This window comes from Nycticebus coucang, chromosome 9 (assembly GCF_027406575.1).
Source record: "Nycticebus coucang isolate mNycCou1 chromosome 9, mNycCou1.pri, whole genome shotgun sequence".
Classification (NCBI taxonomy): domain Eukaryota; kingdom Metazoa; phylum Chordata; class Mammalia; order Primates; family Lorisidae; genus Nycticebus; species Nycticebus coucang.
Window position 1 is genome coordinate 129,616,352 of NC_069788.1, and position 129,891 is coordinate 129,746,242.

Here is a 129,891-nt window from a genome sequence, read left to right on the forward strand (position 1 = left end):
CACAGCATTCATCAAAATTCCCTCTTCCCATTTTGCACAAAATTTAGCTCAGAACTTGGAAACAAAGTGTTTAAAATGAATGAAACCCAGGTGAACACAGGAACACAGATGAATCTTCCAGAGGCTGGGCCTGTGAGTGAGGAGGCAAGGCAGACCTCTCCTGGATCAGGCTGTTCATCAGCCCACGAATTTTAACCATTTAAATGTAAAATACCAATAATGTTTTTAAAAACGGATTCAAACATAAGCTAAATTATTATGCTACATTATTTCCTCTCTGAACAAAGACACTATCATCCAGCTGGAGACAAGGAGAGAATCACTCCAGAGCTCCTCTCCTAAGATTATCTACCATCTGCTCCTCTCCTAAGTCTCAAGATCTTTCAGTGAGGCTGGGACAGTACTGAAAAATGTGGCTATCACTCAACACCCTTTTGGCCAAGGCAATGGTCCCTCCATTGGGACAGGATCCTTTCATAATTACAGAAAAAATCTGAAGCCATATACTGTCGCCCTGGGTAGAGTGCCGTAACATCACAGCTCACAGCAACCTCCAACTCTTGGGCTTCACCGATTCTCTTGCCTCAGCCTCCTAAGTAGCTGGGACTACAGGCGTCTGCCACAACACCCAGCTATTTTTTGGTTGTAGTTGTCACTGTTGTTTGTCAGGCCCGGGCTGGATTTGAACCCGCCAGCTCTGGTGTATGTGGCTGGCACCTTAGCTGCTTGAGCTACAGGTGCCGAGCCTGAAGCCATATTCTTTAACAGCACCTTAATTTGTGAGTTTGACAAGACACAAACTTACTCTCAGCTAAAGTGTCTGGGAATGCATAATAAGAGAACCCCTTTGGAAGAGAGTTTTGGCAGTTTCTTACAAAAATACCAACTCTGTGGTAAAATCATTTTATCACAAAGACATTTGAACTAGAATGTTTATTGCAGCTCAATTCATAATTGTCAAGTTGTGGAAGCAACTTCAGTGCCCATCAACCCATGAATGGATCAAAAAACTGTGATATATTTATACCATAGAATGTTATTCAGCCATTAAAAAAATGGAGACTTTACATCTTTTACATTTACCTGGATGGAGTTGAAATAGATTCTTCTTAGTAAAGTATCTCAAGAATGGAAAAAATAAATATCCAATATACTCCATACTACCCTGTTTCCCCGAAAATAAGACATCCTCCGAAAATAAGACCTACTTACAGGAAAGATAAGACATCCCCTGAAAATAAGACCTAGCGCATCTTTGGGAGCACACCTTAAAATAAGACGGTGTCTTATTTTCGGGGAAACAGGGTAATATGAAGTCAATATATGAACAATTACATGCTCATAGGAGCAATAAAACACTAATATAATCCAGTTCAGGGGTAAAGGGAAGTGGGAGAGGGGACAGAGAGGACGTTTAGCAAAAGGAGGGAGAGCAGGAGGCGAGATCTCACCTAATGTGTACATTGTGAGGGTGTATAACACGCCCCTGGGTGAGGAGCTCGTCTACAAATGGAAATTAATCCTGGAAGTGAGAACAATGTAACCTAAGAATTGTACCCTCATATTAATTTGAAAAAATAAAAACTCAAAAAAATAAAATAAAATACCCAGACTCCTACCACACGATCTAGCTACTGTACTCCTTGATATTTACCCAAATGAGGTGAAAACTTCTGTCCACACCAAAACCTGCACATGGATGATATCTCAAACTTATTCATAATTGATAAAAATTCGAAGCAATCAAAATGTCTTTCATTAGGTGAGTGAAGAAATAAACAGATCTAGACAGTGGAGTACTATTAATACTAAAATAAGATGGGCTAGCAAGCCATGAAAAATCCCGCATAGGAAACTTAAATGCACATTACAAAGTGACAGAAGCCAACATGCAAGGGCCACATTCTGTGTGATTCCAATAATATGGCACTCTGGAAAGAGCAAAACTATGACACAGTAAAAATATCAGTCATCTTCAGAAATTGGCAGGAGAAAGGGGTGAATAGGCAGAACTTAGAAGATTTTTAGGGAAGAGAAATTATTCTGCATAACATTATAATGGTAGGTACATGTCATGGTACAATTGTTAAAACCCACAGAACATACAAAGCCAAAAGAGAATCCTAGTATAAAGCATGGACGGTGGGAGACTGCTGGAGCTACGCACACTGCCCGGCCTGCCTCCATGCCAGGACCCCACCCAGCCAGAATCGCGAGCCACAAGCCGTGAGCCGAGTGGTGCTCTCCTTGCTGAAGTCACCTGGTGCCAGACACTGCCAGAGTCGTGTGCAGCATCCCCCACCCTGCTGCTGGATCTGTGTGCATCATGCTCCTGGAGCTGCTCCTACAGCCAGAATTCAGTGGCTTTGGCAATGGCAGAGGAGCTGCACAGGGTCACTTCCCACAAAGATACAGTAACAATAGAGTGATCCTGCTGGGGTCTAATCTTGAAGAGACACCTGCCCAACTCTGTGCACTGCCAGAGGAAACCAGAACTCACTCTATAGGGATACTGGTGCTGTAGAGCGGAAGAGGAAAAGGTACAGTGGCTGAGGGAGAAAAGCATTTGCTGTCCTGGTACCACCAAGATTAGACTGAGCCCAAGTGGAACACTCGCCAGTGGCTATTGAACACCCGAGGAAGACAGGCCTCAGCTTCCCCAGCTGGCTGGTAGCAGAGGGCAGTGGCCAGGCTGTGGGGGCATTGACCTTCCTTTGACTCTGACAGGTGCTAAGCCCTGGCACTTCTGCTTATTGGAGGGAGCAGGATTGCAGCCCAGTGGGGTCACCAGTGACTGGGCATGAAAAAGGAGCAAAGTGGAGAAAGAGATTCAGCCCCCTGGTTCAACTATGCTACTAGGTGGGCCTTTCTGACTCCATAGAGCCTCACAGGCCTCAGCTTCCAGAGTAAACCAAATCTGAGCAGCCAGCAGACCTCTGCCGTCTAGCTGCTGGAGACCTTTCAAACTTTCCCACTTGAGAGTTTGTATTGACTGGGTCAATTGGTTTGGAACCCCTAACCTGGGACAATCATCCAAGAACCATCTTGGGTAGTACCCTGGTTGTGTAGTAACAGGAAGGGTTGACTTTCCCCTTCCAGTTGTTGTCCATGGGTGTGTGTGTGTGTGTCTTAATTGCTTGTATTTCTCCACAGCTAAGACTTCACCAGAGTCACTGATCCATGAGGATCAGACAAGAACCAGCTGAATACAAGACAGCCATGTAATCCCACCTCACCAAGCAGGTTTCCTTAGCCTCAGACTGTAATACTGTGCAGGTCCTTTGCAAAGCGGAAGGGGAAAAAGCTGCAGTCATCAGTCCCAGATCCTTATCAAAGGGCTGGTTAACCACAACTCCAGGAAACACCAATCCAATTTCACCTTACCTGACCACTTAGCCTACAGTGAAAAACAAACATGAGGCAGAATCAGCAGAAAAACTCTGGCAACATGAATCATCAGAGTAGATCAACTCCCCCAAGAAACAATAATGCAGACACAGCACAAGATCCCATTCATAAACAAATGGCTGAGATGTCAGAAATTGAGTTCAGAGTTTGGATAGCAAATATGATCAACAGAATGGAGGAAATGATGGAATTAGAATTCAAAGCAGTAATTCAAAAGATGTCTCAAGAATTCAATGATTTTAAAGACAAAATGACCAAAGATTTTGACACATTGAAGCAAGAATTTGCAGCCCTCAAAGATCTAAAAAATGCAGTAGAATCCCTCAGTAACAGAATGGAGCAGGCAGAAGAAAGGATCTCTGACTTTGAAGACAAAGCTTTTGAATGCTTCCAAATGCTCAAAGAGGAAAAAAGTGTAGAGCAAAAATGGATCATTCTTTCAGAGAGCTCTGGGATAATTTGAAGACATCTAATATTTGCCTTATAGGAATACCTGAAAATGATGAGGTTGCTGTAAAGGATACAGATGCTTTGCTTCATGAAATAATTAAAGAGAACTTTCCAGACATGCCAAGAGATTCTGAAATTCAGATAGCAGTTTTAGAACACCTGCATGACTCAACCCAAATAAAAATTCTCATAGACACATTATAATTAACTTCATTAAAGTTAATATGAAGGAGAAAATTCTGCAAGCTGTAAGATGTAAGAAAACCATAACATACAAGGGGAAGAACGTTAGAATGATTGAAGATCTCTCTGCTGAAACCTTTCAAACCAGAAGAGGGTGGTCATCAACCTTTAATCTCCTTAAACAAAACAGCTTTCAACCCAGGATCCTGTATCCAGCTAAACTCAATTTTATGTATGATGGAGAAAATAAATACTTTAATGACATTCACATAACTAAACCAGCTCTTCAGGATATTCTCAGACCTATCCTCCATAATGATCAACATAATCCTCCACCACCAAAGTAAACTCACTCAGAAATGTTTGATCAAATTCCAACTTCCATAGTGGCAAAAGGATTAAAAATGTCCAGTGGGCTTTCGAAAAACTCGATACCCAAAACTCTATCTGGCTTATCATTACTCTCAATTAATGTGAATGGTTTAAATTGTCCTCTAAAGAGACACAGGTTGGTTGACTGGATACAAAAACTCAGACCAGGCATCTGCTGAATTCAAGAATCTCACCTTACCTTAAAAGATAAACATAGACTCAGGGTGAAGGGATGGTCATCTATAATTCAGACAAATGGAAATCAGAAAAAAGAAGGTGTTGCAATTTTATTCTCAGGTACAGTAGGTTTTAAACCAATTAAAGTAAGAAAAGATAATGATGGTCACTTCTTATTTGTTAAGGGCAACACTCAACATGATGAGATTTCAATTATCAACATTTATGCACCCAACCAGAATGCGCCTCAATTTATAAGAGAAACTCTAACTGACATCAGCAACTTGATTTCCCCCAGCACCATAATTGTTGGAGACTTTAACACTCCTCTGGTAGTGTTGGATAGATTACCCTCAAAAAAGAAGCTAAGCAAAGAAATTTTAGAATTAAACATTCAACATTTATATCTAATAGACATATACAGAACATTTCATCCTAATAAAACTGAATACACATTCTTCTCATCAGCCCATGGATCATCCTCCAAAATTGATCACATCTTAGGTCACAAGTCTAACCTTAGCAAATTTAAAACAATAGAAATAATTCCTTGTATTTTCTCGGACCAACACGGAATAAAAGTTGAACTCAGTAACAACAGGAATCTCCATACACATACAAAAACATTGAAACTAAATAACCTCATGTTGAATGATAGCTGGGTCATAGACAAGATTAAGAAGGAAATTACTGAATTTTTGGAACAAAACAATAATGAAGAAATGAACTATCAGAACCTCTGGGATACTGCAAAGGCAGTCCTAAGAGGAAAATTTATAGCATTGCAAGCCTTCCTCAAGAGAACAGAAAGAGAGGAAGTCAGTAACTTAATGGGACATCTCAAGCAATTGGAAAAGGAAGAACTTTCCAACCCTAAACCCAGCAGAAGAAAAGAAATAACTAAAATTAGAGAAGAACTAAATGAAATTGAAAACAAAAGAATCACACAACAGATCAACCAATCAAAGAGTTGTTTTTTTGAAAAGGTCAATAAAATAGATAAACCTTTGGCTGGCCTAACCAGAAGTAGAAGAGTAAAATCTCTAATTTCATCAATCAGAAGTGATAAAGGCCAAATAACAGACTCCTCAGAAATTCAAAAAGTCCTTAATGAATACTGCATAAAACTCTACTCTCAGAAGTATGAAAATATGAAAGAAATAAATCAATACTTGGAAACATGCCACCCTCCCAGACTTAGCCAGAAAGAAGTGGAAATGTTGAACAGGCCTGTAACAAGCTCTGAAATAGCATCAACTGTAAGAAATCTCCCCAAAAAGAAAAGCCCAGGACCAGATGGCTTCACATCAGAATTCTACCAAACCTTTAAAGAGGAACTACCCTATTTCCCTGAAAATAAGACAGTGTCTTATTTTAAGGTATGCTCCCAAAGATGCACTAGGTCTTATTTTCAGGGGACATCTTATCTTTCCTGTAAGTAGGTCTTATTTTCGGAGGATGTCTTATTTTGGGGAAAACAGGATAGTACCTATATTACTTAATCTTTTCTAAAACATAGATAAAGAAGGAATACTTCCCAACTCATTCTACGAAGCAAATATCACCCTGATACCTTTTCCTGATACAGGAAAAGTCCACCCGACAAGAAAGGAAATTATAGACCAATATCTCTCATGAATATTGATGCAAAAATATTCAATAAGATCCTAGCAAACAGAATCCAACAACACATCAAACAAATTATACATTATGACCAGGTGAGTTTCATCCCAGGGTCCCAAGGATGGTTCGATATACATAAATCCATAAATACAATACATCACATAAACAAATTAAAATAGAAAGACCATATAATTCTCTCAATTGATGCAGAAAAAGCTTTTGACAATATCCAGCATCCTTTCTTGATCAGAACGCTTAAGAAAATAGGTATAGAAGGAACATTTCTTAAAATAGGTATAGAAGGAACATTTCTTAAACTGATAGAGGCCATCTACAGTAAACCCACAGTCAATATCATAGTGAATGGAGTAAAATTGAAAATTGAAATAACTTCCACTCAGATCAGGGACCAGGCAAGGATGCCACTGTCTCCACTGCTTTAATGGAAGTCTTAGCCACTGCAATCAGGCAAGAGAAGGCAATTAAGGGGATCCAAATAGGACCAGAGGACATCAAACTGTCACTCTTCGCAGACAATAGGATTATATATCTGGAAAATCCCAGGGAATCAACTACAAAACTCCTAGAAGTGATCAAGGAATATAGTAATGTCTCAGGATACAAAATTAACACTCATAAATCTGTAGCCTTTATATACACCAACAATAGTCAGGAGGAAAAAACAATCAAGGACTCTGTTCCCTTTACAATAGTCCCAAAGAAGATGAAATATCTGGGAGTGTATCTAACTAAGCACGTGAAAGATCTCTATAAAGAGAACTATGAAACTCTGGGAAAAGAAATAGCTGAAGATGTTAACAAATGAAATAATATACCATGCTCATGGCTGGGAAGAATCAACATTGTTAAAATGTCTATACTAACTAAAGCAATCTACAGATTTAATGTCATCCCTGTTAAAGCACCTCTGTCATATTTTAAAGACCTGGAAAAATTAGTACTTCATTTTATATGGAAACAGAAAAAACCTCAAATAGCCAGGACATTACTCAGAAATAAAAACAAATCGGGAGGAATCATGCTTCCAGACTTCAGACTATACTATAAATCGATAGTAATCAAAACAGCATGGTACTGGCACAAAAATAGAGGGGTAGATGTATGGAACAGAATTGAAGACCAAGAGGTGAACCCAGACACTTATCATCATTTGATTTTTGATAAGCCTATCAAAAATATGAATTGGGTGAAAGATTCCTTATTCAATAAATAGTGCTGGATGAATTGGCTGGCAACTTGTAGAAGACTGAAACTGGACCCACACCTTTCTCCTCTAAAAAAATTGACTCTTACTGGTTAAAGGACTTAAACTTAAGACATGAAACTATAAATATTCTTAGAGAGAGTACAGGGGAAACGCTTGAGAAAATTGGCCTGGGAGAATACTTCATGAGGAAGACACTCTGGGCAATTGAAGCAACATCAAAAATACATTACTGGGATCTGATCAAATTAAAAAGCTTCTGCACTGCCAAGAACACACTGAGTAAAGCAAAAAGACAGCCCTCAGAATGAGGGAGGATTTTGCAAATTATACTTCCGAGAAAGGTCTAATAACCAGAATCTACAGAGAACTCAAACTTATTACTAAGAAAAAAACGAGTGATCCCATTTCATTGTGGGCAAGAGACATGAACAGAAGCTTCTCTGAAGAAGACAGGTGCATGGCCTACAGACACATGAAAAAAATGCTCATCATCTTTAATCATCAGAGAAATGCAAACCAAAACTACTCTGAGATACCATCTAACTCCAGTAAGAGTAGCCCACATCACAAAATCCCAAAACAACAGATGTTGGCGTGGATGTGGAGAAAAGGGAACACTTCTGCACTGCTAGTGGGAATGAAAGCTAGTACGTTCCTTTTGGAAGAAAGTTTGGAGAACACTCAGGGATCTAAATATATACCTGCTGTTTGATCCTGCAATTCTCTTCTAGATGTATATCCAAAGGACCAAAAATCATTTGACAATAAAGATATTTGCACCAGATTGTTCATTGCAGCTCAATTCATAATAGCCAAGTCATGGAAGAAGCCCAAGTGCCCATCGACCCATGAATGGATTAATAAATTGTGGTATATGTATACCAAGGAATACTATGCAGCAGTAAGAAAATTGGAGACTTTGGATGGAGCTGGAAAATATTCATCTTAGTAAAGTATCTCAAGAATGGGAAAAAAGTATCCAATGTACTCAGTACTACTGTGAAACCAATTTATAATCACTCACACTTGCATATGAAAAATGAAACACAACTTTAGCCTAGGATGAAGGAGGGAAGGGGAAGGAGAAGGGAGGGGGTGAAAGGGATAGTAGGGGATAGTAGGGGGACCACACCTATGGAGCACATTGCAAGTACAAGTTGGTTCTGTCATGTGTAGAACACAAATGTCCTAATGTTATAATTGGGTAAATGAGGTGAAAGCTATGTTGATTAGTATGATGTAAGCACTCCTATTTGTACAAATAATCAACACATTGAAAATGGCATAAATGTATTTATGATTTATGTACAAAAGATGTAATAAAAAATATTAAAAAGAAAAAATAAAATAAAATAAAATTACTCGTAATGAAACCTAAACTTTGTTAAGGGAGCAGCAGCTGAGGTGTTGTATTTCTTTAGTGTTTCAGAAATCTATTACATTAATCAACAGTAATGAAGTGATTAAAAAGAAATCATATTCAAATGGGAGAAAGAAAACTCTATTGCTCTTTGTTGATTTGGAACCATGTTGTAAATGTTAACAATTTGCTTGCCTCACTCATGTTGATAGGACGACCATCATGACTGTGGTTTGCCATCTCACAGAATCACACAAACTGGGAGAATCCTCATCTCCCTCATCACCTTCCTTCCTTTTTCTTTCAAAAACAATTGCATTGATGAGTGTACACCGAATGCTAGCTACTGCCTTAAGTGCTAGAAATACGACAATGAATAAAACAGACAAAAATTCCTACCCTCACAGACCTCACATTTCAGTGGATAGAGCTTTTATTTCAATGATAAGACAAAAATGATGTTGCGATGTGGGGGGTTTATCAAAATGTCATTACTCATTTATTCATTTATTTATCCATTTTTCAATAAATTAGGAAGTGCAAATTATGTTCAGAAACTAATCTTTTTCAGAAGTCAGTTGCCAATATTTGAAACATTTGCTTTGAACTGATGAAAATAAAGTTTCAAATAAAAAAATTTTTTTCACATATACCCTTGTAAGATGCACCGCAGGTGTGGAATGTAAAGGTCTTAGCAAAATAACTAAGAAAATGCTATGAAAGCTATGTTAACTAGTGTGATGAAAACGTGTCAAACGTTCTATGAACCAAGTGTATGGTGCCCCATGATCTTACTAATGTACACAGCTATGATTTAATAAAAATAAATAAAAAAAATTTTTTTTCATTTTTATAGATTTACCTTAATAGATGCTTTAAAATTTCAAAAATGGGAAAATTCCATTGTAATCCTTGTAAACTTATGATGCAAGGTGCAAAGAAAAGCAGATAGTCTCCCCTGCATGAATTTCCACCTGCCCCAGCAGGTGACCTAGCATTCAGAACCTTGGGTGTACCCCCCAGGACGTTCTGTTTCTCATGTAAACATATACGTATTAGGAGGAACTGTGAACTTTCCATTTTTATAGATTATATAATGATCAAATACCAGCAATCTCCTTAGGGATTTTTCATTGAGTTTATAAAAATTAGGTTGCATTATACACGTTACACTGAAACTTGCCTTTCTGACTTACCAATATCATCAACATTCCTCCAGATAGGTTTAGCAAATTTGACACTTTCTTTTTCATAGCTGTCTGCTACTCCACTGAATTGATGTATTACAATTCTTCAGTCATATCCTTTACTGGTGGGCATTACAACTCTTTTTGTATTAACTGCAAATGGTGCTTTATATCCACATGTGTATTCCTCATCTACTGGGGCTATTATTTCTATGAAATGAATTCCCAAGAGCAAAATTGATGAACTAAGATCACGTCCATTTGAAATTTTAATACATATTGCCAGATAACACTTCAAAAATATTGACTTAACTTGCAGGTGTTGTAATAGCTCAGGAAAGAAGCCCTTTCCTGGCATCTCACCAGCCCTAGAGATCATTATTCTTTTTCCATGAATCTGGTGAGTAATAAACAGTTGCTTATTATTGATTTAATTTTTATTTTTCTAATCACTAATTAAGTTTAGCATCTTTTAATATATTTTGGTCAGCCATTTAGATTTTCTGTTCTATAAATTGCCTATAATTTTCTTTGTTTGTTTTTCTTTTTTCTTTTTGGTCCTCAGGCACAAAGAATTGGATTACTCCTTGGGCTATGAGTCACTTGCACAATGTTCATGGCATGGCAGACTTTTATTATTTAGTCATACATCCCATAACAATATTTCAATCAGCAATGGGGCACATGTTTGACAGAAGTTCTGTAAGTTTGTAACATTGTGAATTTGACTGTACCTCTTCTATGTTTAGATACACAAATACTTAACACTATTTTTTTTTTTTTTTTTTGTAGAGACAGAGTTTCACTTTATCGCCCTCGGTAGAGTGCTGTGGCGTCACACAGCTCACAGCAACCTCCAACTCCTGGACCTAGGCGATTCTCCTGCCACAGCCTCCCGAGTAGCTGGGACTACAGGCACCCGCCACAACACCCGGCTTTTTTTTTTTGTTGCAGTTTGGCCAGGGCCGGGTTTGAACCAGCCACCCTCGGTATATGGGGCCGGCACCCTGCTTACTGAGCCACAGGGGCCGCCCCAAATCATTTACAGTACTCAGTACAGTAACGGGCTTTACGGGTTTGTAGCCTATGTGTGTATTAGACTATACCATCTGAGTGTGTGTAAATATACACTGTGATATGCCCACAGAAGCAAAATCACTTAACAACACAGTCCTCAGAGTGTATCTCTGTCATTAAATGATACATGACTGTGTTTATTCCTATGTACTTGATATTCCTTGATGCTGTTTCAAATTTTGTGGGCTTCTACATTACATTTTCTACTTACTTGCAGCTGGTATATAAACCTAAAACTGACTGCTGTAAGTTGTTCCTATTATAAGTCATTGTGCTAAATTGTCCTGTTATTTGTGAATTCTGTAGTTTACTATAGAAATTAATAAATTATCTGTAAAATATTGATAGTCTAATTTTCCCCAATTCTTTTTTTTAACGTCTTTAAAAATGTGTTTATTTTTTTTAAATCAGTTGTATACTAAAGTGTTCCATAGCTTTTAATTCTCAAGACAAATACCCAACCCTCCACCCACAGCCCACCCTGCTTCAATGGTATTTTTGGCAACCCACCCATTTTCCCCTTACAGGAAGTTAATGGCTCAGCATAGACCCTCCTACAGAATTTATCATCACTAACAGATTGTTTAGAATAGAGATCTAGGGAAGCTAACAAGCAAGGTTCCCTATAATGGCAGTAGACTTCCAGCAGACACCACAAGAAAGCACCATCAATTGCTGAAAACTAAAAAATAGATATAATTTTCAGCAATATTTCATTTTCTATTGGAAAAGTCTTTAAATTACATTAAATAAGTCTCTTTTTCCCCTCCAATGAAATAGTCTACCTTTTATTATGATATCTATAAAAAGTGGGTGACAGCAAGCAGACAGATAACAGCACAGTGCAATGATTTCTATCCACTCACCCTTAAAACCAAACTACACAAACTGTGCCACACGTAATTATATATAGCAGCGTGGTGGTTGAAATAACTAAACAAAAGGTGACACACTCATAACTTACGGTTAGGTGATAATCCCAGTTTTATGAGTATAGATCAGTCCAATAAAGCAGTAACAGAACAGACAGAATAAGGGAGCTGCTAACACTTCCCAGCTCCTATGCCAGAAGATTTTGCTCTGCATTGCAAACAAGGCATATAGATCATGTGATATAATAGATAGACAATGAAGAAAAGTCCCTGTTGGGAATAAGGCTGTTTATCCAGTAAAGACTTCAAATTGCCTTCTTCCCAGTGATATGATAGCAACTTGTTGACGGCAAGCATTTATTTTTAAATGGTACTAAAAGAATGGAAATGCAATTTTTTAAATCAATGGTTTGTACCTGCAATTGAAATTCCTTGAACTAGAAAAAGTTATTAATACGACATCATTTTGTAAAAGACCAAGAAATAAAGTTAATTGTAAACAGATTGCATCCATCTTGACATTTAAACATTGTTTCCATTTATGTACAAGAAAGTGTATCTGGCTCCAGCTCTTTCCTTCCCCAATCTATCTTAAATCTCTAAAACAACAACAAAAATTCTTAATTTTCTATTTTGTTACATAGGATTGTGAAAACCTTATCATACTCTTACTGCAGAGCTTTAAAAACTCAAATCAAAAATACTAGAGAAGAGTGCTTGGAAAACCCTTGAAGAAATCGATCTGGGTGAGTATTTTATGAGGAGGACCCCCCCGGGCAATTGAAGCAGCTTCAAAAATACACTACTGGGACTTGATCAAACTAAAAAGCTTCTGCACAGCCAAGAACACAGTAAGTAAAGCAAGCAAACAGCCCTCAGAATGGGAGAAGATATTTGCAGGTTATGTCTCCAACAAAGGTTTAATAACCAGAATCCACAGAGAACTCAAATGCACTAGCAAGAAAAGAACAAGGGATCCCATTGCAGGCTGGGCAAGGGATTTGAAGAGAAACTTCTCTGAAGAAGACAGGCGCGTGGCCTTCAGACATACGAAAAAATGCTCATCATCTTTAATCATCAGAGAAATGCAAATCAAAACTACTTTGAGATATCATATAACTCCAGTAAGACTAGCCTATATCACAAAATCCCAAGACCAGAGATGTTGGCACGGATGTGGAGAAAAGGGAACACTTTTGCACTGCTGGTGGGAATGCAAATTAATACATTCCTTTTGGAAAGAGATTTGGAGAACACTGATCTGCCATTCAATCCTGTAATTCCTCTACTGGGCATATACCCAAGACCAAAAATCACACCATAACAAAGATATTTGTACCAGAATGTTTATTGCAGCCCTATTCATAATTGCTAAGTCGTGGAAAAAGCCCAAGTGCCTATCGATCCATGAATGGATTAATAAATTGCGGTATATGTACACAATGGAATATTATGCAGCCTTAAAGAAAGATGGAGACTTTACCTCTTTCATGTTTACATGGATGGAGCTGGAACATACTCTTCTTAGTAAAGTATCTCAAGAATGGAAGAAAAAGTACCCAATGTACTCAGCCCTACTATGAAACTAATTTAGGGCTTTAACCAGTTACAACCTAAGAATAGGGGTAAGGGGGAAAGGGAAAGGAGGGAGGAGGGTAGATGAAGGGGGATTGGTGGGATTACACCAGCAGTGCATCTTACAAGGGTATATGTGAAACTTGGTAAATGTGGAATATAAGTGTCTTGGCACAGTAACTGAGAGGATGCCAGGAAGGCTATGTTAACCAGTGTGATGAAAGTGTGTCAAACGGTCTGTGAAGCTAGTGTATGATGCCCCATGATCATATCAATGTACACAGCTATTATTTAATGAAAATAAATAAATAAATAAATAATAAAAACTCAAATCAGGCATACACTTATAGCCAAGAACTGCTTTTTACATTTGAACTTATTAAATGGCCTGAACGGCAACACAGTAAGCTGCATACTATAGTCCATAAATCATCAAAATCCATTTCAACTGCCAATTCTTTCTTATAGATACCTAAAATAATTATTTTGTATAGTTTTAAATGCCACCAACAATCACAAATGTGAAATACTTCCAAAGAGGAAAAAAAATCATTCTTTTCATTTAATAGATTACTCTCCTCAAAAGTAAAATACTCAGACTTCAAACATTTATATATCTTTGAACATGATATATATATTTAAGAAACCATAGTCACAATTCTAAACGTTTTGGGGATCCAACTCAGAGCATCTAAATTAGTACCAAGTTCCTTAAATATTTATATACGACTGTATACTTTTTTGGATCACTAATTGCTATTCATTTGCTCATTCATTCAGTAATCTGTACAGAAATACTATATAGCTAATTATTTCTTCTTTTAAAAGTTAGGCACATACTTAGAAAATAGGCCTGATTATAATAAAATGGGATTTCACTATATTTTTTCAAACATAACTTTTGAGGCTTTAAAAACTGACAAACCCTGAAATATTGAGAACTACAAAAATAATCTCCACCAGGGCACTTTTTCCCTTAGGAAAAAGGACTTTACAAAAAAAAGTCCAGGATCAGATGGCTTCACATCTGAATTCTATCAAACCTTTCAAGAGGAACTAGTACCTATATTATACAGCATTTTCCGAGGCATAGAAAAAGAAAGAATACTTCCCAACACATTCTATGAAGCAAATATCACCCTGATCCTCAAACCAGGAAAGGATCCAACAAAGAAAGAAAATTATAGACCAATATCATTAATGAATATCTGTGCAAAAATATTCAATAAGATCTTAGCAAACACAATTCAACAGCACATGAAAAAAATTATACACCATGATCAAGTTGATTTTATTCCAGGGTTTCAGGGTTGGTTCAACATACACAAATCTATAAATATCGTCACATCAATAAAATAAAAAACAAAGACCATATGATTCTCTCAATTGATGCAGAAAAAGCCTTTGATAATATCCAGCATCCTTTCATGATCAGAATTCTTAAGAAAATAGGCATAGAAGGAACATCTTTGCTGATGATATGATCCTATACCTGGAAAATCCCAGGGACTCTTAGAAGCAATCAAGGAATACAACAGCGGCTCAGGATACAAAATCAATACTTAAAATCAGTAGCTTTTATATACGCCAACAATAGTCAAGCTGAAAAAACAATCAAGGACTCTATTCCTTTTCCAATAATGCCAAAGAAGATGAAATATCTGGGAATTTACCTAACAAAGGACGTGAAAGATCTCTATAAAGAGAACTATGAAACTCTGAGAAAAGAAATAGTTGAAGATGTTAACAAATTGAAAAACATACCATGCTCATGGATGGGAAGAATCAACTAGGCAAGGATGCCCACTGTGCCCACAGCTATTCAGCATAGTAATGGAAGTCTTAGCCATCATAATCAGGCAAGAGAAGATCAAGGATATCCACACAGGGTCAGAGGAGATCAATCTCTCACTCTTTGCAGATGATATGATCCTATACTTGGAAAATCCCAGGGACTAACCTACAAAACTCTTAGAAGCAATCAAGGAATACAGCAGTGAAAGATCAAATACAAAATCAATACTTACAAATCAGTAGCTTTTATGTATGCCAACAATAGTAAAGATGAAAATATAGTCAAGGACTCTATTCCTTTTATAGTAGTGCCAAAGATGATGAAATATCTGGGAATTTACCTACCAAAGGACATGAAAGATCTCTATAAATAGAACTATGAAACTCTGAAAAAAAGAAATAGCTGAAGATGTTAACAAATGGAAAAACATACCATGCTCATGGATGGGAAGAATCAACATTGTTAAAATGTCCCTGCTACCCAAAGCAATCTATAGATTTAATGCAATCCCTATTAAAGCACCATTGTTATACTTTAAAGAACTTGGAGAAATAGGACTTCATTTTATATGGAATCAGAAAAAAAACATGAATAGCAAATACATTACTCAGAAATAAGAACAAATCAGGAGGTATCACATTACCAGACTTCAGGCTATACTATAAATCTATAGTGATCAAAACAGCGTGGTACTGGCACAAAAACAGAGCGGTAGATTATGGAACAGAATAGAGAACCAAGAGGTGAACCCAGCTACTTATCATCATTTGATCTTTGACAAGCCTATCAAAAATATTCAGTGGGGGAAAGACTCCTTATTTAACAAATGGTGCTGGGTGAACTGGCTAGCGAGCTATAGAAGACTGAAACTGGACCCCCACTTTTCACCATTAACAAAAATTGATTCTCACTGGATAAAAGATTCAAACTTAAGACATGAAACTATAAAAAATACTAGAAGTGAATGCAGGGAAAACACTTGAAGAAATTGGCCTGGGAGAATATTTTATGAGGAGGACCCCCCCACCCCAGGCAATTAAAGCAACATCAAAAATCCATTACTGGGATCTGATCAAACTAAAAAGCTTTTGCACAGCCAAGAGCACAGTATGTAAAGCAAACAGACAACCTTCAGAATGGGAGAAGATTTTTGCAGGTTATGCTTCTGACAAAGGTCTGATAACTAGAATCTACAGATAACTCAAACTAATCAATAAGAAAAGAATAAATAACCCCATTTCTATGTGGGTAAGAGACTTGAACAGAAACTTCTTTGATGAAGACAGGCACATGGCCTACAAACACACGAAAAAATGCTCATCATCCTAAATCATCAGAGAAATGCAAATCTAAACCACTTTGAGATATCATCTAACTCCAGTAAGATTAGCCCACATCACAAAATCCCCAAACTACAGATGTTGGCATGGAAGCGGAGAGAAGGGAATGGCTTCTACATTGCTGGTGGGAATGCAAGCTAATACGACCTTTCTGGAGAACACTCAAAGAACTAAAAGTACACCTACCATTCGATCCTGCAATTCCTTAATTGCACTAAATTATTTTACACTAAAGACATTTGTACCAGAATGTTTATGGCAGCCCAATTCATAATAGCCAAGATATGGAAACAGCACAAGTGCCCATCGACCCATGAATGGATTAACAAATTATGGTATATGTACACAATCTAATTCATACCAATATTAAAAAATAGGAAGATGAGAAAGCTTTTTCTTACAGTGGAAGGTTAACCAATTAGTGGAGAAAGAATAATAGAATTAGAAAATATTTATCAATTACACAGGAAAAAAGAAAAAAAGTAATGTAGCAGACACAACCTTAATCAAATGATTAGAGTGAACATCACTAGTAGTGAGAAAAACAGCGCTTAATAGAAGTAGTAGGAAGAGCACACGCTAATTCTGTGGTGCTCCTGCCAGAAACACATGACCTGAATGTAATCATGAGACATCAGCCATTACAAAGTGAGAGAAAGTCAACCTAGAATTCTATACCCTGTGAAATTCTACTTCAAAAGTGAAAGAAAGACTTTCTTCAACAACAATTGAGAGAATTTGTTACCAGTAGACCTGCTTTGCAAGAAATGTTAAAAATGTTAACTGCTAAGTTACTTTTTTTCTTTTTGCCCATGTAATCGATAAATACTTTGTAAGAAGAAATCCTTATTATTATTTTTTTTTTTTGTAGAGACAGAGTCTCACTTTACTGCCCTCGGTAGAGTGCCGTGGCGTCACACGGCTCACAGCAACCTCCAGATCTTGGGCTTATGTGAGTCTCTTGCCTCAGCCTCCCGAGCAGCTGGGACTATAGGCGCCCGCCACAACGCCCGGCTATTTTTTTGTTGTTGTTGCAGTTTGGCCGGGGCCGGGTTTGAACCCACCACCCTCGGCATATGGGGCCGGTGCCCTACTCACTGAGCCACAGGCGCCGCCCCAAGAAATCCTTATTTTGTTATTTTTCTGTTCCTCATCAAACTTCTTCAGAGAGAGGGAAAATGATACAGGCCAGAAATTCAGATCTACATAAAAAAACTGAAGAGCATCAGAGAATGAATACATAAAGGTAAAAGAAAAGCTTTTATTTTTCTAATTCTTAATTGATCTAATGAGTAACAGATTGTCCCAAATAATAATAGCAACACTGTATTTGATTACATATAACTTATTTATTGTATATTAACATATGTAGGTGCATATATGTACTTAGGCTAATGTATAGCTGAGATGTATAGATGAAATGAATGACAGCATTGATACAAGTGATAGGAGGGATGAATTAGGAATATTTTACTATTATAAGGTACTCTAACTATCATAAGGTATTTTACTACTATAAGGTACTGTTATAAGTTACTGCCCATGAAGTATTAGAATGGCATTTGAAGCTAGGCTTGCCTTCATTGTAAGTATATATCGTCAGCTATAGGGCAAGCATTGAAAAATGTACAAAAAAAAAAAAAAAAAAACAGTTGAAAGGGACAATGATCTTGGAAGTAAACAGGTCATAAGAAACAAATTTCAGAAAAAAGTCAAAAAATTTTAACTATAATTGATATGCTAAGAAAGGAGAGAAAACGGAATCATAGAATGCTCAGTTAAAATCACAAAAATGATAAAAAATATGGAAGACAAATAGGAATAAAGAGCAAGGGCAATCAAAAGAAAACGGTAATATGATAGATTTAATTAAACTATATCAATAATCACCTTAAAGTCATCAATGTAAATACATCAATTGAAGGACAGAGATTGTCAGAGGGGATCAATAAACAAGATCCAACTATATATTGTCTACAAGAAATGCTCTTTAAAGATAAAGACACAGATTAAAAGTAAAAGGATGGTAGAGGTATACTATGTTAATTCTAATCAAAAGGAAGTGACAGAAGCTATATTAATTTCAGACAGAGCAAACTTCAGAGCAAGGAAAGGCATCAGGGATTAAGAGGGGGTTACATAATGCTAAAAGGGTCAATACTGAAGGAAACAACAATCTTTAACATGTATGTACCTAATAACTAAGCATCAAAATACATAAGGCAAAAATTGATAAAATAGCAAGGTGAAATGGATAAATCCACTATTACAGCTGGATATACTTCAATACTCTTCTGTCAGAAGTAGAGAGATCTTGCAGGAAATTTGTGAAGACATAGTTGAACTTGACATTACCACCAATCACCTGGATATAATGAATATCTATAGATTACTTTATCCAATTGCATCAGATTACGCATTCTTTTCAAGCTCACTTGGAACATTAACCAAGACAGATCACATTCTGGGCCATAATATATTACTTAACAAATTTAAAACAATAGAAATCATACAATCTCTACTCTCAGATCACAATGGAATTGAACTAGAAATCAAGAATAGAAAAATAGCTGGAAAACTCCCAAATACTTGGAGATTAAAGAACATAATTCCAAATCACTCATGAGTCAAATAGAAAATCTCAAGGGAAGTTTAAAAATACTTTGAACTGAATGAAAATGAAAATATTAGAAAAGAAGAAAGACCAAAATCAATCATCCAAGCTTTCACTGCATGAAACTAGAAGAAGAAAATCACATTAAATAAGCAGAAGAAAAGAAATAATAAAAAATATAGAGGAAAAAATCGAGGGAATTAAAAATAAAATCAATAAAACCAAAAGATGGATCTTTGAAAAGATCAATAAAATTGATAATCCATTAGCCAGACTAAGAACAAAAGAGAGAAGATACAAAGTGCTAGGATCAGAAATAAAAGATGGGCCATCACTACAGATTCCATAGATGTAAAAGAGTAATAAAGGGATATTATTAGCAGCTCTATGCCTACACATTTGATAATGTAAATGAAACCAACCAATTCCTTGGAAGACACAAGCTGAATAGGCCTCTAACTCTTATGGAAATTTAATCAATAATTAGAAACTTTTCAAAACAGAAAACACTAGGCTCCCTAATGAATTCCAAACCTTTAAGGAAAAAATTATACCAATTCTCTACAGTCTTTTCAGAAGATAGAAGTGGAAGGACTCCTTCCTAACTTATTCAATGAGACCAGCATGACTCTAGTATCAAGATTAGACAAAGATATCATAAGAAAGCTACAGACCAATATCTATCATACATATAAATGCAACAAATTCTTGAAAAAATATTAGCAAATTGAATCCAATAATGTATAAAAAGAATTATACACCATGACCAAGTAGAATTTATCCCACTGTATGTATATGCCACACTTGGTTTATCCATTCATTTGTTAATAGACATTCAGGTTGTTTTCAGCTTTTGGTACATAATGCTGCTATGGAGATTGGTGTACAAATATTTGTGTGACAGAGATAAATACCGTATGCTTTCATTCATATGTGGGAGCTAAAAAGCATTACGTTCATAGAAGTAGAGTAGAATTATGTTACTAGAGGCTGGGAAGGGCAAGAGGGAAGAAAGGATAGAGAGAGGTTGGTTAACAGACACAAAATCACTGCTAGATAGAAGGAATATGTTCTAATGTTCTGTAGCATGATAGGGTGAATATAGTCAACAATAATTTATTGTATATGTTCAAAAAGTTAAAGAGAGAAGTTTGAATGTTCCCAACACAAAGAAAGCATAAGTGTTTGAGGTGATTTACTATTCTGATTACCTTGATTTAATCATATGTATATTGTACCCAGATTTAATAGATTACACTTATCAAAATATTATTCTTTGCCCCATAAATATATTAAATGATTACCTGTCAAGTTAAATAAATGGAAAATATTTGTGTACGTTCCTGCTTTCAATTCTTTGGGGTATATACCCGGGAGTGAAATTACTAGATCATATGGTATTCTATGCTTAACTTTTTGTGGAATTACTACATTATTTTTCACAATGGCTGCACCATTTTCCATCCCCATTAGCAACACACAAATTTTTAATGTCCCTATAAACTCAATAATACTTTTTATATTCTGGATTTTTATTATAAGCATGCTAATGGGTATATGATGGTATCTCATTGTAGTTTTGGTTGGCATTTTCCTAATGATTAGTCATGTTTAGCAACCTTCTCATGTGCTTGTTTGCTAGCTGTGTATCTTCTCTGGAGAAGCATCTATCTATTCAAGTCCTTGGCCTGTGTTTTAATTGCATTGTTTGGTTTTTCATTGTAGGAGTTGTAGGAGTTCTTTATGTATTTTGAACATTTTTTGTTTCAAAATATTAAGCGGCACCAACGTTAAGCATAGAATACCATATGATCTAGTAATTTCACTCCCGGGTATATACCCCAAGAGATTGCTTTTGTAATGCTTCAGGAGTCTACAGGAGTGCCCATCACCCAAACAGGGTTCAGTGTACCCATTAGGTATGTTTTTACTCCTTTCTCATCTCCTTTCCCAGCTCAATTTCTGCTGAGTTTTACTTCCCTTTGTGTACGTGTGTGCTCATCAGTTAGTGGTGTTTTGTTTTTCCATTCTAGAGATACTTCCCTTAGGACAGGGGTCTCCAATCCCATCCAAATTGCTGCAAAAGGCATGGATTCACCCTTTTGATGGCTGAGTAGTACTCAGCTGCTTCTACTCTGCAGTCTTCCTTGCTTCCAGTAGTGGGAATTGTATTGGGAACCCCAGTTAATCTCTGGGTGCTTGTCAGAATTGTTCATGCCTCATATGATTAAGTCAGTAGATGCTATAATAAGATACGCAGTGTTCTCCCTGTCGGTGGTCATGACCACAGGAAGAGGCAACAGCAGAGACGTTCTTTTGTGCCTGCAATAGGCTCAGAGTCTAGGCCCTCAAGAGAAGCACTTGAGGCCCCAAGCAGCGAGAGAGGGATTGTAGCTCCTGAGGACTGCTTGTTCTCCACTCCAACAGAGGTGAGTGCAGGGGTGAGGGTGGACAGGGTTAGACTGGGTGAGCCTGAAAGACTCTGCGAAGTCTCCACAAGGCTCAAAGGTCATTTCCCAGGCCACTGGGGAAAGTCATTTCAAGTGGCCTCAACAATCTGGAGAGTCTGCTTCTGAGGAAATGGCTGTCTCTATAATGGCTCTCTTACCACCTGGCTATCAGGAGCGAGCCTCCCCCTTCTCATTCTAACCCTGCCCCAAGAGTCTCCCTCTAGCGCAGTGTTTTTAAACCATTTTTGTCTCAGGGCACACTTGAACCTATAGTTAAATTTCCACAGCACACTTAAATGATATTGATCAAAAAAAAAAAAAGTAAGAAAAAGAATATACTTCCTGTGCTTTGAAATTCTTTTGAAAATAATTTAATTAGTGATTTTTAATCATTAATCTTTAAGATGCTCTTACAGCACACCAGTGAGACACCAGTTGAAAATCGCTGCTCTGGTGTCTGGTTGCAAACAGGTGTCCCAACACACTGCACTCGAGCAGCAAGGGCGCCTCCGGTTGACAGCTTCCTCGCAGAAACTCGCCCTTGTCCTCTTTGCTGGTCAGGCACTAAGAGGGCCTGATGAGTCTACCCGTCCACCTCTGGAGATTGTTTATTCATGTCCAAGGCCTACTGTCATACAGAAGTTGGGGAACTGGACACTCCAGGAGCGAACTTCTATTTTCAAGAGAAGTTCAAAGCACAGTAAGTATGACGCCGGTCCAGAGCCCCGTGTCTGAAGTGCCCTTGGTAATGCACCTAGTGTAGTGCTGACTGACTGTGAGTTTAGTCTGATGTAAAAATGCTTTGAAGATACAACCACTTTAAGATAAGGGGATATTGTGTAACTTTGTAACATACGAAGGGGAATCTGTTTAATGTATACTATGATGACTAATGACATTGCCGATGTTTACTAACAAAGGCAGGGCACAGACACTCTTTGAGGGATATCCTCACTCTTCTCCATAACTGCTGGCTTTGCTGTAAACAAAAGCAAAACTGTTGATCTCTCCCTCCATTGATTGGCTTGAGTGACAGGCAGACAGATGCCGTGTTCCAGTAACAGTCCCAACAGCATGGGTTTCCTTTGGAGGATGGATGCTCGACTAGTTCATCGCAGCTCAGGCCCACACTGTACTCTCCCATCAGTTCTGCCTACACGGGTTCCCTTGCCTGCAAAGTTCAGCTCTCCCTAGCAACCTGCTCAATCCTGGGGGTACAGGATCTAGGCTGTGTGTCTGACCTGCTGGCATGCATCTCTGGGGGTGCCAACAGGCCCGGAGCTCCCAGACCAAGTCTTCTGGGTCCACTGCAGGTCCTTAAGGAGAAAGGTGTGCATAAGACCTCACGCTGGAGGAAGCACCCGCACAGAGGATGTGGCCGCTCTGACGGTCTTGGCTCAATCTCTCCTCCCAGCTGCAGTGGGCAGGGGAGGGAAAGAGTCTGAATGGAAGACAGCCAGGACTCCAGCCTCTCTGATCCCTATCCCTGGAAGGAAGCCTGCATGGCATGTTCAAGCTCTGGATTCACTCAAGTTCTCCACACAACTCAGTGGCTGCAACAGAGCCTGGGCTCATGAGGGTAGAAAAGCTTCTTAGCAACTCAGTAGCCCACTGACTATTGAAGGTGTGTGAAAAGGAGAAAAGGAACCTCCATCTCCTCCTTCACTGGGCTCCAAGCCTCTCTGTGTGTGATCCTTGCCGATATCTTATTTTCTTTTTCCTATTCCCATCTGCTTCATACTTTTCCTCCATGATGTCCCCAGCAGGCTCTGGCACTTCTTCATCTGAATTACACCTGAGCTGTGCCCATTCCCTGGACTCCTTTGTCTGAAACCCTTCTCTCCAGGACAGTCTGGCAAGTGATATCTCTAGTCAGCCATCTTGCTTCCCTTGTTATACTTTGCATATTAATCTATTATCAGATATATGATTTGCGAATATTTTCTCCCATTTGTGGGTTGCCCTTGCACTCTCCTGATGGCCTACCATTTTTTAGTTCCCCTTTTCTTCACTTCAGCATTTACTTGTTCGCTGCAATCCTTTGTCTGTTTTACAGAAATTTGACAAAGCTGATTCTGAGAGTATTTACTTGATTTTTTGACGTGTCTGTGGAGAAACACTCCCTTGGAGAAACCCACTCCACCATTTGTGCTGACACCACTCCATCTGCCTTTCTCTGTAAATGAAGTCTTATTGGTGCCCATCTATGCCCATGCACTGATATGCTGTCTATGGCTGCTGCGGTGAACATCTTCTGACATGATCCCCGTCTCCCAGTATTCACAGCTTTCTGCAATCTTCCTTTTTGAATATGGGCTAAATCTAGTAACTTGCTTCTAGCAAATATAATGAAGCAAAAGGGATAGGATGTCAGGTCACTTCTGTGATTTGGTTAGGAAAGACTGTGACTCCCTCTTGCTCTTCTTCTCTCCCTACGGCCTTCTCGGTTTGCATGTTTTAATAAGCAAGCTGCCACGTGTGGAAGGACCTCATGGCAAGGACCTGAAAGTGGCTTCTGCCAACAGCTAGCAAGAAATTGAGGCCCTCAGTCAAACAACCTTTGAGAGCTTAATTCAACCACCAGCTGCCTGGAACTTGGAAACAGATCCTTTCCCAGATGAGCCTTCAGATGAGACCACGTCAATACTTTATTACAGCCTTGTGAGAGACCATGAAGCAGAGGGTCCTGCTAAGCCATACCAGGATTCTTAACCCCCAGAAACTGTAAGGTAATAGACGTGTGTTGTTTTAAGCCACTAGATTCTAGAACAAATTGTTATCCAGGAATGGACAACTAGTACAGCTGTTTTTGCACTATAACATTAGAGGTAATTATTGTGATAGAGACCAGATGACTCGCAAAGTATAGAGGCAGTCCCTGAGTTACAAACAGCCAACTGGTGTAGATCTTGCACTTATAGAAGGAGGCTATTACAGCTAGCAGGTAAATGTACTTGTTCCAACTGACACACACATTCAACTTAAGAACAAATCTACAGAACCTATCTTGTTTATAACCCAGGGACTTCCTGTAATATATTCCAACTTACATACAAATTGAACCTAAGAACAAACCTATCCTATTCGTAACCCAGGGACTGGCTCTTTCCAGAAAAAGTTCATTGTGAGAATGGAAGCAAGGGGGCTGGCAGGTACAGCTTTCTGTGACCCAGTAAGAAAGGAAGAACCAACCACATGAGCACTAGTAGCTACTTGAGCTGCATGAGCACAAGATAGTAAATATTATCTCTATCAAATGTCTACCTTGAACTCAAACCACTTCTTTCTTGGTATAACCTCAGGACTTCTTAAAAGAATTAAAGTTGAAAACCCAGGAGGGTCAGTGACAGGTGTGTTACCCATACCATTCACACACGGTCCCCGTTTATTTCCCAGAAATTCCTGTAAGGGCTTTGGAACAAGACTACCACAGTGATTCTGATGATTAGTGAGGGTTAGGAACTACCACTTTAAAGTTCCCTAGGAAATCTATCTTATAGAATTAATTTATTTAACATAGAATTTAACATTATTCTTGCATAGAATAAATACTTCTTAACATTATTTACTTACTTAACATTATTCTTGCATAGAATAAATACTTCTTAAAACAAAAGGGAAAGCTAGCCTTTATCTGGACCAAATGTGTTATTGTCTAGATGAGAAAAATGAGGCTCAGAGAACCTAAAAGGCTATCTAAAGGCCACAAAGCCCAGGGGACAGAAGAAACATAAAAGCAGAGTCCTCAATTCCCAGTCTAGGCTTTTAAAAACAAATTATTATTTAATTTAGTTTATGGGAAAATTATCATGAAATTTGATTCAATTAAATGTGAATTAATATGGTTTCACTGAAGTAAGAATCATCCAATTTGCATATTTGTTGAATAATTTACATCAAAGAAAAGTCTTTCACTACTAAATTTGCAGGTTCTCCTGGAGGTATCCAAGAATAAGTCAGCACTGCCCTCTACTGGGTGATTTGTGTTTATTGTTCAATAGCTATGTCAAAAGTGACTTAAATAGAATTTATATATATATTTTTAATTTTGATGAAAGATACATGAAAACCAGGGCATCCAAGCTCATGTCTATTAATCTATTCAGACAAAACTTTCCTCCTCCTCCAAAAGAAGACTTGATTTTCTAGGTTTGAAACTATATACATTTAAAAAATGAATTCTGATGTGTTGACAAAGAAGAGAAAGAGAGAGACAGAAAGAGATGAAGACGAAGAAAAGAGAGAGAGATTGAAAGACAGTCGATCCTCATCAGAGTATTTGGGTTGTTTTTCTACTTTGGCAGCCTCAAAAATAAACTCAAGTAAATACTTTCTTTGTGACATTACCAGCTGCTGTTCTTATAATGTGTAAGCTTGGGATCACAGGATATATTCTTTATCTTCCTGAGACAAAATTTAAGCTGCGAGCTTGGTTGATTACAATAATGGGTACTCCCACGAATGGATTAATAAATTGTGGTATATGTACACCATGGAATATTATACAGCCTTAAAGAAAAATGGAGACTTTACCTCTTTCATGTTTACATGGATGGAGCTGGAACATATTCTTCTTAGTAAAGTATCTCAAGAATGGAAGAAAAAGTATCCAATGTACTCAGCCCTACTATGAAACTAATCTATGGCTTTCACATGAAAGCTATAACCCAGTTATAACCTAAGAATAGGAGGAAAAGGGAAAGGGAGGGGAGGGACGGGGGAGGATGGGTAGAGGGAGGGTTATTGGTGGGATTACACCTGGGGTGCATCTTACAAGGGTGTATGTGAAACTTAGTAAATGTAGAATGTAAATGTCTTAATACAATAACTAAGAAAATGCCAGGAAGGCTATGTTAACCAGTGTGATGAAAACGTGTCAAACGGTCTATAAAAGCAGTGTATGGTGCCCCATGATCGCATTAATGTACACAGCTATGATTTAATAAAAAATAAATAAAAAAGAACAATGGTGGGTCCTCCTGCTGTGAAAATGGTGTGTTTCCTTCTGAAAGCAGGTTAAATTGTGGCTGGTTGGGAGTCAGCCAGCAAACTGTTGTGCTGGACATAGCATTAAAACTGACTGAATTAGGGTTAACATGATGACTTGCAAGAAAAAATAAACAATAATGAAAAGATACTACCAAGTAGCAGTACCTAGAAAAAGAAAAAAAAAAAAAAAGAACACCTTAATATAAATTAAATTATGTGCCATTGATGACTGTGACAGGGCCACCTTGCTGCAGTTCTAATCAGATGAAGGCAAGCACAGAGTGGCCCAACCCAGACACTTCAGCCCCGACTGCTATCATCTCACCCAGAGGCGCCTTAGATCCTGGCCAGGCATGACTTCAAATTCCAACTCTGCCATTAGTGGCCTTGAGAAAAGCCTCGCACTGCTCAATTGGTAAACTGCAGGTAGTTTGGGGGAAAATTATGAAAGCAAAGTATGTAAATCACCTAACAATATCTGCCATGTATTAGGTTCACGGTACTAATTTTTTATTCTCTTTTCCCCTTCCCTTCAAACTCTTACATTTGGCCACCATTTCCAAGCAACATGTCCCAAACTCCCTTCCTCTACAGCAGGCATCCTCAAACTTTTTAAACAGGGGGCCAATTCACTGTCCCTCAGACCGTTGAAGGGCTTAAAATAAAAAATAAAAATAAAAAATAAATAAAAATAAAAAAAAAACTATGAACAAATTCCTATGCACACGGCACATATCTTATTTTGAAGTAAAAAACAAAACAGGAACAAACACAATCACACTGCTTCATGTGGCCCGCGGGCCGCAGTTTGAGAACCCCTGCTCTACAGCCTCTCTCCTCATACTACCACCATTATTCACTTAGTGGTCCAAGCCACACACCTGAGCATCAGCCTAGCTTCCGTTCTGCTGCTCTCCTCCACACAAGCTTTCAAAGCTCTTACTGTGTCTTCAGTACTTAGTTCAGGTGCCACCTCTCCTGGGAACAGTCTAGATTTCTCTGCCACTCTCAGTGAGTTAAGTTCGGCTCCTATGTCCCCAAAGCTCCATCCACACACAGTCTGAGAGAGCTAACCACACCAGGCTGGGACTGGGACTTCTGTGTCCCACTGGGCTGTGAGCACTTACAGAGCAGAGAACTTTATCTTAGTCAAGGCTTTATCCTCAAGTTCTACCCTTAAACCTGTCACAGGAAGATGCAAAAAAATATTTTTAGAATAAATGAATCAATGAACACATGGAGAGTTGAATGTGTGTTAGAGTTTCTGAAATGCTCGTCTCACTCCTTCACTCTGTGAATTCTGACCTGATTGAGTGTAGAGTCAGGAGTCAGATGGAGAGTGCCACAAGTCCTCCAGCCAGGAGGGGAGACACTTCCTATCCCTTCCCCCACGGTTACGTTTCTAGATCCCACGAGTCAGGCAAGATCTGCTGAGCAGCCACCTTCTCACTGGGGAAACAGCTACCTGCCTCATACCTACGGCACAGGGCAGACACAGGCTGCCTCTGGAGGCCTGTCCTTGGGTCTTGACTCAGGAGGCTTTACCCCACAGAACCAGGGGCCAGGGACATGCATGCTCTCGCAGCAGGGCAGTTTGAAGATGAGAATGCACATGTCAGTGCCGTGCCTTCCCTCTGCTCCGTACACATGGTGCCAGTTGACAAGCAGGTGGAGACTGAAATCCAGCCCGCATTCTACTAGCCCAGCTCAGTCACCAGTCTGTCTCTTTTGCATAAAGGTAATCCGTCTGCTCCTCATGCTGTGTTGTCAGAGGGCTGTGTCCACCTAGAGGGAGACCTCTTATCTAGTTTGGACAAAATCATGAGGCTGCACTGAATATGCTTTCCCCAGACCTTACCAATCAGATGAGTCTTTCTTGCTCCTGTGGAGAGGAATATAACAGATGGAAGAAAGGCCAGACATCCATTCCCAATACTTCCAAAAGAATAGGCCAGGTGTGGTGGCTCACGGCTGTAGTCCTAGCACTCTGGGAGACCAAGGCGGGTAGATTGAGCTCACAAGTTCGAGACCAGTTTGAGCAAGAGTGAGCCCCCATCTCTACTAAAAATATAAAAACTGAGGCAAGGGCGGCGCCTGTGGCTCAAGGAGTAGAGCACCGGTCCCATATGCTGGAGGTGGCAGGTTCAAACCTAGCCCCAGCCAAAAACCAAAAAAAAAAAAGAAACCCAACCTTGGCTGGGTGCCTGTGGCTCAAGCAGCTAAGGCGTCAGCCACATACACCTGAGCTGGTGGGTTCAAATCCAGTCCAGGCCTGCCAAACAATGACGGCTGCAACCAAGAAATAGCTGGGCCTTGAGGCAGGCGCCTGTAGTCCCAGCTACTTGGAAGGCAGAGGCAGGAGACTCGCTTGAGCCCAGGAGTTGGAGGTTGCTGTGAGCTGTGATGCAACAGCACTCTACCCGGGGCGACAGCTTGAGGCTCTGTCTCAAAAAAAAACAAAAAACTGAGGCAAAAGGATTGCTTGCACCCAAGAGTTTGAGGTTGCCATAAGCTATGACACTACAGCATTCTACCCAGGATGACAAGGTAAGACTCTATCTCACAAAAAAAAAAGTGGAAGTTTCGTTTTTTTGAACTTTGAGAGAAAGGGAAGAGTTGTCCCTAAGAAAGATAGGCAGGGAGAAGATAATTAGAGTTAATCAAACATGTCCCGCATGACAGACATTGGTGCATGTGATTTGAATAAACCATTTCATATTATTCAAACAAGATGTTAGGATGGGTATCTTCAGATAAATACACTGAGGATTGGGTTAGGGAAGACCACACAGCCGAAGGTGGTGAGGCTTGAATTCCAAGTCCATCACCTTACTCCACCCTAGGGCACTCAGTGCTCTCCCGTCAAAGGGTCCTGGTAGCAGTGACTTACTCTGTAGGATTCTCAAGAGCTGACGAGCAGGAAGCTGAAGGATGCAGACACAGCTATTACCCCAAGGATCTGCACTGAAAACCCCCTGCAAGGCAGCACTAAGTTTCCAAACAGGTATGTTCCAAAGGTTCATCTGAAGACTAGAGCCCAGCAAATATTTTTTCTAAGGTTTATAAATGAAGATTAGGCTCATAGGCTAGCTAACAAAATTGTTTTTAGTGTGTAGAGGGCACTTACGGGCAAGTAACATAAAATGAAAGGTGTATGTAAAAAATCTACAAGTAAGGTTCTGAAAGTCTCTATTGCAGGGTTTCTCAATCTGAGTACTATTAACATTTTAGGCCAGAAAATTCTCTGTTGTAAAGGGTTGTATTATAGCAGCATCCCTGGACTCAGTCCACCCCATGTCAGTAATAACATCCTACCACCACCCGTTGTGATAACCAAAAATGTCTCCAGACATTACCAAATGTCCCGTGGGGAACGAAAATCCCTCTTCCACTGAGACTTAGTAGAACAATAGCCTCTGAAGGATGGCTTGAACCATTTAAGTCTTCTGCAACTCTCAAAGGCTTAGATCCCAAGTTCTGTGAGTAAACTCTCTAATATGCAAAGACACATGACACTTTCAAAAGTAAAACACAAGTTTGAAGTGTTGTAACATCCTTAAAGATTTCATGCCTAAAGATCCAGATAGTTTAATACCTAGAAAGATTTAATACTTTTTCTTATATTGATATAATAAAGGGTTGGAAATTGCTTTTCAATCTCAAATAAAATATACTGATCCCCAGATGGTCTAAAGATATTTTAGGTAAATTATGATACTCTTGTTTTCAGGTGGTGGTTTGGTATCAACAATGAGCCTGTTAGTATAGAGTATAAATGTCTAATAACACATTAACTAAGTAAACGAGATGAGGTATATAGTAACCAGTGTGATGTAAGCGTTCCTAATTCTATATGAAATCAGCACATTGTACCCCATAAATGCATTAATGTATACATGATCTATGTGTTTACAATTTAATAAAAAATAAAAAAATAAAACAATGAGCCTTTTCTTTAGCCATAAACAGAAAACTGTGGGTGAGGACATAATGAAGTAATTGTATAGTTGGAAATGATGAATAACTTACATCCCTTATAGAGAAAGCATTGTGCTACCTTCACAACACAGGCCAAGAAAATGCTCATGATCTAAGCTGCACAGAAGGGTTTCAGATTCCCCAAGATACTTTGACTCCCCTGCTTTATTCTCCCATCCCACTGTTCTCTCTCTTTTCTTTAAATTTTTTTTATTAATTTTTAAATTAAATCATAAACACATAGATCATGTGTACTGTTCTCTCTTTTTGAACGACCAAAAAGTGAAGTTTTCTTCTTGGGACATCAAGCTAATGCCCAAATGCGCCTCGAGAAAGTTCGACCTCTCTTTTCTTTGAAAATTAAAATTCTTATCTGATTAATATTAAAATCTGTATTCAAAGATGAATGCAGAGGTAGTGAGTGGATGTAGCTCTCTAAATGTTACACAGAGCAGACGAAGGAAAAGAATTCAGGACTCTGCGTCTGAGTCCTCCACAGACATTATTATAAATTCTCCAACTGAAAGACAAATTCCAGGATCTAGCTATTACTTCTCATCCACATTCCTAAAAAGAATTGGAAACATACAGACTGTATGTAATCAGAGTGGCATGTGAGAGCTGGGATTCTGGAGCCTGACCACCTAGATGCAGAATCCCAGCTCTGCCACTTACTAGCTGGTGGCCTTGGGACTCCCCCCACCCCAGCCTCTGTGTGCTTATTACCTCATCTAGACAGTGGAGATGATAAAAGTGCTCACGTCTATGTGGTTTTGAGGAATAAATGAGCTACTCTTTGGAAAGTGCTTAGACTAGTATGTAACACACAATGAGTACTTAAGAAGTATTTGCTGGGCGGCGCCTGTGGCTCAGTGAGTGGGGCGCCAGCCCCATATGCCGAGGATGGCGGGTTCAAACTCAGCCCCGGCCAAACTGCAACAAAAAAATAGCCGGGCGTTGTAGCGGGCGCCTGTAGTCCCAGCTGCTCGGGAGGCTGAGGCAAGAGAATCGCGTAAGCCCAAGAGTTAAGAGGTTGCTGTGAGCCATGTGACGCGACGGCACTCTACCCGAGGGCGGTACAGTGAGACTCTGTCTCTACAAAAAAAAAAAAAAAGAAGAAGTATTTGCTAAACAAAAATTATAAAATAAATAGAGTCACACAAGGCGTTTGTCCCATGGTTACAATCATGCAATGCCCTCGGGGAAAAATTAGAAAACAGGTGTTCTGGGGCAGCGCCTGTGGCTCAGTGCGTTGGGTGGCAGCCCCATATACCAAGGGTGGCGGGTCCAAACCCGGCCCCAGCCAAACTGCAACAAAAAAATAGTCAGGCATTGTGGCGGGTGCCTGTGGTCCCAGCTACTCAGGAGGCTGAGGCAAGAGAATTGCCTAAGCCCAAGAGCTGGAGGTTGCTGTGAGCTGTGACACCATGGCACTCTACCCAGGGCAATAAAGTGAGATTCTGTCTCAAAAAAAAAAAGAAAAAGAAAAGAAAAGAAAACAGGTGTTTTGTCTTTGCTGCCCTCACTTCCCTCCTCCAGTCCCTTCTTCCTTTTCCTGTGTCCATTTTGAGTCCTCTTTCCAAGTTCCCACCAGGGTGTTGGCAGATACCAGCCGGTGATGCTTGAGGTGCCAGTCAAAGCCTCTTTCTCAGAGGAGCCTTTAAATCTGCCTCAGAGACTTCAAAAGGCTGAAAAGTCACCAGAGCCCAAAGAAATGAATCTGTAAGCCTGCCACGTCATTGAAGAGCTGTATTTTCAGCAGGGAGGGACCCACACCTGGTCTGTATACTCCTGAAGGGTGGGGCTGGGGAAAAACAGTAATGTGAATTCATACCTTTGAGTTTAAAAATTAAGTTTAAAAAATAAGCAGCCTCGAATTCCTGTATTCTAGCATATGGCAATTGTGGCACTGTGTTGAAATGAGTCATTATAAGCCCAAGTTAGAAGCAGACATAATTTCCAGATGTCAAAACAATATTTTTCACCAAACAGAAGAGCAAGCAAAATGGAGTGGGGTTTTAAACACTACTTATTTTACTAGTTTACTCACTTCTGATTTTCCTAAGATTATCCTCTTGTAAACTGTGGCCTAAATGCATTTAAATTGCCTTGGAATATCCCAAACAATCCTTACAACCATGGACACAGAACCAAGGATATACAAGATGACTCCTCTGGGGTGCTAATTGGTGCTATAGAAACTTTTGATTGATTGGTCTCTCCTCTGTCACCCCTTCTCTGAAAAGTAATTGTGTTGGGAGAATTTATTTTGATTATCCACAAGAGCACATAATTCACCCACAAGTGGAAAATGCCATCCATTCATCAAAGTCCTTCCAGAGACAGGGGCAGCATTAGCAAAGACAAATCCATATGTCCTGGGAAATACACGCAGACTGCTCCAGGATTTAGGCATTTGCCCAAACATCTATGAGCTGACCTGCACGTTTTTTAATTTTATTAGTGCAGGAGAAAGGATTATGGCCTGATGCCCCTAAGAATGCTGCCTAATGCCTTGGCTCTTGAAAATGTCAGTGGACAGTTGTACAATTCTGTGCAAAGGATACATGAAATAGTAACAGGAAGGGACCGAAATTGAGAAATACCCAATTCCTGACTTTGTTTTTAAAGTTTTTATAACCTTAATAAAATCACTTAATTGGCTTTTCTTTTCCCATGTATAAAGTGGCCATTTATAGAGTGGAAAAATAGAGCTGGAGTTCAGTTAGAGGACAATATTTGTAAACTAATGAATCATTTGGATGAAAGATTAGACATAAAGAACAAATATTACTTTGCTTGCCTGTGTCATCAATCCACACTGAAGATGAGAGGAAAAGTTTCAAGGTCAAGTCTGTTTTTCTTGTTTAAAAAAATATCACCTGAGACATGAGCTCATGTCTATCTTAGCCACTTAAAGGCATGATGGTCTTATGCTTACTACAATAGCTAGAGTCATGAAATGTGCACAGGCACAAAACACATATTTGTAATTTTTGAATTCAGGTTTTTTTCTCTTTTTGGAGTCCTATGGGCACATTTATGTCAATGCGAGGGAACAGATACAGCTGCTTCTTAGAATAAATGTTACAGCATGAGGAGCAGCAAGGGGCAGAGTTGGACAAGCTGAGCACACCTGACCTTCACTCTGCACAGAATGATTGTGGCATTTAGATGGAGTTGAAAGAGTGAATCTTTGACAATCAAGGTTCATCTCCATAGTACAGAAACGTTCCTGTACACCCATAGGCAATGTATTAATAAATATGTTCACAGATCTTTGTAAAAGAAAAATTTTCAAGGAAGATAAAATGATAGTTTGTGCAAGTGAATATAAAATTAGTATATAAAAATTTTGAAGAATAATTTCATTAGTAATCAGAATATTGAAAAAAAACTATTTTGCAACTAACTACCAGAAACAATTTCATTATTAAATGTTGGCAGATTTATGGAAGGTGGGATAGATATATATCATGTCTGTGGCTGACAGCATCTTTGGAACAACCTTCAGATAATTCGAGGAGTTTCCAAATTATGAGGCCTGTCTCATTGGGAAAAGATACAGAACTCAGGGCAGCGCCTGTGGCTCAGTCGGTAAGGTGCCGGCCCCATATACCAAGGGTGGCGGGTTCAAACCCGGCCCCGGCCAAACTGCAACCAAAAAATAGCCGGGCGTGTGGCAGGCGCCTGTAGTCCCAGCTACTTGGGAGGCTGAGGCGAGAGAATCGCTTAAGCCCAGGAGTTGGAGGTTGCTGTGAGCTGTGTGAGGCCACAGCACTCTACTGGGGGCCATAAAGTGAGACTCTGTCTCTACAAAAAAAAAAAAGATACAGAACTCATTTCCCAGCGTCTGTTGCACAGGGATGCAGACCTGTAACCCAGGCTCCCTGGTCAAATGTGGCCAGCTGAGACTTTGATATAGAAGAGGGGGAAAGGGGAGGAGACAAGATGGCTGACTGAAGCCAGTTTTCCACAGAGGCTCCTGTTCAGAAGGAGAGTTAAAGGACAAAAATTCAGCAAGTAACCTGGTGGATTTGAGCTGCACTAAGAGAGAAGGTTGTAGAACGTATGTCAACCCCGCTGAGGCGAGCTGCGACCACAAGGATACAAACGAAAGGTACAAAATCCATCACTAAGCGGACAGGAGTCCCCTCCCCCATAAGAACGGCTCAGAGTGCCCCACAAACAACCGGTCAGAGTTCAAAGGTCCTCCCACTACACTCCATGGGAGAGACCCTCTAAAAACTGGACCTACCTCCCCTACTGGGGTGCCATGGCGTCCTCCTGCCAGGCATAAAACTGTATAAACTGTATATGGTCTCTACCTGGAATTCTGAGCTCCCAGCACTCTCCTTCGCTCACTCTGGGGTCTGGAGGCCAGTCCCGGTCAGTCGGTGGAGAGGGGACTGCACCAGAGTGGCAGTTCCCTGAGGCACAGTGGGACAGCCGTCTTTTGGTGATAATACAGCCAGGCATAAAACTGTGTAAAGCTGTGTGTGTTCTCTGCCCACAACCCCAGGCTTCCACTGCTCCCCACGCTCCCCTCTGCTCTTGCTCCAAGGTCTGGAGGCCTGTCCCCCAGGGGTCCAGACTCTTGGGCAATTGCTCGAGGAGTGTAGACAGTGCTGGGCTGCAGCCTGTCGGTGCAGACTCTGGGGTACGGAGCGGAGAGAGGATGATTGGCCGGAGGGGAGCTACACCAGAGCAACGGTTGCCTGAGCCATAAGACAGCAGCACTCTTTTGCTAGCAATATGGCTCACTACAGAATATTCTGAAGCCACACCCCCTGTCTCCCTGGGCAACCAGAGACTGAGTTTGCCTGAGGCAACATAAACTTGCAAACCAGGGAAACTCCCAGGGTGGGGCTGACCCAGAGGTCCGCTTTACTAAACCTAAGACGCACCTGGCCCTCAGGGGATCGTCAGCCTATAGACAATACAAGAGCAAAGACAAGCTGATTTGCAACTCAATTTCAGCTTCTCTTCTGCAGGGGAAACGCAGAGTTGTTCTGTTCTGTTCTGTCAGTAACATTAATCAGGGGTGAGACTGGACCTGAGTGAAAATCCCTCAACCTTCATCTAGCACCTGAGGTTGTCAGGCCTCACCTCCTCCTGCTGGAGAGAGGCAGAGCACAGCGGCCTGGCAGACTTCCTTGTGATTCAGGCAGGTACAAACTCCTGGAGTACCGATTCACTACAGGCAACTGGGTCAGCCAACTGCAGGGCTATCAGTGACTGGGTGTGAAGTGGTACAAGGTGGGGAAGGAGGCAGCAACCTTCCCAGACTGATTTATAGGCTGGGTGGCTTCTCCTGACTCCACGCAGCACTGGAGCAAGCCACACCAGAGTAGTCACCAGACCCCTGTGATCCAGTTCCCAGAGACCTCTTAAACTCTCTCACTCAAGACAGGTGCAGACTGAGACAATTGATTGGGACATTTTTGAACTGAACCAATCACCTGAGGACAAATCAGGTGGTGCCCTAGGTGCACGGTGGTAGGAAGGTTTGATTTTTCTTTTCCAACTGTTTGCCGGTGGGGGGGCGGGGTGACTTAATTGCTGATATTTCTCCACAGCTGAGACTTCAATCCAAAGTATCTGTTTCACTAGGGTGGAACAGAAACCAGCTGAAAACAAGGCAGAACCATTTAGCCCCACCACACCAGACAGGGCCCCAGTTTCTCAGGCCACAACACTGTACGGGCCCTCGACAAAGCCCCAGGGGAAAAAATCAGAGGGTTATGGGGCGGAATCAGCGGAAAAACTCTGGTAACATGAATAACCAGAATAGATCAACCCCCCCAAGGAAAGATATGGCAGATGCAATTGAAGATCCCATTCATAAACAACTGGCTGAGATGTCAGAAATCGAATTCAGAATTTGGATTGCAGACAAGATTAACAAAGTGGAATTAGGAATTTGAGGAGAAATTCAAAAGCTGTCTCAAGAATTTAACGAATTTAAAGACAAAACCACCAACGACTTAGACACACTGAAGCAAGAATTTGCAGCCCTCAAAAATATGAAAAATACAGTAGAATCCCTCAGTAACAGAATGGAGCAAGCAGAAGAAAGGATTTCTGACATCGAAGATAAAGCCTTTGAACGCTCCCAAACTCTCAAAGAGGAAGAGAAATAGAGAGCAAAAACGGATCACTCACTCAGAGAGCTCTGGGATAATTCGAAGAAGGCGAATATCTGAATCATAGGAGTTCCAGAAACAGATGAAGTGGCCTCGCTGGGCACAGAGGCCCTTCTGCATGAAATTATGAAAGAAAATTTTCCAGACATGGCTAGAGATTCTGAAATTCAGATAGCGGACAATTTCAGAACCCCAGCACGACTCAATCCCAATAAGACATCCCCAAGGCATATCATAATTAACTTCACTAAAGTTAATATGAAGGAGAAAATCCTCAAAGCTGCCAGGAGAAAGAAAACCATTACCTTCAAAGGCAAGAATATTAGAATGACTGCAGATCTCTCTGCTGAAACTTTTCAAGCCAGAAGAGGGTGGTCACCGACTTTTAATCTCCTAAAGCAAAATAACTTTCAACCCTGGATCTTGTATCCAGCTAAACTGAGTTTCATTTATGATGGAGAAATAAAATACTTTAATGACATTCATATGTTGAAGAAATTTGCCATAACCAAGGTCACTTCATATTTGTTAAGGGGAATACTCACTATGATGAGATCTCAATTATTAATATCTATGCACCCAACCAGAATGCACCTCAATTTATAAGAGAAATTCGAACAGACATGAGCAACTTGATTTCCTCCAGCTCCATAATCGTCGGAGATTTCAACACTCCTTTGGCAGTGTTGGATCCATCCTCCAACAAGAAGCTGAGCAAAGAAATCTTAGATTTAAACCCAACCATCCAACATTTGGATTTAGCAGACATCTACAGAACATTTCATCCCAACAAAACTGAATACACATACTTCTGTTTTGTGTATGGAGTAAGCCCGTGGAACTTACTCCAAAATCGATCACATCTTAGGTCACAAGTCTAACCTCAGTAAATTTAAAGGAATAGAAATTATTCCATGCATCTTCTTGGACCACCATGGAATAAAACTTCAGCTGAGTAACAACAGGAATCTGCATACTCCTACAAAAACATGGAAGTTAAATAACCTTATGCTGAATGATAGCTGGGTCAGAGATGAGATTAAGAAAGAAATCGTCAATTTTTTGGAACAAAACAACAATGAAGACACGAACTGTCAGAACCTCTGGGACACCGCAAAGGCTGTTCTAAGAGGGAAATTTATAGCACTGCAAGCCTTCCTCAAGACAACAGAAAGAGAGGAAGTTAACAACTTAATGGGACATCTCAAGCAACTGGAAAAGGAAGAATATTCCAACCCCAAACCCAGTAGAAGAAAAGAAATAACCAAAATTAGAGCAGAATTAAATGAAATTGAAAACAAAAGAATAATAAAACAGATCAATAAATCAAAAAGCTGTTTTTTTGAAAAGGTCAATAAAATAGATAAACCTTTGGCTAACCTAATCAGGAAAAAAAGAGTAAAATCTCTAATCTCATCAATCAGAAACAACAAAGACAAAATAACAACAGACTCCTCAGAAATCCAAAAAATCCTTAATGAATATTACAAGAAACTTTATTCTCAGAAATATGAAAATCTGAAGGAAATTGACCAATACTTGGAAGCACGTCACCTTCCAAGACTTAGCCAGAATCAAGTGGAAATCTTGAACAGGCCCATATCAAGTTCAGAAATAGCATCAACCATACAAAACCTCCCTAAAAAGAAAAGCCCGGGACCAGATGGTTTCATGTCTGAATTCTACCAAACTTTTAAAGAGGAATTAGTACCTATATTACTTAACCTGTTCCAAAAGGTAGAAAAAGAAGGAAGACTACCCAACACGTTCTATGAAGCAAACATCACCCTGATCCCCAAACCAGGGAAAGACCCAACAACAAAAGAAAATTATAGACCGATATCACTAATGAATATAGATGCAAAAATATTCAACAAGATCCTAACAAACAGAATCCAGCAACACATCAAACAAATTAGACATCATGACCAAGTGGTTTTATCCCAGGATCTCAAGGCTGGTTCAATATACGTAAATCTATAAATGTAATCTAGCACATAAACAAATTAAAAAACAAAGACCATATGATTCTCTCAATCGATGCAGAAAAAGCTTTTGATAATATCCAGCATCCCTTCATGATCAGAACACTTAAGAAAATCGGTATAGAAGGGACATTTCTTAAACTGATAGAGGCCATCTACAGCAAACCCACAGCGAATATCATATTGAATGCAGTTAAATTGGAATCATTTCCACTCAGATCAGGAACCAGACAAGGCTGCTCATTGTCTTCATTGCTTTTTAACATTGTAATGGAAGTTTTAGCCACTGCAATTAGGGAAGAAAAGGCGATCAAGGGTATCCATATAGGGTCAGAAGAGATCAAACTTTCACTCTTCACGGATGATATGATACTATATCTGGAAAACACTAGGGACTCTACTACAAAACTCTTAGAAGTGATCAAGGAATACAGCAGCATCTCAGGTTACAAAATCAACATTCATAAATCGGTAGCCTTTATATATACCAACAACTGTCAAGTTGAAAAAACAGTTAAGGACTCTATCCCATTCACAGTAGTGCCAAAGAAGATGAAATATTTGGGAATTTATCTAACAAAGGATGTGAAAGATCCCTATAAAGAAAACTATGAAACTCTAAGAAAAGAAATAGATGAAAATATTAACAAATGGAAAAACATACCATGCTCATGGCTGAGAAGAATCAACATAGTTAAAATGTCTATACTACCCAAAGCAATATATAATTTCGATGCAATCCCTATTAAAGCTCCACTGTCATACTTTAAAGATCTTGAAAAAACAATTATTCGTTTTATATGGAATCAGAAAAAACCTCGAATAGCCAAGACATTACTCAGAAATAAAAACAAAGCAGGAGGAATTACGCTACCAGACCTCAGACTATACTACAAATCAATAGTGATCAAGACAGCATGGTATTGGCACAAAAACAGAGAGGTAGATGTCTGGAATAGAATAGAGAATCAAGAGATGAATCCAGCTACTTACCGTTATTTAATCTTTGACAAGCCAATTAAAAACATTCAGTGGGGAAAAGATTCCCTATTTAACAAATGGTGCTGGGTGAACTGGCTGGCAACCTGTAAAAGACTGAAAGTGGACCCACACCTTTCACCATTAACTTAGATAGACTCTCACTGGATCAAAGATTTAAACTTAAGACATGAAACTGTAAAAATACTAGAGGAGAGTGCAGGGAAAACCCTTGAAGAAATCGGGATGTGCGAGTATTTTATGAGGAGGACCCCCCAGGCAATTGAAGCAGCTTCAAAAATACACTACTGGGACTTGATCAAACTAAAAAGCTTCTGCACAGCCAAGAACACAGTAAGTAAAGCAAGCAAACAGCCCTCCGAATGGGAGAAGATATTTGCAGGTTATGTCTCTGACAAAGGTTTAATAACCAGAATCCACAGAGAACTCAAACGTATTAGCAAGAATAGAACAAGGGATCCTATCACAGGCTGGGCAAGGGATTTGAAGAGAAACTTCTCTGAAGACAGGCGTGCGGCCTTCAGACATATGAAAAAATGCTCATCATCTTTAATCTTCAGAGAAATGCAAATCAAAACTACTTTCAGATACCATCTAACTCCAGTGAGACTAGCCTATATCACAAAATCCCAAGACCAGAGATGTTGGCGCGGATGTGCAGAAAAGGGAACACTTTTGCTCTGCTGGTGGGAATGCAAATTAATACATTCCTTTTGGAAGATGTTTGGAGAACACTTAGAGATCAAAAAATAGATCTGCCATTCAATCCTGTAATTCCTGTACTGGGCATATATCCAGAAGACCAAAAATCACGTCATAACAAAGATATTTGTACCAGAATGTTTATTGCAGCCCAATTCATAATTGCTACGTCATGGAAGAAGCCCAGGTGCCCATCGATCCACGAATGGATTAATAAATTGTGGTATATGTACACCATGGAATATTATGCAGCCTTAAAGAAAGATGGAGACTTTACCTCTTTCATGTTTACATGGATGGAGCTGGAACATATTCTTCTTAGTAAAGTATCTCAAGAATGGAAGAGAAAGTACCCAATGTACTCAGCCCTACTATGAGACTAATTTAGGGTTTTCACATGAAAGCTATAACCCAGTTACAACCTAAGAATAGGGGGAAGGGGGAAAGGGAGGGGAGGGAGGGGGGAGGTGGGTAGAGGGAAGGGGATTGGTGGGATTACACCAGCAGTGCATCTTACAAGGGTATATGTGAAACTTGGTAAATGGTCTGTGAAGCTAGTGAATGATGCCCCATGATCATATCAATGTACACAGCTTTGATTTAATTAAAAAAAAAAGAAGAGGGGGAAGGAGGATGCAAACAATGCCCAGAATTTATATTGTGATGGAAATGACAGCAGAGTATCCATCTTTGAGGACAACAGAATTTCTGGTGCCAGCCAGTGCCATACTTAGCAGATGCTCTGTGGTGGTGCCCCCGAGGGCAACATCGTCCTCTCCAAAGCAGTCCCACGGTGTGGTGTGGGCATCCTTCATGGCTCTATAGCCTTCCCAGACTGATTCTCTGGACCTCTGGAAGGAGCAATAAAGTCCTTACTTTTCAACTAAGTACACTGATGATACACTATGTTCATTTGTACATCTTTGGTGCAAATATCAATTGGAACACCACTTTTGTTCTTTTTTTATTATTATTGTTGTTGGGGATTCATTGAGGGTACACAGAACCAGGTTACACTGATTGCTTTTGTTAGATAAGGACCCTCTTATAATTGTGTTCTTCCTCCAAAAGGTGTACCACACCCCTTGTCCCCCCACCCCTTCTCTCCTTCCCTTTCTCTGCTCTCCCCATACCCCACCCCCGACCATGTACTAGGACCTTAATTGTCCTCATATCAGAATTGAGTGCATAGGATTCTTGTTTCTCCATTCTTGTGATGCTTTACTAAGAATAATGTGTTCCACATCCATCTAGGTTAATACAAAGAATGTAGTCTCCATCTATTTTAGAGGCTGAATACCCTGTTTCCCCCAAAATAAGACATCCTCCAAAAATAAGACCTACTTACAGGAAAGATAAGACATCCCCTGAAAATAAGACCTAGCACATCTTTGGGAGCACACCTTAAAATAAGACACTGTCTTATTTTCGGGAAAACAGGGTAGTATTCCGTGGTACCACAGCTTGTTAATCCATTTCTGGGTTGGTGGGCATTTAGGCTGTTTCCACATTTTAGCAATTATAAATTGAGCTGCAATGAACAGTTTAGAGCAAGTGTCCCTGTGGTAAAAGGATTTTTTTTTCCTTCTGGTTAGATGCTGAGTAATGGGATTGCAGGATCAAATGGGAGGTCTAGCTTGAGTTCTTTGAGGGTTCTCCATACTTCCTTCCAAAAAGGTTGTATTAGTTTGCAGTCCCACCAGCAATGTAAAAGTGTTCCCTTCTCTCCACATCCACTCCAGCATCTGCAGTTTTGAGATTTTGTGATGTGGGCCATTCTCACTGGAGTTAGATGGTATCTCAGGGTGGTTCTCATTTGCATTTCTCTAATAATTAGGGACAATGAGCATTTTTTTCATGTTTGTTGGCCATTCGTCTGTCTTCTTTAGAGAAGGTTCTGTTCATGTCTCTTGCTCATTAATATATGGGATTGTTGGCTTTTTTCATGTGGATTAATTTGAGTTCTCTATAGATCCTAGTTATCAAGCTTTTGTCTGATTCAAAATATGCAAATATCCTTTCCCAATGTGTAGATTGTCTGTTTGCTTTGGTTGTTGTCTCCTTAGTTGTGCAGAAGCTTTTCAGTTTAATTAAGTCCCATTTGTATATTTTTGTGTTGCAGTTGCCACAGAAATCTTCCTCATAAAGTCCTTCCCTGGGCTAATAGTTTCCAGTGTTTTTCCTATTCTTTCTTTGAGGATTTTAATTGTTTCATGCCTTAGATTAAAAGGTCTTTTATCCATCTTGAATCAATTTTTGTGAGAAGAGAAAGGTACGGGTCCAGTTTTAGTCTTTTACATGCGGATATCCAGTTCTCCCAGCACCATTTATTGAATAGGGATTCTTTCCCCCAAGGTATGTTCCTGTTTGGTTTATCAAAGATTGGGTTGCTGTAAGATGTTGTTTTTGACTCCTCATTTTCTATTCAGTTCCAAATGTCTATGTCTCTATTTTTGTGCCAACACTTGCTGTTTTGATCGCTATGGCCTTGTAGTATAGCCTAAAGTCTAGTAGGCTGATGCCCTTGGCTTGGTTTTTATTACTAAAAATTGCCTTGGCTATATGGAGTTTTTTCCAGTTCAATACAAAATGAAGAATTATTTTTTCCAAGTCTTGAAAATATGATGTTGGTATTTTTTAAAAAAATTTTTACACAAATTTTCCAGGGAAGTTTAATAAAAAAATAGAGCATCTCTCAATTTCCCTAAGGTAAATAAAATTATAATTAAAGCCTGAAAACAAGATCATGTTTTCTTATTGGCAATTTTTATTTACATTATAATTATTTACATATTATATTCTTCCATTTATATGAAATGTTCCAGAATCGCTTCTCAGCCTTTTGGCTAAGATCAAGTGAAATGTTCCAGGAAAGGTGAATTTAAGGAGACAAAAAGTAAATTGGTGGTTGCCAGGGACTGGAGGGTATAAATGGGGATTAATTGTAAATAAATATGATCTTGTTGGGAGAGTGAAAATGTTCTAAAATTGATTTAATGTGATGGTTGCACTACTCAGTAAAGTTACTAAAAATCATTGATTTGTATTCTTGAATAGGAGAATTTTATAGTACATAAAATATACCTCAATAAAGTTGTTTTTCAAATTTAAGGTCATATTTTTTTCTTTTTTTTCCCCAAAGTCTCAAAAAATAAACTAATATTTATAAATAAAAATAGAAGATAATTTCAAAAAACAGATCTTGCCAAATCTTACAGACCATAGAAAAATAAGAAATACTTCAAATTCATTCTACTTCATCTGGATAAACCTGATATTAAAGTTGGAAAAAATATATTATTATAAAGGGAAATTACAAATGTATTTCACTTATAAATGAGGATGCAATATCCTAAACAACATATTAACAAGTTGAATTAAAAATTATTGTTCAAATAATGTACTTTGGTCAAAAATAAATCCAACTTATGGGAGAATCAGTCACTATTTTCTTTTCTTTTTATTATTTTTTCCTTTCCCCACCCCCTCCCTCCTTCTCTTTCTGTCTACTCTCTCCTTCCCTAACCCCCACCATGTCATTAATTCTCAATAATTGTCCCCATATCAAAGTTGAATACATAGGATTCATGCTTCTTTATTCCTATGATGCTTCACTAAAAATAATGTGTTCTTCCTCCACAGGTTAATACAAATGCTGCAAAATCTCCATTTTTTTTAAATGGGTGAAAGTAGTCCATGGTGTACATATACCACAGCTTGCCAATCCTTTCCTGGGTTGAGGGGCATTTAGGCTATGTCCACATTTTAGCGATTATAAATTGAGCTGCGATAAACAGTCTAGTACAAGTGTCTCTATAATAGAAGGGTTTTTTTCCTTCTGGATAGATGCCCAGTAATGGGATTGCAGGATCAAATCAGATGTCTAGCTTGAGTGCTTTGAGGTTTCTCCATACTTCCTTCCAAAAAGGTTGTATTAGTTTGCAGTCCCACCAGCAGTGTAAAAGTGTTCCTTTCTCTCCACATCTGTACCAGCATCTGCAGTTTTGAGATTTTGTGATATGGGCCATTCTCACTGGGGTTAGATGATATCTCAGGGTGGTTTTAATTTGCATTTCTCTAATAATTAGGAATGATGAGTATTTTTTCATATGTTTGCTAGCTATTTATCTGCCTTCTTTAGAGAAGATTCTGTTCATCTCTCTTCCCCATTGATATATGGAATTGTTGGCTTGTTTCTGTGGATTAATTTAAGTTCTCTATAGATCCTAGTTATTAAGCTTCTGTCTGATTCAAAATATGCAAATATCCTTTCCCATTGTGTAGGTTGTCTATTTGCTTTGGTTGTTGTCTCCTTAGCTGTACAGAAGCTTTTCAGTTTAATTAAATCTCATTTGTTTATTTTTGTTATTGTTGCAATTGCCATGGCAGTCTTCTTCATAAAGTCTTTCCTCAGGCTGATATCTTCCAGTATTTTTCCTATGCTTTCTTTGAGGATTTTTCTCATTTCATGCCCTAAATTTAAGTCCTTTACCTATCTTGAATCGATTTTTGTGAGTGAAGAAAGGTGCAGGTCCAGTTTTAGTCTTTTACTTGAGGATATCCAGTTCTCCCAGCACCATTTATTGAATAGGGAGTCTTTCCCCCAGTGTACGTTCTTGTTTGGTTTATCGAATATTAGTTGGCTGTAAGTTGTTGCTTTCATTTCCTGGTTTTCTATTCAATTCCAAATGTCTATGTCTCTATTTTTGTGCCAACACCATGCTGTCTTGACTGCTATGGCTTTGTAGTACAGCCTAAAGTCTGGTATGCTGATGCCCCTGGCTCTGTTTTTATTACTAAGAACTGCCTTAGCTATATGGGTTTTTTTCTGGTTCCATACAAAATGTAGAATCATTTTTTCCAAGTCTTGAAAATAGGATGTTGGTATTTTAATAGGGATGACATTGAATAGGCATATTGCTCTGGGAAGTATAGACATTTTAACAATGTCGATTCTTCCCAGCCACGAGCATGGTATGTTCTTCCATTTGTTAATATCCTCTGCTATTTCCTTTCTTAGGGTTGCATCATTTTCTTTATAGAGGTCCTTTACCACTTTTGTTAGGTATATTCCCAAGTATTTCATTTTCTTTGGGGCTATGGTGAAGGAGTTGTGTCCTTAATTAGCCTCTCATCTTGACTGTTATGGAGTCTTACTTGTGGAGGCCACTGACTTGTGGACATTGATTTTATATCCTGAGACATTACTGTATTTTTTGATTTTATATCCTGAGACATTACTGTATTTTTTGATGACTTCCAGGTGCCTTGTGGTTGACTTTTTGGGGTTCTCCAGGTATAAGATCATATCGTCAGCAAAGGAGAGTTTGACCTCCTCTGCTCCCATTTGAATGCCCTTTATTTTCTTGTCTTGCCTGATAATATTAGCTAGAACTTCCAGCACTACGTTGAATAGTAATGGCAACAGAGGACAACCTTGTCTGGTTCCAGTTCTAAGTGGAAAATCTTTCAGTTTAACTCCATTCAGTAAAATACTAGCTATGGCTTTGTCATAGATAGCTTCAATCAGTTTAAGAAAGGTGACACCTATGCCTAAACTCTTCAGTGTTCTAATTAGAAAAGGATGCTGGATTTTATCAAATGCTTTTTCTGCATCTATTGAGAGGATCATATGGGCTTTGTTTTTGCTTCTTTTGATATGGTGAATAACGTTTATGGATTTACATATATCAAACCAGCCTTACATCCCTGGGATTAAACCTACTTGATCACGATGTATGACTTTTTTGATGATAAACTGCAATCTATTCACTAGGATTTTGTTGAGAATTTTTGTATCTATATTCATTAGTGAAATTGCTCTGAAGTTCTCCTTTTTAGCTGGGCCTTTTCCTGGTTTTGGTATCAGGGTGATGTTTGCTTTGTAGAACGTGGTGGGGAAGATTCTTTCCTCCTCAATTTTTTGGAATAATTTCTGCAGTACAGGAATAAGCTCTTCCTTGAAGGTTTGATAGAATTCTGGTATGAAGTCATCTGGAGCAGGGCATTTTTTTGTTGGGAGATTTTTATTGTTTCTTTGATCTCAGTGCTTGAAATTGCTCTGTTCAGGACCTTTGCTTCTTCCTGGCTAATTCTAGGGAGAGGGTGTGATTCCAAATATTGATCCATTTCCTTCACATTGTCAAATTTCTGGGCATAGAGTTTCTGGTAATATTCAGAGATAATCTCCTGTATCTCTGTGGCATCAGTTGTTATTTCTCCTTTATCATTTCTTATTGAGGTTACTAGAGATTTTACTTTTTTATTTCTCGTTAGTCTGGCCAAAAGTTTATCTATTTTATTTATTTTTTCTAAAAACCAACTCCTTGTTTCATTAATTTTCTGAATGATTGTTTTGTTTTCAATGTCATTGATCTCTGATTTAATTTTGGATATTTTTTTTCTTCTACTGGGTTTAGGCTTAGATTGTTCTTCTTTTTCCAATTCTATAAGATGACTTGTGAGTTTGTTGATGTGCTCTCTTTCTGTTTTTTGTATGTAGGCTTCTAAAGTGATAAATTTTCCTCTCAGGACTGCATTTGCTGTATCCCACAGGTTTTGTTAGCTTGTGTCTTTATTGTTGTTATACTTAAGGAAGTTAATGATTTCCTCTTTTATTTCTTCCTGCACCCAACTGCATTCAGCATAAGGTTGTTTAATTTCCATGCCTTTGTGTGAGGTTGAATGTTTTTGTTGGAGTTGAGTTCCACTTTTAGTGCCTTGTGGTCTGAGAAGATGCAGGGTAAAATTTCAATTGTTTTGTCTGTTGAGGTTTGTTTTGTGTCCTAGGATATGATCAATTTTGGAGAATGTTCCATGGGATGATGAGAAGAATATATATTCTTTATCTTTGGGATGAAGTGTTCTATATACATCTAGAAAGCTCAGTTGTTCTAGGGTCTCATTTAAATCTCTTATATCTTTGTTTAATTTCTGTTTAGAGGATCTGTCCTGCTCTGAGAGAGGGGTATTAAAGTCCCCTGTTATCATGATGTTATAGGATACCATATTGCTCAGACTAAGTAAGTCCTGTTTCAAGAATCTGGGAGCATTTAAATTGGGTGCACAAATATTCAGAATTGAAATGTCTTCTTGTTGTATTTTTCCATCGTCTTTTTTGACTTTAGTTGCTTTAAATCCACATGTATCGGGAAAATAACATTAGAAGTCCTCTTTTCTTCTGAATTGTTTGCCTGAAAAATTGACTTCTGAGTTTTAATTTGTCTTGTGATGTGAGGTGTGTTTCCTGCAAATAGATGGCTTGTCTTTTTTAACCCAATCAGCCAATTATGCCCCTTAGTGGGGAATTCAAGACATTAACATTTATTGAGATAATTGATAGGTGTAGTAGCATTCTATTCATCTTATTTTGTGTAAGTCCATTGCTTAGTTTTGTCTTTTGCATCATTGTGGAAGCTAGGTTCTGTCCTTTAATTTCTGGGTGTTTGCTTTGTTGAAGGTCCATTGTGATGATCAGTGTGTAGAACAGGTTAAAGTATTTCCTGTAGAGCTCATCTTGTTGTGGCAAATTTCCTCAATGTTTGCATATCAGTAAAAGATTTTATTTCTCCATCAAATTTAAAGCTTAGCTTAGCAGAATATAGAATTGTGGGTTGGAAATTGTTCTGTTTAAGTAGATTAAAGGTAGATGACCATTGTCTTCCAGCTTAAAAAGTTTCATTAGAGAAGTTCGCAGTCACCCTGATGGATTTGCCCTGATAGATCAGTTGGCACTTACTCCTGGCAGCTTGCAAAATCTTTTCTTTTGTCTTGACTTTAGATGGGTTCATCACAATGTGTCCTAGAGAAGCTCTATTTGAGTTGAGGCAACCAGGGAACTGATATCTCTCTGAAAGGAGTGTGTCAGAATCTTTGGTTATATTTGGGAAATTTTCACTTATAATATTCTCTAGAACGGCTTCCATTCCTCTGGGGCACTCTTCTTACCCTTCTGGGATACTTATAACTTGTATGTTTGAATGCTTATGAAGTCCCATAATTCTGTCAGTGAACATTCTGCATTCTCTCTCTTCTTTTCTGCCTCTTTAACTATCTGAGTTATCTCAAGAGTTTATCCTCTACCTCTGAGATTCTTTCTTTTGCATGATTTAATCTGTTGTTGATACTTTCTATTGCATCTTTAAGTTCCCTGACTGCTTCAGTTCCTTCAGCTCTGCTATAAACTTTCTATATTCTTCATATTGCTCATCTCTTACTTGATTCTGTTTTTGGATTTCCTTTTGGTTATTTTCTACCTTCTCAGCAATTTATTTCATTGTTTTTGGTTGTTTTCCATTTTCTCAGCAATTTCCTTTGTTGTTTTTGATTGTTTTCCACTTTCTCAGCAATTTCCTTCATTGTTTTCATCATCTGTATTTTAAATCCCCCTTCTGTCATTTCTACCATTTCTTTATAGGTGAAATCCTCCGCAGTAGCTACCTCAAAGCCCCTTGAAGGGGTTGCTCTGGACTGGTATTTCATGTTGCCAGGATTTTTCTGCTGATTCTTCTTCATGAGTGTTTTCTTGTATCTGTTTCCTTGCCCTAATTTTCCTTTCACTTCCTCTTACTCTTTAAGTTACTGTGCCTCTGGCCTAAAGTTTTAGTGAGTCCTTTAGGTATAGGACCAGAAGGATGAGAAGATTGAAGAGCAAGAAGGGGAAAAAGGATTCAAAAAATAAAGAAAAAAGAGAAAGAAGAGGGGGTGGGTAAAAGGAAATATTGACAAAAAGAAGAGAGGCACTGAAAGAAGGACACAGGAGTAATATAAGTGTATAGTAGGGTACTTTGACCTAACCTTAAGAAACCCCCAGCCTCTGGGGGTGCTGGGTTGGGTGGTTCCCTTGAGGTCAGGCACTCTTTGCCAGCCTGATCAGACTTAGTATCCCACCTCCAGCAAGTGTAGAGAAAAGACAAAAATACTATAAATCAAACTAAAACAAATAAAAACTCTTATGTGATAAAATTGGGGGGGACAAATAATAGGGGCAGAAACACTAGCAAAAATGAAGTTCTAATTGTTAAAGAAGGCGAAAATGGAAGATTGTATTTCAACTAGAATAGTGAAGAAAAGAGAGAAAAAAGGAAAAAAGAAAAATGTGGAGGAAAAATGTTGAAATTAAGAAAACAACAACAACAAAACAAACAAACAAAAAAAACCAATAAATAAAAAACCCCCAAAACCAAAAAAACAAAACAGTATATATATCTTGCTGAATATTGTCCCGGCAAAAGTGATCTTACGAGGCATGAGATGTTAATTACAATGTTAATACAGCTGTACGAGATGGAGACTGGAGGTCTCTGCTGATTTCTCACACCCTGCAGGCTTGAGAGCCCAAATGTCTCCTGAGCCCGCTTAAAAGACACTCCAAACTGTGATCATTGGCTAAGCAGAAGCTCTCGGAGGAAAGCACTTATTGCTGGGATCTCTTCTCATGTGGCTGCCCACTTTTCCAGTGTGCCAAAATCGGTCTCACTCTATGCCCCTGACGGCCAAGGCTGTAATCTGCCAAACACTTAGATCTCCGCTCTTCCCCGGCATCTCAGTCCCCACTTTTGAGAAGCTCAGTTACTAGATTACTTGCCCAATGTCTCCTGGTTGATCCCCATGCTACAACCCACAGGGGCAGCTCCCCAACAGTGGCTGTGCAGGCAGCCCACAGCTGAGCAATGTTAGCTCCTTTCCACCTCAGCGGCTCAGTTTGGGGCCCCAGACAATGCTGAATGTCATCCACACACCCACCCAAGATCTCCCAAGGCAGTTCAATCCAGTGCCCAAGTCCAAGTAAGGCTTTTCCTGTCTGCAGTCTCACTGTTGCTATGGTTACAGCAGTGGGCAGCCTCAGACTGAACAAATGCACCTAGCACTTGCCAGTTCTCCACCGCTTTTGTCCTCCTCATGGGGTCCATAAGTCTCTCACTGACTCCCTGTGTCACCAAAGGGAAGTTTCTGAGTATATCCCACCAGCCAGAGATGCCTGGAGTCTTTTCCCCCCAATATCACTGCGCCTGGTTGCACAGAAACTGTTATTTTGCCATCATGTTTCTCTGGAACTCTGATGATGTTGGTATTTTAATAGAGATAGCATTGCATTTGTATATTGCTTTGGGAAGTATAGACATTTTCACAATGTTAGTTCTTCCCAGCCATGAGCATAGTATGTTCTTCCATTTGTTAATATCTTCTGCTATTTCTTTTCTTAAGGGTTCATAGTTTTCTTTATAAAGGTCCTTCACCTCTTTTGAGAGGTGTATTCCCAGATATTTCATTTTCTTTGGAGCTACTGGAGAAGGGTGTTGTGTCCTTGATTTCCTTCTCATCTTGGCTGTTATTGGCATATACAAAGGCTACTGATTTGTGGACATTGATTTTATATCCTGAGATGTTACTGTATTTTTTGATCATTTCTAGGAGTCTGATGGTTGAGTCTTTGGGGTTCTCTAAGTATAAGACCATATCATTTGCAAAGAGGGAGAGTTTAACTTCCTTTACCCCCATTTGGATGCCCTTTATTGCCTTCTCTTGCCTGATTGTATTGGCTAGAACTTCCAGCACTATGTTGAATAGTAGTGGCAATAAAGAACAACCTTGTCTGGTTCCAGTTCTAAGTGGAAAAGCTTTCAGTTTTACTCCATTCAGTATAATATTACCTGTGAGTTTGAGTTTGTCATAGATGGCTTTGATCAGTTTAAGGAATGTGCTGCCAATGCCTATATTCTTCAGCATTCTAATTAGGAAAGGATGTTGAATTTTATTGAATGCTTTTTCTGCATCTATTGAGAAGATCATCCAGTCTTTCTTTTTGCTCCTATTGATATGGTGTATTATGTTTATGGATTTACATATGTTAAACCAGCCTTGCATCCCTGAGATGAAACCTACTTGATCATGATGTATGACTTTTTCAATGATAAGCTGTAATCTATTCACTAGGATTTTATGGAGAATTTTTGCATCTATATTCATTAGTGAAATTGGTCAGTAGTTCTCCTTTGTAGTTGGGTCTTTTTCTGGTTTTTGTATCGGGGTGATGTTTGCTTCATAGAATGTGTTGGGGAAGATTCTTTCCTCCTCAATTTTTGGGAATAATTTCTGCAGTATGGGTATAAGCTCTTCTTTGAAGGTTTGATAGAATTCTGGTTTGAAGCCATTTGGACCAGGGCATTTTTTGTTGGGAGATTTGTTATTGTTTCTTTCATCTTCTCAGGGCTTTAAATTGGTCTGTTCAGAAGGTGTATTTCATCTTGATTAAGTCTAGGGAGGGGGTGTGTTTCCAAGTACATTGTCAAATTTCTGGGCATAGAGTTTCTTGTAGTATTCAAAGATAATCTCTTGTTATTTCTCCTTTACCATTCCTGATTGAGGTTACTAGTCTGGCCAAGGGTTTATCTATTTTATTTACTTTTTTTAAAAAAAAAACTGTTTGTTTTGTTAATTTTTTGAATGTTTTTTGTTTGTTTGTTTTCAATTTCATTAATCTCTGATTTAATTTTAGCTATTTCTTTTCTTCTTCTTGGTTTAGGGTTAGATTATTCTTTTTCCAATTCCATAAGGTGGTTCGTGAGTGTGCTGATGTGTTCACTTTCTGTTTTTGAAGGTAGGCATCTAGTGCAGTAAATTTTCCTCTCAGGACTGCTTTTGCTGTATCCAGAGCTTTGGTAACTTGTGTCTTCATTGTTGCTGTATTTGAGGAAATTAACAAGTTCCTCTTTAATCTCTTCCTGAACCCAACTATCATTCAGCATAAGGTTTTTTAGTTTCCAAGACTTAGTGTGGGGATGAAGAATTTTGTCTGAGTTGAGCTTCACCATTATGGCCTTGTGTTCTGAGAAGAGACATGATATACTTTATATTCCTTTAATTTTGCTAAGGTTTGATTTGTATACTAGGATGTGATCCATTTTGGAGTATGTGTCATGAGGTAATGAGAAAAAAGTATTCTTTCACTTTAGGATGGTGTGTTCTGTATATGTCTATTAATCCCATTTGATCTAGGGTCACATTTAAGTCCTTTGTATCCTTGTTTAGTTTCAGTTTAGAAGATCTACCCAGTTCTTTCAGAGGGGTTTTGAAGTGTCTGACCATTAAGGTGTTATGGGATATCAAATTGCTCAGACCCCTCAAGGTCTGTTTCATAAATCTGGGAGCATTTAATTTAGGTGTGTGAATGTATAGTATTGAGATGTCTTCTTGTTGTACAGTTCCTTTGACCAGTATGAAATGTCCATCTTTGTCTTTCTTAACTAAAGTTGCTTTGAATCTGCTTATATTTGAGAATAAGATTGCAACCCCTCCTTTCTTCTGATTTCCATTGGCTTGGTACACTGTTTTCCATCCCTTAACCCTGAATCTTGATTTGTCCTTCAGGGCTAGGTGTATCTCCTGAGACAGCATATGGATGGCTTGTGTTTTTTCATCCTGTCAGCCAGCCTGTCATTCTTCAGTGGGGAGTTCAATCCATTGACATTTACTGAAAGTATCAATGGTTGTGGTAGAATTCTATTCATCTTACGTGAGATAGTTTGTTGTGTAGTTTAATCCTTTGTGCCATTGTCAAAACTAAATTCTGGCCTTTAGCTTCTAGATGTTTACTTTGGTGGTGGTCCATTATGGTGTTCAGTATTGAGAATAGATCTAAGTATTTCCTATAGAGTTGGTCTTGTTGTGATGAATTTCCTCAGTGCTTGTATGTCTGCAAACAATTTGATTTCTCCATCAATTTTGAAACTAAATTTGGCAGGACACAGGATTCTAGGCTGAAAATCATTTTGTTTAAGAATGTTGAAGATGGATGGCCATGCTCTCCTGGCTTGGAAGGTTTCAGTTGAAAAGTCCGCTGTCAACCTAATGGTTCTCCCCTTGTAGGTCAATTGGTGCTTATTCCTAGCTGCTTGCAGAATTTTCTCCTTCATCTTAACTTTGAACAGATTCATTACAGTGTGTCCTGGAGCAGTTCTGTTAGAGTTGAGATGACCTAGGGTTTGATATCCATCTGAAAGGACTGGGTCAGGATCTTTAGTAAAATTTTGAAAGTTTTCATTTATGATAGTCTCCAGTAGGGCTTCCATATCTTTGGAACAATCTTCTTCCCCCTCAGGGATTCCTATTATCTGTATGTTTGAATGCTTCATGGCATCTCATAGTTCTCTAAGTGCCTTCTCTGCTTTCTCTCTCTTCTTTTCTGACGCTGTTACTACCTGTGTTAACTGAAAGACTTTATCCTCTGATGTTCTTTCTTCTCCATAGTCTAATCTATGTTTGATACTTTACATTGTTTCTTTACATTCTGCTTCTTTACATTCCCTTATTGTCTCCTTGATTTATTTAAGCTCATCCATATCCTTTCTATATTCTACATATCTCTCATCTGAATTTTGGTATTGTCTTTCCATTTTCTCTCCCAATCCCTGTATTGACTTAATCATCCATATTTTAAATCCCTTTCTGTCAAATCTATTAATTCCTTTATAGAAGGAGTCTTCTTTAAAAACTGTCTCATGATCCCTTGGAGGAGTTGCTCTAATTAGGTTATTCATGGTGCCAAAATGTTTCTTTTTGTTCCTCTTCATGTGTACTATCTTCTTCTTCACTTCCTTGTGCACTTTTTTCCTTCCCACTTCCTCCTTTGCTTCAAGTTACCTTGTCTCAAAGTTTAGGTAAGGAAGAGACCTGTTGGTATGGTGTCAGAAGGCAGAGAGGGGAAACAGCAAGCAAAGAGGAAAGAAGAAGAAGAAGAAGAAGAAGAAGAAGAAGAAGAAGAAGAAGAAGAAGAAGAAGAAGAAGAAGAAGAAGAAGAAGAAGAAGAAGAAGAAGAAGAAGAAGAAGAAGAAGAAGAAGAAGAAGAAGAAGAAGAAGAAGAAGAAGAAGAAGAAGAAGAAGAAGAAGAAGAAGAAGAAGAAGAAGAAGAAGAAGAAAAAGAAGAAGAAAAGAAAGAAGAAGAAGAAGAAGAAGAAGAAGAAGAAGAAAAGAAAGAAGAAGAAAGAGGATGATGATGATGAGGAGGAGATAAAAATAAAAGGGAGGGGAAGAGTAGGAGAAAAGCAAAAGAAAGAAAAAGAAGAGAAAGAAAGGCAAAGAGAAACTAATAGATGAAAATTGAAGAACAGGTGAGATGGAGGACAGGAAGGGAGGATGAGAGTGATAGAAGAGCTGTTGTTGTTCAGCATGGTGCTAAGGCCATGCCTATAGATGAAGGGTTGTGAGGAGCTGAGCTGAGTGGGTTCCTCAAAATTAGGCTCTCCTTACTTGTCTGTCCATAGCCAGACTCTTCCTCTGACAAAAAACAGGAAAAGGAAAAAAAGAGCAAACACAAAAACCAAGAAGGAAAAATTGAATAAGGAAGAAAAAAGAAAAGAAGAAGAAAAATAGGAAAGTTCTTCGGTGTGATCTTCCTACTACTTTCTTCCTGGGGCCAAGAGTAGAAAGTTCTCCTGGCCTCTTTGAGCCAGGCTACTGCTGCAGTCAACCTGCCAAACCACACCTGCCTTCAGAAAAGAAAGAGTGGAAAGAGAAAGAAAAGAAAAAAAGAATACACACACACACACACACACACATATGCATAGATAAAGGAAAATTAAATGTACCATTGAATCAAATTGAGGTGAGGGAGGGAAGAGGGATAAAGAAAGAAAGAAGAAAGGCAGCAAACCAAGACAAAGAGAAAGAAAAAACAAGAATGGGGTTGGGGGATAGCTTAGCTGATGCCAAAGCACTTTATGTGGGAGAGATTAAATGAGTAGAAGTGTCTCTATCAACTGAGAGAATGCAGAGGAGTGTACTAGGATGAGAGAATAATGCAAGCTAAAATTCTGCAGCCAATAATAATAATAATAATAATAAAATACAGAAGTCCTTGCTCTTGTTGAATATAAAAATAGAAGATGGGGAAGATCCAACCACACAATTTAGCAAAAAGCAAAGCACATTGAAACAAGATAAAAGAAAAGGAGGAAAAAAAAAAAACCCACCAAGATAGTCTGATGTAAGCAATTTCAGCAACCAATTGAGGAAGGAAAGAAGAGAGAGAAAAATAATAATAATAATATAAGCTAAATTAAAAAGAAGAGAAAATAAAAGCAACAACAATCAAAAAAATGTATATGCACATATATATGGCGTAGGGATTCGGTTTTTGTAGAAATATATTCATGCCGCAATATACTTCCTGAACACCAGGTGGCACTGTGAATTTTGGGGACAAACAATACAGCTGTTAACTTCTCTCTGGTTCCCAGGCTCAGAGCAGTTTGCCAATTTATTTGTTCCCGGTGGTCATCTGTTCACCTCAGCACTCAGCCCCCGCAGTTCTGGGATTTCACGGTTCTCAACAATTCTCAGAGACAGTTCTCACCAATACCCCTGTGACAATTCCTGTGGAGAGTGGGGTCCCCGGGCTTGTCCCCAGTGAAGGACTGTTCCCCGCAGGTGGAACTCAGACCCCCGCCCCCTGGGCCCCCAGCAAGAGGCCGCATACACAGGGTTGTAGTGCTGTTCTCCACACTGGCCTGTCCCTGATCAGGAACCCTTCCCCCCACCAACCTCCGCCAATGTTTCACCTACTGCCAAACCGCAGTAGGGCCACTCCAGCCAGCACCCCAAACTGGCCCCCAAATTCCTCTTGGGAGTGCCCACTTCTTCAATCTTTTCAGAGTCCCTGAGGTTGATATAAGTAAAGGTCTGTTTTCTGCAGCCGCCCAGCAAGATGTCTGTTTGTACAAGCTACTGATGCCCTGTCCCCCTATGGTTTCCTCTTGTCCAGGAACTTTTCCCTATGGATGCTTCACCAGTTGCCAACTGCGGTAGAGCTGCTCTGGCCAGCTCTCCAATTTGTCCACCAAATTCTGCTTGGGAGAGCACCACCTAGCCTCTCCCAAGAACCACAAACCGTGAGAAGTTTCTTCTGGCCTGGGCATGCTCACAGAAACTTGCCCGAGTGTGTTAGTTCTCCACTGCTCCAACCAAATCCACCTGTCCACCTGCACTTTGCACCCTCTGAGCCACCGCTGTATGTTAATATTCCACACCGGGACTGATCCAGCCCTCTCCCTCTGCCCTTTTGCTCTAGGAAGGCTCAGCTAAATGCCCTTCCCATCCACCATCATGCCTTGCCTTCAAGCACCACTTCTATAAAGTGCTTTAGTATGGTATATGAAGTTCCACAAAAAATTTCATCTTTGGCTCATTAAACCTTCTTATAAAAATGTATGCTAAGGAAATAGAACAAAGGAAGGAGAATGAGGGCGGTGCCTGTGGCTCAGTGAGCAGGGCGCCGGCCCCATATGCCAAGGGTGGCGGGTTCAAACCCAGCCCTGGCCAAACTGCAACAAAAAAATAGCCGGGCGTTGTGGCGGGCACCTGTAGTCCCAGCTATTCGGGAGGCTGAGGCAGGAGAATCGCCTAAGCCCAGGAGTTGGAGGTTGCTGTGAGCTGTGTGATTCCATGGCACTCTACCGAGGGCAATAAAGTGAAACTCTGTCTCTATAAAAAAAAAACAAAGAAAAGAAAAAAAAAAACAAAGGAAGGAGAATGGCAATGTGAGTGGACACGAATTAAAATTTCCAAGCATTAGAAACAAGCTGAAGACTTGGCAACAAAGGAGCAGCTAAGTCAGTGATGGCACAGCCTCGGTAGTCAGCAGGATCCCGGAATTTCTGTACAGTAGGAGTCTACCATACATTCTTTACAGGAAGGATGCCAAAGGCCTTAAAGCTGAATTTTGATAGAGTGAATGCTTGTTTTTGAAACTTAGACTGAATATTTATTTGCGGTTTCTTATGAGGAATGGGATCGGGGGGGAGGGTTGATCCAACAACCCCTCTATTGGCAAACTGTTATGCAGTGAATAGAATAATTATTAGTAAGTTTACATAGCAATATAGGGAATGTAGCAACATCTTATCTAGGGAATAGAACAAAACACAAAATTATATCCATGCTGTGATTAATACAGTTATGTAAAAATTTAAATAGTCAATATGCCCCAGGTCTGTGAGGAAGCAGAAAACAGTATAACTTGTTTAGTAGCAGATTGTCATAACTATTTTGTTCTTAATGTTCTGCAAAGGTTGTTAAAGTGATGAATATGTTTTGCAAAATTGTCTTAAGTGTTCAGAATTATATCTTGTCTTTAGCTGTTGTCTCAGTAATGTTATGGTGATATGGCCATCTGCTCAGCAAGGACTCCTTTGATACCTATTGTCTTTTGGCAGAGTTAGACTCTATCTGGGCCCAAGGTAACTTGGCTAATTTGGATGGTCATAGATCCACAGGAAAAAGGAAAAAGAAATCACTACAAAAAGTCACCTGGCACATAGGCTTCCTACCAGAGCTGTAAATATACACCTGCTTACATGACGCACAGGGACTACTGGGTGGAGAAGTAAAGTGACAACTCCCTTTGCCATTCTCTGATATAGCTGGAGCTGTCCATACCCTATGACCCAGAAATTCCACTCCTACGTATTTACCCTTGAGAAACTATTGGTACATATGCAACAGTAAATACACATAAGAATGCTATACTAGCCCTATGTCTTTTTCTTTTTCTTTCTTTCTTTTTTTTGCAGTTTTTGGCCAGGGCTGGGTTTGAACCTGCCACCTCCGGCATATGGGGCCAGTGCTCTACTCCTTTGAGCCACAGGTGCCACCCACCCTATTTCTTTTTTAAAAAATTTTTTTAAATTTCAGAATATTATGGGGGTATAAGTGTTTTGGTTATATGAATTGAATTGATTTTTTTACAGTGTGAGTCAAACTTATAAGTGTACCCATCACCCAGCTTGTGGGTATTATACCCGTTAGGTGTGAATTTACCCATTGTCTCCCTCCATACTTGCTTGGATTCTGCTGAGTTTTGCTTCCTTGTGTGCCCATGAGTGCTGGACAAGTGGTTCCAGTTTAGAAGTGGGTACATGGGTATTTGTTTTTCCATTCTTGTGATACTTCTCTTAGAAGAATTGTCTCCAGTTCCATCCAAGTTGTTACAAAAAGTATTATACAGTCACTATGTTTTTATGAGTGAGTAGTACTCCATGGTGTACATATACAACATTTTATTAATTTACTCATGTATTGATGGGCACTTGGGTTGATTCCACCTCTTTGCAATCGTGAATTGTGCTGCAATAAACTTTTGAGTGCAAGTGTCTTTTTTATAAAATGACTTTTTTTTCCTTTTGGTAAATCCCCAATGATGGGATTCCTGGATCAAATAGTATGTCTACTTTATCTCCTTGAAGTATCTCCAGACTACTGTCCAAAGAAAGTGTACTAGTTTGCAGTCCTACCAGCAGTGTGTACAAGTGTTTCTTCCTCTCCGTATCCATGCCAGCATCTGTTGTTTTAGAACTTTTTGATAAACTTGCACTATTTCTATTCACCAAAAATGGACAACTTAAACATTCATTAACAGAAGGATAGATTTTTTAAATGGGTTAATGTATGACATACTTCTGCAAGTTCATGCAACATGAATATATGTATAAACTACATTTAGACTCAGCAGAATGGATGAAGCTCATAAACTTGATGATGGAGGAAAGCAGCAAGATCCATGGTAGGGTTCCATTCACAAAAAAGCTTAAAAACAGGCAAAGCAACACCATGATATTTAAGGATGTGCACAAAGTTGGTAAGACTTTAAGTAAAGTAAGAACATGATTATTACAATGTTAAGATACGTCTGAGGAAAGAAGTGGAGAGTGAGCTGTCATTGAAAAGGTGGGCCCCAGAGATTCTGCCTGGCCATGCTCTTTCTTGGTTAGAGGGTACTTTTGCCAAGGTTTATTATTTTGTGACAGTGAGACATTTGTATTTTATGCTATTATAAAAATATAGTTTATATTTTTAAAAACAAAAGAGGGGATACTCTAACAAAAAAGTCTGTGTGTCAGGGGTGAGGCAATGGAGAAACCCGTTTGTAGAAACAGAAACTGTCAGGCCATTGAAGTAGGAATTGAAGAAGTTGGTTAAGGCATTGATTAATGACATAGAGCCACCTCAGGGGGTTGGTTATCAATGAGGAGCATGGTTCGGAAGCACTACTTAATGAACACGTGTGATCTTTTGAATTCCTTGGTGGGAGGTCTAGACCCCCAGGGACTGTGTCTTTGAAGGACTCTGGGAGAGCAGGAATAAGAACTCTCTGGAGGTCCCCAAGGCTGCTGCATGGGGAGAAGCAGTCTTTTCTTGGTCATGTCTGTAACTTATCTTGCTCCTACTTCTTCATCTTCACCCTATACTGACTGAGGAACTCAAGAGAGAGACACAGACCTGCCAATAGAGAGGCGAAACTTGCAGTCTCTGGATCCAAATTAGGGTTGTCTGTCCATCATCATCATTAAATCACAGACACCAGTCAAATTACTTCTTGGCCAATCCCTATAGGCTCAGTGGCTCATGACAGGGCTCTGAAATGAAGGCAAAAAGCATTTAAGGTACTATTAACCTGAAGGCAGGACTCTCACAATTTTAAATGGAACCCAGAATACCAGAATAATGGAGAGAGTACTTGCTATATTGTACTGTGGCCAGTGAGGCTACCTGACTCTCTCTCCTGTTTATAAACTTCTGGCCAGGAAAACATTAAGTGAAACCTGATTGAGCCCTCCTCAAACTGATTTGGAAAAGAAAATAACTAGACATTGTTCAGATGACTGCTTGACATGTACAATTTGCCCCATGGTAAGCCATTCTACTTACCAAGAACCAAAACATTGTATTGATTATCTGTGTAGTTGAAATCTATCATTAAAAGGTCAAGACCTGAGGCAGAGCAAGATGTCAGTCTAGAGACATCTCCTTTGTAGCCACTCGTGGTGAGATCAGGGATCAAAGGACTCCAGCCTCCTCTGGTTGGTGTGCCCTGCCCAGACGCATTGCTTCAGGGGAGCAGGGACATAGTGGGAGACTTGGAAGCCAATGGAGAGGTCAGGAGAAGAGGAGAACTGACACTAAAGGTGAGTGCTTGCATGCTGGCAGAGACCAGTGGGTTTTTCAGGAGGTTTCAGAAAGAGAAGGCCAGTCTGGCAGGTGTTTTTTGAACCTGTGTCCTTGCAGGAGCTACCTTCGGAGAGCTTGGGTGAGCAAATGATCTTAAGCAGCACCCAGTGGCTGGGATTGAGCCACCAGGGAGAATGGAGCTCTCATGGTTCAGCTGCTGGCAGGGTGCTGCCATTGTGGAAGAGCCTCCTGGGAGGAACAGCCTGCAGGATCCTAGTGCCAGGCTGGCCCTAACATGCCTGCTGAGCTAGGCAGCTACCTTTGGGGAGATTCGAGTGAAATCCACTTTTCTGGGAAAGCCACTTTGTGGCCAAGGGGCACTAACTGGAAAGGTCAACATGTGTCTCTTAATCAGGCCGACTAGAGCTTTAGGATCCCAACCCTGTGGGGATTGAGGGCAAATAAATCAGGAAGATAGGACCACATTTCCTCAGCAAGTACATAGTGGCTTCTATCCCCTATCTTTTACAGCCGTATCAGCACCATGATTAGCATATCTCCTAACCTCATAACATCATCTGTTGTCCAGCCAATATATTGCAATACATATATATGTGTGTGTATTTTACCTTTTTTTTTTATCAAATTTTCCCTAGATTTTGTTTATTTGTTTGTTTTCGTATTTTTAATTTTTCATAGTTTCTTTCTGTAATAGTAATGGCTTCATTTTTGCTATACTTTTTCTGCTCCTTTTAGTCTTTTTTCCAATTTTATTCCTTAGGGTTTTTTTGTCCTGTTTGTTTTATTTTGTTGTATTTTTATTTTCCAATTTTTACTTTCTTTAGTAAGGGTTCCATTTTTGCTATGGTTTTTCTACCCTTTTTATTCCTTCTTTCCTTTTCACTTCTCTCCTTCTCTCTCTCTTTTTGTAAATATTTTTCTACTGTCCTTTACGTCTTTTGCATATAAATTTCTCAAATAACAACTAAAGTATATCCCCCTTTTTTTTACATCTTACATAATTTTAGTTTCAATTTTATTTATATACTTCTATTATTCCTATTTTTGATGATATGTTTTATTCTTTGTCAATCTGTATTCCATTTATGGGACAGAGCCTCACTCTGAGGCCAGCATTAGCCTGGCTAAAGGAGACCTTGATCCCTGGTCTAGGTTGTCCTTCTAGCTTTGGCCTTCAGAAGGATGTTATTGGTATGTCCCAACTGCAACGTACTGCTGTTTATTTATTTTTTCTCTGTTTGGTGGTGGTGTGGTGTTGTTTTTGTTCAGGAAGGTAAGTAGCTCCTTAGCTCAAGGGACCCACCCAGCCAAGCCCCCCAGAGTGTGGTAATTGTGGGTCTGGGTCAAAGCACCCTGATAAACACTACTATTACTCCTGTCTTTCTCTTTCTGTTCCTCTTCTCTTCTTTTTGTCAACTTTTACTTTTATCCCACTTTTTCCTCTTTATTTTCTCCCTTGTCACTCTTCACTCTTCCCTTCCTTTGGCCTTGTACCAAAAAGACACTTTAACACCTAAGAACAGACACAAGGTAATTTCAAGAGAAGGAGGAAATGAAAGGAAAAAGTAGGGGAAGGAAACCGACAAGAAGAAAACACTCATAAGGAAAAACCAACAGAAAAATCCTGGCAACTTGAAAAACTGGACCTGAGCAAGCCCCTCAAAGGACCATGAGGTAGCTACTGCAGGGGATTACACCTATAAGGAAATGATGGAAATGACAGAAAGGGAATTTAAAATGTAGATGGTAAAAACAATGAAAAAAGTTACTATGAAAGTGGAAAATGACTAAAATAAAATCCAAAAACAGAATCAAATAAGGGATGAAAAAATATGAAAAATATAGAATGGATATAGTGGAGCTTCAGGAATTGAAGAAGTCAATCAAAACTTAAAGATGCAGTAGAAAGTATAAATAACAGACTAGACCATGGAGAAGAAAGGATCTCAGATCTAAAAGATAAAGCTCTTGAGCTAACACAGCTAGTTAAAGAGGTGGAAAAGAAGAGAAGGAAAGCAAAACATTTGCTCAGAGAATTATGACCTTTCACAAAGGGTTTGGACATTTGAATTATAGATATTCCTGAAGGGGAAGAAGATTGTCCCAAAAGAATGGAAGCCTTACTGGAGGATATCATAGATGAAAATTTCCCAAGTATCACCAAAGGTTCTGACATACTCCTGTCAGAGGGATATCAAATCCCTGGGCATCTCAAGTCAAACAGAATCTCTCCAAGACACATTGTTATAAACCTGTCCAAAGTCAAGATGAAAGAGAAAATCTTACAAGCAGCCAGGAGTAAGTGCAAATTGACCTACAGGGGCAAATCCATCAGGGTGACAGCAGACTTCTCAGATAAAATTTTTCAAGGCAAAAGAGAATGGTTATCTACCTTTAAGCTTCTTAAACAGAACAATTTTCAGCTCAGAATTCTATATCCTAATAAGCTAAGCTTTAAAATTGATGGAAAATCAAATCTTTTATTGCTATGCAAACATTGAGGAAGTTTGCCACAACAAAACTAGTTCTACAGGAAATGCTTAGACCTGTTTTCCACACCGACCACCACAATGGACCAGCAGCAAAATAAACACCCAAAAACTAAAGGAAAAAAACCAATGAAGGATAAAACTAAGCAATGGACATTCACAAAATAAGATGGATAGAACTCTACCATATTTATCAATTCTCTCAATAAATGTAAATGAATTGAATTTCCCACTGATGAGGCACAAGTTGACTGCTTGGATTAAAAACATAAACCATCTTTATGCTGCCTCAAGGAAACACACCTAGCCTTGAAGGACAAAACAAGATTTAGGGTGAAGTGTTGGAAAACAATATTTTAGGCAAATGGAATCAGAAGAAAGGAGGAGGTCACAATCTTATTTTCAGATATAAGTGGATTTAAAGCACCTAAAATCTAGAAAGACAAATATGGTCACGTCATACTCATCAAGGGAACAATAGAACAAGAGGGCATTTCAATTCTAAATATGTATACACCCAACTTAAATGCTTCCAGATTTATGAAACAGATTTTAATTAGTCCAAGCAATATGATATCCTATAACACCATATAACACCCTAAAAGCTGGGGACCTTAATACCCCTCTTGCACAGCTGAAAACATCTTCTAAACAGAAACTAAACAAAGATACAAGGGAGTTAAAGTCAACCCTAGGACAATTGTGCTTAATAGACATATACAGTACAAACCATCCCAAAGCTAAGGAATATGCATTCTTCTAGTCAGCCCATGTAACATTCTTCAAAATAGATCATATACTAAGACACAGATTGAACCTCAATAAAATTAAAATAATTGAAATTACACCTTGTATCTTTTCAGATCAGAAGGCAATAAAGGTGGGACTCAACTCCAACAGAAACATTCATGCCACACAAAGGCATGGAAACTAAACAACTTGATGCTAAATGACAGTTCACAAGGAAGAGATAAAGGAGGAAATCATTAACTTCCTTGAACATAACAACAATGAAGACACAAGCCACCAAAACCTGTGGGATACTGCAAAGTAGTTCTAAGAGGGAAATTTATCACATCAGATGCCTATATCAAAAAACAAAAAGAGAGTACATCAATGACCTAATGAATCATCTTTAAGAAATGTAAGGGGAAATCCTTTTATCATAAGGACACTTGTACTAGACTGTTTATTGCAGCTCAATTTACAATCGCCAAAATGTGGAAACAGCCTAAATGTCCACCAACCCAGGAATGGATTAACAAGCTGTGGTATATGTATACCATGGAATACTATTCAGCCATTAAAAAAATGGAGACTTTACATCTTTCGTATTAACCTGGATGGACGTGGAAGACATTATTCTTAGTAAAGCATCACAAAAATGGAGAAGCATGAATCCTATGTACTCAATCTTGATATGAGGACAATTAATGACAATTAAGGTTATGGGGGGGGAAGCAGAAAGAGGGATGGAGGGAGGAGGGTGGGGCCTTAGTGTGTGTCACACTTTATGGGGGCAAGACATGATTGCAAGAGGGACTTTACCTAACAATTGCAATCAGTGTAACTGGCTTATTGTACCCTCAATGAATCCCCAACAATAAAAAAAAAAAAAAAAGAAATGTAAGGGGAAGGGCAATCCAATCCTAAACCTAGCAGAAGAAAAGAAATCAAAATTAAATCAGAAATAAATGAAATTGAAAACAGTAGACTCATTCAGAAAATTAATGAAATGAAAATTTCGTTCTTTAAAAAGATAAAGAAAATTGATAAACCATTAGCCAGATTAAGTAGAAACAGAAGAGAAAAATCTTTAATAACCTCAATAAGAAACAAAAAGGGGGAAATAACAACTGATAACAGAGATACAAGAGATTATTTCTGACTACTACAAAAAGCTCTAGCCCAAAAATTTGATTATAAGGAGGAAATGGACCAACACCTGGAATCCCACCATCTCCCTAGACTTAAAATGAGAAAGAAATAGATCTCCTTTACAGACCAATATCAAGCACTGAGGTTGAAGAAACAACGAACAAGCGTCCAATAAAACAAAAGGCCTGGACCAGATGGCTTCACACCAGAATTCTATCAAACCTTCAAAGATGAGCTTGTACCTATTCTGCAGAACCTATTTCAAAACACTGAGAAGGAAGGAACCTTCCCCAACACATTCTATGAAGCAAACATCACCCTGATTCTAAAACCAGGAAAGGACTCACCTAAAAAGGAGAAGTAAAGACAAATTTCACTAATGAATATCAATGCAAAAATACTCAATAAAATCTTGGCTAATAGATTGCAGCTACACATTAAAAAAATTATACATCATGATCAAATAGGTTTCATCCCAGGGATATAAGACTGGTTTAACCTAAATTAATTCATCACATCAATAGAAGCAAAAACCAAGACCAGATGATCCTCTCAATAGATGCAGAAAAGCATTTGGTAAAATTCAGTATCCATTTCTAACAGTACACTTAAGAAAATAGGCATAGGTGGCACATTTCTTGAGCTGATTGAAGCCATCTATGACAAATCCACAGCTAAAATCATACTGAATGGAGTAAAACTGAAGACTTTTCCACCTAGAACTTGAAACAGATAAGGATGTCCTCTGTCACCACTACTATTCATCATAGTTCTGGAAGTTCTAGCTAGTGCAAGCAGGCAAGAGAAAGATATAAAGGCATCCAAATGTGGGCAGAGGAGGTCAAATTCTCACTCTTTACTGATGATGTGATCTTATACTTAGAAAACCCCAGAGACTCAACCACAAAACTCCTGAAAGTGACCAAGAAATGTAATATCTCAGGGTATAAAATCAATATCCACAATTCAGTAACCTTTGGATATGCCAATAACAGTCAAGATGAGAATCAAATCAAAGACACAATTCCCTTCACAGAAGCTTCAAAGAAAATGAAATACCTAGGAATATACCTAACAAAAACAGTGAAGGACCTCTACAAATAGAATTATGAAACCCCAAGAAAATAAATAGCAGAAGACATTAACAAATGGAAGAACATAACATGTTCTTGTCTGGAAAGAATCAACATTGTTAAAATGTCTACTCTACCAAAGCAATTTAGAGACTCAATGCAATAACCATTAAAATATCAAAATCATAGTTTGCAGAACTAGAAATTTTACTTCATTTTGTATGGAATCAGAAAAACTCCATATAATCAAGGCTATTCTTAGTAATAAAAACAAAACTGGAGGCATCACTCTACCAGACTTCAGGTTACACTATAAGACCAAAGTAATCAAAATAGCATGATATTGGCACAAAATTAGAGACACAGACATATGGAACAGAATAGGGAAGCAAGAAATGAAACCAGTCTCTAATTGCCATGTGATCTTTGATAAACCAAACTAAAGCATACAGTAAGGAAAAGAATTCACCATTCAACAAATAGTGCTGGGAGAACTGGATAACCACAAGTAAAAGACTGAAACTCAACCCATACCTTTCTCCACATACAAAAATTGACTCAAGATGGATAAAAGATTTAAATCTAAGACACGAAACAATAAAAATGAAGAGTGGGGAAAACTTTTGATGATGTCAGACTGGGGGAAGATTTTATAATGGAACTTCAGTGACAATCACAACACCAAAAAGTGAATAATTGGGACTTAAGCTGAGAAGCCTTTGCACCACTAAGGACACAAGAATTAAAGCAAAAAGACAGCCTTCAGAATGGGAAAAGATATTTGCATGGTATGAAATACACAAAGGGTTGATAACTAAAATCTATAGAGAACTCAAGTTAATCTACAAAAATGAGCAAACAATCTGATCTACCATTGGGCAAGAGACATGAACAGAACCTTCTCTGAGGAAGACAGATGAATGGTTAACATTTGAAAAATGCTCATTGTCCCTGATTATTAGAGAAATGCAAATCAAAATCACCCTGAGATATCACCTAACCCCAGTGAGAATAGCCCACACAACAAAGTCTCAAAACTTTAGATACTGGTGTGGATGTAGAAAGAAGGGAATACTTTTACCGTGTTGATGGAACTGCAAACTAATACTGCCTATATGGAAAGAAGTATGGATAATCCTCAAACAACTCAAATTAGACCACCTATTTGATCCTGCAACCCCATCACTAGGCATCTATCTACCCAGAAGGAAAAAAAAAAAAAAAGCTCATTATATCATGAGGAAATTTGCACTAGATTATTTATCACAGCTCAATTTACAATCACCAAAATGTGGAAACAACCTAAATGCCCACCAACCCAGGAACAGATTAATAAATTGTGGTATATGTATATCACTGAATACCATTCAGCCATTAAAAAAGATGAAGACTACATCTTTCAACTTAACCTGGATGGAGTTGAAATACATTCCTCTTAGTAAAGTATCACTTTAGTAGTGATTCAGTAGTACTGTATTGAGTACTAATATGAAGCCAGTATACAATCTAATACACACTCATAAAAGACAAAAACTCAAATCAATTCAAGGAAGGGGGAGGGGGAATAAGTAAGAGGGACAGGAGATGAGGGAGGGGCATGGGTGTGCTTCCACTTAATGAGTACAATACTGGGTTATGTGGCACACCTGTTGGGAGTGGACATAATTATAAGAGGGACTCTACCTAATAAATGCAAATATTGTAGCCTATTTCTTTGTACCCTCAAATTAAAAAAAAAAAGATATATAAAAAAAGAAAGCTCAAGACCTGAGGATTCTTTGCTGCCTTACATTCTGTGCTGTGTTCCTGACATATTATTGAACTGGAAACTTGGAGAAGAGATTACTTGGTGCTGGATTATTTTACAGCTATGTAGGGGTGGAGGTGAACTTACAGATCCTTGTCTGGGAGAGATGCAAATAATTCTTGTGGGGTGGAACAGATAAACTTTAAGATCATGGTGATGGCCTTGTTGGACTTCAATCAGTTTTGTATGTAAACTCAGCAATCTCATATTAGCACTGTCAAAAATACTTTCTCAAATGCTCTTTGGACATCTATAGGCTAAAAAATCAAAATTAAATAACTTTTCCTTTATGAAAGAACATCTAAAGAATGCGAAAAAGATAAACAGACAAACTATAGACTGGGAAAAGATATTTGCAAACCACATATCCAACACATAAAAACCCAAAACTTCATACCAAAAAAAAAAAAAATGAACAACTGAATTAGAAGATGGTTCAAAGCCATGAACAAACATTTCACTGAAAATGGCAGAAACCAAATCACTCGTATATTGTTTGTGAGAATGTTAAAATGGTATAGCCACCCTGGAGAGTATACTCTGGAAATCAGTTTATGTATACTCCGGAAATCAGTTTCATAGTTTCTTTTAAATCTAAACATTCAAGTATCATGTGAGTCAGGAACTGCACTCTTGGGCATTTATGTCAGGGAAATGAACCCATGTCCACACCAAGGCCACGGGCAGATGTTCACAGTGGCTTTATTCATAATAGCTCAAACTGGAACCAATCCAGAGCCCCTTCAATGGGTGAATGGTTAAATACACTGTGACATATCCATGCCATGGAAATGGCATTAGTTAACAAATTTAAATATTTATTTAACACATTTAACACAAAGTTTCTGAAATGGGGAACAGATTAGGGGGTTCCAGAGTTAGGAACATCAGTGAGAAGGTGCTACAAGAGGGAGGCAGGTGAGGCTATAAAGGCAACAGGAGGGATCATTCTCATGGGAAAGGGACTACTCATGACTGCCAAGAACCTACAGCCACAATGAAAATGTTTGGAAGTAAAGGCACACACACACGCACAAATGAGTACAAGTAAAACTGGGGAAATCCAAATAAATTCTACAGATTGTATCAATGTCAATATCCTGGTTGTGATATCATACTATACTTTTGCAAGATAGAACCATTAAGGGAAACTTGGTAATGGGTACATGGCTCTTTCTATTATTTCTTATGAGTGCATGTAAATATATAAGTATCTCAATTAAAATTGCAATTAAAATAATAACACATGTTCCTGGTAAGATTGTGTTAAAAAGAAAAATTAAGAGGAAAATTAAAATATTCCTCAATTTCATGGAGAATTCTCAAAGAACTAAAAGTTGACCCTCCATTGGATCCTGCAATTCCATTAGTAGGTATCTACCCAGAAGAACAAAAATCATTTTACAACAAAGACATTTGCAACAGAAGGTTTATTGCAGCTCAATTCATAATTGCCAAGTTGTGGAAACAGCCCAAATGCCCATTATTAACCCATGAATGAGTTAACAAATTGTGCTATATGTATGCAGTGGAATACTATTCAGTCATAAAAAAATATGGAGACTTTACATCTTTTATGTTTACTTGGATGGAGCTGGAACATATTCATCTTAATAAAGGATTTCAAGAATGGAAAAAAATGTATCTAATGTACTTGATGCTATTATGAAACCAATATATAAACACACTCTCATATAAATGATAAAACACAAATGTAGTCCAAAAGAGGGGGGAAGGAAAAGAAAAGGGGACGGAAAAAGGAAAGGTGATTGGTGGAAGGAGGGAGGGCATTTGGTGGGATCACACCTAATGTGCACAGTGCAAAGGTATATTTCAAAAACCTAAGAAATAAATTTAAAATGTCTTACCATAAAAAATGACTGAGCGAGGTGATGGTTATATTAATCAGTTTGATTTAAACATTCCACATTGTATATAAAATCATCATACACCTCATAAGTGTATACAGTTATGATTTAATTAAAAATCAAATTTTAAAAATTCCTCAATTTCATCACTTAGAAATAAGCAACTGCTAAAACTTTGAAGTATATTCTTTCAGCCTTTTAAGAATTTATATTTTAAAATTATGATACTTTATAAGCTACTTTTTTTTATAAGCTACTTTTTTAACTTAATCTGATCTACCATATCATTAGTCCCCTAAAACATTATTTTTAATGAGTGTGTATTATTCTTTTATATAGAAAAATGAGTGTATTTACCTAGTACCCTGTTTTGTACTATTTCTTCTTGTTATGAGAAATATTTAGTTCATATTTTTATAGATAAGCTCTTTTGCTCACATTCCTGAATATTTCCTTCAGACAAGTTGTAAGAAATGGAATTACTGTTGAAAGGGTATAGGCATGTTTACAAGTTTTTTTTTTTAATTAACTCATTGCTGTGTACATTAATGTGATCATGGGGCACCTTACACCGGATTTATATACCATTTGACATATTTTCATCACATTGGTTAACATAGCCTTCCTGGCATTTTCTTAGTTATTGTGTTAAGACATTTATTCTACATTTATTAAGTTTCACATGTACCCTTGTAAGATGCACCATAGGTATAATCCCACCAATTAACCTCCCTCTGCCCATAAGCCTCCCCACCCTCTCCTGCTTCTCCCCCTTCCCCATATTCTTAGGTTATAACTGGGTTATAGCTTTTATATGAAAGCCATAAATTAGTTTCATAGTAGGGCTGAGTACATTGGGTACTTTCTCTTCCATTCTTCGGATACTTTACTAAGAAGAATATGTTCCAGCTCCATCCATTTAAACATGAAAGAGGTAAAGTCTCCATCTTTCTTTAAGGCTGCATAATATTCCATGGTGTACCTATACTACAATTTATTAATCCATTCGTGGATCAGTGGGCACTTGGGCTTTTTCCAAGACTTAGCAATTATGAATTGGGCTGCAATAAACATTCTGGTACAAATATCTTTGTTATAAAGTGATTTTTGATCTTCTGGGTATATACCTAGTAGAGGAATTATAGGATTGAATGGCAGGTCTATTTTTTGATCTCTAAGTGTTCTCCAAACATCTTTCCAAAAGGAATGTATTAATTTGCATTCCTACCAGCAGTGTACAAGTGTTCCCTTTTCTCCACATCCACGCCAACTTCTCTGGTCTTGGGATTTTGTGATATGGGCTAATCTTACTGGAGTTAGATGATATCTCAAAGTAGTTCTGATTTGCATTTCTCTGATGATTAAAGATGATGAGCATTTTTTCATATGTCTGTAGGCCATGTGCCTGTCTTCTTCAGAGAAGTTTCTTTCAAGACCCTTGCCCAGCCTGCGATGGGATCACTTGTTCTTTTCTTGCTTATACGTTTGAGTTCTCTGTAGATTCTGGTTATTAAACCTTTGTCGGAGACATAACCTGCAAGTATCTTCTCCCATTCTGAGGGCTGTTTGCTTGCTTTACTTACTGTGTTCTTGGCTGTGCAGAAGCTTTTTAGTTTGATCAGGTCCCAGTAGTGTATTTTTTGAAGTTGCTTCAATTGCCTGGGGGGTCCTCCTCATAAAATATTTGCCCAGACTGATTTCTTCAAGGGTTTTCCCTGCACTCGCTTTTAGTATTTTTATAGTTTCATGTCTTAAGTTTAAATCTTTAATCCAGTGAGAGTCTATCTGAGTTAATGGTGAAAGGTGTGGGTCCAGTTTCAGTCTTCTACAGGTTGCCAGCCAGTTCACCCAGCACCATTTGTTAAAAAGGGAATCTTTTCCCCACTGAATGTTTTTAATTGGCTTGTCCAAGATCAAGTAACGGTAAGTAGCTGGGTTAATCTCTTGGTTCTCTATTCTGTTCCATATATCTACCTCTCTGTTTTTGTGCCAGGACCATGCTGTTTTGATCACTATTGATTTATAGTATAGTCTGAGTTCTGGTAGCATAATTCCTCCTGCTTTGTTTTTATTTCTGAGTAATGTCTTGGCTATTCGAGGTTTTTTCTGATTCCATATAAAATGAAGTATTATTTTTTCAAGATCTTTAAAGTATGACAATGGAGCTTTAATAGGGATTGCATTAAAATTGTGTATTGCTTTGGGTAATATGGACATTTTAACAATGTTCATTCTTCCCAGCCATGAGCATGATATATTTTTCCATTTGTTAACATCTTCAGCTATTTCTATTCTAAGAGTTTCATAGTTCTCTTTATAGAGATCTTTCACGTCCTGTGTTAGATAAACTCCCAAATATTTCATCTTCTTTGGCACTACTGTGAATGGAATAGAGTCCTTAACTGTTTTTTCAGCTTGACTATTATTGGTTTATATAAAGGCTACCAATTTATGAATGTTGATTTTCTAACCTGAGGTGCTGTTGTATTCCTTTATCACTTCTAAAAGTTTTGTAGTAGAGTCCTGGTGTTTTCCAGATATACAATCAATCATCTGCAAAGAGCGAAAGTTTGATCTCTTCTGACCCTAAATGGATACACTTGACCACCTTTTCTTCACTAATTGCGATGTCTAAAACTTCCATCACAATGTTAAAGAGCAGTGGAGACAATGGGCAACCTTGCCTAGTTCCTGATCTAAGCAGAAATGATTTCAATTTAACTCCATTCGATATGATATTGGCTGTGGGTTTGCTGTAGATAGCCTCTATCAGTTTAAGAAATGTCCCTTCTATACCAATTTTCTTAAGTGTTCTGATCATGAATGGATGCTGGATATTATCAAAAGCTTTTTCTGCATCAACTGAGAGAATCATATGGTCTTTGTTTTTTAATTTGTTTATGTGCTGAATTATATTTATAGATTTACGTATATTGAACCAGCCTTGAGACCCTGTGATAAAACCGACTTGGTCATGATGTATAATTTGTTTGATGTGTTGCTGGATTCTGTTTGTTAGGGTCATGTTGAATATTTTTGTATCTATATTCATTAGTGATATTGGTCTATAATTTTCTTTTCTTGTTGGGTCTTTTTCTGGTTTGGGGATCAGGGCAATATTTGCTTCATAGAATGTGTTGGGTAGTATTCCTTCTTTTTCTATACTTTAGAACAGGTTGAGTAATACAGGTACTAGTTCCTCTTTAAAGGTTTGGTAGAATTCTGACGTGAAGTCATCTTGTCTCGGGCTTTTTTATTTAGGGAGATTTTGAATGGTTGATGCTATTTCAGAACTTGATATGGGCCTGTTCAACATTTCCACTTGATTCTGGCTAAGTCTTGGAAGGTGACGTGCTTCCAGGTATTGGTCAATTTCCTTCAGATTTTCATATTTCTGAGAATAAAGTTTCTTGTAATATTCATTAAGGATTTTTTTTAATTTCTGAGGAGTCTGTTGTTATTTCGTCCTTGTCATTTCTGATTGATGAAATTAGACATTTTACTCTTTTTTTCCTGGTTAGGTTAGCCAAAGTTTTGTCTATTGTATTGACCTTTTCAAGAAACCAACTTTTTGATTTATTGATCTGTTGTATAATTCTTTTGTTTTCAATTTCATTTAATTCTGCTCTAGTTTTGGTTATTTCTTTTCTTCTACTGGGTTTGGGGTGGAAATGTTCTTCCTTTTCCAGGTGCTTGAGATGTCCCATTAAGTTGTTAACTACCTCACTTTCCGTTCTCTTGAGGAAGGCTTGTGTTGCTATAAATTTCCCTCTTAGGAGTGCCTTTGCCGTATCCCAGAGGTTCTGATAATTCGTGTCTTCATTGTCGTTTTGTTCCAAAAATTTGGCAATTTCCTTCTTAATCTTATCTCTGACCCAGCTATCATTCATCATAAGGTTATTTAATTTCCATGTTTTTGTATGAGAATGCAGATTCCTGTTGTTACTGAGTTCGACCTTTATTCCATGCTGTTCCAAGAAGATGCAAGGAATAATTTCTGTTCCTTTAAATTTACTGAGGTTAGACTTATGACCTAAGATGTGATCGATTATGGAGTATATTCCATGGGATGATGACAAGTATGTGTATTCAGTTTTGTTGGGATGAAATGTTCTGTAGATGTCTGTTAAGTCCAAATGTTGGATGGTTCGGTTTAAATCTAAAATTTCCTTGCTTAGCTTCTTGGAGGATCTATCCAACACTGTCAAAGTAGTGTTAAAATCTCTGACTATTATGGAGCTGGAGGAAATCAAGTTGCTCATGTCTGTTAGAGTTTCTCTTATAAATTGAGGCACATTCTGGTTGGGTGCATAAATATTAATAATTGAAATCTCATCATATTGAGTATTACCCTTAACAAATATGAAGTGACCATTCTTATTCTTCCTTACTTTTGTTGGTTTAAAGCCTATTGTATCTGCAAATAGAATTACAACACCTGCTTTTTTCTGATTTCCATTTGCCTGAAATATGGAACACCATCCTTCACCCTGAGTCTATATTTATCTTTTAAGGTAAGATGAGATTCTTGTATGCATCAAATATCTGGCCTGAGTTTTTGTATCCAGTTAGCCAACCTGTGCCTCTTTAGAGAACAGTTTAAGCCATTCACATTAATGGAGGATATTGATAAGTCTGGTAAAATTTTGGGTATCGAGTTTTTCAAAAGTCCAGTGGACATTTTTAATCCTTTTGCCACTGTAGAAGTTGGAGTTTAATCAAAAGTTTCTGACAGAGTTTACTTTTGTGGTGGAGGATTGTGCTGGTCATTATGGAGGATAGGTCTAAGAATATCCTGAAGAGGTGGTTTGGTTATGGCAAATTTCTTCAACATGTGAATGTCATTAAAGTATTTAATTTCTCCATCATAAATCAAACTCAGTTTAGCTGGATACAGGATCCGGGGTTCAAAGTTATTTTGTTTTAGGAGATTAAAAGTTGATGACCACCCTCTTCTGGCTTGAAAGATTTCAGCAGAGAGATCTGCAGTCATTCTAATATTCTTCCTTTTGTAGGTTATGGTTTTCTTACGTCTGGCTGCTTTCAGAATTTTCTCCTTCCTATTAACTTTAGTGAAGTTAATTATGATGTGCCTGGGGGATTTCTTATTCGTACTGAGTCATGCTGTGGTTCTGAAACTGTCTGCTACCTGAATTTCAGAATCTCTTGTCATGTCTGGAAAATTCCCTTTCATAATTTCATGGAGACGAGCGTCTGTGCCTTGTGAAGCCACTTCAACTCTTACAGGGATTCCAATGAGGCAGATATTAGCCTTCTTCGAATTGTCCCAGACTTCTCTGAGAGAATGATCCGTTTTTCCTCTCCATTTCTCTTCCTCTTTGAGAGGTTGGGAGTGTTCAAAAGCTTTGTCTTCAATGTCAGAAATCCTTTCTTCTGCTTGCTCCACTCTGTTACTGAGGGATTCTACTGTATTTTTCAGATCTTTGAGGGCTGAAAGTTCTTGCTTCAATATGTCAGAATCTTTGGTGGTTTTGTCTTTAAATTTGTTGAATTGTTGAGACAACTTTTGAATTGCTTCTCGAATTTCTAATTCCAACTTTTGAATTGCTCCTCGAATTTCTAATTCCAAGTTCTCCTCCAGTCTATTAATCTTGTTTGCACACCAAATTCTGAATTTGATTTCTGACATCTAGGCCATCTGTTTATGAATGGGATCTTCAGTTACATCTGCCATATCTTTCCTTGGGGGGCGGGTGTCTACTCCGGTTATTCATGTTACCAGAGTTTTTCCACTGATTCTGAGCCATGATTATTTTACACTATTTGACTAAATGAGTGGATAAAGAAAAGTTGGGTTCAGGGCTCTAGGAGTAGTGATTAACCAGCCCTTTGCCCAAAAGCTGGGACTGGTGTCTGTTTTTTTTCCCCTGGAGCTTTGCTGAGGACTGTACAGTGCTATGGCCTGAGAAACTGGGGTCCTGCTTGATGTGGTGGGGCTAAGTGGCTCTGTCTTATTTTCAGCTGGTCTCTGTCTGACCCTAGTGAAACAGTTACTCTGGGTTGAAGTCTCAGCTGTAGAGAAATACCAGCAATTAAGTCACCCCACCCTCCACAGGAAATAATTGGAAAAGGAAAATCAAACCTTCCTACAACCACACACCCAGGGCACCACTTGGATAGTCCTCGGGTGATTGGCTCAGTTCAAAAGGTCCAGATCAATTGTCTCGGTCAGCACCTGTCTCAGGTGGGAGAGTTTAAAAAGGTCTCTGGCAACTAGATAGCAGGGGTCTGCTGATAACTCAAGTATGATTTGCTCCATTGCTCCATGAGGTCAGGAGGACCCACCCAGCAAATAGATTTGTTTGGGAAGGTTGATGCCTCCTTCCCCACCTTACACCTCTGTCATACCCAGTCACTGATAACCCTGCAGGGCTGTGTCCCATTTGGCTCCAATGAGCAGATACTCTAGGGGTTTGCACCTACCTGAATCACAAGGAAATCTATGTCTCCTTAGGCAGGCTGCTGCTCTCTGCCACTATCCCACAGGGGGAGGTGAGGCCTGACAAGCTTGGGCACTTGATGGAGGCTGGGCTGTTCACTCAGTTCCAGCCCCACCCCTGATTGATGTTACTGACAGAACAGAACAACTTTGCAGAATTTGTTTCTGTCCTGGCTAAATTCCCTGGCAGAAGAAAAGCTGTTTTCAGTTCACAGAACCTGTGCCTCAGGCCCTGTCTTTGCTGATGCAGGTTTGTATTCGCAGCATGGTTAGCTGTCAGTTCTAGCCTCCTGCCCTCCTTTGTCTAGGCTGATGATCCCCTGAGGGCCGGGTGCATCTTAGGCTCAGTAAAGCAGTCCTCTGGGTCAGCCCTGCCCTGGGAATCAGCCAGCACTGTGTGTGAGTTTTCTAGTCCCTGCTCCACCCAGGCCAGTACCACCTCAGGCAAACCCTTTACTCACAGGGCCGGCATTTCCATCCCAGATCTGTTCCCCGGTGGTTGCCACCTGAGTAGATGCCTGGCCTCCTCTGGTTGCCCAGAGAGACAGGGGGTGTGACTCCGGAATATCCAGGGGTGAACCCTGTTGTTGCCAAAAACAGTTGCTGCTTTGCTCCTCGGGGCACCACCACTCTAGTGTGGTTCTCTCTCAGCCAACTGTCCTCTCCTCACTCCCATGCCACAGAATCAGCACAGGCTAGCAGCAGTCCATGCCCTGTACACACCTCTTGAGAAAACACCCAAGAATCTGGATTCCTGGGGGACAGGCCTCCAGACCTCAGAGTGAGAGTGGAGGGGAGTGCTGGGAGCTCAGAATTGCAGGTAGAGAATATATACAATTTTACACAGTTTTATGCCTGGCAGGAGAGCACTATGGCACCCTAGTAGGGGAAGTAGGTCCAGTTTTTAGAGGATCTCTCCCTTAGGATGTAATTGGAGGACTTTTGAACTCTGCTCATTTGTTTATGGGGTACTCTGAGCTGTTCTAATGGGGGAGGGGACTCCTGTCTGCTTGGTGATGGATTTTGTACCTTTTGTTTGTATCCTTAGGTTCGCAGTTCGCCTCAGCAGGGTTGATGTGCATTCTTCAACCTTCTCCCATGGTGTAGCTCTAATCTGCCAGGTTACTTGCTAAATTTTTGTCCTTTAATGCTCCTTCTTGGATGGAAGCCTCTGTGGAAAGCTGGCTTCAGTCAGCCATCTTCCCAGAGTCCCTGATTACGAGTTTTGATGCAGCACTAAAATGCTCCAAAAAAGTTTTTTAAAACATGCTCCTATTAACAATAATAACTCACAAATACCAAAGATTATATAACACTTACAAAACTTTCAAATTTGAAATATAGGATCTCATTTGAAAACTATATTCCTGAGTAACTGGGACTACAAGTGCCCACCACAGCACCCAGATATGTTTTTGTGGCAGTTTGGCTGTGGCCAGGGTTTAAACCCACCACCCTCAGTATATGGGGCCAGAACCCTACTCACTGAGACACAGATGCCTCCTGAAAACTATATTCCTTTAACTATTAATTCATCTGAAATTTTTTGATGTGTTTTTGACCATTAAATTTCTTGTGGGAACTGAGCTTCCGTGTTCTTTATCCAATTTCTGTTTCAGGGGCCACCCTATTTTTTTTTTTTACTGATTCATAAATGAACTTTATAAATTAAGGCTCTTGACCACGTGGGCAACCTTTCCCCCAGTTCTTTATTTTAAATGTTTTAATGTACAGAAGTTTCATGTTTTTATATATTGAAGTCTATTAAGCTATTTATAGCTTCTTTAATTTCAAGGTTAAATCTTTAATTTCTCTGATGGCTGGTTAATACTTTACTACCTGGATTTATTTTTCATCATTTCATATTTTCATTTTTTTAACCTTTAACCTTTCTCTACCTATAATTTACTTTGGTCTTAATTATAAACACAGATCTGATAACTTTTCTAAATGATCACCATTTGTCTCATGGCTATTTGGGGAGCAGCTCAACTTTTTTTCTCAAATTTTAAATGTCAATCTTGTTGGATACTGAATTCATGTGTCTTTGGGGGCTGCTTTTAGGCATTTTTGTTCCATTGCTGTTTACTTTTGTTTTATTGATTACCCTGTTTAATGGTGTCATACCTGTAATGCCTAGAAATGCAACCCTGTATCTTATCATTCTTCTTGTACATTTTCCTAACTATTCTCACAGATATATTTGGCAGGTTTTTTGCTGACTTGAGCATCCAACTAAGATATGTAGATATGACTTCCACTTTGCCAAGGGCTAATCATAGTAGGGAACCTCTGTTGAGTGATCACTTTGCACTAGGCACTGTTCCAAGTGTTTTATGTGTATCAACTCATCTAACACTAGCAGTGTTTATTGTCCATGTTACACAGGAGAGGAAATGGAAGCAGAGGAGGTGAGGTGACCTTGCCTAAGGCTGTGCAGCTGGTGTGGACTGCAGCTAGCCCCTGCACGTAGCACGCTCACTAAACCCAGGTGAGCCTAACTCCAGACCTCACTCTCTCTCAAACAGTATAGCAGGGATTAATCTTATCCTCATGATATTTTACTTAAAGTTGGAAATGCTAAAATATACCACAGTAAGACTTTGAGACTCCACAATAACTAAAAATACTTCGAATCAGCTTTGTATACATATTCTGCAGCAATAGACTTTTCCCCTTTAAAGTGATGAAGGATAAAATTTTCTTCAAATTATAAAATACTGCTAAGAGTGTTAAACCCCAACAATTTGGAGGAAAAAAAGAGGCAGCAAACTATTATGAGAAGAGCCCTGGGCTGGGCAACAGGAAAACAAGTCTTCTAGTCTTTGTTTTATTGCTAGCTAGCTTCCCCCAGCACAAACACACTCCCACCCAAAATATCTTTCTAATTAGTCTGCTACCCTGGCTAAAATTCCACTATTAGAGATTCACTCCTACAGGTTAACTCTCTTTCTGAAATGTGACTAGCCCTGGTGACATAATACTGGTTAGATATTATTATGTATACTATTGTATGAGTTTAATTCCTCCAAACATGAGAAACTAGCCTTCCATAATAGGGGTTGTTGCAGTAATAGGGAGATGGGCTTTGGTATCGTTATTCTAGAACCTCAAGAGGAAGGTGTGTGCAGTGCACGGGGAGGGGGGACCACAACTGACAAACACTGCCAGACAGAGAGTAGCATGGGTATCTCAGATGACAGAGGATGGTGAGTGCCATGGAGGGGATGTGGGAAGAACAGCTTCTACTCAAAGCTTTTCCAGGGCTGGTGCTGGGTGTAGATGAGGATTCTAAAGGAAAACCTTCCTCTGGGGATGGTGGAGGCAGGGGAGGAATAAAAGAAGAGTCCATACCCCTGGATTCACCCAGGGTTTCAGAGCATCGTTGGAAACAATGAATGAGAAGCTTTGTTTAAGGACAAGCAAACACACACACAACACTGTAAAAGGTGACAGCTTTTTAGGTTTTTCTCACATATTTGAAATTTCTTCAGTGAGGTTCTTGGAACATCATATCTTTACCACATAGTCCCCCATTTGTGACTGCTCCAACAATGCTGACCTTGAATTCTAATGGGAGAGGGACAGGTGTATGGGGGTGGTAAATGGCATCAACTTTTTATGGAAATTCTTACTTCCTCACACAAATACTTTTATTTGTTTGTGTTTTATGGGAGTGCAAGTGGAATAGTTTCAGGGTTTTTGCTGATTACAAAGGTAGTAAATGCTTATTGTAAAAAACAATGACACAGGAAAAGAAGCCAAATTCTCCCGTCACCTTACCACACTGTAGTGTGTCTCTTCCAGATATTTTCAAAATGGGATCATGCTATTCTGCCATTGGTGTTTCTATGTAACATAAGATTGCGGACACCCCTTGGTGTCAATAAATATGGTGCCCCGTCTCCTTTAGTAATGGCTCTATAGCAGTCCACTATATTTGCTACTCTACAAACACATGAAAAAAAGCTCATCGTCCTTAATCATCAGAGAAATGCAAATCAAAACTACTTTGAGATATCACCTAACCCCAGTAAGAGTAGCCCACATAACAAAATCCCAAAACCAGAGATGTTGACGTGGATGTGGAGAAAAGGGCACACTTCTACACTGCTGGTGGGAATGCACACTAACACATTCCTTCTGGAAGGATGTTTGAAGAATACTTAGAGACCTAAAAATAGACCTGCCATTCGATCCTATAATTCCTTTACTAGGTTTATACCCAGAAGACCAAAAATCACAATATAACAAAAACATCTGTACCAGAATGTTTGTTGCAGCCCAATTCATAATCGCTAAGTCATGGAAGAAGCCCAAGTGTCCATCGACCCACGAATGGACTAGCAAATTGTGGTACATGTATACAATGGAATATTATGCAGCCTTAAAGAAAGATGGAGACCTTACCTCTTTCATGTTTACATGGATGGAGCTGGAACATATTCTTCTTAGGAAAGTATCTCAGGAGTGGAAGAAAAAGTATCCAATGTACTCAGCTCTACTATGAAGCTAAATTATAGCTTTCACATGAAGGCTATAACCCAACTATAGCACAAGACTATGAGGAAAGGGCCAAGGAAGGGGGAAGGAGGGGAGAGGTTTTGGTGGAGGGAGGGTAATGGGTGGGGCCACATCTATGGTGCATCTTAGAATGGGTACAGGCGAAACTTGCTAAATGCAGAATACAAATGTCTACATACAGTAACTAAGAAAATGCCATGAAGGCTGTGTTGAACAGTTTGATGAGAATATTTCAGATTGTATATGAAACCCACACATTGTACCCCTTGATTGCACTAAGTACACAGCTATGACTTAACAATGAAAATAAATAAATTAAAAAAAAAGAAAGAAATCCAAGGAATAAGTATTTAGGTCTTTACGATTTTTTCTATTCTATATTATTCTTGCATTAATTGTTCCCAAAGTATACTTTCCTATAAAAGTAGGAGCAAAAAGACACATACATCAAATGTGCACATTTTCATATTTCAACTCCTTGTTTAGATCTTTGTCATGTCTTTTGCTGGTGTCCAGTTCTTTTTTAGAAACCCTTCAAACATGTCCTTTGTTCTTTGCTCCATTTCACAATTGGTAGACATAGTTTTATAGGGCGCTCAAATATTTTCATATTTGGGGCATTTTTTATTCTCTATATCTCTAAGAAATCTTTCTAGGAGCCTCAGACATCAAGCTACTGACAAATGAGAAGTCAGGAGGGAAGGAAGCTCTGGGTTCCCGATATTCAGTTGCACAATTAAAGTCTCATTATGCTTGTTCTGGACCAGGTGAGTCAGGGAAAAATTGACTTTTTTAGGCTGGATAATTGAGGATCACAGGAGAATGCCCGAGAGAGAGTTGCTGAAACCAACAACTAAGGTTTCTTTGTACTGAACAATGTATAAAAAGATCAAAATCTTGGGTATAATCTCTTTCTGGGCCACTTAACTGCATTTTCTTCCTCAGCACGTATTGTACCTGCCAAATTTGATAAATGAGAGTTGATGGTTAGGAGAAGCCTGACCAAGAACACATGGATGGCACCAAGGCAGGTGGACTGGCCCTACTTAAAGGCTAGCACTGTAACTCCAGGGCTGATCAGAACCTGTCCCTCTAGTTTGCAGACTCAGGCTGTGCTGGGTGAGCTGAGAGTCAGGCTACAGTGCCTATTGGCAGATCAACAAGAGAAGGATAAAGAAAGAAATAGAAAATGTGCTAAGTTCGGGGTGGAGGGACTTCCAAATCTCCCAAACTAGGGCCATGATCATCCGTGACAAAGTTGGAGTGTGGCTGCTGAAGAAAGTCACAAATTCCACAAGCCGACAAATACGTGCCTGTCATCAGCTGAGTCTTCTCTCTTCCATGGGCTTATATCCTATACACTCTCCACAGCATTTCTGCCAGGGGCTCTCCTTGACCTCTCACAATCCTCCAGTCCACCTCCAACATCTTCTGCCCCGTGCCCTCTCATGTTCAAGGGCCCTCACTCTACATTCTTCTCTTCCTTCCTCCCTGGTTGCTCTCCAGCTGCTAAACACCCAAAGGCACATGAGTCCTATATTACTTCTCTCTTTCTCTTAGAGATGGAGTCCACTGTGTTTCCCAGTTGCAATGGGGTTCTCATAGCTCACTGTAACCTCAAACTCCTGTGCTGAAGTGATCCTCCTGAACAGGCCCATTCCACCACATGCACTAATATTTTAGTAGAGACAGGGTCTCACCATGTTGCTAAGGCTAGTTTCAAATTCACAGCCGCAAGCAATCCTTCAGCCATGGCCTCCCAGAGTGCTGGGTTTACAGCCATCAGTCACTGCAACCAGCCTACTGCTTTCTTTCTATAAATGCCTTTTCCCTTGCCTACAAATGTCTCAGGACTTTTCCATTCTAAAGAATTTCTTCCTTCAACTATGTTCTAGTTAAAACTTCTGTAGCATCCATTCACTTTATCACTTTGTGGTTTCTCAGTGAGGTTTCATGGTAGGAGGGAGCTGCAGTGTGTATTCGTATAGGCCCCATCTGCTTCATATGGGAAGCGGAAACTCCCCTGGAGACTAGAAGTGGGAGCTTAGCTCTTGGGCAGGGGTTCCCAATCCTAGCTGCTCATCAGAATCACTTGGGCAGCTTTTATAACTCCAATGCCCAGGCTGCGCCCCATACCAATTAAACCAGAATCTCTGGATATGGGAGCAGGCATTGTCCTTTTTAATGGTGCCATAGCAGTTCCAACATGTGGGCAAGTTGGAAACCTCTGCTTGGGGGAACTTTAATATATTAACTAACCTACAAAAATTAACAATCTCCCACTCATAGTTATTGGAAGATTTAATGACTTACACCAAGCACCAGCCAATAGAAACGTTGCAAAATTCCGACACTGCCAGATCTGAACCAGTGGCTTTCTCAGCCTCAGGTAAAGCATCCCACTGATGGCAACCCTCATTTTGATAGACAACTGGGTGGTACTACCAGTATTGTGAACAGCTCTTTCCTTGCTGAAGTGGAAAAGATCTTCTGCCATAGATGTTACATAGACCCCTTGGGCTATGGCACAGGACTCCCCACTCTGCCTGTGGATTCTTGTGTCACAAATTGTGTGTGTGTGTGCATTTATGTGTATGAGATCAGATGATTAAGTTCACAAACTTGTGCTTATGTTGGCAGCACTGTATAAACAACTCAGTATGGTTTCATAACCTTAGTATATTAGTGTCTAACAGCTGTGTATGTGTAGATGTGGCATCTTGCTGACTGGTGTTTATTATTCTTGTTGTGTGTTGTCATGAGAATGTCAGAGTTTCAATTAGATTACGGTAAGAAACATTCATAAATTTCTTGTTAAACTTGGCAAGGGTGGAAGTGAAATCAGGGACAAGTTAGTCCAAGTTTATGGGGATAATGCCGGAAGAAAACAACACTATACAAATGTATTAAATGCTTTTCTGAGAGGAGAAAGTGTCCCTGATGAAGAGATGTCAGGGTGGCCAGTAACAAGCAGAACTGATGAAAACATTACAAAAATGTGCTTAATTGTGCATCAGAGTCATTGGCTAACTGTGAAAAGCACAGACCAACTACACATTGATAGAGATATAGTCAGGCAAATCTTAACTGAAAATCTTGGCCAACAACTCATGCTCTTGCATCACAACAATGCACCAGCTCACACAGCACTGTCTGTGAGGGAGTTTTTAGCTAGTAAACAAATGACCTTACTGGAAGATCCTCCCTACTCATTTGATCTATCCCCCAGTGACTTTTTTCTTTACCTGGAAATAAAGGAAGTATTGAAAGGAAGACATTTTCATGACATTCAGAACATCAAGGGTAATAGGACAACAGCTTTGATGGCCATTCCAGAAAAAGAGTTCCAAAATTGCTGTAAAGTGTTGACAAGGTGATGGCATTGGTGCATAGCTTCTCAAAATGAGTACTTCAAAGGTGACCATAGTGATATTGATCAATGAGGTATGTAGTGCTTTTTCTAGGATGAGTTTTTGAACTTAACTGTCAGACCTCATATATGTGTCCACTTGTACTCAGGTGTGTGTGTTTCAAACGACCTTTCCTTGCAAAGTGGTCGTTACGGAATTTGACAATGAGAAAGACAAGGAAGGGGTGATGGCATGTTGTCATACAGTCTTATCCGTTTCTATTTGCCTTAATAATGATTTTTCAATGACATCATGTCACTTAATAAGCATTTGTTTTCTAAGCACTATATAGATATTATCTTGTTCAATTTCAACAACTCTGCAAGAGAGGTATTATTCCCATTCTACAGATGGGGAAACTGAGGATCATAGAAATTAAATTTGCGGGTGGTGCCTGTGGCTCAGTCTGTAAGGCGCCGGCCCCATATACCGAGGGTGACGGGTTCAAACCGGGCCCGGCCAAACTGCAACCAAAAAATAGCCAGGCATTGTGGTGGGTGCCTGTAGTCCCAGCTACTTGGGAGGCTGAGGCAAGAGAATCGCTTAAGCCCAGGAGTTGGAGGTTGCTGTGAGCTGTGTGAGGCCATGGCACTCTACTGAGAGCCATAAAGTGAGACTCTGTCTCTACAAAAAAAAAAAAAAGAAATTAAATTTGCTTGAAGGAAAACAGCTGAAAGGTGATTAAATCAGAATATGCATCCAAATCTATTAGACTTTAAAGTCCAGGATTTTAGCCAAATTATACTGAGAGTATTTTTGTGTTATCCTTATGGGATAACCTTTTGGGTTATCCTTATGTCCCTTGTCCAATGTCAAGTCTTAGTAAGACGTGCTTACTACCTTAAGGAATTCCAGAAATTATCTTTACTGATTAGATCCACAATTACAAGTCATGGGTCTCCACAGATGCACAATGGTCAAAGTTGCTAAGGTAGTGCCATGACCAAACTGGGCACTTAATAAGTGTTGATGGGGCTCAGGGCTTGTAGCTCAAGTGGCCAGGGCTCCAGCCACATACACTGGAGCTGGCTGGTTTGAACCCAGCCCAGGCCTGCCAAATAACAATGATTACTACAACCAAAAACTAGCCAGGCATTGTGGGGAGTGCCTATAGTCCCAGCTACTTGGGAGGCTAAGGCAAGAGAATTGCTTAAGCCCCTGAGTTGAAGGTTGCTGTGAGCTGTGATGCCATGGCATTCTACTGAGGATAACACAGTGAGACTCTGTCTCAAAAATTAATTAATTAATTAATTAATTAAAAATAAATAAATAAATGTTGATGGCTGGATTGATAGTTGGATGAATGAATAAATCATTTCGTGTATAGATAGATTAATGAATGAGTGGAGCATCTTTATTTTCCCTATTGGATTGAGCTCTTTGAGGGGAAGGAATATGTCTTGTTAACTGCCTGATCCATGCCTTGCAAAGTGCCTGGCACTTACCAGATGTTCATGTAAGTAAAGAAGTTGGAAAATAAATAGTGACGCAGGCCACTGGATTCAAAATTATTCTGTTGGTAGAATTTGAAAAAAATACATTATTTCAGTATCTTTCCATGAGTGAGATAGCCTAAATCCAGGGTGGGGAGAGGTACTGAAGAGGTGGCTGAAAAATGAAGAATGTAGGGAAATTTTTTATGTTTTATCTATAAAAACAAGCATCCATACATTTTCATATATTTCCATACATTTGGAAAATATGAATTTTAAAATGTATTTTCCATTTTGATTTTATTTCTCAGTGCTGGGTGTGCAAAGTGCCAGGGTTAGCCTGACCCACAATGACAGCCACAGACCTCAGCTGTGGAAAGGGAAGTGGGATTTTCTTAGCACAAAGAGCTTGCAAAATCTGATAAGCACCAGATAGGTCAGGGTTGAGAGGTGGAACTGTTCTGTTTCTCATTCTTGACAGTCACTTCTAGATCATTCCTTCTCATTCTTCCCTCCAATAAAATTCTTCTTTCCCCTTAGGTCACATCGTATGGACCATACCATCCACACCCACATGGAATAATAAATTGCAATTCCCCTCCTGCTCCCCCTCCCTGGTTTGCAGCTGTCTTCTACTTGTGGTTCCTGCCATCCCCCTTGAAGTCCATCCAATATCCCATATCTCCATTCCCTGACCTCCACCCCTGATGAGCTCCACCCTCCCACAGCTGCCCATGGCCATGCCCTCCCCCAGTACTTTCCATCCTCAGTAATTCAGCACCTCACAACTCACAAATTTAAACATTTCATTTCTTACCCCTAAACTCTTCCTTCCGGTCTTCCTGCCTGTTCCTATCTGATTTTTTTGATCTGTGATGCTTCCATCTTTCTGGTTGTTTGTTTGTTTGTTTCATCAGGACCTTTAGCCTTCCCTTCCCTGATACCATCTTTGATTCCTAGGTCCCTCCTTCTAATAATTTTATCACAAACACGCTAGGCTGAATTGGCTTTTCCTCCTTTCACATCAGCCTGCAGGACTCCAGTCCTTGCCTGTGTGTGTGTCTGAGCAATTGGATGTTGCCATAAAAATCACAAAACTAATCCACATTGGTAACCCAATAAACTCTTAATTACAAACATCAGCAGGTGGTCTACTCGGTCCAGCAATCATACCTTTGTTTTCTGGAAAGCCTGAGCTCCTATTCTCTGCAACTGCTAATTCTCTGGCTCACTCTCAGAAGACAACATATTGCAGAATTTGTAGGATCATCCTTGTTTACAGAATCCTACTGTTATTTGAGCAATGTGGAAACACATTTGAGTGAAGCCAGAAGTTTTTAACACACAGACTTTCTGAGGGAATATGGGCACAGGTATTCAACTACCTTTTGAAAAATCGGTACATTTTTCTAAAATGATCCACCTGAAAATGCCCCTATCAAGTTTTGATTCTCTCCTCCCCTTTCACAATTATCCTTCTCCACTTTAAAAAATAAATTCCTATGTTTCACCCTTCTTAAATGTTACAGTGCATTGTACAGTGAAGTAAAGCTCTGATACACTGGATGAGGGGATATTTCTAAATATTGATATCAGAGAAGCTTTCTTTAATAAAGTACCATAATTCCATGACAGAGATTCATGTCTTTATAACACATTTCCATTAAGAGCAAAACTTCATTTTAGAAATGGGATATCAGACAAACTCATCTAAGAATTTATGAAGCACGACCAGTGGGAATACAACGACCAGAGAGCGCTGGAGATTCACACAGCCAAGGATTTCATCTTTTCCATGCTGGGATGGTCCCTGGAACTCAGAAGTGCCTTAAAACTGTGGGATTCCCTGTACTTCCTGGGCCAGCAGTCCTTGGGCTCCTCTGATGTTGGTGAGATGTGCTGAGTCCTAAAGATCCAGCAGGGTTGGCTATTTGAAAACTGTAGATAAGAAGGATGTAAGAAGGAAAGATCGGCAAAACAGCTCACTTCTGGATATTCTGAAGCCACACACCCTGTCTCCCTGGGCAACCAGAGGAGGCCACCAGTGAGCAAAGGATTTGCTTGACACTGCTCACAAACCCAGGAAGCTTCCAGGGCAGGGCCGACTCAGAGAGGTAATTGGACACAAACCTCCAGCAGCAAAGTCATTTGAACTCAGAACAGCCCATCTTCTGCAGGCGATTTTAGCAGAAACAGAGACAGAATCCCGCAAAGTTGTCTGTTCTGTTCTGTTCTGTTCTGTTCTGTTAGCAACATCAATCAGTGACGGAGCTAAGCCTGAGTGAACACCTCCCCCCCATCACCTGCATCAAGCACTCAAAGATGTCAGGCCCCATCTCCTCCTGCTACATAGTGGGCAGACTGCAGGGGCCTGGCAGATTTCCTTGCAATTCAGGCAGGTGCAACCCCCTGGAGTATCTGTTCACTACAGGCAACTGGGTTAGCCATCTGCAGAGATATCAGTGACTGGGTGCAATGGAGGGGCAAAGTGGGGAAGGAGACATCAACCTTCCCAGACTGATCTATTTGCTAGGTGGCTCCTCCGGACTCCACACAGCACTGGAATAAGCCATATCAGAGTAGTCACCAGACCCCTGTGATCCAGTTCCCAGACACCTCTTGAACTCTCCCACCCAAGACAGGTGCTGATTGAGACAATCGATTTGGACCTTTTGAACTGAACTAATAGACTGAGGACTTTTCAGGCGGTACCCTGGGTATGTGGTTGTAGGAAGGTTTGATTTTCCTTTTCCAATTGGTGCCAGAGGTGGGCGGGCAGGGTGACTTAATTGCTGGTTTTTCCACACAGCTGAGACTTCAATCCAGAGTAAATGTTACAATAGGATCGAACAAAAACCAGCTGAAAACAAGACAGAACCACTTCGCCCCACCGCACAAGACAGGACCCCTGTTTCTCAGGCCACAACACTGTACGGGCCCTCGATAAAGCCTCAGGGGAAAAATCAAAGGGAGTAAAATAACCATGGGGCGGAATCAGTGGAAAAACTCTGGTAACATGAATAACCAGAATAGATCAACCCCCCCCAAGAAAAGATATGGCAGATGTAATTGAAGATCCCATTCATAAACAACTGGCTGAGATGTCAGAAATTGAATTCAGAATTAGGATTGCAATCAAGATTAATAAAATGGAATTAGGAATTCGAGGAGAAATTCAAAAGTTGTCTCAAGAATTTAACGAATTTAAAGACAAAACAACCAAAGACTTAGACACACTGAAGCAAGAATTTACAGCCCTCAAAGATATGAAAACTACAGTAGAATCCTTCAGCAACAGAATGGAGCAAGCAGAAGAGAGGATTTCTGACATTAAAGATAAAGTCTGCAAATGCTCCCAATCTCTCAAAGAGGAAGAGAAATGGAGAGCAAAAATGGACCATTCACTCAAAGAACTCTGGGATAATTTGAAGAAAATCAACATACGAATAATTGGGATTTCTGAGAATGATGAAGTGGCCTCGATGGGCACAGAGGCCCTTCTGCATGAAATTATGAAAGAAAATTTTCCAGACATGCCTAGAGAATCTGAAATTCAGATAGCAGACAGCTTCAGAACCCCAGCATGATTCAACCCCAATAAGTCATCCCCCAGGCATATCATAATTAGCTTCAATAAAGTTAATATGAAAGAGAAGATTCTCAAAGCAGCCTGGCGAAAGAAAACCATTACGTACAAAGGAAAGAATATTAGAATAACTGCAGATCTCTCTGCTGATACTTTTCAAGCCAGAAGAGGGTGGTCATCGACTTTTAACCTCCTAAAGCAAAATAACTTTCAACCCAGGATCTTGTATCCAGCTAAACTGAGTTTCATTTATGATGGAGAAATTAAATACTTCAACGACATTCATATGTTGAAAAAAATTGCCATAAGTAAATCAGCTCTTCAGGATATTCTCAGACCTATCCTCCACAATGACCAACCCAATCCTATACCACAAAAGTAAACTCACTCAGAAACTTCGGATCAAACTCCAACTTCCACAGTGGTGAAAGGATTAAAAATGTCCACTGGACCTTTGAAAAACTCGATACCCAAAATTCCACCAGACTTATAAATACTCTCCATTAATGTGAACGGCTTAAACTGTCCTCTAATGAGGCATAGGTTAGCTGACTGGATACAAAAACTCAAGCCAGATATTTGGTGCATACAAGAGTCACATCTTAACTTAAAAGACAAATACAGACTCAGGGTGAAAGGATGGTCATCCATATTTCAGGCAAATTGTAATCAGAAAAAAGCAGGTGTTGCAATTTTATTTGCAGATACAGTAGGCTTTAAACCAACAAAAGTAAGGAAGGAAAAGAATGGTCACTTCATATTTGTTAAGGGTAATACTCCATATGATGAGATCTCAATTTTTTGTTTGTTTGTTTGTTTGTTGTTTTTTGTTTTTGGCCTGGGCTGGGTTTGAACTCGCCACCACCAGCATATGGGACCGGCGCCCTACTCCTTGAGCCACAGGCGCCGCCCCAAGATCTCAATTATTAATATCTATGCACCCAACCAGAATGCACCTCAATTTATAAGAGAAACTCTAACAGACACGAGTAACTTGATTTCCTCCAGCTCCATAATCGTCGGAGATTTCAACACCCCTTTGGCAGTGTTGGATCGATCCTCCAGCAAGAAGCTGAGCAAAGAAATCTTAGATTTAAACCTAACCATCCAATATTTAGATTTAGCAGACATCTACAGAACATTTCATCCCAACAAAACTGAATACACATACTTCTCATCAGCTCACGGAACTTACTCCAAAATTGACCACATTTTAGGTCACAAGTCTAACCTCAGTAAATTTAAAGGAATAGAAATTATTCCATGCATCTTCTTGGACCACCATGGAATAAAACTTGAATTGAGTAACAACAGGAATCTGCATACTCATACAAAAACATGGAAGTTAAATAACCTTATGCTGAATGATAGCTGGGTCAGAGATGAGATTAAGAAAGAAATCGCCAATTTTTTGGAACAAAATGACAATGAAGACACAAACTATCAGAACCTCTGGGACACCACAAAAGCAGTTCTAAGAGGGAAATTTATAGCACTGCAAGCCTTCCTCAAGAGAACAGAAAGAGAGGAAGTTAACAACTTAATGGGACATCTCAAGCAACTGGAAAAGGAAGAACATTCCAACCCCAAACCCAGTAGAAGAAAAGAAATAACCAAAATTAGAGCAGAATTAAATGAAATTGAAAACAAAAGAATAATACAACAGATCAATAAATCAAAAGGCTGGTTTTTTGAAAAGGTCAATAAAATAGATAAACCTCTGGCCAACCTAATCAGAAAAAAAAAAAGAGTAAAATCTCTAATATCATCAATCAGAAACAACAAAGATGAAATAACAACAGACTCGTCAGAAATCAAAAAACTCCTTAATGAATATTCAGGAAACTTTATTCTCAGAAATATGAAAATCTGAAGGAAATTGATGATACTTGGAAGCACGTCATCTTCCAAGACTTAGCCAGAATCAAGTGGAAATACAGAACAGGCTCATATCAAGTTCAGAAATAGCATCTACTATACAAAACCTCCCTAAAAAGAAAAGCCTGGGACCAGATGGTTTCACGTCAGAATTCTACCAAACCTTTAAAGAGGAATTAGTACCTATGTTACTCAACCTGTTCCAAAAGGTAGAAAAAGAAGGAAGACTACCCAACACGTTCTATGAAGCAAACATCACCCTGATCCCCAAACCAGGAAAAGACCCAACAAGAAAAGAAAATTATAGACCGATATCACTAATGAATATAGATGCAAAAATATTCAACAAGATCCTAACAAACAGAATCCAGCAACACATCAAACAGATTATACACCATGACCAAGTTGGTTTCATCCCAGGGTTTCAAGGCTGGTTCAATATACATAAATCTATAAATGTAATCCAGCACATAAACAAATTAAAAAACAAAGACCATATGATTCTCTCCATCGATGCAGAAAAAGCTTTTGATAATATCCAGCATCCCTTCATGATCAGAACACTCAAGAAAATTGGTCTAGAAGGGACTTTTCTTAAACTGATAGAGGCCATCTACAGCAAACCCACAGCCAATATCATATTGAATGGAGTTAAATTGGAATCATTTCCACTGAGATCAGGAACCAGACAAGGCTGCCCATTGTCTCCATTGCTTTTTAACATTGTAATGGAAGTTTTAGCCACCGCAACTAGGGAAGAAAAGGCGATCAAGGGTATCCATATAGGATCAGAAGAGATCAAACTTTCACTCTTCGCAGATGATATGATAGTATATCTGGAAAACACTAGGGACGCTACTACAAAACTCCTAGAAGTGATCAAGGAATACAGCAGCGTCTCAGGTTACAAAATCAACATCCATAAATCGGTAGCCTTTATATACACCAACAATAGTCAAGTTGAAAAAGCAGTTAAGGACCCTATCCTATTCACAGTAGTGCCAAAGAAGATGAAATATTTGGGAATTTACCTAAAAAAAGACATGAAAGATCTCTATAAAGAGAACTATGAAACAGTAAGAAAAAAAATAGCTGAAAATGTTAACAAATGGAAAAACATACCATGCTCATGGCTGGGAAGAATCAACATTATCAAAATGTCCATACTACCCAAAGCAATATATAATTTCAACGCACTCCCTATTAAAGCTCCGCTGTCATACTTTAAAAATCTGGAAAAAACAATACTTCGTTTTATATGGAATCAGAAAAAACCTCAAATAGCCAAGACATTACTCAGAAATAAAAACAAAACAGGAGGAATCACACTACCAGACCTCAGACTTTACTACAAATCGATAGTGATCAAAACAGCATGGTACTGGCACAAAAACAGAGAAGTAGATGTCTGGAACAAAATAGAGAACCAAGAGATGAATCCAGCTACTTACTGTTATTTAATCTTTGACAAGCCAATTAAAAACACTCAGTGGGGAAAAGATTCCCTATTTAACAAATGGTGCTGGGTGAACTGGCTGGCAACCTGCAGAAGACTGAGATTGGACCCACACCTTTCACCATTAACTAAGATAGACTCTCACTGGATTAAAGATTTAAACCTAAGACATGAAACTATAAAAATACCAGAGGAGAGTGCAGGGAAAACCCTTGAAGAAATCGGTCTGGGCGAGTATTTCATGAAGAGGACCCCCCGGGCAATTGAAGCAGCTTCAAAAATACACTACTGGGACTTGATCAAACTAAAAAGCTTCTGCACAGCCAAGAACACAGTAAGTAAAGCAAGCAAACAGCCCTCAGAATGGGAGAAGATATTTGCAGGTTATATCTCTGACACAGGTTTAATAACCAGAATCCACAGAGAACTCAAACGCATCAGCAAGAAAAAAACAAGGGATCCCATCGCAGGCTGGGCAAGGGATTTAAAGAGAAACTTCTCTGAAGAAGACAGGCACGTGGCCTTCAGACATATGAAAAAATGCTCGTCATCTTTAATCATCAGAGAAATGCAAATCAAAACTACTTTGAGATATCATCTAACTCCAGTGAGACTAGCCTATATCACAAAATCTCAAGACCAGAGATGTTGGCGTGGATGTGGAGAAAAGGGAACACTTCTGCACTGTTGGTGGGAATTCAAATTAATACATTCCTTTTGGAAAGAGATATGGAGAACACTCAGAGATCTAAAAATAGATCTGCCATTCAATCCTGTAATTCCTCTGCTGGGCATATACCCAGAAGACCAAAAATCACATCATAACAAAGATATTTGTACCAGAATGTTTATTGCAGCCCAATTCATAATTGCTAAGTGATGGAAAAAGCCCAAGTGCCCATCAATCCACGAATGGATTAATAAATTGTGGTATATGTACACCATGGAATATTATGCAGCCTTAAAGAAAGATGGAGACTTTACCTCTTTCATGTTTACATGGATGGAGCTGGAACATATTCTTCTTAGTAAAGTATCTCAAGAATGGAAGAAAAAGTATCCAATGTACTCAGCCCTACTATGAAAATAATTTGGGGCTTTCACATGAAAGCTATAACCCAGTTACAACCTAACAATAGGGGGAAGTGGGAAAGGGAGGGGAGGGAGATTGGTGGGATTATACCTGTGGTGCATCTTACAGGGGTATTTGCAAAACTTGGTAAATGTAGAATGTAAATGTCTTGGCACAGTAACTGAGATAATGCCAGGAAGGCTATGTTAACCATTGTGATGAAAATGTGTCAAATGGTCTATGAATTGAGTGTATGATGCCCCATGATCATATCAATGTACACAGCTACGATTTAATAAAAAATAATAATAATAAAAAGAAATGGGATATTAGCCTATATATGGGATTTTTCAGATTCAAATAGATTGTAGGGTGTGGTAGTGGGAGTGATGACAATTTTCACTTAATAATTTATAAGAAATGTTGAAGGTGGTAGGCCTTTATTTCATCTATGGCAAAGCTCCAGGATGTATCTGTCTCTTTGTTGTGAAATTCATGCGTTCAAGATTATTAAAAGCATGCTGGAGAATACCAGTCTGCGGCTGATGGAATCCAATCCCCCATGGACTGGCTCTGAATGTTCACTGTCCACAGTAGTGGGAAGGCATAGGACGATCACTTGTCATCTGCATCTGTGACTGTGCCCCAGGTGTGTGGTTTGTAAGATTCAAGGAGGCAGAAGTGAAAAGTTCTATGTTGGCAATCAACACAGCTTAGAGTAAAAAGATCATAGATTAGAGTTAACATGTTATCTATTTGTTATGATTAGTGGGAAAACATTTTCACCAACATTTATCAAACATTTATTAGCTGTTTTAAACCCACATTCATTTTTTCCTTTATCAAGCATCTCCCTTTGGCTGTTAGCATCAAACACTTCTCTGCTAGTTTATTTATACCCACCATCCTCTTAAATATTTTGGACTATCCTAACAGAAATAGGTTTTAGATTCTACCATAAATGATGCCCTTACCTACCAGTGCCATAACATTGCATAGTCCTGAGGGACACCATTCCCAGGCAGCCCCATTAACAGCAATCATTAATAATCCTTTGGTAGGCCTGAAATTACAAGAGCCTATTACTTCCCCCTTCCTTTCTCTCTTTTATGTTCTACAAATTTTCACAAAGTAGATTCAACTATCCTATGAAAGTAGAAATTCTATTTATGCACTAGGGTAGGACAACAGGTTTTCTGTATATCTATAAGCTTTATTTTTTAACCATGAAATTAAATGATTGAATTTTAATTTCCAAACATCTGCTTCCTTCTTAGGGTACCTGTTTCACTTTTCTTTTTTTTTTTTTTTTTTTGAGACAAGATCTCACTCTATTGCCTGGGATAGAGTGCAGTGGTGTAATCTTAGTTCACTGAAACCTCAAACTTCTGGGCTTGAATGATCCTGCCTCGGCCTCCCAAATAGCTGGTACTGCAGGAGCCCACCACTGCATCCAGTTATTGTTTCACCTTTCTAATGCCCTTTAAGGGGACAAAAAAATTTGAAATTGAGTATGAATGCATATGTGTTTGTTCTTAGCCAAAAGGAAAATGTACAATTTCCAATTTTATGCAACATTTTAACAGATTTGAGCCCATTATAGCTCCATAAACAAGGTGCCTCTAAATGAAAGAGTGACTGGTATAATTAATAGTCATTTTATAAAAGACATTTCAAAGGTCTTCTTAATATTCTGCTCAACTATTGAGAAAATAAATGACTCTAATATCTGGTTAACAAATTTCTTTGCAGATCAGGTGGATTCCAATGCTTTATTTTCAACAGAACTGAAAGACAACCTAATTTGTGTGTGATAGAACACTAAAAATAATAATTAGACTACAGATAACTGGAATTTTGTTATATAACTCAAAAAAAGTTCAAAGCATGGAGTAGCAGTGGATGTTAAACTCCTTTCATTACCATCTGTTTATGAGAACAAGTTTTTTCAGCATTTACGTCTATTAAATAAATAAGAATAGACTTGATGCTGAACACTGTTTTTTTCAAGCAACAAGTGATATTCATTCATGAATAAATAAAGTAATTTTTAAAAAATTATATCCATTTCATTAAAAGATGCATTCTAATAGATATTTGATTTTTATGTTTACAGGTATTTTTTACTATATGTGTATATATATTATGTATATATACATATATAGTTTTACTCTGTCTATACCGATTGTTGAAATAATTCAATCAAGAAAAATGTTTTTAACATTTTTTTTTTTGAGACAGAGTCTCACTTTGTCACCCTTGGTAGAATGCTGTGGTGTCATAGCTCACAGCAACCTCAAACTCCTGGGCTTAAGCAATTCTCCTACCTCAGCCTCCCAAGTAGCTGGAACTACAGGCACCAACCACAAAGCCTGGCTATTTTTGGAGATAGGGCCTTGCTTTGTTTCAGGCTGGTCTTGAACCTATGAACTTGGCAATCCACCCACTTCAGTTTCCCAAGTGCTGGGATTACAGGCATGAGCCACCATGCCTAGCTGTTTTTAACATCTTAAACTCCATTTATTCAATTTTAAAAATATTAAAATTATTGCATAAGCATAGCATTATTGCTAAGACAAAAGATAGGGTGACCAGTAAAAGACTTTGAGACATGAACACACTGCATTAGGATAAAATGCTATGGTAGAACCAGAATGAAAATATGACTTTAAGAAGAAAAATAACTGATGAAATATCCAAGTATTAAAGAAAAGACTTTGTTCATTTTTTTTTTTAAGAAAGAAAGAATAGTGGGTATTAAATCACTATAGTATTTGTGTTCCACTGAACACATTTGAAAGAATGGTGTAAGAGTTTCATTACTTAATACTAATTTACATTGCATCAGAAATTACGTTTTTATTAAACATTTAAACTTTTGATGAAAACATTTAGGTCACAATTTCAAAAATACAGAAGGGAGTACTTAACTTTCAAAGTTCTTTTATGAGGTGCCCAAGCAAAAAATTTGAGTATTACAGTTGTAAGCCTATTGGTCTGGGAGTCAGCATGTGATCAAATCCTAGACAATGAGATCTAAAAGGAAATGTGGAGTGGGTGCTTCTGGGAAAGGAAAGGGTTCCTCTAAGGCAGCAGTTCTCAACCTGTGAGAAGGGGTTGAACAACCCTTTAGGGTCACCTAAGGCCATCAGAAAACATATTTTTAATGGTCTTAGGAAATGAGACACGGCTCCTCTACCCGTCTCCAGGCGGGTCTGCCCACATGCAGATATGCCCACATCCGAGTACCCGGCACATTGACATCATCGCACCAACCCCATCACACATACCCCGTACAAATACAGGTGTATGTGACAGGTTTGGTGCCCTAATGTACTCATGCCGACCAGTCACACGTGTAGAGAGCAGCTGCTGTGTCGAAAGCAGCTACTGTGTTGAAGGCAGCAGTATTGGAGGTAAACAGCACTTCATGAATTATAATTACTGGGTAAAGGTAAAATCGTAGTGAGGATTTTTTACAGTGTGATTTTACCTCAATAATTACAGCAGGAATTTAGAAACCACAATGTGTTATTTGTTGTGAAGTTCTATCAGCCAAATCTATGAAGCCCAACAAACTTAAACGCCATTTTGATGGCAAGCATCTGAGCTTTGCCGGCAAGGGTACCAACTATTTTAGAAACAAAGCTGATGGACTCAAGAAAGCCAGCCTTGACACTGGTGGCAAGTACCACAAACAAAACGTAGCAGCCATTGAAGGTTCACATTTGGTGGCACTCAGAATCACCAGAGCTATGAGACCTCATACCGCTGCTGAGGATTTACCATTGCCAGTGGCCAAAGACATTGTTCGAGTTATAATTGGAGACGAAGTTTTTACAAAATTGAGTGCAACTTCCTTATCTAATGACACTGTTGGCAGAAGAACAGATGACATGTTTGCTGATGTTCTTGATCAGGTAATTCAGGAAATGAAATCTGCTCCACTTCCAATATTTACTATGCAGCTTGATGAATCTACAGACCTCGCAAACTGTTCACAGTTACTGGTTTACGTGAGGTATATTAATGATGGTGACCTTAAAGATGAGTTTCTTCTTTGCAACTACTGCACGTGATGTATTTGACACAGTTGGTTCATTTCTGAAAGAGCCTAGGATCTCTTGGGAAAAGGTTTGTGGTGTTTGCACAGACGGTGCTCCAGCTATGCGAGGATGTCGATCTGGATTTCAACATTTAGTACCGAATGAGTCACCAAAAGTCATCGGAACTCACTGTATGATTCATCAGCAAATATTAGCAATGAAGATGCTCCCATGAGAGTTACAAGAAGTAATGAAAAGTGTCCTAAGTTCTGTCAATCTTGTAAAGGTGAGCACGTTAAACAGTCCACTGTTTTCACAACTGTGCAATGAGTTGGATGTGCAGAACAATGCTCTGCTTTTTCACACTGGAGTGAGATGGTTGTTGAGAGGAAAAGTTTTAAAACGCGTTTTTGAGCTTCGTGATGAACTCTAAATGTTTTTTAATCAGAAAGCAAGACCACAGTTCGAAGCACTTTTCAGCAATAAAAGTGAACTGCAGAAAATAGCTTACTTGGTTGACATCTTTGCCATCTTGAATGAGTTAAATTTATCACCGCAAGGACCAAATGCAACATGCCTCGATTTGTCTGAAAAGATCTGATCATTCCAAATGAAACTTCAGCTTTGGCAAAAAAAAAAATTGGATGAAAAGAAAATTTACATGTTACCTACCTTATCTGCTTTCTTTGAGGAACATGACATTGAACCAGAAAAAAGGATTACGTTGATAATTTCTGTGAAAGAACACTTGCATGTGCTTGCAGACGAAATTTCATCGTACTTTCCAAATCTACCCGACACCACATTTGCACTTGCCAGAAGCCCATTCACAAAGCTGAAGATGTTTCTGAGACAGCATGAGAGGAGTTCATTGAACTTATTAACAGCGATGCAGTGAGAACTGATTTCTCTACAATGCCAGTTAAAAAATTCTGGATCAAGTGTTTGCAGTCATATCCTGTTCTGTCTGAGACTGTGTTGAGCCTTCTTCCATTTCCAACAATGTATCTTTGTGAAACAGGGTTTTCCAGCTTGTTGATTATCAAGTCTAAATACAGAAGTAGACTTGTGTGGAAGATGATCTTCATCATGCTCTTACAAAGACTGCCCCAAGAATTTCTGATCTGATGAGAAAGAAGCAATCTCACCCTTCCCACTGACGTTGGCTTTTTTACGCATACTGTCCCAAAATGCAGCAATGTAGTTTACTGTTGTTATATTAAGACTGTTACCCATGCTATACCATACTTCAAGACAAAATTTCATTTATTTGTAATTACAGATAAATATTTTACAATATATAATTACATATTGTTTTTGTGATTAATCACTATGCTTTAATTATGTTCAATTTGTAACAATGAAAATACATCCTGCATATCAGATATTTACATTACGATTCATAACAGTAGCAAAATTACAGTTATGAAATAGCAACGAAAATAATTTTATGGTTGGAGGTCACCACAACATGAGGAACTGTATTAAAGGGTCGCAGCATGAGGAAGGTTGAGAACCACTGCCCTAATTCAATCTTCTTTCCTCTTCTTGTTTTGATGTTGTCTTGTGAGAATGAGACTCTGTTTGTCAACACAGCCATTCTACGTCTTAGGGATAGGCTTTGCCACCCACCAAGGGTGGTAGAATGGTAGGATGGAAAGGCGTGTGTCTTGGAAGATGTTTTTGATGATTCATCTCTGGAACTGCTAAGCCCCGGACTTTATAGTATTAATGAGGAAAATATAAACTTTTATTTGCTTAACCTATTTTTGGAGGGGGAGGTTGAAGACAAAATCTCACTTTGTCACCCTATTGCAACAGAGTGTAGTGTTATCATCCTAACTCACTGAAACCTTCAAACTCCTGAGCTCAAGGAGTTGCGTGTCACCAGGCCCTAGCTCATCTTTTCTATTCTTGCTAGACATAAGGCCTCAAACTCCTGACCTCAAGTGATCCTTCTGCCTCAGCTTCCCAGAGTGCGAGGAGTGTGAGCCACTGCCCCTAGCCACTTAAGCTACTTTTGATTGGGTTTCTATTACTTGCAGCCAATGCATCGCAACTCATTCTTCCTCTGAATTCTCCCTGATAGAAGATAATGTGATTACTCCAAAGGAACTCTCCACCTTGAAACCCACAGAGTTTCCTGAATCCTCACACTCTTTCTGTCCTTTTGCCACAAGTGGGGAGGCATCTCCGACACACAGCACCTGCCTTCTGTCTGTTCACTGTGCTCTGGTGGTTACCCTCTTATTTTCTATCCTTAGCTTTTTATTCTCTACACAGACTTTCAGGCAGCAATTCAAACATCTTTGTATTCTCCACCCTCAAACAAACAACACACAAAAATACCTCCTTTGATGATGTTTTCACCTCTGGCTCCATTCCCATCACTCTCCTGTCCTTTCCAGCATACTAGGTTCACAAGTATCATTTGCACGCACTGTCTCTACTTCCTTTCCTTCCTTTCATTTCTCTACTCCTCAGCAATAGCTCTTGCTAAGATCACCAGTGATGTTTGTGGTGTTGGAGTCATGAAATCCAGCAGACGCTTCTCAGTCTTATCATATCTAACTCCTTAGCAGCACTGGACACTCAACTGTAGACAATTCTTAGACCACTTTCTTCATTCTGCTTCTCTGAGACCACACACTCCAAGTTTCCTGCCACCCCTGTGGCATCAGTCTCTGATGTCAGGGAGCCTTCTGATTCTAGCCTGAGCTCACGCCTTTCCTTGTGCTCCACGTTGTCATCCCAAGATGGTCTCATTTACATAGACTGTCCAATGTGTCTCTCCAGCATAATCTCTCTGCTGAGCTCTAGGTTTGCACAGCTAATAGAGAACTTGAATTCTCTCTCTAGATGTCTCGCAGATTGAAGATTTATAAAACCAAATTCCAAATTATCCCCCACTCAAGAGTGCTCCCCCTTGGTTGTTTACATCAATCAATAACATCTTTATCTACCCAGATGCTCTTATAAGAAGAATGAGTGCACCATTCCTGACACAGCCCTCACCTTCGATCTCAACCACCTCCTCAGCCCGGATTTCAATTCCAAATGAGCCATCACCAAGTCCTGTAGATTATGGCTCTAAAATATTCCCTACATCAATCCACTCCTATTTGTTCCCACACTTCCCACAATCCAAGACACCAGACTTTCACAATAGCTTCTTAACTGATTTTTCCCCAATCTCATTCTAATCCATTCTTCACATAACAGCCAGGGCAATGGTTGAAAAGATAAATTTGATTATATCACTTCCCAGCTTAAAACCCTTCAATGGCTACTACCATTGCACCAAGATGAAAATCTCCCATCTTTAATATTGCCTATGAGACATTGCATCGATTATATCCCATGGACCATCCCAAGCCTATTATATGTCTCTCCCCGTGACTCACTGTGGCCCAACCACACCAGTTCCTCGGGGGTGCCAAGTTCTTCATTTATTCAAGGCCGGCCAGCTCTGTGTAGAATACTCCTTGTCAGGATTGGCCTTCTATTCTAAATTTTTGTCATGTCCTTTCCTAACTCCCCACTCCAAGTTATACCCCACTATGTATACACTGTACCAAAGATATACACAATGTTTATCATTAGTCACACACATTTTCCTACTTCTTTGACATTTCAAACAGTGCTGCTCTCAACATTTTATATATCATGTGTGTTCAAGAGTTTTTCTCTAAGCGTTTTTCAAACTGTGGGTCCCAACATGCTAGTGAATTAGTAATAGCAATTTTTAAGAAAAGAAGAAAGAAAAAAGAAATAGAAGAAGATGCACTGGAAAATGCCAGAGTGCATTTTATGTAGTCAGTGGAAGCTTTGTTTTATGAAACTTATTTCAGCTGACGTGTATGTGTGGGGGTGCATGTGTGTATTGGATCATAAGGTAAAATATGCTATCAATCTATATTGTAACACTCGATATACACCGATAATGTTTGTTGTCGTGAATATTATATCTTGTATGCCTTATAATTGCAGAAGTCAAATGTGACTTGAGGATCACAATTTCAGAAGGTTTTTTTTCTTTCTCAAAATGTGTATATATTTTTGGCACCCTCTATAGATTTATTACTGCTGGTCAAAGTTAAAAAAAAAAAAAAGATTGGCAAGCCGCTATTTCAGGGTATATTTTAGGAACAGATATCTTTAGTCATGGCATTTAATTATAATTTTGAACACAAATATAGACAACCAAAGGCTCTGGTAGAAATTATGTGAGTGTGTGTTTACCCTTGTTAGTTTTCATAAACTTTTGTTCACATTCACAGTGCCTTTTTTTAAAGGGAAGAGTGAAATATCTTACAAATACTTTATAAGGGGTGAGCTGTTTATGTAGAAATCAGTGTTGTTTGAGCACACGGCAGTGACAGAAACCAGGAGGTCTGAAGTTTTAGCATGCGTTCTCTTTTCATAACTTTCCACATCACCAATTTACATTATGGCTAGAAATAAATCCCCCATGTTTATTTAAACACTAAAAGTGCAGAACACATTTATTTTATTGTACGAAACTCCACTGGAAAAATCCTGACTGCTTAGGATAGTAATCCCCCATCCATGGACAAAATGCCATCCCCATGTGCTGTTTTCTATTCTTGTTCCATTTGGTGCCGCCCTTTAACCCACCTTTATTGCAAAGCGAAGATCTGTAACACAGCCAGTCCTCCCCAGCCAGAGCAGACAGCTGCCTTGTGTAGAACTTGAAGGCAGCTGAAGGGCAGTCTACCCTGGAGCATTTCAGTACTGCCTGCCTCTCCGCCCTTCCAGTGATGCGTTTGGTATCAACCAGATGACCCTTGTTAAAATCCAAATACCTGACGTAGGAGAGGAAGTCACATTTTTAAATCATTATTCATTAGCCAGTGAATTGGTTTAAAAAGCAGGATCGAGATCGTGAATGAATGAGACAGAATTTAGATTCTAGGGTAAACTGGGAGGCAGCAATGGTTAACTTCAGTGAGAGGCAAACTGAGTTTCTCTGCTGGACATGGAGAAAGGACTACAGACAGACTCTGCCTGCTTCATAGTTTTGCCTCTAAATACTGTGGTGCCATCTGGGAAGCACCCTGAATCCCAGCCAGCATTTTAGCCCAATTCTAGGCTCACTCGTTCGCATGCTTCTCCCACTGTGAGGAGCTGGGGATTGCCCCACACTCACAGTCAAACAGCTTCTCAGAAGCCAGAGTTTGCAAGAGAGAAACCATCCAAGTTTATAGACCATGTTGTTCACGTGTGACCTTTTTATTTCTGTTGTAATTATCTTTAGGACTGGCCTGATGCTTCTTTTAGCCAACATTGTTTTTCCAGTCACCTCCAAATAGATTTTCCACTTGAGCAAAACCAGCACTGCCCTGTAGCCTAAGCCAGCAATGGAAAGAAGAACGCCACGTTTAAAAAGCAATAAAAGAAAACAAATCCAGACGGAGAACAGGTCTGTTTCTTGGGACACGTCAACCTTGCACCATGTCCTCAAAGACATTTTTTATTGAAGAAGATGAACAGTGAGGTTGGGTTAGATAAGAGTCCCCCATTGCTGATGTGAGATGTCTTTGGTAAGAACAGCAAAAAATGAGAACTTAGGCCTAGGTTAAGATTGCTACCAAGACTCAATTGTGGGGGAGAGTTGCACACAGGCCACTTACCTCAGGTATTCAAGATGATAGATTTTGTTTCCAGGAACCCAGTGGCTCTGCATTTGGGGCAGGCTGGAGGGAAGTTTTCAGAGCCCACAACTTCTATTTCCCCACCACTCCTTCTCTGGCGAAGTTTTGATAAAACTCATTTACAATGAGGTTTAAATGACCAACGAGGTTCCTTGTGTGGTTTTGACACTTCTCCTACCAGAAGATCTGTAAAAGAGCCAGTCCATATCATATTAAGATATGTTCCACAGACAGAAAATCTGTCTTTGTTTTATCCAAAGTAGCCAAATGTATTTGACCGTGGACCTTTTCTTGACCTCAGAATAACTATCAACGTTTTGGGGCAGTGCTAGCCCCGTGAGGCATGCATTCCATTAAGTTAAATGATTGCGTTTCCCATTCTTCCAATGAATAGTTATTGAGGCCTAGTATGTACCAGACACACCTTCATGGAGCTTACATTATTTATGCTCACCACAGTTTGTTGTACAGTTAATTAATAAACATTAACCAAATGATCACACAAGTGAGGACAAAGCTGAGCCAGGGAAGCCCTGAAAAGTTCCAGGCAACTGAAGAGATCTGGAAGCAGGTGGAGAGAGAGGAGGAATGAGGGGAACAGCATTCCAGGAAGAGGGAACAGCAGGTATAAACAGCATGGTGCTATTCAAGGAAGCAGAGTGAGGGCATCTTCCCATTGGAGGCTGAAGAGGTGGGTAGAGGCCAGACAGTGTCAGGAAGTTGGTGGGGGGAGGATTTGCTTTGGCCTGAGGGTGCTACTGGAATGACACCACTTCTGCATTTTGGGCACTTGCCAGGTCCCAGGCAGAGACTCTTAGATCTTCTAAAAGGCCTTGCAACCAACTCCCATGTCCCTGCCTTCCAGCCAGCTTCCCAGTGTTGAATGGCCACACAGACAGGCATCAGTGTCTTTGTTTTTCAGAGGAGGAAACAAAGTTCAGAAAAGCATGTGATCTGTCAAGAACATTAAGCTACTCACGGGCAGAGTCAGGTGTAAGCTCAAATCTGTGTGAGTCCAAAGCCACGTGCCAAACTAACAACCCCCTGAAGACATGTGCCTGCTCAATGTGTATGCCCTCAGCCACTGTCTCTCTGGAGCACCAAGCCTGAGGGTTCCATGGGATTCCAGCCTCTGAGGGGTTTGACAAAGGCAGATGGCACGTTCAGCGTCAGGAAGTATAGAAGTCATACACAAAAAGGCACCCTTCTGGACTCACAGTGCAACTCTATGTATCAAAAATGGACACAATTGGCCAGGTGTGGTAGCTCGGGATTGTAATGCTAGCACTCTGGGAGGCTGAGGTGGGCCTGTCCCTTGAGCTCAGGAATTCAAGATTCATGGCGTTGCTGTGTGACAAGACATTCAGCCTCAGTTCCCACATCTGTAAAAGGAAGATCTAATGCCTTCCTCCTGAGGCTGTTGTAGCAGTTAGCTGAACTCTTATAAATAAGTCAGTTACCCCAGGGCTGAGCACACAGCAAGTCCTCAATGAATGAGGGAAATTATCCCCCAGAGATTGCCAGGGCCAGAGGTGGGTGCACAGGTGGGAATAGCCAGGAAAACCTGTATCAGTGTGGTCTCTGGCTCTGGTGACCCCTACCCCTTCCCACTCTGATCAGCAATCAAACCCAAGGATCCTTGAGTGAACTAGAAAGTGGCCTAGGCTCTCCGCCATCACCTTGGGCCAGGGCATGTCTCCAGAATTGAGTTCACACAGGGGCGTAGATCAGGAATTATCTTCATGGTAGTCCTGCCTTCCTCTTTTCATAGCTGTTCCCTCGTGGTCAAATCATGCACACTCCCTGCATCTTACTTTTGTCATTTGTAAAATGAGAACAGTAATGACACCTGCCCTACAGGACATTTGTGCAGTGTAAGGAGATACCGCACGAAAGGTGCTATAGGGTACGGTTATGTCTTATAATGCAGAAAGAGGAGTGATGGCTCAAAAATCTACCCTCAACTGGAAAGCTGCCAGAAACGATGAGTTCACAGATGGATGATTGCATTATCAATCAGTTATAACTGTCTGAAATTTTCCCTTTACATTAAGTGAGTATCTGTTCATCTCAACCAGGTGACACATATGGATTTCACAGGGCATGTCCCAGACTCCCTAAATTAGAATTTCTGAGAGCAGAACCTGGGATTATATACTTAAAAGAAATGTTTTAACTGTGCCAAGCCAAGGCTGCTAATCACTGGCCTACAGACCGAGAGTGACCTGGAGTTGGGGTAGAACTCTCCACGGCTAACATTGAGATGATCAAGTTGTACGTGTGGCAAGGACAGAAACCTGTCCAGTCTGATTCATACTCTACCCTTAAATAAGGGTTAGGCTGGAGTGGGAAAAGATATATTAGAAAAGTCTCCAAATGATTTAGACCTTCTGGATTTGTCTGACTTATCCTCCAAATAACCACATTTGATTTATTCCTCAAGTCATCGCCCCCAGGTATCTCATAAGTGACTTAGGATGGAAGGAGGAGGATGGCCACAGTAGGGTGAGCACAACTTCAGGATCGAAACAAGGTGAGGAGGAAGTGAGGAGACTCCCCCACGGAACCCCCCTTAGCTGGAATCTGCAAGTATGGACTAAAATGGCATGTTTTAAAGCAAAAAGAAACACTGACCACTATTCAGTCTGTGTGCCTATGAGAGATTCAGCTCATAGGTCAAGAATGTGTCCTGCCCTATAATATACTTTGCATAGTGAGTTGCTCAAAGTGGGACGTGTAAGCAATACAATTATGAGAAAAACATACTGACTGTTGTCATAGCATTCTTTTCCCATGCTCTTCTCCTGGGACATTTTTATACATTGCCATTTCATATACATTGCCATGTTATTGTCCCAAGGATCTTGGGAACTCCAAGGGAAGGAATCTGTTCCAATGAAACTGACAAAGAATTCTCATGTTTGGTGGGTGCTCATCAAATACTTGATAAAATACCACAGAACATGGGACCTTGTACTTTGTGTTGCTAAACCTGGTTCCAAGACAGGGCTGGCTTGTTTGCAAGGAACCACCCCAGCACCTTTCATCAGGCTGTAACAAAACACCCCCAGGAAGCCCCCAGAACTTTCTCTGTGTTGCTTTCTATTGCTGCTTGCTGAAGCATTTCTTACTGCCATCACCTGAGTGCCAGGATATATGGGTCTCTAGAGACCAGGCCTGTGGGATTGACTTTCTCTTCCCCTTTTCCCCACAGCACAGTATGTAGAGTGTTGGCTGAAGGGTGCACACTGTTTGTAAAGAGCGAGTTAAATTCCAGTGTCTCCAATTACTCAACTCACTGGGCACAGGTTTGGAGCAATGAGCAGTCTCTTGACTGCTCCCAGGAGTGGGATCCTTCTTAGCTCCATCCTTTGAATCCCAAACTGTCTTGATAATTGACTTGGTTCTGCCATTTTGTATTGAGATCCCTGATTTCTGGAGAGAGATAGCAACTTCTGCCCAGAATCTGAGTTTCTCTCCTGGAATTTTCTCACCTTATAACTAAGTCTAGTATCAACCAATGCCTGTAAGTGTAGTGTGGTGTAAGACCTAAAATTAAGGCTCAATATTAGGTGCTCCCTTGACATCTCATAAAATCCAGAGGTCCTTGAATGGCCTAACTACAAGTTGCCATCCCCATTCTGCTCCTTTAGATAAGGTGTCCTGGCCAAGCAACCCTCCTTATCAAAATGACTGAGCACAGTTCCTGCTTATCCCTGACTAGTAGGTTTCAGTTCCCTGCCAGCCCACAGAATTATTCAAACAAGCCAATCACATCCTCCCACAGGAATCAGGAGGCATCATATCCTCTTGATACTGTGGAGTCTGCCTCCCACAGCCCCTCTTCCATTCACTGTGCTCCCAGATGTATCCCCCACGTGGCCCTGCACAACAGGCAGGGCCTGTTCTTCTCCCCTAGGCCATAAATACAAAGGGTGCCCAAAATTTTAAGAGAGGAAAAAAGTTGTTAAAGGTATTAAAATTGTAATACCCAAGTCACGATTGACTTCTGCAATCACAAGAGATACATGATACAATATGCAAGATAACAAACGTTCTTGGTATCTGTTGAGTATTAAAATTTTAATCCAGTTTAAATTTAATATAGTTTAAATTGTAATACTCGCTATATACTGATAACAAAAGATGAATACGAGTCACATTGAGCACCTCTGGTCATTGCACAAATCAAACGTGACTTGATATTACAAATTTAATATAGTTGTTTCCTTCTTTAAAATGTGTACACTTTTTGGGGCACCTTTTGTATATGTGACTGATAAATTGCTGTTGATCTCAGCTGTACAGTGCTGGGGGTCGGGTGCTCAGCCATCCTTCTAATCCTAGAGCAAGAAGCTGTGTCTCACCAACGGAGTGAAGAGGAGGTGATGAAAACAGCTCTCCCACACCTTTCCTGAAGTGAATCCCGTGGGTGTTAGTCCTTGCGCCCCCTTACAGCGCTGCTGAGCCACACCTGTTCCCCGTGGACGTGGAGCTGCTGCTGCCCTTCTGCAGTGCTCTGGTTGGACTGCCTGCTCTCCTGCTCAGCAAGTTCCCTACCCTTTAAGAGTGTTCTAACTACCAACAACAATGACGTGGGGAAGACACAGCAGCAACTTCTTTGAAGTCAGTGAAAGGTAATTGAGTATCTCACTTTCTTTCTCTAGCAACTAGAATATTCTCCAAATCCTCTTTAAGGCTACCCACAGATACCCCACCATCCTGAGAGTCATCCACACAGATTCTGAAAGTAAAGGGAGTCTTGTTATGAAGACCAGATGTCTGTCACGAAGATAAACACACAGTAATACACCTTTACAAAAAATCCACTGCTCTGGGTGAAAAGCACTTCATTTTCTTCACTTTTCTGCAATACTTAAGCTGACTAAAAAGTGCTCCTGGTAGGATATGTTATTAACTGATCAATCTGCTTCTATTATTTGGTTTCTGCAGTGGGCCTTGGCATCCTGTTAAAAGCCTGTGTTGCAACTACTGAATTTTGGTGGTCTTCCCATATTTCAGAATGTATATCTTCCTTCTATAACTTCATAACCATTTGAGCAGTCCAGCTAAAGATTAAAAATTGATTGATTTAGATTATTCAGAAAATATAGGTGATTGTTGATCTAACTTCACATTGGAGAAGGCCAAGTTTAAAAGCAAATTAAGAAAACATAAAGGGACATATGATAAATAAGTTTATAAAATAGGTAAACTTCTGCAGGCTTAAATTTTAAATTCCTAAGTTAAAAGTCAAGTTGGGGAAAAGATGAAATGTATACAGCTGTTAAAGTGTTCATGGTATTATTATGAAAAGAGCTTTTACAGAAAAGACAAAGATAACTGCCCCAGTAGAAAGCAAACTATTCCAATTGGAAAGTCATTCAAAGATATGATTAGGTAATTCATGAGAGAAGAATCACAAATTACCAATAGGGCTATGCAAACTGTCTATCCTCTCTATCAAACAAATAAATGCAAATTAAGGTCAGAATAAGGCACTACTTTTTGCCTGTCAGGCTGGCAATGAGTGGACTCTTTCACCTTGTGGCTCAGCGGTAGGCAGATTTCACCTCCCTCCACAGAGGTAGGAACACCACCTGAGCTTGTCCCCCCAACATCAGGCATGGGCTCTCAGATGTGACAGCAGAAGATTGTGTGTCAGGGGAATAGGCAAGACAGTGACTGAGTAACAGCTTCTTTGGAACCGAACACGGTAAGATTGGGCAGAGAAGAACCCAGGCATCTCTGGCTTGTGGGCTCTGCCCAGAAGCATCATTTTGGGGATGCAAGGAGACAGCAACAGACTTCTGGACCCCAGGAGGAGGACAAAAGCAGTGGAGAACTGGCAGGTGGTTGTATTCATTTGGTCTGAGGCCATGGTTGCCCCAGCTGTAACTACAACAGCAGAAAGATTGCAAACAGGGAAGGCCTTCCCTGTGGGCTGTTTTGTTTTTTTGGACTTGGGCACTTGGTTGAACTACCTTGGGAGAACCTGGGGAAGAGTGTGGATGACCTTAAGCATTGTCGAGGATGACATTCTCTAGGACTGAGCCACTGAGCTGGAAGGCGACTACTATCGTTTGGCTGTGGACTGCCCACACAGCCATTGTGGGAGAACTGCCCCTGCAGGCTCCACCCTCATCCTGCAGGGTCACAGAGCAAGGATGAGGCTTGGAGACCTTCAGTGAGTGATCTAATGACTGAGCAGCACCAAAGGCTGGAATTGAGACACTGGGGAAGAGCAGAGAGTTCAGGGTTTGGCAGTAGGAAGGCTACCTTGCAACCTTGGCCATCAGGGGCATAGAGTTTGGTGCACTGGATAAGTGGGCATCCACTTCAGGAGAGATCCCAGCAACAAGTGCTTTCCTGGGAAAGCTTCTGCTTAGCCAAGGTTAATGGTTTAAAGTGTCTTTTAAGCAGGCTGAGGAGAGACATTTAAGATCTCAACAATCAGCAGAGGCCTCCAGTCTCCATCTCATATAGCTGTATCAGTATTGTGATTAACATCTCATACCCCAGAAGATCACCTGTTGCCCAGATAATATTCAGCAAGATATATATACTGCTTTGTTTTTTTTTTTTAATTTCAACATTTTCCCTCAAGATTTTTCTTTTCTTTTCTTTCTTAATTTTTCTATTTTAAATATAATTTTCCATTGTTGCCCTCTTTAATATTAAAAGCTTCATTTTTGCTAGTGTTTCTGCCCCTATTATTTGGTTTTTCCTCCAACTTTATCCTATAAGATTTTCTGTTTGTTTTGGTTTGATTTATAGTATTTTTGTTTTTCCTCTCTTACTGGTGGAGGTGGGGTAATGTGTCTGAACAGGCTGGCAAATAGCTGCTGACCTCAAGGGACCCACCCAATCTGGCACCCCCAGAGGTTGGGGTTTTTTAAGGTTGGGTCAAAGTACCCTACTGTACACCTTTATTACTCCTATCTCCCACTTTCTATGCCTCTCATCTTTTTGTCAGTATTCCATTTTACTCACCCCCTGTCCTTTCTCTTTTTTCTTTTTCTTTTTTTTTTTCTACCTTTTTGCTCTTCTTGCTCTTCAATCTTCTCATTATTTTGGTCCTGTACCAAACAGACTTATTTAAACCTTAGGCCAGAGGCATGGTATCTTAAAGAGCAAGAGGAAGTGAAAAAGAAAATTAGGGTAAGAAAACAGATACAAGAAGGCATTCATGAGGAAGAATTGGCAGAAAAATCCTGGCAACATGAAATACCAGTCCAGAGCAAGTGCCCCAAGGGGCCATGAGGTAGCTACTACAGAGGATTCCACCTTTAAAGAAATTTTAGAAATGACACAAGGGGAATTTAAAATACAGATGATGAAAACAATGAAGGACATTGCTGAGGAAAGTGGAAAATAACCAAAAGGAAATCCAAGAACAGAATCAAATAAGAGATGAATGATATAAAGAATATAGAAAGGATATAGTAGAGGTGAAGGAATTGAAGGAGTCAATTAGGGAACTTAAAGATGCAATAGAAAGTGTCAACAACAGATTAGACCATGCAGAAGAAAGAATCTCAGCGGTAGAGGATAAAGCTCTTGAGATAACCTAGATAATTAAAGAGGCAGAAAAGAAGAGAGAGAAAGCAGAACATTCAATGACAGAATTATGGGACTTTAGGAAGTGTTCAAACATATGAGTTATAGGTATTCCAGAAGGGGAAGAAGAATGCCCCAGAGGAATGGAAGCCATAGAGAATATTATAAATGAAAATTTCTGAAATATCACCAAAGTCTCTGGCACACCCCTTTCAGAGGGATATCGGACCTCAGGTAGCCTCAACACAAATAGAGCTTCTCCAAGACACATTGTGATGAACCTGTCCAAAGTCAAGAAAAAATAAAAGATTTTGCAAGCTGCCAGCAGTAAGTGTCAATTGACCTATAGGGGCAAATCCATCAGGGTGACTGCAGACTTCTCTAATGAAACTTTTCAAGCCAGAAGACAATGGTTATCTACCTTTAATCTACTTCAACAGAACAATTTCCAACCCAGAATTATATATCCTGCCAAGCTAAGCTTTAAAATGGATGGAGAAATCAAATATTTTATTGATGCAAACATGGAGGAAATTTGCCACAACAAGACCAGCTCTACAGGAAATACTTCAACCTGTTCTACACACTGACCATCACAATGGATCAACAGCAAAGTAAGAACTCAGAAATTAAAGGACAGAACCTAGCTTCCACAATGATGCAAAAAATAAAACTAAGCAATAGACTTTCACAAAATAAGATGAATAGAACCCTACCACACTTATCAGATATCTCAATAAAGATTAATGGCTTGAATTCCCCAATTGAAGAGGCATAAATTGGCTTATTGGATTAAAAAACACAAGCTATCCATTTGCTATCTGCAGGAAAGACACCCAGCCTCAAAAGACAAATTAAAGCTCAGAGTTAAGGGTTGGATATTGGTTAAGGGAAAAATACAACAAGAAGACATTTCCGTTCTAAATATTTATGCACCCAACTTAAATGCTCCCAGATTCTTGAAACAGACCTTACTCAGTCTGAGCAATATGATATCCTGTAACACCATAATAACAGGGGACTTTAACACTCCTCTTACAGAGCTAGACAGATCCTCTAAACAGAAATTAAACAAAGATATAAGGGACTTAAATGAGACCCTAAAACAACTGTGCTTGATAGACATATATAGAACACTCCATCCCAAAGATAAAGAATATACATCTTCTCATCGGCCCATGGAACAGTCTCCAAAATCGATCATATCCTAGGACACAAAACAAACCTCAACAGAATAAAAAGAATTGAAATTTTATCTTGTATCCTCTCAGGCCACAAGGCATTAAAAGTGGAACTCAACTCCAACAAAAACGTTAAACCCTACACAAAGGCATGGAAATTAAACAACCTTATGCTGAATGACAGTTAGGTGCAGGAAGAAATAAAAAGGGAAGTCATTAACTTCCTTGAACATAACAACAATGAAGACACAAGCTACCAAAACCTGTGGGATACAGCAACAGCAGTCCTGAGAGGAAAACGTATCACTTTAGATGCTTACATGTGAAAAAGAGAAAGAGAGCACATCAACAAACTCACAAGCCATCTTATGGAATTGGAAAAAGAAGAACAATCTAAGCCTAAACCCAGCAGAAGAAAAGAAATATCCAAAATTAAATCAGAGATTAATAAAATTGAAAACAAAATAATAATTCAGAAAATTAATGAAACAAGGAGTTGGGTTTTTTTGTTTTTGTTTTTGTTTTGTAGAGACAGAGTCTCACTGTACTGCGGCTCGGGTAGAGTGCCATGACGTAACACAGCTCACAGCAACCTCTAACTCTTGGGCTTACGCGATTTTCTTGCCTCAGCCTCTGCAGCAACTGGGACTACAGGCACCCACCACAATGCCCAGCTATTTTTTGTTGCAATTTGGCAGGGGCTGGGTTTGAACCCACCACCCTCATCATGTGGGGCCAGCACCCTACTCACTGAGCCACAGGTGCCACCCAGGAGTTGGTTTTTTGAAAAAAATAAATAAAATAGATAAACCTTTGGCTAGACTAACTAGAAATAAAAAAGTAAAATCTCTAGTAACCTCAATCAGAAATGATAAAGGGGAAATAACAACTGATCCCACAGAGATACAAGAGATCATCTCTGAATACTACCAGAAACTCTATGTCTAGAAATTTGACAATGTGAAGGACACGGATCAATACTTGGAATCACACCCGTTCCCTGGACTTAACCAAGAAGAAGCAGAGCTCCTGAACAGACCAACTTCAAGCACTGAGATCAAAGAAACAATAAAAAATCTCCCAACAAAAAATGCCCTGGTCCAGATGGCTTCCCACCTGAATTCTATCAAACCTTCAAAGAAAAGCTTATTCCCATACTGCAGAAATTATTCCAAAAAATGAGGAAGAAGGATTCTTCTCCAACACGTTCTATGAAGCAAACATCACCCTGATACCAAAACCAGGAAAAGGCCCAACTAAAAATAATTTCAGACCAATTTCACTAATGAATATAGATGCAAAAATTCTCAATAAAATCCTAGCAAATAGATTACAGTTTATCATCAAAAAAGTCATACACCATGATCAAGTAGGTTTCATCCCAGGGATGCAAGGCTGGTTTAACATAGGCAAGTCCGTAAACATTATTTATCATTATTTACCTTTTAGGCTGTACTACAAAGCCATAATTGTAAAAACATTATTTATCAACAGAAGCAAAAACAAAGACCTTATGATCCTCTCAATAGATGTAGAAAAAGCATTCAATAAAATCCAGCATCCTTTTCTAATTAGAACACTGAAGAGTATAGGCATAGGTGGAACATTTCTTAAACTGATCAAAGCTATCTATGACAAACCCACTGATCTTATTTTACTGAATGGAGTAAAACTGAAAACTTTTCCACTTAGAACTGGAACCTGACAAGGTTGTGCTCTATCACCGTTACTATTCAACATAGGACTTCAAGTACTAGTCAATACAATCAGGCAAGAGAATGAAATAAAGGGCATCCAAATGGGAGCAGAGGAGGTCAAACTCTCCCTCTTTGCTGACAATATGATCTTATACTTAGAGAACCCCAAAGACTCAACAGCAAGACTCCTGGAAGTCATCAAAAAATACAGTAATGTCTTAGGATATAAAAATCAATGTCCACAAGTCAGTAGCCTTCATATACACCAATAACAGCCAAGATGAGAGGCTAATTAAGGACACAACTCACTTCACCATAGCTTCAAAGAAAATGAAATACCTAGGAATATACCTAACAAAAGAGGTAAAGGACCTCTATAAAGAAAATTATGAAACCCTAAGAAAAGAAATAGTAGAGGATATTAATAGATGGAAGAACATACCATGCTCATGCCTGGGAAGAATCAACATTGTTAAAATGTCTATACTTCCCAAAGCAATCTACCTATTCAATGCCATCTCTATTAAAATACCAACATCCTACTTTCAAGACTTGGACAAAATAATTCTTCATTTTGTATGGAACTAGAAAAAAATCCCGTATAGCTAAGACAGTTCTTAGTAATAAAGACAAAGCCAGGGGCATCAGCATACCAGATTTTAAGCTGTACTACAAAGCCATCATGGTAAAAACAGTATGGTACTGGCGCAAAAATACAGACGTAGACATTTGGAATCAAATAGAAAACCAGGAAATGAAACTAACATCTTACAGCCACCTAATCTTCGGTAAATCAAACAAGAACATACACTGGTAGAATGAATCTCTATTCAGTAAATGGTGCTGGGAGAACTGGATATCCATGCGTAGAAGATTAAAACTGGACCCGCACCTTTCTCCACCTTTCTCCACTCCATTGATTCCATCTTGAATCAATTTTGTATTGAATAAATTTATATTCAAAAACTGATTCAAAATGGATAAAAGACTTAAATTTAAGGCATGAAATGATAAAAATCCTCAAAGAAAGCATAGGAAAAACTCTGGAAGATATCAGCTTGAGGAAAGACTTTATGAAGAAGACTTCAGTGGCAATTGCAACAACAACAAAAATAAACAAATGGGTCTTAATTAAACAGAAAAGCTTCTGTACAGTTAAGGAGAAAACAACCAAAGCAAACAGACAACCTACACACTGGGAAAGGATATTTGCATATTTTGAATCAGACAAAAGCTTGATAACTACAATCTATAGAGAACTCAAATTAATCCACATGAAAAACACCAACAATCCTATGTATCAATGAGCAAGAGAGATGAATAAAACCTTCTCTAAAGATGACAGATGAATGGCTAACAAACATATGAAAAAATGCTCATCATCCCTAATTATTCAAGAAATGCAAATCAAAACCACCCTGAGATACCATCTAACCCCAGCAAAAATGGCCCACATCACAAAAATCTCAAAACTGCAGATGCTGGTGCAGATCTGGAGAGAAGGGAACACTTTTACACTGCTGGTGGGATTGAAATTGAATACAACCTTTTTGGAAGGAAGTATGGAAAACCCTCAAAGAACTCAAACTAGACCTCCCATTTGATCCTACAATCCCATTACTGGGCACCTACCCAGAAGCAAAAAATCCTTTTATCATAAGGACACTTGCACTAGACTATTTTATTGCAGCTCAATTACAATCGCCAAAATGTGGAAACAGCCTAAATGCCCACCAACCCAGGAATGGATTAACAAGCTGTGATATATGTATACCATGGAGTACTATTCAGCCATTTAAAAAAAATGGAGACTTTACATCCTTTGTATTAACCTGGATGGAAGTGGAAGACATTATTCTTAGGAAAGCATCACAAGAATGGAGAAGCATGAATTCTATGTACTCAACTTTGATATGAGGACAATTAATGACCTAGTACATGGTGGGGGGGGGTGAGGAATAAGCAGAGAGAGAGAGAAGTAGGGAGGGGGTGGAGGGAAAGGAAGAGCAGAGAGAGGGAAGGAGGAGGTGGGGTCTCGGTGTGTGACACACTTTTGGGGGGCAAGACACAATTATAAGAGGGACTTTACCTAACAAATGCAATCAGTGTAACCTAGTTTCTTGTGCCCTCAATGAATCCCCAGCAATAAAAAAAGAAGAAGAAGATTGTGTGTCTGTCTCTAGTCGGACGGAGAACCTGCCACGAGCAGAACTCTCTCTGGCTGCAGCAGCAACAGGGCAGGTCTCCAGCACAGTGTCCAGTGTCCAGTGTCCAGTGGCTGGGCCTAGTGCCAGCCACTACAGCGCAGTCCTTGCTTGACTGGATCTGCAGCGAAGACTTGGCTGGGGCTCTGGCTGAGCCTCCCTGTGTTCTTGCCTGCTTTCTAAGCCCGAGGCTCCAGCTTTCCCAACAAATCTGTGGGCTGCCTAATGCTTTGCAATAAATTCCTGTTGCTTGTTTGATACATAAAAACAGCAACGTAAAAAGAAAGCTCTCCAATCTAATAATTTCACTTCTTGGGACATGTCCTGAGTAATTAAAACTGTGCACATTTGAATAAAAGGATATTTTTCTAAGCCCTGTTGAGAGTAGCAAAAACGTGGAGACAATCTGAATGTTCTACCAAAAAGAATGCGATATATATAATCGAATAAAAGTTGTGTTCTTAAATGCTATTAAAAGACACGTGAAAATACTCTTAATGTTATACTAAATTTAAAAAGCAAATGTTCAATAAGAATCTAATTTTTTATAAGTAACCAAAATGTTAAGTTGCTTTCTCTTGCATATGGGACCAGTGAGTTTTATTTTCTTTGTACTTCTTGTTTGTCTTCTAATCCTTTCTCAAGAACGTGTATTTTTTTTAACTTTTATGAAAAACATAAACAAAAGCTATATTAGAAAAATAAACTTACCCGGAACTGCCGAATGGACTAATTGGTTCTCTGCTTAATTGTGTGTTTGTTTTTGCATTTAGTAATAGATCTTCAAGTGGCAAAGGAAAGGGAAAAAATTAACAAGTTTCTAAAAAAGATCTAATATCCCATTTGCTGTAATTTTTTTTTCATAACTACCCAAACAACTGTTTCAATAAAATAATGATTTTAACTTAGGAAACCTGATTTAAAAAAAAAATGGTAGTCTGGAAATCATTGGTTCCCCCAAGGCAGGGGGTTTAAACTAGGGAAATACTAGAAGATAGGTCCACAGACTGACAAGAAATGCTCAAACAGAAGGATGAGGGACACAAACTCTTAAAAACCTGGGAAAGGCAAACATATCCTCATTCTCCACTGAGCACATTGTTTTTGTCGTTGCACTGATGTTGCTCTTAATAACAGTCCTTGCAGTGCCCGAGTGCCTTACAATTTATGAAGTACGTGTATTTCCCTGTATATTATTATTAGGCTCATTTGGAGAGAAAATTAAGCCCTAGAGAACTGAAATGATTTGTTGAATGTCTCGTGTTTATTATGTGGCAGAACTAGGCCTAGAAACCAGGTCTTCTGTGCTTTTGACTTTTCCAGGAGATGGGAGAGCAAAGTGATTGAAAACACGGGCTTTGGAACAAACAGAGGTAGGCACTTAGCTCTGCCACTTACTAACCGTGTGAACTTGGAGAAATGTCTTAGTTCCTCTCAGCCTCAGTTTTCTCGTGTCTGGGGGGGGAAGCAGAAAGAGGGATGGAGGGAGGGGGGTGGGGCCTTGGTGTGTGTCACACTTTATGGGGGCAAGACATGATTGCAAGAGGGACTTTACCTAACAATTGCAATCAGTGTAACCTGGCTTATTGTACCCTCAATGAATCCCCAACAGTAAAAAAAATAAATAAATAAAAGAAAAAATAAAAACACCTTACAGACTGTCTATGAGAATAAAAGGCAGCTGTTATTATTAGCCCACCCATTCTCTTAACACACCTTGCTTTTAGTCTCCTGGGGTCCACATCCCCATTATAGGTTAAGTTGTTCCCTCCCAAAATTCATATGTTGGAGTCCTAATCCCCAGTACCTCAGAATGTGACCTTACTTGGAAATAAGGTCTTCGCGAATGTAATTACTTGGGTTAAAATGAGCCTCCAAGACTGTGAGACAATCAGTCTTAGCTGTTTAAGGTGCTTGATTCACAGTACTTGCTTGCAGTAGCCCTAAAAACTAAGACAGTCCCTCCTGGGGAGGAGGGGACCCTGGTGCCACTGTGTCAGCGTCCATTCACAGTTCTGCAGAAATTTTGCCAGCACTAGATTGCAATCAGCTGCCCTCTGTGTCCCTCTTTCACCCAAGTTCGTTCAGCAAAAGTCATCAAAAGGAAAATCGGTGAATGCCGAAGAAGTCCAGACCCCCAGGTTTAAAAAAAAAAAAAAAAGGTCAGTCTGATTGTAAGGATCTAATTATAAACATACCTTAATCATAAAGAAGCTTAAATTTGCCATTTACATTTCACATTACCTGATTAGAGAGGGTTCCCCTTCAATCCATGCTTACTCTGCAGCAGTAATTCCCAAGCCAAAATCTCTAGGAATAAAGCTCAGGAAAATGTAATTTTAGAAAGCTTTCCAAGTGATTTTCCTTACCAGTTGGTTTTCTGGAATAAATTGACATTACTTAATTACATTTGAAAATGTCACCTGATTAAACAATAATTGTTTGCAATAAACAGCAAGCCAAGATCCCTAAGAAGTAAATGCATGGGTTAGTCTCCTCTTGCCACTGTAACAAATGACCACAAGTTATTATTTTATAGTTCTGAAGGTCAGAAGCAGCGAGCTCTGTTGTGGCACTCCATCATAGAGGCACTAGGGAAGTGTCCACAACGTCCTTGCCTTTCCCAGCTGCTAGCAGTTGCCTGCACTCCTCGGTGTGTGGCCCCCTCCCGGCAGCGCTCTGACCTCAGCTTCCACCTTTACTGCTGCCTTCCGCTTATCAAGACACTTGTGATCACCTTGTGCCCACTCGGACAGCTTGTGATTATTTTCCTATTTCAGCATCCTTAATGACCTCTTGAAGTCCCTTTTGCCAGCTAAGGCAGCTATTTGCAAGTTCCAGGAATTAGGATGTGAATATTTTCATGAGCCCATTATTCTGTTTATTACAGAATGAGAACATTAGGCAGGGTACGATGGCTTAGACCTTTAATCCCAGCACTCTAGGAGGCCAAGGCAGGTGGATTGCTTGAGCTTAGGAGTTCGAGACCAGCCTAAGCAAGAGTGAGACCCGGTCTCCAAAAAAATAGCCATTGTGGAGGGCACCTGTAGTCCCAGCTACTTGGAGGCTGAGGCAAGGGGATTGCTTGAGCCCACGAGTTTGAAGTTGCTGTGAGCTATGACACCATGGCACTCTACCAAGGGCAACAAAATAAGACTTTGTCTCAAAAAAAAAATTATAAGAACGTTGATTTATGAATTTTTTAATTATTAAATAATTGTTGTTTGAAGATGCTACTGACCCACACCACCTCTAGGCCTGTGGTAGTATATAGAACCATGCTCTACGCTTTCAGATTTTCAATTAAGAACTAGCATTTTCTAAGTAGTAATTTTGGAATAAACATATTGGTATCTGAATGTCTTTAAAAAAGAAGAGAACATAATTTCTTTCAGTCCTTTTTTGATTTAAAATTATAGAGCATGCATTTGGGACTCACAGGATTTTTTCTAACTATTTTAAAGGATGCTGTTGAATTTTCAAAAATGTATCAGGATGAAATTTATTCCTACATGTATTTTGGAAATAGAAACCACTGTGTTGCAGGAAACTTTTCAAGCATAACACATGATAGTATTGCCAGGCAGAGGGGCAGGGGAGGGTGGGTAGAAATCGTGAACTCACATACAATATTACTTATCTATTGCTGCTTTAAAATTACCCCCCCCCCATAACTCTGCAGCCTAAAGCAACAAACATTTCTTATCTCACGGTTTCTTCTGGCAGGAAACTGGGTGTGACTTAGCATGGTCCTTTGGCTCTGGAACTCTCATATGACTGCAATCAAGGTCGTCCGAAGACTTTGCTGGGGACGAATTTGTTTCCAAGCTCATTCACATGGTTGTCAGAACATACCATTTCTTCTAGGCTGTTAGACCCAGGGCCCCATCCCTTACTGGCTGTTGGCTGAAGGCTGCCTTTAGATCTTGCTAAATGGTCTTCTCCATAGGACAGTTCACACCATGCCAGCTTGCTCCATCAGCCCAAACAAGCTACAGCGAAGAGAGAGTTTCAGCAAGATGGAAACCATAGTCTTTGTAATCTACTCTTAGAAGTAATATCTCATTACTTTGGCAATATTCTATTCATTAGAAAGGAGTCACTAAGTCCAGCCCACACTTAGTGGGAGGGGAATTACTCACGGATGTGAATATCAAGAGAAGGGGATCATTATGGCTGTGCAAGAAGGCTGCCTACTACACTTGTTAAACATCAAGACAGGTGTCTCCTTCAGATGGACTCTTGGGCCCTTCCTCTTCTATTACTTTATGACTTTTTTTCCCTTTTCCTCAGTTCTGGCTGTCAGTCACACTGGGTTTGTCATTATCACTACATGAATGGCTGCAGCTAACTTCAGACCCTGTCACTCCCAACGTGTTTTTAGATGCTGATAAACTCTCTGGTGACTCCCCACGGTGAGCATGTTTGAAATCCAAGACAGCTGCCTTGCCTTAGTAAAAATGTGGAATTCCACATTTCCACGGGTGTCATCTTTCCAAAGTGCTGACCTATCTTCTCATTTCCCTAAGAAATAAATAGCTCCTTGACTTTCTTCAGTTAAAACTTGGACTTGGGAGGCAAGTTACAATGTTACTAAGCTGAGGCCCATCTCTTTCTGGTATTTTGCCTTCACCTCCCATACTAAGTGATTTATTTGAAGTTGCTCCAGAACTTTATGAATCTTAGCAAATACTCTATACAATACACTGTTTCTGCTTGAAATCTGTCCCCTGACACCACCATGAAATTTCTCCCCTATTGACTTTGATTCAATTCGTAGTCAGATGTGTATATTTCTATTATGGGACTTTATATGGTGAGAATATGTTTATGTGACTATTTGATTCCCTCTGATCGCAGGAGAGTCTGCACATTTATTTTACAATGCTCCCACCCCCACTTAGTTCCTTCTCCTCTTGTCATACTGACCTGCAATTGCTCATTTATTCCCCGATTACTCCTCTAAAGTGGGATTCACCAAACTGTGGGTTATGACTCATCGTAATCAAAAGTTTTAGAAAGAATAAAGTGACATGAAATAGCAGAGGAAAAATATGTAGGAAGGGTGTCTAATGTGCTTCATTTTTCTTCAGTTTATTTATATATGAGTATATAACTACACAAATTGATATTCAAAAATATCATTTAATATATATTTATGTGTAAAGTGAAAACAATTTTCTCTCTCTGTACACATACACCACACACACACACACACACGCTTGTTTGTGCGAGGTCATAGTCACAGTTTTTCAAAAAGTTTGAAAAACACTAAATTGTAAGCACCACTGTGTTGGACTCATGTCTGTCTTGTTCTTGATTATTTCCCAGCCCTAGCATATGATAGAAGCTCAATAAGTATTTGTGACTAACTAACTAAACAAATAAATGGATAAAATCATATGGTTTGGGTCCTTTAATCTATTAACATGGTGTCATACATCGTTTGGTTTTAAGACGTTAAAACAAACTTGCCATCCTGTGATAAATTTCAAATGATTTTAATTATAATGATTATGACTATAACACCTTTTGTATGGTGCTAAATTTGATTTGCTAGCACAGTCAGGCATTATTTAACCACAGGGACACATTCTGAGAAATGTGCTATTAGGAGATTTGGTTGCTTGAATGTCACAGAGTGTACTTACTCAGACTCAGATGGCAGAGCGGACTGCTTGCCTAGGTTCAGTCTATTGTACTTATTACCCCTAGGCTACAAACCTGTATGGCATGCTATTGTGCTTAATACTATAGGCAGTATTATAACTGCCTACAGTATTATAACAGTGTTATAATTATAACACAATGCTAACTATTTATGCACTTAGCAAAGGTACAATAAAAATACAGTATAAAAGATAGGAAAGGGGAGAGCTGCATAGGACCCTTATCATGAATGGACCTTGCAAGACTTGAAGTTGCTCTGGGTGAATTAGTGAGGGGTGAATGTGAAGGCCTAGGACATTACTGGACATTACTACAGATTTTATAAACACTGTACACTCAGACTCTACAACATTTATAAAAAATATTTTTCTTTCTTTAATAATAAATTAACCTTAGCTCACTGTAACTTTTTAAATTTATAAACTTTTAAAAAACTTTTTGACTCTTTAATAGCTTAAAACACAAATACATTGGACAGTTGTACAAAAATAGTTTTTCTTTATACCCTTATCCTAGAAGCTTTTCTCTATTTTTAATTTTTTTTTCTCTTTAAACATTTTTGTTAAAAACTAAGACACAAGCACACAAGTTAGCCTAGGCCTGCTCAGGGGCAGGGTCAACAGCCTCACCGTCTTCCACCTCCATCCACGTCTTGTCCCACTGGAAGGCCTTTGGGGGCAGTAACACATGAGTAGTGGTGATCTTCTACGATGACAATGTCTTCTTTTGGACACCTCCTGGAGGACGTGCCTGAGGCTATTTTCTGTTAACTTTGTTATTGTTTTTTATGTAAGTAGAAGTACATTCTAAAATAACAATAAAAAGCATAGCATAGTAAATACATACGCCAGTAACATAGTTGTTAATTATTATTATCAAAAGTTATGTATTGCATATAATTGTATGTGGTATGCTTTTGTTTATTTATTTTTTGTTTGTTTTTGTTTTAGCAGGCCCGGGCTGGGTTCGAACCCATCAGCCCCAGTGCATGTGGCCGGCACCCTAACCACTGAGCTCCAGGAGCCCAACCATGCTATACTACTTTTTTATATGACTGGCAGGGCAGTAGATGTATTTACACCAGCATCACCACAAATACATAAGTAACACATTGTACCACAATGTTACGATAGCTATGATGTCACTAGGTGATATCAGTTTCATTATAATCTTATGGGACCACCTTCATATGTACCATCCTTCATTGATCATTATGTGATATGACTGCATCTTAGTAAGGATTTTTTTCATCTCTATTCCTAAGAGCTATCAATCTGTAGTTTTCTTTCCTTTCCATGTATTTGTCTGCTTTTGATAACACAGTAATATTGACCTCATAGAATAATTGAGAAGTGTCCCAAATATTCTATTTTTTTGAAGAGTTCATGAACAATTGGTGCTAATTTATTCTTTAAATATTTGGTAGAATTCAATAGAGAAGTCATTGGTTCATGGGCTTTTCTTGGTAAGATGTTTTTTGACCACTAAATCAATCTCTTTACTTGATCTAGATCTATTCAGAATTTTTGTTTCTCCTTAAATCAGTTTCAGTAGTTAATGCCTTTCTAAGAATTTTCCCATTTCATCTAAATTATCTAATTTGTTTGCATACAATGTTCATAGCATTCCTTTATAATCCTCTTATGTTGGTAAAATTGCTAGTGATAGCCCTTCTTTCATTCCTGCTTTTAGTAATCTGAATCTTCTTTTTTTTCTTGGTCTAGCTAAATCTTGTCAATTTTTTTTTTATCTTTTCAATGAATTAAATTTTGATTTTTTTATATTTTGCTGTTTTATACTGTTTTATTTATTTTCACTCTAGTATTTATTTCCTTCTGCTTGTTTTGAGCTTATTTTCCTCTTTTTATTTTAGTTTCTTAGGATAGAAGAATAAGTTATTGATTAGAGTTTTCTTCATTGTAAATATAGGCTTGATGTGGAATGTAAAGGTCTTAGCAAAATAACTAAGAAAATGCTATGAAAGCTATGTTAACTAGTGTGATGAAAATGTGTCAAACGATCTATGAACCAAGTGTATTGTGCCCCATGATCATATTAATGTACACAGCTATGATTTAATAAAAATTAAATAAATAAATAAATATAGGCTTGACAGCTGTACATTTCCCTCTAAGCCCCGCTTTGGCTATCTTCTGTAAGTTTTGGCATATTGCATTTTTGTTTTTAATAATTTCAAAGTATTTTCTAATTTCCCTTGTGATTTATTGTGTGAACCATTGACCATTTATGAGTGAGGTGTTTAATTTTTATATGTTTGAGAATTTTCCGTATTTCCGTCTGTTATTGACTTTTAATTTCATTCCATGTGACCAAAGAACATCCTTTTTATGATTTCAATCATTTTAAATTTATTGAGACTTTTTTTATGACCTTGTTTATGGACTGTGCTGGAGAATGTTTCATGTGCACCTGAGAAGAATACAAACTCTACTGTTGTTGAGGGGAGTGTCCTGTAGGGACATGTTGAGCCTACTTTGTTTACTATGTTGTTCAAGTCTTCTATTTGTGTATTGATTTTGGTCTAACTGTTCTGTGTATTACTGGAAATAGAATATTGAAGTCTCCAAATACTACTGTTGAATTTCCGATTTTTTCCTTTCATTCTGTCAGTTTTTCCTTCACATATTTTAGGGACCTGTTATTATGTGCAAATATGTTCATAATTGTTATGCCTTCTTGATGGATTTGCTCTTTTATCATTTTAAAATGTCTTTCTTTGTCTTTACTAATAAAGTCTATATTGTCTGATACTAACACAGCCTCCCAGATCTCATTTCCTTACTGACTGCCTGGTACATCTTTTTCCATGTTTTTACTTTCATCATTATTTGTGTCTTTGAATCTATGGTCTCTTTCTTGTTAACAGAATACAACTGAATCATGCTGGGGTTTTAAAAAAAATCCATTCTGCCAATCTGGAAGTGTTTAATCCATTTACATTTAATGTTATTGCTTAACAGTAGAATTTATGTCTACCATTTTGATATTTGTTCCCTCTATATTTTCTTGTCTGTTTTCTCTATTCTTCCACTACTGCCCTCTTAAATATTAAATAGATACTTCCTAGTGTGGCCTAGTGTGCCATATTAATTTTCTTGTCTTTCTTTTACTAATATTAATATATTCCTTATTTTTTTAGTGGTTGCCCCAGAGGTCACAATTAATGTCTTAACAATCTAATTCAGATTAATACCAACTCACTTTCAGTTGTATACAAAAACTTTGCTTCTATGTAGTTCCATTCTCTCCTCCTTCCTTTGTACTGTTGTTGTTATACAAATTACATCCTTACTCATTGTATACCCATCAACACAGGTTTATGATTATTACATTATGAAATTATACTTTAAATCTTTTAAACCAAATAGGAGGTAAAAATGGATTACATAAAAATACATTTATACTGTCTTTTTAGTTTACCTATGCAGTTACATTTACAGGTGCTCTTTATTTCTTCATGTGGATTCAGGTTACTCTCTATTGTCCTTTTGTTTTAACCTAAAATATTTCCCTTGGTATTTCTGATAGGACAGGTTTTCTAGCAACAAGTTTTCTCAAGTTTTTTTTTTTTCACAATATCTAAAAATGTCTTAATTTTTTCTTCATTTTTAAGTATAGTTTTACTGGATATAAAACCTGGGTAAACAGTCTTTTTCTTTCAGCCCTTTGAGTATGCCATCTCACTGCTCTCTGACTTCTATATTTTTTTAAAAAAATTTTGACTTCCATATTTTTTAATGAGACATGAACTGTTAATCTTACTGAGGATTCCTGCATGTGGTGAGTCATTTCTCTCTTCCTGCTATCAAGATTCCCTCTTTGTTTTTGGATTTTGGCAGTTTGACTACATTGTGTCTAGGTATAGATTTCTTTGAATTTTCCATTCTTGGAGTTTGTTAATATTATTGTATTTTTTCCCATGGGTGATCATAAAATCTTTAATTTTTATTTCAAATTAATATGATGATATAGATTTTTAGGTTACATTGTTTCACTTCTAAGGTAAAGTCCAAATTGTAGTTGAGCCCTTCACCCACAGGGCATGCTGAACACCCTCACATTGTGTACATTAGGTGAGATCCTGCCAACTGCCTTCCCTCTTCCCTTCTCCTCTTTCCCTCCTCTCCCCTCCCCCTTGCCAGACTATATTGTGTTCTATGATTCATGTGGGCATGTAGTTGTTTGTATATTAGTTTCATGTTAGCATTGAGTATATTGGATTTTTTTTTTTTTTCATTCTTGAGATACTTTACTAAGAAGAATGTGTTTCAACTCCACCCAGGTAAACATAGAAGATGTGAAGTCTCCATCTTTCTTTATGGCTGAATAGTATTCCACAGTACATATTAAAGTTTTTTTTTTAATCAAATTTGGGAAGTTTTAGGCTATTATTTTTCAAATGTTTCTTCTTCCCCTTACTCTATTCTTTTTATGGGGTTCCCACTATGAATATGTTGGTGTAAATCACTAAGATTCTGTTCATTTTTCTTTATTCTTTTTTCTGCTTCTTTGACTGGATGGTATCAATTGATCTATCTTCAAATTCACTGATTCTCTCTTTTGCTTACTCAGATATGCTATTGAAGCTTTCAACTCCAGGATTTCAATTCATTCTTTTTTATAATTACTAATTCTATTAATATTTTCTTTTTGGTAACTCACTTTTCTCATGCTTTCTTTTAGGTCTGAAGACACAATTTTCTTTAATTATATGAATATTTTAAAATAGATGTTTTAAAGCTTTTGTCCAGTAAGTTAAATTCCTTGGCTTCCTCAAGGATGGTTTTTATCAACTGGGTTTTTTTCCTGCTGAATAGATTATACTATCTGGGTTTTTTTATATATGATAGTTAATTTTATGTGTCAACTTGACCAAATGATGAGGTATCCAGATATTTAGCTAAAAATTATTTTTTGTTGTGTCTATGAGGTTATTTCTGGATGATATTAGCATTCAAATCAAAAGACCGAGTAAAGCAAAATGCTTCCTTGATGTGGGTGGACATGACCTAATCCTAGATGGAACAAAAAGAAAGATGAAAAGAGAATTTGCTCTCTTCTTGACTGCAAGAGCTGTGTCTTTGGTTTTTCCTGTCCTCAGACTAGAATTTACACCATTAGCACTCCTGGTTCTCAGGCTTTTGAATGCAGGCTGGAAATACATCACCAGTTTTCCTGGGGCCCCAGCTTACAGCAGGCAAATCATGGGACTTCTCGGCCTACAAAATGGCATAAGCCAATTCTAGAACATGTGTGTATGTGTGTGTACACATGTCTATATAGAGTATGCCAAAAAAATGTATACACATTTTAAGAAAGGAAACAACTATATTAAATTTGTAATACTCAAATCATGTTTGACTTCTGCAATTATAAGAGGTGCTCAACATGACTTCTATTCATCTTTTGTTCTTAGCATAGCTTGAGCATTACAATTTACACTGTATTAAATTTAAACTATATTAAAGTTGTAATACGCAATATATACCATAACATTTGTTGTCATGTGTATTGTATCTTGTATCTCTTATAATTGGAGAAGTAAAATATGACCTGAGTATTACAATTTTAATACAGTTTATTCCTTTCTTAAAATGTATATAATGTTTTTTAGACCCTCTGTGTGTGTATTTGTGTGTGTGTGTGCGTGGTTGTGTGAATACACATACCCCCATGGGTTCTGTTTCTCTGGAGAACTCTAATATACCACGTCTTATAACTTTTGTTGAACACTGGACATTTTCAATAATGTAATGAGGCAACTAACTCTGGGAATCGGATTCTCTTCTCTTCCCAGGGTTTGGTATTGCTGCTGTCTGTTGTTGTCATTGGCTTATTTAATGGCTTCTCTGAACAAATTCTGTAGAGTATGCATTCTTTGTCATGTGTAGCCACTGAAGTCTCTGTCCAGTTAGCTTAGTAGTCACCCAATCCTTGAAAATAAATTCTCTTAAATGCTTAGGACCAATAAGTTTCCCCCACACTCAGCCAGACAGTACACAATTCTACCTTAGGTTTTATTGCCTACTTGTGTAGAACCTCAGAATTACCCAGGAGTGAAAGCATAGGGTGTTCTCTGGCCTTTCATGAGCATGCATGCATGCCTGTGTGCACACAGCTCCATGCATGCACAAGGCCTTCTAGGTTCTCAGGAATATGTTGGCACTTTTCAAAGCCCCCTATGGACACCTCGTTCCTCAACTTTTAGTTTAAACTTTTCGATTAGCCTATTGTTCGCTCCCAGCTGTTATCCACTGCTTCAGTTTTCCACATTGTTAAACAATTGTTGATTATTTTTGACAAATAGCTCCAGGGAAAAGGCCGTTTATGCTGAGTGAGCTCTGAGTCAAGTCAATAAAGGCAGCTGTGAGATTGGGGGTCTTCTGAGGAGCTAGTAGGAGGGTCAAACAATTCTCTGAAGATGGGGCTTTGAAAAAGCTCCAGTTCTCGGGGCGGCGCCTGTGGCTCAGTGAGTAGGACGCCGGCCCCATATGCCGAGGGTGGCGGGTTCAAACCCAGCCCCAGCCAAACTGCAACAAAAAAATAGCTGGGTGCTGTGGCGGGCACCTGTAGTCCCAGCTACTCGGGAGGCTGAGGCAAGAGAATCGCTTAAGCCCAGGAGCTGGAGGTTGCTGTGAGCTGTGTGAGGCCACGGCACTCTACCGAGGGCCATAAAGTGAGACTCTGTCTCTACAAAAAAAAAAAAAAAGAAAAAGAAAAAGCTCCAGTTCTAGTCCATCCTTGCCTGTGGTTGTCAGGCTGCTGGTTCTCACCACGCTTATAGGCTGTTGGCTTTCAACGCTCCCCTAGATCTGGGAGAGTGGGGCGTATGAAAATAAGATAAGTTAAAATACCACAGAGCTCACTGTTCTCAGCAATATTCAATCATTTTTCTTGAGTGAATGCTCTTGATAGTGCCAAGAGCCTACAGTTAATAACCAGAGTTCTGAAAAAGTTGATTTTGACAATTTTGCCATTTTGCCAGCCATTTTTCTCATTGCTTTTATGGAGGAAAGGATTTTTCTGAGGTGTTCAGTCTGCCATTTTCTCTATCTTTTAAAATCTAACCTTCCAAAACCCAACCTCAGATAGCCTGCAGTGTCACTTTTGCCACTGTCCTGTACTTCTATGACAGTTATAAATGTATATTAATTTTAAGAAAACAGACTTATATTCCAGCTCTTTATGAGGGAGTGGCTAGGTTCTAGAAGAGAATATGGGACTAGAAATATTTTTGTGGTCATTTGGGCAAAATACAATTTGCCCTTTAACCATAAAAATTCACAACTCTCCCACATATAAAATCCCTAAATTTTCCTCAAGAACCTCTAAAATCTTATCTGTGTTTCACCTTCCTTTATAAAAAATATCAAAACTAGAATTAGACAGGGCTCAAAGTCTACCTACTCACTTGCTCTACAAATTTGGACATGTGACTTAACCTCTCTGTGAACCTCCATTTTTCATCTATAAAATATAGGTAATAACACTGACACTGAAGAATTATTGTCAAGATTAAATTAGATATTGTAGAAATAAAGATTCCAGCGAATGGCAGTTTGTCAATAAATGATAGCTATTCTTTACACCTCTTGCCATGTCTAATAGAGTTTGACATATGCTACGTTTTTATTGCATGCATGACATTTGGCTAACTTAATTCTTTTCAGCAGTGGGGAGTTATGATTTACACTATCTAGATAATTTTACTGAGAAGTCAATGAAAGTTCTTGGCCTCAAACTACTATTAAATAACCAACAAAGATCTATCTAAATTAGATAGAATTACGAGGAGCATTTCCTGGGCTTTTATTTTATTTTTTTTGAGACAGAGTCTCAAACTGTTGCTCCAGGCTAGAATGTGGGCCACAGCTCACAGCAACCACAGGCTCTTGGGCTCAAGTGATCCTCTTGCCTCAGCCTCTCAAGTAGCTGGGACTATAGGTGCCCACCACACAGCCCAGGTAGCTTTTCTATTTTTAAATTTTTTTTAATAGAGACAGGGTCCTGCTCCTGCTCAGGTTGGTCTTGAACTCCTGAGCTCAAGCTATCCACCCACCTCAGCCTCCCAGAGTGCTGGGATTACAGACATGAGCCACCTGCACCTAGCCTTCATGGGCTTTTAAATGCCCGTTTGCAACATCGCCTTTGGGAATTTAAGCGTAAGACAGCAGAAACTTTATATGTTGTCAATTCCGTGTGTTACTGTATTTTAGTTTTTGCTTTTGCATTCAGGCCGGACTGACATGTGATGATGACTTTAGTGATGACAATGTAAATAGTCTGACTGCCTTCAAGCCAGTGTTTATGGGTACATAACCCAGATATGGTACACATGACTCACCAAGCCATACAAATCACTGGTATTTTATATCAAGCCAAGATTTGTCTTTTGACATCGCATGTTTCAAATACTCACATTGTTCCCTTT

The 129,891-nt window shown here is 39.1% G+C and overlaps 1 pseudogene; it reads left to right on the plus strand.

Annotated features, from left to right (window-relative positions):
• Nucleotides 1–2,135: 2,135 nt before the first annotated feature.
• Nucleotides 2,136–98,612, plus strand: LOC128594806 (protein FAM200A-like; annotated as a pseudogene).
• The last annotated feature ends 31,279 nt before the right edge of the window (nucleotides 98,613–129,891 follow it).